This window comes from Carassius auratus, chromosome 41 (genome assembly GCF_003368295.1).
Source record: "Carassius auratus strain Wakin chromosome 41, ASM336829v1, whole genome shotgun sequence".
NCBI lineage: Eukaryota > Metazoa > Chordata > Actinopteri > Cypriniformes > Cyprinidae > Carassius > Carassius auratus.
The window spans coordinates 15,905,535-16,049,713 of NC_039283.1; the positions used below are offsets into that span (position 1 = coordinate 15,905,535).

A 144,179-nucleotide genomic window follows, 5' to 3' on the forward strand; every position below is an offset into this window, starting at 1 on the left:
TAGTGTCGCTAACGGAAGTAGGCCTACAAAAATACAGCATGTTTTCAAGCTCCTTTTACTTCACCTGTTGAGAAGAAACTCCACAAGCTCTGTCCTTTCAGCCTTTTGGCATTAAGATGCTGGACCACCTGGAAGGCCTTAAATAAATACCTGCTTGATTTAAAAGGCTGGAACTGACTTAAGCAATGGTTTCCAAAGACAAAGAGAGCCACAAAATGCTACTTTCATACTCTCAGGCTATTATCAGGCTTATACACTCTGGATTACTGCATGTAAAGGCCTTCTGTCTTATGGCGCTGTAAAATTGTAATTATATTGTATTGTACTACAGGGTTTTTTTAATGTCTGCAATCAATTAATAGAGTGATTTGTATAAACATTAAATCCATTACACGGACATGGAGGGCTACAAAAATCCATGAGCAATGAATTCATTGTTTTAGCATCTTCTACAATGAGGTCTTTGTAAAGAAAGAACGGCACTCTGTTTAAACCAGTGTTGCCATGTCCACTCATTATGAGCAACTTTGGTAAACGCATTTGATGAATATACTCATGGATTTCGATGTCCATTTATTTATGTGTAACATAAAAAGTTTTGTAAATTATATAATTATTAAAAATATGTTTTCTGAAATGCAACTTAAAGGGATAGTTCACCCAAAAATGAAAATTCTGTCATCATGTACCCACCCAAATCTGCATGATTTAACATTTATTCATTTAGCAGATGCTTTCATCCAAGGTGACTTAATAAAGAAGAAAAGAACAAGCGATTCATCGTAATTTCTTCCTCCTGCTGAACACAAAAATAAGATATTTTGTTCTGCAGGTACATTAGTTTGTTCTGGCAATAGTGGTATGAACATAGTATTATATGATTGTGCAGTGAACAGGTTGAACAGGGTCAAACAATGAAGAACAGAAAAGAAAAATCAGTGTATGCTGTTACAATTTATTTTAATTTATCTATCTGAATTTAGTTGGTTTAGTGAAGTCACTAACTTGTGTAATAAGGCAATAAGCCCCAAGAAGCCATGGTTTACTGTGAATTTATAACAGCTAAGGGTTGTTGTTAGGCAAAGTGGTTGCTGAGCAACACACAGAAGTAAACTAAAGTGTATGCTTGTAGTGTAATTTACAACAGCTTCAAGGAGACAAGGAGACAGCAGAATCAAGGACCGCAACTAACATTCAAATATGAAATATTTAATTAAACGAAAAAAAAGAAAAAAACATCTCTAAACATTAAATGTGGATCCAGATTCGAAACACATGGGAATCACAGGCCAATATTTAATGCTTGTACATCAACGCTAATGTAAAACTATTTTAGGAAGTCTCCATTGACATATGATTTTACATTAGCCATAAGACTTTTATTTATTCAATATTATGACACTTGTAATAAGGAAGGGGAACATTATGAACATTACTTTGGAAAATATTGCATCATCATACAGAGCTTAATATCAATTAAGTGTCCCTTCAGTTTTAAATGTATTATAGTAGCAGTGCTTTGTAATACTTTTACATCAGAAAACCCTTCTATTCCTGCCTCAGTTTAGTGGTACTAGCTAAGGGAGGCACCTATTGGTTTTGCTTATGCAATTGATTGTGGAATTGCTTATGCACATAATTTTAAAAAACTTGTGACTCTCAGTTTTAATCTTAGAGGCAAATGATACCCTTCTTGCCTTATTTTTGCCTTTCTATGGGTTGCTAAATGTCTCCTATATTGGAACGGTCAAAGTCAGTCAGTAAATACTTGAGAGCAAGTTGACTATGTGTCTACAACCATAGTTATAGGCATGTATGATTTATATATGCAATAGACTATAGCAGATTGTTTTGGTAAACTAACACAATACAACGAGACAAAGCTGTTAGCTAACACAACATTAAAAAGTTTCCAAAATTTAAAAAACAGTAATATTGACTTAGTACATATTAAAACAACAAATCAACACATTCTCTATGTTCTCTATGAGTCTCTATGTTCATTCACAATCCCGCTGTGGTAGAAACTAAGAAAGGAACAAACACTTTGGGTTCTTTATGATTAATCACCATAGAATCCCTTTCTATATTTGTCAATTTGAACATAGCAATATCAGAGTGCTTTGTTGAGCACTTGACTTCCTGTTCTCCTTCTCTCATCAATTTCCATTAGTTTTACCCCACCACTGCAGTGAACGGCGCCTCTGTGCTGAACGAGAGGAGAGAGAGAGAGGAAGGGGGAGGAGAGAGATGGATATTGAGAGAGGAGGAAAAGTAGGAGGGGAAAAGGGAAGCCAAGAATAGCAGGTTGGACAGATGTGCATAGTCAAGAGCTGGTGTTGCCATCAAAATCCCAGAAACACCGGTGAACAGGCACAAACACGCCTGCAGGATCGCCGTGTAGAGCTTCAAAGCTGAAGAATGAGGATACAGTGACTTCAGCTGTTGAGGATCAGCCTCAGCAGATGGTAAGACTCTGCAAAACATTGGGAATAGCATCGGTCTGTGGAGCTTGACGACAATGGGAATGTCTTTCAGACTGGAATTGTTGTACTGGATTTGCTTCTGGGGCAGTGATTTAGTAACACTTGTCTGTTTGCATTGCAGTGTGAAAAGAGCAGAGAGATGCTGTGAAGCCAAAGCATTTCTTTCCAGCCGCTGTCATTGTAACATCTTCTACTCAGGAAACATGTATGCCTTCTATTCTCTGCTGGTGTACATTTTCTACACTGTTTTCAAAAAGGAGGAGGAGGCAGCGCTCGAGGGGGTGCACAAAGATTCCCCGGAGGTATGTGTGGCTGCAGCGGACAGAGGCCGATCGACATTCTAATATATGCATTCCCTATTGTCTGCATAAAATATGTGCAAACAAGTCTTGGTAGAAAAACTGAATGATTGATTAAAAAACTAAATAAAATAAATTGAAATATAAAATAAAATGTTTTTTTATAAAATATGATTTATTCAATATAATATTAAATATAATATTAGATATTAAAAATGATATCAATATAAAAAACAGCCAGTTTCCTTAAAGTGGGAATTCGATAATGCATGCATTCACAGTCCCGTATCGTATGTCCTCAGGGGTTGCTTTAACACCTTCCAATAATCACATTCGTCTTCCCTGTAACTGACAGGGGCCTGGCCATGTTTCCACGGAAACAGAGAGGAAGGGGAAAGGTAGCCACACCCCCGGGTTGGGCAAAAGAGGGTGTCCAAGTCTGAGTTATTCGAGTAAGATTGTTTCCATAGTGTTGTTTAGTTACATGATGATCTAAATACAAAGAGATGATGTTCTGTGTAATCAGTATACAACCATAACTGAATGTGACATTTCAGGCAGCAGTAGTGATAGTGATGGGACGTCCCTCAGTGATGAAGATGATGAGTTAAATGAAGGTCATGGATTACCTGCCAAAACACCATTAACAGCTTTCCTGTCTTTCAAGCAAGAGGCAGAAAAGAGAAGAGCTACTAATTCTCCAGCAGAACCAAATGAAAAGGTGAAAAGCTCTACCTACATTTGCATTTGCCCACATTTCATTGTGGGGGTGATTTGACGAAGTGGTAGTTTGTATTATTTGAACAGACACTTTGTCAATGTTATAATGTTATTAATGTTCTATTAATGTTATAATGGTAAAAATGCTTATAATGCACAGTTTGTTCAATGGTAATGAATGATAGATCAAATTTTTGTGGCTTGAAGAATTGTGCTATTGCATTTTGGAATAAGTAAATTTGAAAAAATAACAGAAATGGAATGACCCAAATCAAGGACCTCATTAGACATTAATCAGGATGAGTGCCATATTTATTTTTTTAATGAAGTAAAATGGGGCTGAATATTGATTGTACTATATGTCCCTTGGAGCCTAATTTTCATTACCAAAACAATTCATATAGTCTCCTTATTTGGTGTGCTTAACATTTCCTAAATAGAATTTGTGGAAAGCTAGTTGAACATGAAAAAAAAAAGCTTGTTATCATTGCACAGCTTTTATTAAATAATTGAATAAAATTGTATGTGTGTTTTCCAGGTGACAGAGTCTCCATTGCTGTCTGTGATGACACACCTCCTGAGTTTCCTGGAGCAATATTCCCACCTGCAGCAGCTGCAGCAGCAGGCGGATCAGTACCGTCTGCAGCTGCGCAGACACCGAGTCCAGCACCGGCGGAAAATGAAGGTCCTGCGTGCTTCCTACCGCCAGCGCCTCAGAGACAAGAACAGTGTGATTAACAGCCTGGAGGAAGTGATCGCTCAGCAGCAGAGCCCATCGTCTGATAATGAGGGTGAGACCTTTTGAACCTAAAGAAATAACAGAATCTCAATGTGAAGATTTTAGCTGTGAATAACAACGAGTTTAATATTAGATGCTGCTATTTCCTCGATATTGATTTGTTGGAGGATGCTAAACCTTTTTACTGTCCTTGCTGTTTGCTCTGAAGGTATCAGCCTTTAAAATTATATTTCTGGCTCACTTGACAAAGATGCTGCTGACTACCACACACAAACTGAATCTTGTAGTTTGACGTCAATGGTGAAAGAGACGAGGACCCATTCACATCATGTGCACAGCTAAAAATTGTTTTTTAATTAAGAACATTGGAGAAAGGTGCTAAAAATAGCAGACAGATGGCTTTAGAAACTGGCAGTGACCCTCAGACCTACAGAGGGCATCTGGACTCTGGCGGTCTGTTTCTCCTCAGACTTCACCAGGTGTTCCTCTGTCACCTGCCAGCCAGACTCACTATTAAACACTGCATTGGTTTAAATTGCATGTCTCTTGCACTAATTCGATGTCAGATGTACTTGTCTTTGTAGTTCAGTGGATGCACATGATGTGCGTATGCCATCAGGATTTACTGAGCTACAGTATATTAAACCCAGGGGTGTTTTAAAGGAGGTCTGAGATTCTGACGAAAGCTATCTGATCTGGTTCATCTTCATGGCAGTTGTGCATCCAGCATTTGGACTCCCAGAAGTATGTGAAATCAACTAACACATTCATGGAAATGCACAACTACTTTACATTTTTTATCTAAAGTTTGGTTCACACCAAAAATGATAATTATGCAGAAAACTATAACAATTACTAGCATCCACACCAATGAACACCAAACGTTGTTTATTAGTGCTGCATTTATGCTATCTGTTGCTTTCTGTAAAGTCAATGCTTCTTTTGAATCTTTGCACCCTTTCTATCCTGAGATACATGAGTTCTGTATAATTACATCATGACAAACCCTTCATTGCAATTATAGATATAATTCTCAAGCTGTGATTGAGAAGAAGCTAGCAGAGAAAATATAACTCCATTTCAGGGTTTTAAGATCCCTCCAAAAGAAAGAATCAAACACTGTTCAAATGTCTACTATTATATAATGAAATATATGTCAAATAAATGTATGTGCTATTTGCATACCTATGTATAGACAAAAAGGGGGAAAACAGTATTTCCATCAAAGGAGAAAGCTAGTTGCTGGTTATCTTACAGCAAGGCTAACTGGGATATGTTAAATCTATAGCCCCTTTGTCATGATACCCACATTTCAGAAAATTCTGTATCAGCCTGAAATACAGATATGATTCATGTCATGTCACATTTGTAAATGCCTCATTGGATTGGGAATACATGTGTTTGTTGCTTCTGAGACCTCAATATTTGACTATATTTTTCTATATTTTAGCCATGTAGTAAAAATGTCCATCTGTATGGCTGGCACATGTCTGCAGCACTTGGCTTGTTTCTCAGTGGCTCACAGAGATGAATGAAACATTGTGGGAGCTGCTTACAAACACTAGCAGAGCTTAATGTCATGTGCACCGCTGCTACTAGTTATTTAAATATAGTATTGGCATCAGTGGCTCCATGAAGAACCTTTAAAGGGATAGTTCACCCAAAACGTTTACTCACCCTCAAGTTGCTCCAAGCCTTTATGAGTTTGAGTATTTTGAAGAATGTTGTTAACCAGGCAGTTGACGGTAGCCATTGACTTCGGTGTCAACATTTTGGTTGACAATATTCTTTAAAATATCTTCTTTTTGTGTTCAACAAATGAAACTGTTGCAGAAAATTTGGTTTTGGATATCCATTCTTAAAAAAAACTGAAACCTTTATATTCTAAGAGTGTAAATTGTCATGATTCTGCCCTCGTGTCCTTGATTTTTCCTAGTCTTGAGGCAGGATCATGACAGACCCATGTTTTGTGTACAAGCGCATGGCCTTGTCTTTGGGCCATGTGCTTGTGTTGTCTCGTTCCCTTGCCCCGCCCCCCTTGTTAACCTAGTCGTGTCTTGATTGTCCTATCTGTAACACCTGTCGTGTCTTGATTAGTACCCCTATTTAGATCTCCTAGTGTGCTCTGTCTTGCGTCGGTTAATTTTGTGTTACTTATGTGCTTCTCAGATGTGTTCCACACTGGTGACTGTGATTGTATCCTGTATACTGTGAGTGTTTGTTTATAGTTAGTGTTTAGTGTCTTTATCTGGTCAGCCCTGTCTTGTTTGGTTATTTAGTCCTTACCCTAGCCCTTGTTTTCCCCCTCGTGGGTTTTTGTTTTCCCTTTTTGTATTTAATAAACCCTTTTGTGTTGAATCCTGTCTGCACCTGAGTTCCTCCCTTACCAAGATCCTGACAGAATGAACCGACCAAAAGGGAACTCAGCAGACAGGAGGCAATACTGGATGTTGTCAGCCAGCAAGCGAGATTGTTTTGAGGGCTCTCGCCTTGTGGTGTTCCGGGGGACCAGGGGAGGTCGTTCCGGAGCGAGCGGGCGAGAGGAGGAGCCCCAGAGGTCCCCACCTACCCAGCTGCCAACGGTTCCAGAGGGTCGTATCCTGGCCGTGGCCACTCTGGGGGATCAGGCACATCCCTCACCGAGTCCTGAGGTGCCTCCCACACCCGTCGGTCTCCCCGGGAAGCGAGGGAGACGGTTATCGTGGGAGTCTGCCTCGGAATCGTCGGAGTCAGCCCTGCCAGAGACCGAACTCCCCCAACCCGCCTCTGACCCAGCTGTGGTCTCTGCACCGCGCCCAAGGAGGAAGAGGAGGAAGAGGGGGCCTGCCGGTCCTGTGACCCCGTTTCCTCCCGTGCCAGCAGCGGAGAGCGCTGGCGTGCCCGTGCCAGCAGCGGAGAGCGCTGGCGTGCCCGTGCCATCAGCGGAGAGCACTGGCGTGCCCGTGCCATCAGCGGAGAGCGCTGGCGTGCCCGTGCCAGCAGCGGTGAGCGCTGGCGTGCCCGACCCAGCAGCGGTGAGCTTGCCCGAGCCAGCAGCAGTGAGCATGCCCGAGCCAGCAGCAGTGAGCGTGTCCGAGTCAGCAGCGGTGAGCGCTGGCGTGCCCGAGCCGGGAAAGAAAGCTGTATTCAAGTCGGCAGTCGTGAGAGCGGAGGAGAGAGCCGTGGCCGACTCTGCAGCAAAGACTCTTGTACAGTCGGTTTCATCTCATAAGGAGATGCCAATTGTCCTAGCTGCTAAAGCATTTTCTGATTATTTGTCCCGTCTTGTCCAAATTTTAGAAATCCCCATCAGTCCTGTCTTGTCCCCTGACCCTGTCCCCAGAAGTCCCAAATGTCCAGCCGTTGTCTCCCCGTGTCCTGTTGATGTGGCCCCGTGTCCAGCCGTTGTCGCCCCGTGTCCAGCCGTTGTCGCCCCGTGTCCAGCCGTTGTCGCCCCGTGTCCAGCCGTTGTCTCCCCGTGTCCAGCCGTTGTCTCCCCGTGTCCAGCCGTTGTCTCCCCGTGTCCAGCCGTTGTCTCCCCGTGTCCAGCCGTTGTCTCCCCGTGTCCAGCCGTTGTCTCCCCGTGTCCAGCCGTTGTCTCCCCGTGTCCAGCCGTTGTCTCCCCGTGTCCAGCCGTTGTCTCCCCGTGTCCAGCCGTTGTCTCCCCGTGTCCTGTTGATGTGGCCCCGTGTCCTGTGGTCCCCCCGTGTCCAGTAGATGTCGTCTCCCCGCGTCCCGTAAGTGTTGTCCCGCGTCCCTTGTCTGGTCCTGTCATGTCCCCTGTCAGTTGTCCCGAGACCCCTCCCCGTCCCTCACCACCCAGACCTGCCCGTACCCCCCGTCGTCAGCCTTCGTCCTGTCCTCCTAGGATTCCTACCCCTCCCACCCGCCCTGGTCTGTCCCCCATGAACTTTGTGGTCCCGCCCCCTCCCCTTCCCTGTTTGTTTTTTTTGATTTGTCACACCAACCCTGCCGTTGTGTACTCATGTTTGCCTTTGTTGTTATTTGTCATGTCCTGTTGGTTTGTGTCTGTGTCCCAGTCTGTCATGTCAGTCGTGTCCCGTGTTTGATGTTCCCTTGAGGAGCGTCTGGAAGCCGCTCCTTAAGGGAGGGGTTCTGTCATGATTCTGCCCTCGTGTCCTTGATTTTTCCTAGTCTTGAGGCAGGATCATGACAGACCCATGTTTTGTGTACAAGCGCATGGCCTTGTCTTTGGGCCATGTGCTTGTGTTGTCTCGTTCCCTTGCCCCGCCCCCCTTGTTAACCTAGTCGTGTCTTGATTGTCCTATCTGTAACACCTGTCGTGTCTTGATTAGTACCCCTATTTAGATCTCCTAGTGTGCTCTGTCTTGCGTCGGTTCATTGTGTTACTTATGTGCTTCTCAGATGTGTTCCACACTGGTGACTGTGATTGTATCCTGTATACCGTGAGTGTTTGTTTATAGTTAGTGTTTAGTGTCTTTATCTGGTCAGCCCTGTCTCGTTTGGTTATTTAGTCCTTACCCTAGCCCTTGTTTTCCCCCTCGTGGGTTTTTGTTTTCCCTTTTTGTATTTAATAAACCCTTTTGTGTTGAATCCTGTCTGCACCTGAGTTCCTCCCTTACCAAGATCCTGACAGTAAATATGCTTGAATGATTTCAGGTTCATTTTCTTACGAGAAAGAGACCAGTCAGCCAACAGTAGCAGAACTAAGTCATTGTGTAATATTTATTTAGCATTATTTTGTTTAAGCCTGTTCCTGGTCACGTTTGTTCTTCCACCACATTTGCAGTGGGATCCCCGTTAACAAGTCTCGATTCATCCATCTCACCAATCCAATCGCTTCACCTGCAGCACCTGTCTGACAGCGCCTGCCTCAGTAATTAGTACACAGCACAGGAAAAGACAGCATCTCTTACTCTGCATTTCCATAATTAACAGCGGGAAACTAAGTAAAATGTTTCAGGGCAGTTAGTCCACACGTTGCACAGGCCTTCGAGTTCAAAACTCATTGTTGATATTGTCTTGAACTTGTTGCTTAATGGAATCTTGCTTAATCGAGTTCTTATAAAAATTACAAATAGAGAAAAACTGGAACAAAATTTGAGCTTTGATTTGGTATCTTGGCAAACTCTGGAGAAGAAACAATGTTCTCAAAAGTTCACAAAGTTTATAAATGTTCTCCATGAAATACAGTTGGCACAGTTTATTTTTTTATGTTGTTATAAAATATTTAATAAAAAAACTTGGGTGATCTTCATAAAACACATTCATAAAACAATATATATGCTTTTCTCTGTAATATTTATACCCTTTTGGGTGTGGAGGAAAATCCATAAATCAGCTGAGAAATTAATTAAGCAGTCGATTGTTCATGTGAATTAAAAGAGCCTGGAATTAGATTATTAAAAAATAATTCAATTAAAAATGTTAGAATAACTCGAAAAAACAAATAAAACATTTACTTTATGTGGCAAAAAAATCATGATATAATATATGATATTTATCTATGCAATATAAGGTGCTTAATTACTACAATTTCAGTTTATCTATTGCTTTTTAAATTTATTACCACTTTATTGGATTAATCATTTAATTGAGTTAAAGTCAATATGGATTATTAAATTATTTAAAATACTTCTTATATATATTGGACCCCCTTTTTTTCTTCAGAACTGCCTTAATTTCTCATGGAATAGATTCAACAAGGTGTTGGAAACATTCCTCAGAGATTTTGGTCCATGTTGCTTGATAGCATCACGCAGTTGCTGCAGATTTGTTGGCTGCATATCCATGATGCAAATCTCTCGTTCCACCACATCTCAAAACTGCTCTATTGGATTGAGATCTGGTGAATGTGGAGGCCATTTGAGTAAAGTGAACTCATTGTCATGTTCAAGAAACCAGTCTGAGATGATTTGAGCTTTGTGACATGGTGCATTATCCTGCTGGAAGTAGCCATCAGAAGATGGGCTGTAGTCATGAAGGGATGGACATGGTCAGCAACAATACTCAGGTAGGCTGTGACATTTAAACGACCCTAAATTGGTTCTAAGGAGCACAAAGTATGCCAAGAAAATATCCCCCAGACTACTACCCCACCACCAGCAGACTGCACCATTGGGACAAGGCAGGATGGATTTATGCTTTCATGTTCTTTACGCCAAATTCTGACCTGAATGTCACAGTAGAAGAGACTCAGACCAGGCAACATTTTTCCTATTTTCTATTGTCCAATTTTGTTGAGCCTGTGCAAATTGTAGCCTTCTTTTCCTGTTCTTAGCTGAAGGAGCCCCCCCCCCCCATCTGCTTCAGGGTTCGACGTGTTGTGTGTTCAGAGATGGTATTCTGAATACCTTGGTTGTAACAAGTGGTTGTTTGAGTTAATGTTGCCTTTCTATCATCTCTGATCAGTCTGCCCATTCTCCTCTGACCTCTGACATCAACAAGGCATTTTCGTCCACACAACTGCCACTCATTGGATATTCTCACTGGTTCTTCGTGGTGGAGTAAATGCTATGAACCTTTACTGTTTCTTAGATCTACAGAACCCCAGGGAGAGATATTGCCATTCCATGTGGCTTTGATCAATGCGCGCTCTCTAGTAAATAAGATGATTTTTTTACTCTGCACGCTCCAGATGCTGATCACTGAAACTTGGATTAAACCGTGAGATTTGAGCCCATTCACTGAACTGGTGCCTCTCTTCGAGTCTGTTAACCTGAACACCTTAATCAAAACTCTTGTCTAGTCTGAAACCTACATTGTGTCCTCAGGACATTATTCGTTTTCTTTGACAGATTACTGACACTGTCAGTCCTGACTTGTTGTCTATTATTAGTAAAAGTCTCCAAACTGGGACTGTGCCCCATGACTTTGATCTTAAAAAAACGAATTTGGACTCGACATTGCTGGCTAACTTTTGCCCGATTTCAGTCTATTGCTCGGGTCTTGTTAGACCTTAGCTCTGCCTTTGGTCAACCATGATATTCTTAAATCTTGTCTTGAGGCATGTGTTGGTTTACATGGCACAGTATTACAGTGGTTTAGGTTATACCTTACCAATAGGAGGTATGTCATCAACATTGGGCATCATTCCTCCTCTGAGATGCTTTTAAGATCTGGTGTTCCCCAAGGATTGATTCTTGGTCCGGTAGTTTTCTTAATTTATATGCTTCCTTTAGGGTTTATTTTAACCAAGCATGGGGTCTCTTTCCATTTATATGCAGATGGCACCCAAATTTACATCCCCTTAAAGCGTTGTAATAAGTACGCCATTAAGCCCATTTTCTATTGCCTGAAGGACCTGAAATTTGGCATACAATGTTTTTTTTGCCTTAATGAGAACAAAACAGAGTTCATTTTGTTTGGTCCTAATGATCATATTGTACACGACTTCAAAACTACATCTCTGTCATCATATAGTACCACCCATGTCAGAAACTTTATTTGACAATAACCTTAAATATGAGACTATTACATGGGTTTTAATCTCACTTCATTGGCTTCTAGTAAAGTACAGAATTGATTTTAAAATTCTACTGTTTGTTTTATATCTCTTAACAGTCCTGGCCCCACTGTACTTAACCGAGTTGTTACAGCCACATACTTTGTCGAGATTGCTCAGATCTACTAATTCTGAATTGCTGCATGTTCCTAGGAATGTTGTCGGCCCAAAACTTTGGAATGGTCTCTCCTCCCCTCATCAGAACCGCCTCAATCTGTTTTTAAATCCACTCAAAAAACTTATTTATATTATTTATAATTTAATTTATATTTGTTATTCTTCATTAATCTACCATTTTGTCAATTGACATATTGATATTATATTTCAGTCTACTTTAAAATTGAATGTTACTTGCTGTTCTTTGTAATTTTTGTGAAGTTTTCTACAATTGTCTTAGTGAAAATTGTTTTACAGCTTTTCAGTGTACTTTTGAAATTCCACTCTAAACATATAACGTGTGTGTGTGTGTGTGTGTGTGTGTGTGTGTGTAGGTGACTGCATGCTTCCTGCAGCATCTCCGGTTGGGTTGCATAAGTTGCTTCAGTCCCTATGCGGGCTGCAAGTAGAGAAGAGTCAGCTAAGAACAGAGCTGCGTTTGCTTCATTCCCAGCTGGAGCAGAGAGAACGAGACCGGCATACTAAAGTACAGGCTTTCCAACAGCAGGTGCTCAGCATTATACTTTCCCTCTATTCATTCAGTCACCTATTCTATCCATTCCTCTGCTCATTCAACCCACTTAGTGTTTTAAATAGCATGTCTACCACACCAATGATCCTGAAAGTATTTTGGGTTTTCAGAATCAGGTTTTAAGCTCTGCTGTAATCTGTTGGCTGCACATTTCCTCCATTTATCTGATCATACAGTATCATCGCCTTCACCCATTTTTCTTTCCAGACTTGCTAAGCTGACTGCACTGATTTTGTCCCTGTAGATTGATGAGCTGAAGAGCTGTATTGAAGAAAGGGAAGAGGAGCTGTCCAAACTCCGAGTTGCATCGGTAAGCTTTTGGAAGAATCTGTTCCAGTGCTCTGCATTCGAAACTGAGCACGTCACAAACCAGGCCAGACAGTTTCAAAACGAGTTTATCTGGGTTGTTTCATTAGATACTTCTTTTCCAGGTCAGCTGTGACTTTTTATAGGGTGTGTTTTCTTTTCACCAGGGAGTAACAGACTCAGAAAAACGAGTGCTTTGCTTATCAGCAGAGAATGAGAGTTTGAAACATAGCCTCACAGTGACACAGAGTCTTCTGCAGCAGCTGTCAGTCATCCCATCCCAGTCCAGCTCTGTGCTCATCAAGGTAATGCTGGCTTTTAATGCACTGGGTATACTTTAAATCTAGCACATCAAAACTTCTTGTTTTGCATAGGTTTTTCTTTAGCTTACTGTCCTATCCTGCAGGAAAATGAGAACCTGCGCAGTCGCGTTCTGCAGCTGGAGAGTTCACTGCAGCAGCAGACAGAGCAGCTGTCGCGTCTGGAGCAGCAGAGGGAGCAAAGCAACTGGAGAAAAGCAGAAGAGCTCAGGAGACGCGAGGAGTGCGTGAGAGAGCTGAAGCTTGAATTAGACAAAGAACGCAACAAGGAAGCTGTGGTTAAAGTAGGAAAAATTCAAGATTATGAACTTTAAAAACCTAAAAATGCAAACACAATGAACTTGATAAAAAAAATATATATATATATATATATATTCCTTTTATTCCTGTAGTATGTTACTCAAACTGTGGAGATAGAGTCACCTTCAACTCTACGCCAACTATCCGAAGCCAGACAACAGAATGAACAGCTTTCTGAGAAGCTAAGCAATCAGAGAGAACGATGCCGACATTTGGAGGAGAACATCAGACATTCAGATGAAGTCAGCTGCAATTTACAGCACAAGGTTTTTAAGCATTATCCATTTTTTTTTATGATTGTACATACAGTATAACTTCAGCAAAATAACTCCGACTCTGCTGCTGGGATCTCAGATACAGAAGTCATAATTTATACAGTACATGTCAGAACACAACTGTAGAAAACCTCAGCTCTTCTAAAAAGTAGTGGCTCCACAGATCGCTGCATATGAGAAGGAGATTGGGACATTAAGGGAGGAGCTGCTGAAGGAGATCGGACATCTTGAGGAAAAGAAAGAAGAGGCTGTAAAAGCGGCAGCTAACTGCTCTCAGGAGCATCTCCAGAGCTTGCAGGCTCAGTTCACAAGTGAGTTTAGTTTACTGTAAATATAGTACAATTCCTATGGTTTATATCTGTTTCTTAAAGGAACAAACAATACAAAAATGAAAATATGCTGAAAATGTACTCGCTCTCAGGAATACTGCATCCACGCATTTTAGAATTACATCTCTTACTCACCAACGGATCCTATCCAGTGTTATTATAGAATAATAATTTCACAGTTTAGCATAAAAATGTCTGAATAATATGTTTTTATTATTATTATAATTATTTATAACATGCAGTTTCTTTCTTCACAATAGATTTACTATTGAATTAAAGTCACGTTGATCATTTGTGGATAATTGTGATGTTTTTATCAGCTCTATGAACTCTCATTCTGACGGCACCCATTCACTGCAGTGGATCCGTTAGGGAGCAATTGATGTAAATTTCTCCAAATCTGCTCTGATTAGGAAACAAACACATTCATCTCTTTGTGTCAGACCACTTTCAGCTAATTTTGTGGGTTAACTGTCCTCTATAAAATGGTTTTGGTGATTTCTGGAATTGGGCTTGACATTGTCTTCTGAGTGTGCTCATGAGCGCCCCTTTTGTTGACATTGTTAAACGTGCATCTTTAATACATCAATGTATTGAGCTTAGTGCATGTTTATATGTGAAATTTCCAGCCTTCCAGAAGCGCCTGAGTGCGCTCCCTCCCACATTACGTACCATGAAGACCGATTATGCCAGCCTTCGCAGCCAGGTCCGCAACTTTTCGGACTTCTATGGAACAGCTATCAAAGAAGCCAAGAAACAGGTACACTGTAAAAAAAAATCCCGTAAAAAAACGGTAAAATTCCGGCAGCTGGGGTGCCGGAAAATTACCGTTAAATAACGTGCACATTAAGTAACAGTAATTTTCCGTAATTCAAAAATACAGTTTTTTGCTGTAATTTTACATATTTTCTGTATTTTCTTCAGCTTTTAATGTTTGATAAGATGTTTTACATAAATATTGTGGAAAGTTAATAAGAAAAAAACCATTAAATTATCATAAAGTTTGAACACTGCTTTAATTCAAATAATCAGCCGTAAGTGCAAAAATGTGTTTTAATAATTTATTGACCAATCTGCAAGAATATACAAATAGTTTGTTCAGGACTGCAATTTACTAATATTCTTTGTACAAAACTGCAACAATATACCAGTATAGAGATTATAGCTAAACTGCAACAATATTCCAATAAAAAAATAAGCCCAAAAGTTTAAATTAGATCACAACTGCAACCACATACAATTCAGTTTTTTTCATAACTGCAACAGTATATATATATATATATATATATATATATATATATATATATTTAATAACTGCAACAACACACAAAAGAATTGTTCAAAACTGCAACAATATAGCAAATTGGTAAACAAATAAAAAATAAGAATTAATTTGTCCTTAAAACTGAACCACCTGTGAACAGATTAATTCATCTTGACAACAGATGATGCATTAAAAAAAAAAAAAATCAACCATGAAAGCAAATAATCAGCAAGTATTTTAAGTCTTTGACACTGTCAAGAATTTCTGCTAGGCAATGTAGGAAGATCTGACACTCCAAGTTTTACTCCATCCTTTCAAAGTCCGCAATCTTGTTAATCAGTGAAAGAACCTTTGGACTGACTGCTGATTTCTTTCTCGATGTGGTCTTCTCCACTTTCGATCCCTTCTCGGGGTTCATCTTAAAAAGGAATCTGTTGAGTAAAAAAAACATATTTAGTAATAAAACATGGACTGTACCATATGCTGTGAATATATTTAAAATAAAAGCAGAACAATAAGAACTTGTAAAGGGCATGCTTGTGGTGGATGTTGTGAAGAAGTATGTGAGAGGTAGTTGTGTGTGAGGCAGACTAAGAAGGTTGTGACAATGTAAGAGAGTGTGTTGTGTGAGGATGAGAGTGTGAGGATGCATGTAGGGCTGCACAATTAACCACATGCAGTTGTCAGATGCATTTGCAGATGAATCGCATTAGATTATGAACAGGATACTGCATAGCTTGTCAGTGAACTACAGCTCTGTTTATTAAATGTTGCTTAATTTGAAAACAGGTGATGGATATTTACTACTAATCACAGGACCGACTTTAATGACGAGACACGCCTGAAAAACGCATGTGATTAATTATGCAGCCCTAGAAGGTTGTGTGGGGATGCGTGTGAGAGTATGTTAGTGTGTGTGAGAGTGTGTGTGACTGTCTATGTGAGAATGTTTGGATGTTTGTATAAGGAAGTGTGTGTGAGAGGATGCGTGTGTGAGAGTGTGTGAGTGTAAGGATGCATTTGTAAGAATATGTGAAAGTGTATAACTGTGTGTGAAGATGCGTGTGAGAGTGTGTGTGTGTGAGAGAGAGAATGTGTGTGAGGTTGCATGTGTAACTGTCTATGTTAGAGTGTGTGGATGTTTGTATTAGAATGTGTGTGAGAGTGTGTGTGAGGATGCGTGTGTGAGAGTGTGTGAGTGTAAGGATGCATTTGTTAGAGTATGTGAAACTGTGTGTGTGATGATGCGTGTGAGAGTGTGTGTATGAGTGAGGAAACGTTTCTGAGAGTGTGTGTATCTGAGAGTATGTAAGTGTGAGGATGCATTTGAGAGAGTGAGTGTGTGTGTGTGTGTGTGTGTGTGTGAGGATGCATGTGTGCAAATGTGGACGTGAGTGTGCGAGTGTGAAGATGCATTTGTGAGTGTGTGTATGTGAGAGTGTGTCAGTTTGAGGATGTGTGTGTGACCGTGTGTATATGTGAGAGTGTGAGGATGCATATGTGACATTGAGTGTGTGTGTGAGAATGCATGTGAGAGAATGTGTATGTGAGTGTGAGGATGTGTGTGTGTGACTGCGTGTATGTGAGTGTCTGTGTGTGTGAGTAGGCATGTGTGACTGTGTGTGGGTGCGTGTGTGACTGTGTGTGAGAGTGTGTGTGTTAGAGTGAGTGTATGTAAGGATGCGTAATTCAGTGTGTGTTGAAAAAGTGTGAGTGTGTGTGAGAACACACGTGTGAGTGTGATATGTGTGAGAGTGAGTGTATGAGTGTGTGTTTTTACCTTTGCACAATCTCTTGCGTTTCTCCTTGGTTTCCTGGGTATGAAATGTTCAAGCAGTTGTATGAAGCAAACATCAGAGCGTTGCAGAAGATGGTGATGTGGTCGTTAACTATGACTGGGTGAACAGAAAACATAAAGTTCATAAACCATAAACACCACAACTATTACAAGTGTAATATGTGAACATCTTTGCATTTTGCAACTCACCCTTTCATGTTGACCATGGTTTTAGCACTCACTGAACTTATCTGTAAGGAGAAAAAAAGCATGTAAATGTGAAATTTTAAGGAAATCTACAAAAATACAAAGAAATATATTGATAAATGTTTTATATCTGGTTCTGAACCTTATCTGCGCCACCTGTTCATCCCTATCAGTGAGTCTATCAATAATCCCTATAAGCTATAACAGTCTTTAATTATAGAAGGGTGATTAAAACAGAAGTTGTGAAACTTTTTTCCCTAGGCGTAGATTACAAGATTACAAGGTTATATGAATTCTCAGATGACACACTGCAGACATTGTTTTTTCATTCACAATTTTAACTGGTCAATGGTTTCACCAGCTTTTTGAAACACTTTTAATATTTTAAATATTTGCTTAACCGATAGACAGATATAAAGGGTAACCAACAGAAATAATTTATTAAAAAGTGATTAAATACTGACTGTAACGATATTTCAGACCCTCAATAAGACTATATCTGGAAGTAAAAGAGTAAAACATGCAGACAAATTAAAGTAGTTAAGTGAATTTCATTATACAAGCGTAATAACCAGTGCTTGAAGAGGGAGAAATGCAGACGAACATAACGTTTCAAATCGCGCGTCACTTTAAGCGCTGGTCCTAATGAGTCTGTTTCTAAATTCAGAATTTTCATCCAATCTCGCCTCGAAAAATATGATTTTTTTTTTTTTTTTTGCTTTTAGACGACGCCTACTATTATGTATATCAAAACTGATTAAAAACACTGCATTATGCGTCGAAGTTCGGTAAAGTTGGCAACATCTACATATTCGAACTTAACATTAACTGAGCTAACTGTTAAATTTATGAGTTCTTAAACCACAAATGATAATAATATTTAATAACAGTATCGTAGACAACCAGCTAACGACTTTCCTTAAAGTAAGCCTGTTTTTCCCTCAGGGACAAAATAACATTAGAAGTTAACGTTACCCACACTTAACGACTAACGGCACTGGTCAGCGCCGAAGTTTGAAATACTGGTTTAACGATTCAAAAAGGTAAACATTCTAAATTTTAGAACTCATATATAGTAGAAATAGCATTTAGTAATGACCAAAATGAGAAAACATGAACTTTACCTGCTTATTTTCGCCTCAGATTGAAGATTGACCGTGAAACTGAAGGTCGAGTTATTCCTTCTGCGCGCGCAGCAGCTCCACTGCGTGCTTGGAGGAGAATGTGTCCTTGCGCTAGGGCGGGAATTCCTTCAGTTCGAATATTACATTTTTTATTTTTTTTTATTTTAATATCAGCATATTATTATATTATTATATCAAATTATGAAACGGTACTATGAGAATAAATCCGTAATAAAACACCAAACTGAGCAGAACTATTTTGACAAGCGGAAGAAGATGTGGTCAGTTGACAGTACTTTGGAAATACGATTCTTTCGAGAAGGATTTTTCAACAAACCTGTTCAAAAAAGGATTAACCTGCTCTTTTATGCAAACACGCAATGTAGGCTACATATACAACATATTATATCAATAGTAATAATAATAATAATAATAATAATAATGAACGTTAACTTTTGTACAGTTGTTATTTATATTTTTAATCTATTAAAAAATATGGCATTATATTATTAATGCCACACACACACGTACACACACACACACACATACTGCACATACTACATATAAATATAGCGCATTATGTGAAATAAATCTTCAAAAATATTTTTGGGACGTTATGCACATTGACATGTTTTTCATGTGATTTTACATAAGATATGTAAATTTACAGTCTCTTTCTGTAATTTTACAATTTTAAACTGTATTTCAAAATTACGTGGAAAAAACTGTAAAATAAAACAGTAAAATTCCGTAAAATTACAGTTTTTTTTTACAGTGTAACTAAACACCATACTTCCGCACAAACGTGTACTACATGTAGAACTTCTAAGATCTAAGAGTTGATATAGTCACATTATACAGTATTGTTCAAAATAATAGCAGTACAATGTGACTAACCAGAATAATCAAGGTTTTTCGTATTTTTTTTATTGCTACGTGGCAAACAAGTTACCAGTAGGTTCAGTAGATTGTCAGAAAACAAACAAGACCCAGCATTCATGATATGCACGCTCTTAAGGCTGTGCAATTGGGCAATTAGTTGAAAGGGGTGTGTTCAAAAAAATAGCAGTGTCTACCTTTGACTGTACAAACTCAAAACTATTTTGTACAAACATTTTTTTTTTCTGGGATTTAGCAATCCTGTGAATCACTAAACTAATATTTTGTTGTATGACCACAGTTTTTTAAAACTGCTTGACATCTGTGTGGCATGGAGTCAACCAACTTGTGGCACCTCTCAGCTGTTATTCCACTCCATGATTCTTTAACAACATTCCACAATTCATTCACATTTCTTGGTTTTGCTTCAGAAACAGCATTTTTGATATCACCCCACAAGTTCTCAATTGGATTAAGGTCTGGAGATTGGGCTGGCCACTCCATAACATTAATTTTGTTGGTTTGGAACCAAGACTTTGCCCGTTTACTAGTGTGTTTTGGGTCATTGTCTTGTTGAAACAACCATTTCAAGGGCATGTCCTCTTCAGCATAGGGCAACATGACCTCTTCAAGTATTTTAACATATGCAAACTGATCCATGATCCCTGGTATGCGATAAATAGGCCCAACACCATAGTAGGAGAAACATGCCCATATCATGATGCTTGCACCTCCATGCTCCCCTATCTTCACTGTGTACTGTGGCTTGAATTCAGAGTTTGGGGGTCGTCTCACAAACTGCCTGTGGCCCTTGGACCCAAAAATAACAATTTTACTCTCATCAGTCCACAAAATGTTCCTCCATTTCTCTTTAGGCCAGTTGATGTGTTCTTTGGCAAATTGTAACCTCTTCTGCACATGCCTTTTTTTTAACAGAGGGACTTTGCGGGGGATTCTTGAAAATAGATTAGCTTCACACAGACGTCTTCTAACTGTCACAGTACTTACAGGTAACTCCAGACTGTCTTTGATCATCCTGGAGGTGATCATTGGCTGAGCCTTTGCCATTCTGGTTATTCTTCTATCCATTTTGATGGTTGTCTTCCGTTTTCTTCCACGTCTCTCTGGTTTTGCTCTCCATTTTAAGGCATTGGAGATCATTTTAGCTGAACAGCCTATCATTTTTTGCACCTCTTTATAGGTTTTCCCCTCTCTAATCAACTTTTTAATCAAAGTATGCTGTTCTTCTGAACAATGTCTTGAACGACCCATTTTCCTCAGCTTTCAAATGCATGTTCAACAAGTGTTGGCTTCATCCTTAAATAGGGGCCACCTGATTCACACCTGTTTCTTCACAAAATTGATGACCTCAGTGATTGAATGCCACACTGCTATTTTTTTGAACACACCCCTTTCAACTAATTCAACTAATTGCCCAATTGCACAGCCTTAAGAGCGTGCATATCATGAATGCTGGGTCTCATTTGTTTTCTGAGAATCTACTGAACCTACTGGTAACTTGTTTGCCACGTAGCAATAAAAAAAATACGAAAAACCATGATTATTCTGGTTAGTCACATTGTACTGCTATTATTTTGAACAATACTGTATCTGTTGCTACATTTATGAATCATTTTCTGATATTACCACAGATTATGGCAGGTATAAATGAAATGTCAGAGAAAAACAAAGAACTTATGGAAAAATACAGAAAGGAGGTAGCTCTCCGCAGGAAGTACCACGAGCAGCTGGTTGAGCTTAAAGGTAGGCAGCATTCACGGGTTTGAAAAAAAAATAAAAAAAATTAGCAAAATCTAAAAGAAGGGTTTTTTTTTTTTTTTTTCACCAGGTAATATCCGTGTGCTGTGTCGTGTAAAGCCAGTACTGAAGGAAGATCAACATGAGGAAGGCCAGACAGTAGTTGTGACAACAGACCCCAATAATGAATCTGCACTTACAGTTCTAAGCAAAGGAAAGGCCAAAAACTTTGAACTGGATAAAGTCTTTCATCCTCAAGCCACTCAAGAAGAGGTAAGTGGGGTATAAGCACTGATCTATATATATGACCATATTATAGATCAGTGGGTTTAAGTCATATTTACATTAAAAACTACCTCGCTGTCACTAATATTGTCATTTTAATGACCAATATTAAAATTCATTACTATTCTGTCTAAATAAATGTACAAATTTAACACTCAAAACTGAAAATAACTCTTTTTGATATGATTTTCTTTATCGCTCAGGTGTTCCAGGAAATTGAGCCGCTCATCACATCCTGTATAGATGGATATCATGTTTGCATCTTTGCTTATGGCCAGACAGGATCTGGCAAGACCTATACTATGGAGGTAACACATGGGGATCTGTAACTATATACCTGTCATAATACACGGTTCCAATTTCATACTTTAGACCCAGATGATCTGTTTCCATTAATTATTCAGTAAGTCTGTCAGGTCCCGTTAACCATCTGTGTCTGCTCAGGGTACTGTTGAGAACCCCGGCATCAACCAGCGAGCCCTGAAACACCTGTTCAATGAGATTGAGGAGAGAAAAGACATGTGGACATTCACCATCAGTGTCAGCTCAGTGGAAATTTACAATGAGGTCCTGAGGTATTGCATTTTACCTCTTCATAATGCCAAAATCTATGGTAATTGTTGGTAATTAAAAATGTTAGAAGCATTCAGTGAAGTGAGCTTTCAGCTCATGAAATAACCTGATATTTATGAGGAATATTAAAGGGTTAATTCACCCAAAAACGAAAATTCTGTCATAAATCACTCGCCCTCACATCGTTCCAAACTCATAAGATTTCCATTCGTCTTTAAAACACTAATAAAGATATTTTTATGACACGTGATTTCTGTTCTTGCCTTAAAAGTGTATTCCACCAAAGCTTGATACTTCAAAATATGAATTGAGTGTTTTAATTGAAGTCTTTTGATGAGACATGATTGCATTTTATAATAGACAGATTTAAATTAGGCTATTATTCATATATAAACATACATTCAGAAAATCCAATATACGAAGTGAAAACTCAACTGTACTTGCTTGACATGCAAGAACAAACCTCACTGGCAAACATATCTTCCCTTTTTCCATTAGTCTTTCAATGAACATTTCAGTTTCTCAAAGTTTTGGTTTAATGACAGGGTTTTCAAGGGTGTGAGTTTGACACAAAGAGTTAATTACAATTAAATCATCAACATTGTCTTGTTGCCATCAGAGATCTGCTCAGTAAGGATGGAGAGAAACTTGACATCAAGATCAACCCCGATGGGACGGGTCAGCTCCACGTGCCAGGACTCAAGGTCATGGAGGTCAAAAGCTTCCAGCATATCAAGAAAGTGAGTCCCAAGGTGGCATCTGTCAAGATAATGCTGACTATACAAAAACCGTTCTCTCCAATCATCTGTTGTTGTTGTTTTTGTTGCAGATTTTGGCCATAGCTCGAAAGAACAGGATTACATTTGGAACACAGATGAACCAGCATAGCTCTCGATCTCATGCCTTGCTCACTGTGACTGTGCTGGGCACAGACCTCGCCAGTGGAGCCAAAACCACCGGTCAGTCCAAAGATTCTGCATCTTTAGATTGCTTAAGTTGTGTGAGAGTTCTCAAAACCATGAGCTCCCCTTCAAAAAGCCCTCGCTATCCTTGAATGACCTTATTTTCTTGACCTCTCTTTTGCAGGCAAGCTGAATCTTGTGGATCTGGCTGGTTCTGAAAGGGTGTGGAAATCTGGGGCAGAGGGGGAGAGACTGAAGGAAGCCCAGAATATCAACCGCTCGCTGCTGGCTCTAGGAGATGTGATCCAGGCCTTGAAGGCCCACCAGACTCACATACCCTTCAGGAACTCACGACTCACCTACCTGCTGCAGGACTCACTGGGGAAAGGCAACAAAACCGCCATGGTTGTTCAGGTACAAAGATTTACAGAGACCCACTAGATAACCCTAGCAGCACAGTCTAGGGTTACAAGCAAAGTTTAAAAATACAGTAACCCAGATTTGGTTTGATCATAGGGTTAAAGCACCACCTAATTAATAATTTCAGCTTTTAAATAAAGCCAATGAACAACAGTGCTCACGTACAAATAATTTGTCTTCTTTAGGTTTCTTCTCTTGAGAGCAATGTTGGAGAGACCCTGTGCTCGCTAAAGTTTGCCCAGCGAGTGTGTAAGGTGGAGCTGGGCCCCGCTGCACGAAAAATCGAGACGGCTGGTCATAACGAAAGTAAAAATTAATGCATACCATCAACCCTCACAAGTAAACACCAGAAATGGCATCATCTCAAGTGCAGATGGACAAGCCTTGCACTTTTTAACCCGCGGCTGAGGTTTCCAAACCTACTCAAGGGCTACAGTTCTGGAAACATCTGTGATGCCACATACGTTCTAGTTTCTTCCGGCTGCCTAGCAATGGCTTTTCTCCTTCAGCTGATCTGCATGTCAAAGTCTCACCAACACCAATATCAAGACAAGCTCTCTGTCCCCATAAGTGCAAGGTATTACAGAAAATGCTCAACAGGGAAGACCTTGCATAAAGATCTTGCATAAAATCTTGTGTAATGCTTGAAGATATCTACTCAAAAAACTTATTACCAAAGAAATTATTTGGTATAATATATAGTCTAGGAACTAATGACCAAACGATATATTTTTAGTGTATGATTGGGGTGGACTTCTGATAGGATTATGTGTGTTGAACCAGCCAGGATGTCTTTTATTAGGTTCAGAGTTCAGCCAGTTCAGCATTTGCTGATTTCATTTCTGACGTAGGTGGTATGTTAGCATTTCAAAATCCAGGCTAATAACCGAAAGGTCACATTATTTTAACCCTTGAAGTGGTGATTCATGAACAGGACGGTTCTTGAGTTATTTGATAGCACCACTCTGTTCTGAAGGAGGAAATAAAGGCAAGATTTGGATAGGAAACCATCTGCTAAACAGGTATCTATACTTCACAATATTATGTGCAATTGCACCTCTTAGTGGTGAGCATCTCATTTTTCATTTAAACATTATTCTATATTTTAGTACATTTTCATTATCTATTCGTTATAAACATACAAACATCTAACATATCAATATATTTAAATAAATGATATATGATTATTAATTTTCTGGGATGTTTAGGATAAGTTTACGTTTAATGTGAAATGTCATTGGTCTCTTAGGTTCAGCCATGTTACAGAGGGAGGTGAGGAATGCACTTTATTAAAAAGATTTGTGCGGTCCATACAACTTATCTTTTAACTGAAAATGTAATGTAGGTCTATCTGTTTGTTTCGGAAAATGTGCATCTTTTAAATAATGGGAGAATAATTCTAGGAAAAAATCAAATAACAGACTGATTTAACCCTCCATGTACAAAAAATTTACTTGATTTTATTAAGTGCTTGAAGACACTGGCTCAAGTACACTCACTAATTTATTCAAAAGATCTTGAAACCAGATGAATGTACTTCGATTTTATCTGTACTGTTCTCATCAATTATGATATTGTATTATTCTCTGCAATGGGTCTGATTTTAGCTCTTCTTTATCCGCATTCAGGTTCTGATTTAAAAGAAGCCTACTGACATTGGATTTTTATTATTATTATTTTAAGGCCCAGAAAAAAAAAAAAAAAAAAAAAAAGAAAGAGTCAATTTAGAAAAGAAAGAACTGTTTACTTATAAACAAAATAATTATAATAAAAAAAGAGAAAGTTTTCTTTGTGTACTCAATCTTTGCGCATCTCTTTCTCTCTCACACAAACACTCACTCATGCAGAGCTCAGCATAAGAAATCCGTTTTAAACACACACTGCTATGCAATGGGAAATGGGCTGGAAACTTATAGAAAGTCTGTTGTGCGAGACTCATTCTCAACACAGATTCAGTCCGAGTCTCCCTCTTCCACGCCAGCTGCTCCAACCGCTCCAGCCAGCTCTTCCTCACTTCCCTTGAGCCGGTCACCTGTGGAATTACACAAATGCCGAGAAATAAACAAGCTATGGACATGAAGAATGTGTTTCACCAAAGATTCTCTAGTTCTGAATTGATGATACAAAAATATTGGTTTTTAAGATATACTAAAGTAGTAATGTTAGGTCTAGTCTGTGCCAGAGAAGCGTATAGGGACAGGAAATCCATATATGATGTCATTAAGAGACATCAGAGCTCCAGGGCTTTTGAACCCACACAGCAATTAGCCTTTCATAAAGCCCTGGCGGAGCTCATTGCAAAAAAGCTCTATAACTACAGCTGCGGTATATTACTGATAAAAGAAGCGATGAAGAGATTGATTAATGTTTCAGTTGTACATTGTTGTTGTGGTTTTTATATCATTATAGATATGGTCATTAGTGCAGACTGGCCTCGGTCTCAGTTAGTGTGTGTCTTGTCATACTCACGTATAAGTTCAGCAATAGCTTTCTGTGTTCGCCTCTCTAATTTCTCAAGCTTCTTGGCAACGTCCCTCTTTAGATCCCTATTACCAAAACACAACACAAGAATTTAAATGAATGAAAATAGAAACTAAAATGGATCTCAATGACTATGATGCATGATTGTGTTTTAGAGGTAAAAATTGAAGGTTTGTACCAGTCTGGTTTTCTGGGGGCAAGATTTGCCAGATCCTGAGAACAAAGGACAAAAAAAAAAAAAAGGGAATAAGATTAGTTTAAATTCAGACAAGAGCTGCCCAGTGATTCTTGCACTGTTTGAGACAAAACTTTGCCACTACAAAACTAATTAGAATGTGAGCTTGTTTTATCAATTAAACATAATTAAAATATGTAAGACAGGGCACACATAAAGAGCAGCCAGTGTAATTTGATTAAATGGGGTCATATGATCAGTGTTGGGGAAAGTTACTTTTAAAAGTAATGCATTACAATATTGCGTTACTCCCTAAAAAAGTAACTAGTTACGTTACTTAGTTACTTTTTATGGAAAGTAATGTATTAAGTAACTTAAAAAAAAAAAAAATATGAGCAGGGCTTGATTGTTTTTGATACAAGTACAAGTATAAGTAGCTCTATGTATAGCAAATGTAAAAGCCCTTTCACACCAAAAATTTTAATGAATTAACCTCAGGCTGAAGGGAAAAAAAAAAAATTCACAGAAGAAGGTTCAACACTTCAGCAATAAAAAAAAAAAAAAATGTACTAAAACAATGAAGCACAATTGTAAGTTTATCTAAAGTCATTCTTGCTTAGTAGTGTTGAACTGGATCATCAAAGGTCAGGAGCAAAGATATTAGTTAATAAAATGGGATTAGATACATTTTTGTTATTTAACATTGCATGTTTGCAAAGTTTGTATTTCACCGTTTTTATTTAATTTTGATGCCGAATACTAAATCAGTTTTTTTTTTTGCCAGTGGGATGGATTAATGCACATTCACATTTAGTCTGGAACTACATGATTACTAGTAACTTGAAAAAGGCACATTACTTTTAATGCATTACCCCCAACACTGCATATGATGCTGCTAAAAATAAAATTATTTTGTGTAATTGGTGTAATGTAACGTGTCTATGCAGTTTAATGTTCAAAAAACACACTGTGCCCTATTTTAACTAAGTGCATGGTCTAAAGTGCATGGAGCAGATGCATTCAGGGTGTGTCCGAATCCACTTTTGCTAGTTTAACGGCGGTAAACAGTCAGCACCCCAGGGCGCATGGTCTAAACGTGTTGTCCTTATTATCTTAATGAGTAATGGGTGTTTGATTTTGCGTGCTATAAAAAAAAAAATCAGAGTCTCATCTCCCTCCCCTTTAAAAGCCAGTTGCGCTCGTACCATGGCCGGTTTGGTATTTACATGGCGGAATGAAATGTTACATTTTTTAAAATGTTTGTGAGCTGCTGCGCGTCCCTGTGTGTGTAATAAGCAAAGTGTATGCGTGTTTTGCACCCGCCTATAGGCGCATATTACTGATGCACTCTTTAAATAACAAAAAATAATAATATTGCGCAAGACTTTAGACAAGGTTTGAGTTGGTCTATGGCGCGGTCTAGTTTCTCAAAATAGCAAAGCACCAACAATGAGCCTGAACAACTCGCGGCGCAGGACAGGGAAATGAGAACTGCATCGAAACAAAAACACTTTCGCTGCGCCTTGCGCCGGGTGTGTGATTTGGCCCATTATTTTCCACATACTGTACATTGTTTTTCTGTACATTGTTCTCCTCTATGCCCTGCCTTTCTGATACGCATACATTTTTACAAATCTAATTAGTCTGAAATGGGAAGTGTGCTCTGATTGGTCAGGTATCCAGTGCATTGTGAATGGCTGAATGCCTTCCGTGTGACGGAAATGTTACGCCCCTGGGATGCCATGTGTCCCAGCACGACGAGACCAAACCAATAAAACCCATTACTTAGAGACATTTGTTGCATCCAGTGGGGACATAATTACTGATTAAAATGACTTATACCATCTATGTAAACGTACTTACAGACTGTGATTCAGAAGTGCCAGACTGTGCTTGCAAGGTTGGCATTGCCTCACTTTATAGAGACAGCCTTTGTGTGTAGACGGCATTGTAGGCTACTTTCTCAGGTTCAGGAAACAATCTTCCGTAAAACGCACTGCATACATCTGAATATTTGGGTTGAACTGTTCTGGAACAGTGTTGTAAATACCTTAATCACTGATTTCTAATTGTGTCCTCTTTTGAAAAGTCAAACAAAGTAGCTTTGCTTTCACAATGAAACACACAGCGTCTCCATGACATGGCACCGGCGGCAACAACAATACTACAGCGAGAATCAAAGTTACTGCTCCTTTCTTTGCATAATTATTTGGGCGGTGTTATGAAAATTTCCCCACATCGTCACCTAGACACATGGGGTGTGTTAGAACATTTTAGGTAGGCGTGGTTAACTTTTATGAAGAATATCTCTTTGAATATTGAGACTTTAGTCTTTGCAACTTTTACAGATCTTCTTTATGCACCAAGAGTTTGTAACACTCCAAATAGAAAGGAAAAATTGAAATTGTATCATATGACCCCTTTAATGAACAGGCAACTCATTTGATATGGTTCTTTTAATGAATTGTTCAAAACAAGGCTCACAAATTACAGGTTTCTATTTTTTGTAAATTAATACTTTTATTTAGCAATGAATAATCAAAAGTGACAGTAAATACATTTATAATTATTTATATTTTAAATAAATTGTTTTCTTTACTTGTTATTAAAAACACTGGGGCTGTCCATATGGCATCACGTTTTAAACCTAAGACTTTGTATATAGGGAAAATCCACTCACCACTTCCTCAATCACAGGCTCTGGGTCTGCAGCTTGCAGCTGGTCCTTGACCTTGTCCTCCACTATAGTAATACAAAACAAGACCAGTCAGACAACCTATAACCCAACACCTGATCACCTGCTGAAATATCACCCAGCATTACTATTACTGAACGGTCGGTTTAATTTTCAGGTATTACATCTAAAAATATAAATTAAAGGTACATCCAGTTATATTTCCTCCAGGTTAGCCAGAAGTGTTCTCACCTGATGCAGGTTTTGCTTTGGGCACCTGTCTCTCCTTCAGCTCCTTGTCCTCCGGCGTGTAATTCCTCAGCTTCAGCTCTCTGCAAACATCATTTCAGAATTATGTAATTCATTTAGTCATGAACAAGTGTTTTGTCACTGCCTCCAATCTAACCTATTTGAGGATATTTTTAAAAAGCGATCACACATTCAATCACAGGAGAAACAAGTAACCAGCAGGTGGCAGTTCAAATAAACATTTAGCTTGGACCGTGAGCAGCTGGTGCTATTTGAGCGCTGAATCCGGCCTGTGATAGCATCCAGAGTACATTGGCTCGCCATGCTTACAAAGCGTCCCTTCATCTTTGTAGCACGAGCTAATTAGCATGTAGCACCTGACTATGTCTAGGGACAGCAGCCTCAAAGCTGAGAGGGGCTAAACAAGCCCAACATCGCTCAACCAGCAGGTGTATTAACATCTCTGTAAGTTACAGCAAAATCGGCTGCTGGATCTCCAAGGGAGCATTGAGGGTTCTCCACAGCATGATCAACAGAAGATGGACATGAAGATTTGTTTCAGACGGTCCTATAGGAGATAGCCATATTATAATTTATAGTTTGTCTCCAGAGATGTGTGCCCATTTTGACCTCACATTCATAACCACAATAAATCATTTATATTTGGGGGGGGGGGGGGGTAAGATGTATACACTCACATGTAATTAAGGTAAATGTAATTACTTTTTAACCTGACGATTACACCACGATATCTATAGTCATTAAATTGAAGCTTTTCTTTAAAATGGTATAAAACCTTGAAACCAACGCAAATAAAAGCATACTGTACATTTCTAAGAACCCGATTCATATTTCATTAAATTAGATTTTCGTACCACATCTTACCCAGTTGTTTCAGCATTTGAGAGGAAAAAAATGAATGAATGAATGAATGAATGAATATGGACCTGCTGTAGTCAGGTCAATGACAGGTAAGAGTGTTCCATGATTATTTGTTTATTTAAAAGGATCCCCATTAGCTGACGCCGAGACGACAGCTAGTCTTCATATGTAAATACACATGAGAGAGAAAAAAAAAAAAACATTCCAAAAAGTACTAATTAAAATAATAATAAAATAATGAAAAACAACATAGCACGACAAATTAAAAATACAACAAATTAAAAAGAGTATTATTGTAATTTAGAATCTTTAAACACTTTAGATCTTTTAATCTTTAAAGTGTGAAACATACCTTTATCCAGGGTTTAGAATTGGGTGACCACCTGCTAATAAGCCCAAGGGGGGACAAGGGGTATGTTTCTGAGGGACACTGCCTTGCGCGGTGGTGCTCCCACCCCATGGGCAGACTCACTGATAGTGGTTTACTTATTTCTAGCACATACCACCTTACATGGTATATTAATAATGCCCTATTCCCCTAAACATGTAACTGCTGATGTATGCTCATGATGTAAGCTTCCACTTATGATTTACTTTAGCTATTTAACTTATTTTTCATTACAATTTATTCACTTTAAATAAATTATAATATAAAATTATAGGATTAAAATGAACTGTAGTTGCTCAACATCACAGGAACAGTAAAAAAAAAAAAAGTCTAAACTCACAAACTCACACATGTGCGTGACACATTCTCAATTTGTGGGACGCATGAATTGGGCTTCAAACGCTGTGCGCGCACGCGCTACACGGGACAGGTGGTCACCCTAGTTTAGAACGACATTATAAAATGTTTGTCCTTCAAATAAAAGTCATGTGATGCAACCATCATTTAGAAAACAATATTAATATGTCAATTTTTTGGACATGCTTGTGTGACTTTTTCACAAGGCAAAGATTGTAAAATGTCATGTCAGCTGTATGTCACTATTCCTTTTCAATGCTCTTGGGTGTAGGGTTATCAAACTAAAGCTTGATTAATTGGGGAAAACACTCAATTAATTTCAAACTCAGTCAAACCCCATTAAGGTCCTGCAAAACTTCATCAAATATTATAATCCCAAACAAGAGCATTGAAGGGTTTTTGAAAAACACTTGAAAACAACAGACTGAAACAAAGAGCTGGGAAGTCCTCCCTGTCCTAAACTTTCCTGGAAAGACTTCCTGACCACCCACTGGAACAATACAGGACCACTGGCTTTCCTCATCTACAGTAGAGCGGCCAAACAATCCAACACTTTCAGAAAGTCAAGAGCCGTTTTTTTTACTCTAAGTGAGCATTTCGAACATCCTGGGGTCCTGAATCATTTGTGGCCACGGTATTGGGCGAATCGGCTAGTATACTGCTTTCTAATTTAATCACAATACAGAAAGACAGATTAATGCTTATGGGGGAAAAAAAATTTCTTGAAGTGCTCAGAGGGACAGAGCTGAAATGAGGGACTTGTTGGATGGTTTCTCGTTTCTCAAAGCCTGCAAAACAACCGAGGGGACTATCATCAGGCTTCCTTCAGCCTAAAATAGGCAGCAGTGGTACTGTTAAGTCTGACAGCTGACAAAGCCCATTTACAAAGAACAGTAATAACAATGTGGTTGGGCTGTAGAAGATTCCAAGTCAATTTGGACATTTGCCCTACTGCTAAGTTGTGACAAAATACTGTCTGGCGCACATGTGAAAGGCTGAGCTTCATTCAAAAGCTGAGCAGATATTCATTATCTGCCTCACCTCACTTCAGAATTTTGACAGCTTGAACAAAAAGACTAACAAAAGTGGATGTTTCCACTTATTCAGCATGAAATTCAATAAGCAGAAAACTCTTACGCACACTACTGTTCAAAGGTTTGGGGTCTGTGATTTGTTTTTAATGTTTTGAAATTATGTTATGTTCACTAACCAAGGCTGCATTTATTTGATCAAAAATACAGTAAGAACATTCACATATTTTGAAATCATATTATTATTCCAAACTGCAAACTGCATTTTTTTCAGTATATTTTAATTAATAATATTCCTATTATGGCAAAGCTAAATTCTCAGCATCTTTACTCCAGTCTTCAGTGTCACATGACCCTTCAGAAATTATTATAATATGCTAATTTGCTGACGAGAATAGTTTTTTTTTATATATATATATATATATATATATATATATATATAATAAATATTGAAAATTGTCAATTTTGTTATGCTGCTTTATAATTTTACCCCGATTAGGGTCATTTTGATTTTTTCTGGATATATTTTATCAAACTTTTATGACTAGTTTATTCAATGTTTTTTGGTCGCTTTGTTTTTCTAAAGATTATCTGTCGAGTACTGCAGCATGGGAAGTGTCAAAATAACAAGTGTGCTGGGTGGTGAATTACCTCTCATTGTTTCCAAACTGTGTTGTCATTTTAATAATGCATTTTTATGGAGACACACCTTGAAACATTCTCTGCCTGACAGCCACCAATATCTCCTTAGGGGCGGGAACCGGAGCGGGACTAGCTGACATGAGGGGATCATGGCCAGACAAGCTAGCTTGGCGTGCTAACCTGCGACGGCGGCTAAGTTAATGCCTTATAACCACAAAATGATGTATCAAGTGCTAAGATATGGTTATTCTATTATTCACTTGCCATCATGTCGAACCAAAACTGCATCATTTTCTTCTAAGGAACATAAAAGAAGATTGTCATACAGGTTTTAACATACACTAAGGGAGAAGTAGTCCAGATTTTGGGTGATGATTGTTTAGGAACCTTTGCAAACTGTCAATTTAAAAAGACCTCTTGAGCTCAGGGAGGCGAGCATGAGTTCTGTGAATCTGAACATAAACTATGGAAAGAAAAAAAATCAAGCAAAGAGCTTGAGGCCTTGGCTTGAGCCTGAAACAGAGCTGAGAGTGAGAGAGACCTTTACTTCTCAGCCCTTCTTATGATCATATAAACAGAGTGCAGCTTTGTTATTTATTGTCCATTTAGAACAGAAAGTCTATTCAGCTAGGTCCTTTTTGTTTCTAAATGGTAGAACTGAGAATTTAGTTAAGTATCCTTATGTAAAAATGACACACGATTTTATATCTGTGAGTATTTTGTTATTTACCGGTGTCTGTCCTCTGTCTCAGAATCCTCCAGAGGTCTTTTTCTCTCAGGCTCTCCATCCTCAGGTGCATGTCCCTGTAGTAAAAACTCTACTAGTTATTATGAGCAAAGAGGCAAATTCAAGTTATGATCCAAAATTCTAATAAGACTAAGGTACAATAAAAGCTCTAATTCGCAGTGAATCAGTCAAAGATCTTCTGTGCACATTTAAAGGGATAGTTCACCCAAAAATGTAAATGTGATGTTTATCTGCTTACCCCCAGGGCATCCAAGATGTAGGTGCCTTTGTTTCTTCAGCAGAACACAAATGGAGATTTTTAACTGAAACTGTTGCAGTCTGTCAGTCCTACAATGGAAGTGGATGGGAATCACGGCTTTGAGCGTCAAAAACATACACAAACAAAAGCAAATTAAACCCTGCAGCTCGTGGTGATACATTAAAGTGTAAAGAAACAAACGATCGGTCTGTGCAAGAAACTGAACAGTATTCATATCATTTTTTACCTCTGATTTTCACTGCAATGTCTGAACTGTCCTGAGTGAGTTTGCTGTTCTTCTTCGGCCTGCGCGTGAGTAGTCTTCTTCTTGCTTTACAGCGGATCGCAGACTTATAAGTACATTACCACAACCTATCTCTCAAATGGACCTTTGACACTCCCAATTGAGATTGCAGAGTGTCAGTGGTCAATAGTTAAGAGATATGCATCATCACCAGGCGCAGGGTTCAATTTGGTTTAGTTTGTGTATGTTTTTTTTACTCTCAAAGTCATGATTCCCATCCGCTCCCATTATAGGACTGACAGACTGCAATGGCTTCAGTTAAAAATCTCAGTTTGTGTTCTACTGAAGAAACAAAGTTACCTACATCTTGGATGCCCTGGGGGTACACAGATAAACATCAAATTTTCATTTTTGGTGAGCTATCCCTTTAAGGAAGCAAAAAATAAATAAATAAAACATTCAAACAGGGTTAAAAGGAAATTCCCAGCTTCAAACTTCAAAGTTAAATTCTAACAAAATGTGTGGCACGCCGATATACCACTGAAAATAAATGACTTGTTCCTCATGTTTTTAAATGTTACATAACACTTAAAGCAGAGACAGAAAAGCATTAGATCTAGTTATGTTATAGCTGCTTTTCAAGCTTTTGTAATGTTACAGTGTAACTGAATGTTGAGGCATCACTGAATTTAAAAGGGATGTATTCTGCTTAGTACAAATCAGTCAAGCACAAAATACAAACTGACAGGTAACTGCTAATATTATTTAAAGCTAAACGCCCTTCCTTGGATAATAATAAATGCATTCAATGTGATTAAAAAATAGAGCTTAACCCCTCTGGTTGAATTTACATGATGACAACTGATGTTAAATTGAACAATACTATGCTTTACTATTATGCTAACTCGCTAACTACAGCATGTTAGCCAGCGAGCGCGTATTTCCCCGTGTCTTCAAGAAATGAACATTTATTTTCACACTCACTTGAAGTTGGCGGTCTCGCAGAGCTTTTAATCTTTCTTTCCTTTTCAAAGCTTGCTCTTGTAAAGAACCCACAGGTTTCTCCATGGTGAAAATAAAGCATGGGTAGAAGGATCGATGAATCTGTAATAGGTTATGCAGTCTGTTCAGCGCCGAGGTTGCTAGAAGAGCACCGAACACATCGATTTTGCTACTCAACTTGCCAGACTTGAACGTTTATAAACTACCTGTAAAATATGTAAATAACAAATTCATATATATATATATATATATTCATACATAGGCAATTATTTGATTATTTAGTTACTCAGATGCACTGATTCTAGTGACATATGCAGGACTTCGGATTTTTGTGAATTTGAAAATTGACGTGAGGTAAGAAGGATGTGTAATTGCTTTCTACTGAAAAATGACCAAATATACAGGAATATTGTTATTTACATCCTCTAATGTCATATAATTTTCTTTCTTCCATGAAACACAAAAAATTACTCAGGAGCTTCTGTTTTTCACACAAGGAAAGTGGATGGTGATTTATACGTTAATATTTTAACTAACATTAATACTTTCATGTTAAGGCTGAAAACTCATAAATGGCTGATTTAAAAAAAAATCTAAATTATTTAAAAAATGTAATACAATAAAATTAATAGTTTGCATATTGACTTAAAAAAATAATTGACAGCAAGATATTTCAGATGGATAACCAATATCCTCTGGTCTGTTTAAAAAAGAAAGAACAAGTAACATTTAGAAAGATTGTGCAAATATTTATTTAAGTGATCGACACATTTTAATACACACACAGCTCTATGCATTAATAAAATCAGAAATTATTACTCTTCTGAATAGAAAAATGACATGACATGATGTGGAATGTATACATTATACCTTGCCAGGGCAATACTGTCTCTACTGTAGGTCCAAACTTGTATTACTCCCATTGCACTTAGCAATGGGATTAATACAAATGGTGCAATATGACTCACTCTCACTTACACTATAATTTTATTTAATTATTAAAATGTAGAGTAAAATGTTAAATATTTTATTGTTTAAAGGTAATGGGCACATATTTGTAAAAGGGGTAATAGAAAGGATGCATTGTTTAAGATGTGGTATATTTTAAGTTATTTTAAAAGGTTACAGTCAAAACCATATTGTTGTTCCAGTAAGGCACCAAACACAATAGACCTTACAGAATTATGTTAAATGTGGTGGTGTCACTTACTGACAAAAACAAATGTGCCAAATGAAAATGGGCAAGCACAATAAATGGATCATTCAGTGTCTTCACCAACACAAGTTTATTTGCATAGTGTTTGCATGGGTGCTCAAGGGATCCAGTGACTATATGGATCTTAAATATTTTTGAATGTAAAATTGTGAAATTTTACTCTCAAAAGCTTGAGCTGTGAAAAGTAACCCGTCACATCACACTGTTTCTGTGATCAAAATGACAAGAAGGAAAAATAACTTTTATTATAACTTCTGTGGATACCACTTTCAATAGCTTTTCCGTGGTTTGTTCTCTATACCAATTCATCCAGATCCTGTTTGCTTCTAAATGGTGAACAGAGAATTTGTTTTGTCGAGTATAAATAATCCTGCAGTGTAGAATAATGATGGTTTTTCTTGTGCCTCAAAGGCGTTTTCAGGCTCTCCAACCTTAGGTGTCCATCCCTGTAGTTCAAATAAATTACAAACTAATTAACATGAGCAACATGACAAATCACAGCAAAGCCATTAGTGAGATACAATGAATCAGAGCTAACGTCCCAATGTGTAAATTTCAATCAAAATGGAAACATTAAATATTCAAAAAGCGTTAACTATACATAAACACATTTGTTATGCATTGCACACCCAGAACAATCAAACCCTCATCACCAAACAAGAAGGCTTCTTTCATGTTTGGTGAACTAACACTTTAAATGTCATGACAGAACTTCCAAATCTTTGGAATGAATTGAGATGACAGGAAAAATCCATGTTTATACTCCATTTATAGATAGATAGATATATGGATGGATGGATGGATATTGTTATGTATTGTTTTATCTGTTATTGTGTAGATTGATTCTAATATTCACTTATATTCTGCTTCTGACCTTTATATGTTTATATGCTTTCAACAAAACCAAATCACCAGGAGAAGTCCCTGCGCTCCAGTGTCACATTCCAACCCTGGCGAATTCTCCAGATCAGCTGTGGCTCTACGATGCTCAATGGTTTCCCTTGTGCAGCTTTGAGGCTGAACTCCTCCCGGCTGTCTCTTGCTTTGCTCTCTACTGCCTCTGTAACGCTCGAGAGGAGGGGAGTGGAGCGCGAGCAGGGTAATAATGCGTGCACAGACAAGTGCGTTAAACTCCTCTGGAATTCCTCCAGCAGAGATGCAGATTCATCCAGCGCCTGACCCGCGATATTTCTCAAATACTGCTCTCTACAATCTCTAGTTTCTTTGCTCGGGATTGTCATTCTGACACGCCTTCCTTCTAAAAGACATGCAACTTTGGAAGCGCTTGGCAACCAGGTAGTGGACAGCTGTAGAGCAGCATGCCATTTCTAGCAAACAGTATTCCTTGGATCTTCGCTGAGTCAGTCCATGGCCCCTTCGTTCGTGGATGATGTATATTCAGATTGGTCTGACTGACGCCTAAGTGAATGGATCACGCAGAAGGGCGAGGGAGAATGGCTTCGAAAGAGCGACTGTACGAGCTGTGGATGTTATATTACACTAAGGTGAGTCACGGACAGGCGATCGCGCGAGCCACTCGACACCTGTTGGCTTCGGAGTTTATGTTGTCGCAAACTTGCCACTGTCATTTCATATTTTGTCGCGTCCTGCATATAGTTAAAAGGCAAGCATATTCGCCATAATTCCTATCCCCTTTGTGTTGAAACAGTTTCAGGAAGTGCGTCCGTGGTTATTTTTTGGGAAGGTTGCGAGCGCGTGCACACTGCACAGTGAAAACATTTGACGCTCACTTAATATTTAATCAGTACTTTGTTATGAAGCGGGTGGCAATTGTGATGACAAGGACTGATGATATATTCACTAATCATAACGCTATGGTTCATCACCATAGGTCAATTTGATGTTTACAGTTATCCTGTGTTTCCTAATTCTAGTGTTTACCTGTATGAGTCAGGTAATGCCATACTCTTCCTGCTTCTCTTTTTCTTCTCGTTATGCAGATAGTTTTTTATTCATAAGCAACATGGTTTCCAATGTCTTTAGTTTGTGTATTTGAAATAAATGAACAGCAGTACAGATAATATAATGTGTTATTTAATTTTTTATATTTACTTATAATGCATATCGGACCTCGAGGTACTTTAACTAAATACTTGAATTGTTTAAAGTTTATTTAAAATGTGCATTTTGTGTTTGCTGAAACGCTTTAGATTTACTTGTGAAGTATCTATGTCCGATTCGCGAACGAATCGTTCTTTTGAGTCGGATCTCCTAACGATTTGTCGACGAATCGGACTCTCGTCAACAATTCACTGAATAGAGAGTGGGAAATTGCATGTTTACAGTGTGGGATTTGACAGTTTTATCAGCAGTTTTATGACTTTGTTTTTATGAGCTGAATCTTGGTTGTAAACAAGTGAACTGGGGCCAATGGAATTACAGTGCAAACTGTTATTAATAATGCTTAATCCAGAAGCAAAGAAAAATACATTAAAGAAAAACAATATTAAAATGTGCAGTGTTAATATGCAGAAATTTTCCATATTTTCATTTCTACTCGTATTTTGATTAGTGTTTTAGGGTTAAAATGTCTGTAAACCTAATGGATGATGTCCTGGTCCTCAGATTTTTTCTTTTTTTAATTACATTGTAATCATTGTCACTATATGTGTACCCATGGATTTTTTATTTCTGAGACATTTAAAACATGGAATATGCCATGCAAGGATATCAGGGGCCATGAGATTATGTCATGATGACTAAGAATCATTTTTTTTTTAGCCGTTTGAAAGAAACTATTCAGGAATAACCTGATTCATAGAAATGAGTCGGGCTTTCCTTCACTATGAATGGAAAATAAATGGGCATTCCACATTAAGGATGGTTATGTTGACAACACCCTCTGGTGCATACAAAGTCCACACTGCACTCTTGCACATTTTTAAGAACAATTATTTTTAAATGATTAAAACGACATGTTGAAGTTGGGCATCTATGTATTCCATCTGAAACCCTGTCATTTATTGCCACGTTACTGGTCAGCAGCTGAAGTCGGCTGTAATGCCTCACTATAGCAAGTGTTCTTTATGAATGGCTACCATGGTAACCAAAACACCAGGTGCAGAATACAAGAAGCACCAGGGGTCACCATAGAGAAATGTCTACTTGCAGATCACTGTTTTAATTTGGCACTCACACTCTTTTAAAGAATATTGTATAGTTAGCAGATTGCATGGAAAATAAGCTTTATGAATTATGCAAAAGTGTTCCAGTCTGGTCTTGGCACAAAGTTCTCCAGATAGCTGGCAGTGTTTCTCTAGATCTCATTCATTTTATGATCTAAAAAGAAACCCTTTGTCATTTCATTCCCATTTATTAAAAACTTCACACGTACGGCTAAAAGGGATCCATATCAGACATGCAAAGTAGATGGACTTGTTCCTCTGACTTGTTGCAGCAGGCATATTATGAGTCTGCCTTTTCCACAGTTACACGGATATAAATGTGATTTTCTGTGAAACATTGATAAAGGGTGTAATGTATGTGATTTTTGCACACCCATATTTATGAGTTAGTTTCCCCCTGCATGGTTGACAACACAGTGCTTTCCAGTGTTTTGAATCTGGTTTGATATACTTATTTTAATGCCTCTGCTGGCCTCTGTCTGCTGCGATTTTAACCAGATAAGGTTGAAAATTTGCTTGTTCATCTATGGGCTTATGAGGCCTTGCTCTATTTTAAACCCATTTAAAGCTCTCCTCACCTATTATGCAAGTCATTTGACCATAGAATGAGTCCTATGTCCTCCCAATGTAATGATGTCTCATGGGAAACTAGTAAATTTAATTTAATTTTGTATCATAATTGCAATTACATCTTAATTTAGAATCCGGTTACAAGCATAAAATGTTTTCTCATGATGTTAGCTTGAAGTCTGCATACATAAAAATTCACCCTGTTTATTTTTTTTTTATTTGTTACACTTGGATGTACATCACTGTACAGTAGGGATGTGCTTTACGACTAATGTCACTGCTATTTAAATAGAAATTTTGTAACCAACTAATTGTCTAATAAATAAAAAAAAACTCAGAAGACAACTGCATTGTGTGATCCATTTGAAACACTAAAACTCTGATTCAAAGTGTCAGATAATATTCAATTTGATCTTATTTTCTATCAAATGGATCAAATTTACAACATTGACAGCAACAAAAACAGCAGATGGGCTGAATGACAATCCACATTAAACTCTCTGACAGTAGGTGGCGCTTTTGGACAAGCAAAAATACAGTGGTAACAATGGTTGCCCCTCAAAACAAAGTAGCGCTTTGCTTATAAACACAATTTTATTCAGCATTATAGGGAGATAACATGAAAAAAAAAAAAACTTTTCTGTAGAAAGTTCCCTTTCATTCGTAATGTGTTCCCCTTTAAACCAGTAAACACAATCCCACACCTTCCTAGTGGACATTTCTCGGATTTTGTTTTCCACTCCAGATATTTTTCAAAATAATAATTATTTTTAAAACACGACACTAAAATGACTAGATTTCAACTATTTGACTAGTATTTCCAATGTCAACCAGCAGCTGCAGTTCCAATTAGTCGACTAGAGTATGAATAGAGTTCTGTAAATAAGAAATAAAAAATCTGCTGCTACTTTTTCATTGTGAATTTAAAGGTGGAGTAATATTTTATTTCTGGCACTGGCCAATTTGGCAGTAATCTTGGACTTACTGACACCTAGTGGTGTGGATGTAGCATTGCACAAATGCAAATGCTTGCCATTGTAGAAATGTTCCATTTGTAGTCAGACATGATTAATGTATTCTGGGCAGAAATGTGCTCAGTTAGGGGAAGGCTACCAAGACAGAGTGAATAGTATTTGGCTGGTCATGTGATCTTAAGATGGCTGCCCCCATATGGCGACCCTCTCCATGTAGAAGAAAACCGTTATGAAAAGAGTTTTCATCGCATGAGTCTACATGACTTTAAACAAATTGTACATTAAATTCTTTAAACGGAAAACTTTTTTCAATGAGACCAAAATCTAAGAGCTCACTGTTAAGCAAGTGTTTAATGTTTTCAGTGTCATAAGAAAGAAACCCCATCAGAGGCAGCTGTGCACGATCGCAGAAGAACAGCAACATTTAACGTCATGTCATTCTGGTGATCTTGCTGTATTGTAATAATGTTTTCTTTTGGCTGCGAGAGCAATGCTGTCTCTCTGTCAGACCACTTCCGCTTTATCGATGTGATAAAACCACTTCCTGTCATGGTTACATGCTACCATTTGTAACCTCCCTGAGCAACCTGTTTGTCAGTTGACAAACACATAGTATACAGCATCACCCCTATTCAGCTGAAAACATATTGAGGAAGAGGTTTTGGAAAATAACAAGCTTGTGTTTATCTGTTGTGATTTTCGTGAGTTTGAGGGTTGACACGTTCTGTAAGCATCTGATATGTGGAGGGCCTTCATGCAGGATGATGTTGAATTAGTTGTCTGAATCTATATTTGAACTAGCCTTCTACAACGAAAGCAACAGTCCATGCAAATATTGTCATTTATGTACATTATTTAGTTTTTATATGAAAAACAAAAGGAGGTTCTGGAACCTCTAGTTTCCAGACAAGGAACATTGATGGTTATTTATACTGCCAAGTTGCAAAAAAGAACAAAAAAAAAAAAGAATCATCAGTGGAGTTGAGATGAGGATGAAGGCGAGTAAATGATGAAAACATGGACAGAACATCATTGAATATTTCACCAATTCTATGAAATTTTCAGATTCAGACAGACTGATGTTTACGTAGTCATGCATAGTATGCTGTAAAACAGCTATTTATCGGTTATTTGTTGCTCCTTATCTTTCCTCCTATAGCAGGAAACTAACTTGGCAGGTGTGTGTGTTTTTTTACACACAACAAACCTGCTTGTTAAACTGAATAGATTTTAGGCGGAGAGTCCTTGTGTAGGCAGCGTTGAAAAAACAGCACCCACCTCAATTCTTTGAACGGCCATTGTCTGCTTTTGTCATGTACCTGTAAGTCAAGTTTTTGAGATTGATGTCACGTTTAAGACAAATGTTTGTATACAGGTGCCTTTGTTTGACCGTCTGGTGTGAATGCCAGTGTTTCGCATGTGAGGCTTCAGAAAGCATTCTCAGCTCTTGCTTTATCTTCCTTTGCTTTATATTCTGGAATTTAAAGGTAAAGCAAATCTTTGTGTTGGATAGTTCAATACTTTAATAGATGCTTAACGCTATTGCCTTTCCAGAGTACTTGTCAGAAAAGTTGGAAAAACTAGTTTAACATTCACTTTTAAAAATGAAAGTTCTTTATTGGAATTGATGGTTCCATGAAAAACCTCCTTGGAAAAGTACAATTTCTCAGAAGTTTCTTTATAGTAGAAAAAGTCTCTTAAGATTATTGAAATATTCTTCACACTAGACAAAATTGGTCTTTTAAGTGCTGATCACTTCCTTTTTTTTCACATCCACCTTTTGGAGAGAAGGTGCTTAATGCAGAGCCGTGTAGCTGGACGTCCAGCTCCCCTTCTTTGGATATAATGAGTGGAGCTTGAAGGCCCAACCACACTCTAACCCTAAACAATAACCCTGTCCATAAACATAACTGGATAAAGTTCCACCCATTAGGTCCACAGGGGTGGAGCTGGACTAGATCAAGCTCCACCCACTTAACCAATTTGGCTCTGGAATGAGTACCACTTTTGCTGCTTTAAAGCCTTTTTTTAAGAGTATCCTGTGATCCGGCTGGCCACTTAAATCCATTTTATTCCATTTCACGTGAGACATCTGATTGATTATTTTAAAAGTTCAATGTTTTCTTGGGAATCTCTGGCTTTGATATATGCTACAGCATGTTTTAGCACTGGATGACTACTTAGTCATTCATTTGTACATAACTGCCACCAATTATTCATCCCAATCATACTTGGTGTCCACTAAAAAGAGGAATATCTAAATATACCAAGAATGTCCAAATGTAATATTTTGGAAAAAAATATCTGCAATGTTTATTTATTTATTAATTTCTTACTTTCTTTCTTACCTCTTTATATTTTAAATGCAATTTTATCTTCACTTGACTTCGCTTGCAAACAGTTGTCTAAACCATTGGGTGTTTACAAAGTTGTACTGCATACTTATCACTCTTCTGAGGCCTAAGGTCACTTACTGCCCCATTTTGAAAAATGAAACATCTTCATAAGTAGAGCATATACTTGGCAGTTACCAATGCTTATCTGCCAAAATCTGCTCTCGCCGTAAGTAACGTTTTTATCTGCAAATCTTTTTAGAAAATCCAATTACAGTCCACGATAGACCTCCTAAATGATTTCAATCAAGGTCTGAGTATTGGGCGGGTATGAGAATGAATCTGTGCTGTCAAACCCAAAGAGCTGCGATGTGTACTTTGAACGGCAGATTAATCAAAAAGATATTTTAAAAAGGTGGCTACTTCCTGATTTTGTAATGCGTTTTATGACTGTCACATATTTTGTTTGAGTCACTGACGCAGCTGCTGACTTCATCACCCGCTTAAAGAGGCAGAGGATGTGCAGCAGCAGACTGTCTGGAACCGAAGTCTAAACCAGAAGTCTGTGATCTAAGCTTTGACTTCAGGCTTTTGCGTTGATGTGCCAATACTATTGTTTGTAAAGCTATGGCTTTGTTTTTATGTTGTAAGATGTTCTGTGATACTAAACTGCATGTTTAACTGAAGACCGTGTAGAACTCATTCTCTAGCTGTAATAATATGAATGTAGATTTATGTACTTGTTTGGTTATAGGCTGTATTAAAAAGAAATTCCATTACCGAGTAGGTTACATACCTAGACACCATTTTACTTTGGCTTTATAGGCTGCTTTTGACTCAAATCTAAGGCTAAATCTAATCTTAAAATGCATTACGTAGGGCTGCATGATTTGGGGATAAGAATTGAGAATGAGATTTAAAAATGGTGTTTAAAAAATTTTATTTGCTGTGCTTGGTTATTATGCATATTATGTATTGGTTATTAACCTGTGCATTAATATGAGTAAATAATAATAATAATAATAATAATAGGCATATTGATATATACATCACAAAGTTTTGGCTAAATTAAAATAAAATATTATTACTACATACAAAAAAAAAGCAATAATACCACTGTAATATTTAGTTGTAAAAAATATTTGTTATTTATTAATAATACAATTTATTTATTTGTTTGTTTGTTTATTTTTATTTATGTATTTATTTAAGTGTCCCAAGGAAATATATTTTAATGTGTAATATGACTTGGAAGTGAAACTACAACTATTCTCTACTTAGGCACTTTAAAACGGACAGTGTAACATTTAGCTGAACGTTGACTTATTTTTGTCACATTTTCAGCTTTTCACAAAACGTATTAAATGATTTATTAATAAATAATTGTCAGACCCATTGAAGACCAGTTCAGTGTAGGTAGCAAGAGGTGCTGCTGTAAGGTTTTCAGTGTTGCAGGGAAATCCACTTCACTTTTAGAGAAAGACTGTAAAAAACCCCAGGTGGAGGGATAAGTCCAGGCCGCTGCTGTCAAGGAGCTCCAGTACTTTCCAAAACTTACCCATGGGACTGTTTAACTATTTTTAGCCCTCTTTGACTCATTTAGCAGCTTCAATCATCTGGAAGAAGGCTAATCAGGAACGGTAGCCACATTACTACTTTGTTCAATGGTATGTCATGAAGCTATTTATTTATTTATTAATAAGAGGAAGTTATCATTTCCTTCTTTTACACTGATGTTTCACTAACATTATTCTGTTTGCTTGTGTTGTGGGTGAAGCTAGTTGCCGTTGGTGGAGATGTGGGCTGTTTGTATGGAAACTGGTTGAGCATTTATAATTTGGCTAGGTGTGTATAAAGTTCAATAATTGTGAAAATAGCTTCATCTTAAAGCGTTTTGAATGTGTGTTTCCGTTTGAAGAATATTTGAGGATTTTCACATGTATCCTGAGGCCTGTGTTTACTGACATTGAGAATAATTAATAGAAACCTCGGAGAAAAACTCTCTTTGTGTCCGCCGAGCAGCTGCGAGCTCTCGGAGCCGCCAGGAAACTCAAACAGAATGGCTCATCTGTGATCTGCCATCTTCAGAGAACCCCACCAAGTAGCATTCAAGAACTGACCTGAATTTAACTCTACTTTATCATCACAAATGATCATATTAACAGAAAGGGGAAATGAATAGTGGTTTCCATGAATAGGCTACAAATTGGTGTCTCATTAGAGAAACCAATTTGATAAAATATTGTCTATGGCATGAAATTAATCTTGCATGAAAATGAGTTCGTTTTAAACACATCAAATGTCTCTGTCTCACCTTAAAATGGGGATTTGGCCCGTTTTAGACTCACTTCAACATAGCAAACAATGAAAAGCAAACTGTCATGATTTTTAAGATTAAATTACATAACTTTTGCATAAAATTGTGAAACCCTTTAAGTATTATGTACAGGAAGACATAAATAATCTCATTCCAATTGTTTAATTTGTTTAAATCATTCCATTCTGTAACCAAAACATCTGGATGTGCATACAAAAAAAAAAGAAAAAAAGAAATTAATTATATAGTTTCACGATATATTTCAGTTCTTAGATCTGCCTAAAACCTTTTCTTTTCCCATTATCAATTAAAGAATTTTAGCCTGCTGGCTGTTGCTGTTATTTTGGACTGTTTGTTTGAGGAAGTGCAAATTATATTTGTGTTGAAATGAAGCACCCCTGACAGATCATCTAGTGGTGTAACACAGGTTACAAAACCACCCACCCTCTGTGTAGACAAAGTACAATAATATAGTTATTTTCACATATTTCATGTGCAAATTAATGTTTTTGTGTCTTTAGAAAAGCAAAGCATCCAAATAGAACATGATTGGAGTAGCTGTCTTGTAAATCTGGTCTCAATAAACGAAATCTGTGTCAAGTTCAAAATCTAATTTACTGGATTCAGCTGTACCAGAGCTTAAAATGGAAAACTCATTAAGGGTGATGATATAAACTGTAGACAACACTGGGCCCACGGAGACACACTGTTGGCATTTCCCCCTGTTAAACTCAACACTTAGTTAGGATCAAGTGATCAATCGGCAAAGTGACTCAACCAGCTCAACTTCACTTCTGTCATTGCTTTAAAGTTTAAACGTAGAGTTTATTCCCCATGCTTTAAATATTTTTTTTATTTTTGATTGTTTTCATGCATCTGATCAAGTCAGGGCATGTCATTTCCACCTCACTACTGATTCATACCAATGACTGAATCGACGATCGTTGCTCCATCTTCAGGATTCCCCCCAGCTATTACTTGAAAGCCACACCATATCTTTTTGTGGGATGAAAGCGTGCTATTACAGCACACTCAACCATGGTATGTGAACCAAAATGAGAGGATTCTCTGTTGCCCAACTGGGCTTTCAACTCTGTCAAGGTCTATAGAAAGAATTCAGTTCAATTTACAGCATCATCACTTCTTTTCCAGTCAGCTGAAGGTAGCATGGTGGTTTACGATACAATTGTTGCTTTTTTCAGTTTATTGAAAGTGAACGAGAAATGGGTTTGTCCAGCGTCAGCTTTGAAGGGATGGTTCACCCAAAATCAAAATTTCTGTAATCAATTACTCACCCTCCTGATAATAGCCTAAATGAAATATGTTCATGATATAAAGTGATCACATCTCTTCAGAAGACTTAAATATACATGTCTTAAAGGGACAGTTTGCCCAAAATTTAAAATGACACCATGATTTACTCACACTCAAGCCATCTTAGGTGTATATGACTTTCTTCTTTCAGAAAAATACAATCAGGGTTATATATAAGAAAAAATGTCCTGGCTCTTCCAAGCTTTATGACGACAGTGAAAAATAAGTCCAATAAAGTGTGTCCATCCAATAAAAAGGTGCCCTCTCGCGGCTGTAGACGGTAATGTTTTCTCTTGGTTCTTGGGTCTAAATAAATGCAACTTATAGTCCAGTGCGACTTATATGTTTTTTTTTCCTCATCATGGAGTATTTTTGGACTGATGCGACTTATACTCGGTGCGACTTATAGTCCGAAAAATACGGTACATTTCTCCTGAAGCAAATCTAAGCATTTTTGTGAGAAAAAAAAATAGCTATATTCGTGTACATGCATAGGGCAGTTAGCGGAAGCTAGAGATTATGGTTTATAACGTTCTAGATATGGATATTTTTCTTAAAAAAAATGCATTAATTAGTTTCAGGAGGCTTTTACTAAACCCCAGAGTCATGTGGTGCACTTTTTTTTATGATGGATGGACGCACTTTATTGGACTATCGAATAGTGACACCCATTCACTGCCATTATAAAGCTTGGAAGAACCAGGACATTTTTTTATATAACTCTGATTGGATTTGCCTGAAAGAAGAAAGTCTTATACACCTAGGATGGCTTGAGTGTGAGTAAATCATGGGGTAATTTCAATTTGTGAGTGAACTATCCCTTTAAGGGTTTAAAATGATGCGAGTGTAACTGATGACAGAATTTTTGAACTTACAGTGAACTATTGGGTTATTCTCTGAAAATCTTGACCTCCACAGTATCCGAATTCATGAACCCCAGAGTGAAGAAACAGAGTGATCCAGTTCTCAAGTTGAACTCAATTATTAAGTAATAGAAGTTAACAGCTCACTTAAGAGGAAAATAAGCAATAATGACAAAAAATCTGAAATGTTTATGCCATCATATGACTACAGAAGACTTGGATTATAATACACACGCTTTATACATCACTCTTATGAGACTTTTATAGTGCCTTTTGTCGTTTTCAAAACATGAAATCATGTTAGAGGAGCAGCCAGTAAATTATTCAAAATTTCTCTTTTGGTGTTCCTCAAATGTAAGGAATTCCTGGTTTAAAATTCCTGGTTTAAAATGGCCTGAAAGTGAATAAATAAAGACAGAATTTTTATTAAAAATGTTGTGAAAGGTTGCATCAGGCACACCATAGCTTACCGGTTTTAGTTCGTAGTGAGGTGAAACATACTCTACCAATAAATTTGTGGTAGCTCCAAAGGAGGAAGAGAACACGGTGACGATGTGCCCAGCTGAGAGAAGACAGGAAATGTGGCTCAGTTAAAGTACCTTGCCATTTCCTGGTTGCCTGACAGAAGTACAGACAGCAAGAGAGCAGAAAAGAGCAGAGAGGTGAACCAGCGGAGGCGTCATGATGGATTCTGAATGATTCTGAGGCTTGCAGGTGGACACATTCTGGACTTTGTTGAAGCAACTTGGTGGGGGCTCCGCTGAGACTGAGCCCCTCCACCGCACATCACCTGCCATGAGACATGGACTGTCCCCTAAATGAACAGCAATTGGTAAAGTTTTTCTTTTTTTCTTTTTTACACCTTCAGCAGGTTTAATGTTATTTTACAGTTCCTTTCTGCTGTAGTGCACATTGTTTATGTATACCAGAAGCCCTCTGTATTTTTCTATCGGATTGTGTACATAACAGAGAGTGTTTTATGAAGCTGCTGACAGCCCAACTTCCCCTGTTTGAGTGGGTGGATCGAGCCGCATCATTTTAAGCTAAGCTTAGCTCCTCGCACTTTAACATGTTTTCCACCAGCCACTTTCCAATGACAGTCGCATGTGATGGTTTGTTGGTGTTGGTACCCATGTGACTCATTCTTGACAGAAGTTTACAGTAAATGTTATTGTGATCTCTCCATCGAAGATGAATTAAGTCATTAGTTCCTTTCATTCATTGATGATGACTGAAAAAAAGAAAAGTCCGATTTACGATTCCACTGCATTCTGCTTACATTGCATTCAAGGTCTACATTTAATCAGTTAATGCGTTTTCTTGGAATCTGACCTATGACAGTGCATTGCTACATGAACATTCTACGAAGACTTTAGCATATTAAATTACCCATAGGACATGTGATCTGTTTAACCAGGCCTTCTGTTTCAGTTAATGCTGATTCGTGAGATTAAATAGCCGGTCTTCAGTATGACTGATGGTTTAGGCACCTTTGCTGGCATTAGATCCAATCAAAGTTGTTCCTTCGCACTCATTCAGGACCTGTTTTCCTTGCTCCAGCTCATTCTTGGCTAGTGGAAAGATGACAAAATTTCAAGCCTCACACCTCAGACAAAAAAGGGACTTCTAGCAAAAATATGATATGAAGAGCGATAATGGGAATTTCTTGTAGATTAGGTTGCAACGGTGGCGATATTAAGATCTGTTTATCAAAGAAACTAATACAACTCCAGATCATTGTTGGCATATGGCAAACATTGTAAAATGTACACTATTAGAACAAATGTAAAAAAAGATATTACATTTAGGTGTACCACAACTTGTTACTGGGGCAATACAACTTCTGGACAACTTTATCTTCCCCTAAAAGGTGCATATTAGTACCTTATTTTAATTTGCACAAACATAATTGTGCAAATGATTCTTGCTTTTGTCCCATTGACAAAACCACTATCACTGCATGTATTGCATTATCACAGCATCCAGTGTTACACTGCACAAGTTTGCATACTCTGTAGTTTCCTGCTGTGTTAACACAAGTGTGTGCATGCTCTGATTTTGGAGATAGTGCCTGGTCATGCTCTTGGTCTAAAGGCATATTATGCATGTGCAAAACTACATCATTTCCATGTTAAATATAGTAGTTGGGTTGCCATAGTATTGACTGTACTAGTTGATAGAAGTTCAGAATAATCTGACTTCGTGTTCACCTGACCCTGATAAGATGTGTTTCTTAAGGGGCTTCCTGTGTTCAAAAACAGCTGGACTGAGCACAATGGATGGTTTTTTAAAAAGTGGATGTTTTTAATTTAGATGCAAAAGGTGTACGCATAGACACACCGAGATCAGCAGTTTGGATTTCCTGAAGTGTGAGTTTGTTTAGTAACCTAAACCTCTCTGTCCACTGGGTTTACCTATCAAAAAATGTATTATAGACTCTTACTCTTTCCTTTTATCTCTCTTTGTGTTTCAGAAAGATGTCGTTTACCTGCAGCAGTGGTTGGAGGCATTCGTGGCGTCTTTTGAGAAGGTCATTGATGTGCAGTCGACGGAGCCTCGCCGGTGAGTCAGTTACATGCTGAGCTATCAAAATGTCACAGACGTAGGGAGTTGATCTGTGGGTGGTCAGGTCCAGATGGACCTCTGACTATGATGGTATTTTAAGGCCTGTATTTGTTTAATTGCTCGTTTAATGGTTGGTGAGTTTGAAATGCTTTCATCTCATCCTGCAGATCTGATGTATGTACATCAGATGTGCACACCAGATCTGTGATCTAAAGATTAGCACATATACTTTAGGTATATAGAGCTGCGGTGTTGAAGATGAGGAATTAATTCCAGCAAAATGTTGTGGGTCAGCTAGAGTTGCCCCTTTGAAATTCAGAAAAACATAAAGTATATAATATTATATAAAAACAAATGACTTATGGCTGTCTGGAAAAGATTTTGAGGAACACCAAAACAGCAAACTGTTATGCAGTGGATGAGACATGCACCAAAACAAAAAAAATAGGGCAGACGAAACATCAATTTGTGTGAACAACCCCAATGTGCTTAGACTTTTTTGATGTCTATTTATCCGTGCTTTATCAAAACAAAATGAAATCAAAACAAGACAAAGCAAACAAACAAAAATCAAAACCAAACAAAACAAAAAAAACAGGGCAGACGAAACATCAATTTTTTGTGAACAACCCCAATGTGCTTTTGAATTTTTTGATGTCTATTTATCAGTGCTTTATCAAAACAAAATGAAATCAAAACAAGACAAAGCAAACAAACAAAAATCAAAACCAAACAAAACAAAAAACAGGGCAGACGAAACATGAATTTGTGTTAACCACCCTAATGTGCTTTGACTTTTTTGATGTCTATTTATCAGTGCTTTATCAAAACAAAATGAAATCAAAACAAGACAAAGCAAACAAACAAAAATCAAAACCAAACAAAAAAAGCAAAAACAAACAAAAGGCAAAAACAAACAGAAAGCAAACAAAACAACCTTCTCTTTTGTCTGCAGGCTGGAGGAATGGAGTGTCGATGTCCCGCTCCTCCCCAAGGAGGTATTGGTGTTCCTCAGCACCCAGCTCTGGCACAGCGCCCTTCACATGTCAGGGAAGGATCAGAGCAGCACGGCTCCACACCCACTGCTCCTCATCAAGTTCTTCATCATCATCTGCAGGTCAGTACCCACTGAGCACAGAGTGAACTCCATCGTTCTCTTTGCGATAATGCCCCAGTGACTCAAACCCCTGTTGATAAGCTTCTATGTTTGAACAGCAGGGATAACGAACGCATGGCTGCAGCTTATGCTGAATTGTATAGCTGATGTGGATCTTCCCTGAGTGTACAGTAATACCAATGTGAATCTCTGCTTGCAGAAATATGGAGAATATAGACTCTGAAAAGACCCCGGGGTTTGTGTTTGAGACGATCAAGCTCCTAAACTTCTGCTTGACTCAGGTGAGAAGTCGAAACGTCTGTGAAACCATTTTATAGTGGTTTGCACCCCATCTGATAAACTGAGCCACGTTGCTCATGTGGGGATTGCGAGTTTGAGTCTAGTTTACCGTATTTTTCGGACTATGAGTCGCATCAGTCCAAAAATAGGTCATGATGAGGAAAAAAACATATATAAGTCGCATTGGACTATAAGTCGCATTTATTTAGAACCAAGAACCAAGAGAAAACATTACCATCTACAGCCGCGAGAGGGCGCTCTGCCGCGAGAGGCCTCTGGCGGCTGTAGACTGTAATGTTTTCTATTGGTTCATTTCTCTCGGTTCATGTCAAATTAATTTTGATAAACAAGTCGCACCTGACTATAAGTCGCAGGACCAGGCAAACTATGAAAAAAAAGTGCGACTTATAGTCCGGAAAATACGGTACATCAATTCCTAATCAAGTTCCCCTTGTGTAATTTGTTTCCCTCTTCACCTCTACATTGTTTTATCGACAGAAGAAAGCCACATAAAAGTCACATGTTATTTTCATGATCAGTTTTCTACTGTAAGCTAGTTCAAATTTATGTTGCAGTTTTATTTATTCTAAACATACCAATGAAACGTTTGTTCATATAATTGTATTTATTAGATTACTAAGCATTTTTTTTTTATTACACATCCGATTGAAGGTTTCTGAACTTAACAGAACAGGTTTAATCAGAAACCTTTGGGTGGAAGACATCTGCTTTATTCAAAGGAATGTTTGTGTGTTAACAAGCCGAAAACAGATAGATTTGTACTTGAGAGTGTTTATTTATGTGTGCTACAGCTGAAGAAGCAGCCTGATGATCACGGCACTTTACAGTCGGTGGTACAGCATGGGCTGCTGCTGTGCGAAAATCTCTTTGACCCTTATCAGACGTGGAGGAGACGGCAGGCAGGGTGAGTGGGTTTCTATGAGTTGGACAGGTTGTTAAACCACAATAGGAATGCGTAGGAGCCATTAAGAGCGGCAAGCTCTGTTTCAGCTCCACTTCAACAGTTATAAACACACATTCAGTTTTCTTCTTATGCTCAGCTGTCTGAAGCACACACAGCATAAACTTCCCACAGCATGAGTGTATCTCTTCAAGGAGCACTGTTCTGCCCATCCACTAATGTGCAGGTTTGAACTGAGGTGTATTATGAAACATTCCACCTTACATAGACTATTAGATTATTGAACCATTTGTTAAATATTTATTAATTGCTAATATGTGTATTTGGCAAGCGAACTGATTAGGTCCTTGCACTTTCGTCTCAGCATAATGGTGTATACAGTAGTAGATTAATCATATTGTACAGTGTTATAGCTGGAGATATATTTGGAATAGCCTATATCTCAAAATACCATGATATTAAAACATGGTGATATCATTTTACCTTTTGTTGTTGTAATTTCTGAGACTTATGCTTAAAGCAAGAGAAAAAATAAATAGCAGTGGGTAAGAAAAATAAAGATAATTCATAGCAACACTATGGTTTGATTCGATTAAGGAACTTTCGACCTGATAACATAATTTTTTCGGCCATTATTGATATTATTATGCTAAAAACAATTTATTTATGCTTAAAAGAAGAAACAAGTTGCCACAGGATGAGTCAATTAATCAACTTTATTATACCATTATAGTACCATTATCTATACATTGGTGTTGTTCATTATTATTATTAAGGTCACACTTTATTTTAGGGTCCAATTCACACTATTAACTAACCATTAACTATAACTTTTGCCTCAATTAACTCCTTATTTGATGCTTATAGTTTATAAGGTAGTTGTTAAGTTTAGGGAATTGGGTAGGATTATGGATGTCATGCATTATAAGTACTTTATAAGCACTAATAAACAGCCAATATGTTAATAATAGACATGCTAATAAGCAACTAGTTAACAGTGTGAATTGGACCCTGTACTAAAGTGTCACCAGAAGATGATTTACTGTAGTGTCCTGTAGCTTATTGCTTTAGTAGTAAGTAAGAACAAAGTAAGGAAGTATGTATTTCCATAAAAGGCTTTGATTTGTGTGTCTTTCAGCGAGGAGGTCAGTATGCTGGAGAGAAGCAAGTATAAATTCTCCCCCCTTGCTCTACCAGAGGAGCTTCCTTTGCTCTTCCACGGTATGTCACCCACTCCTGCCTTCTGACACAATCTTTAACCTCCATTTACTCCCATCTTCACATCCTGGGAGATATCACACATCCCGTCTCCCAGGAGACAAAATGTTGTTTGTAAAGAAAGGCCGCTCTGATCCCTATTGTATTCATCCATAGTGATTCAGAGCTGTGATTTTTTTCATGTTATTTGCCTTTAAATGTTGTTAATGCAGCACAAGTTGTCCTTTTATAAGTTATAGGCAATGACTTGTATCGTGTTGGTGTCATGCTCTGCTTGGACATGTACTTGTGTGGTAGCTTGAAGAAGCAACTTTTCATGTAGATATAGGGAGAGATCTACATTTTGTTTATGGATGTTTAATATAATGTACTATATAGGACAGTTAAGACTGGAATAAGAGAGAGGATTGGGATTAGGATGTGATGCAGGCTAGATTTGAACTGGACTCTGGACTGGACTATGTTACAGTTTGCAGGCAATGGCTAAAGCAAAAATCCTGAGAGTGATGGCAGCTTTGTTCAAGTGATTATTAGCTCTTTCCTCATCTATAGGTTGATAGGCAAGCTGAAGTGGGTCCAAGTGGCTTGTGGTCATGAGGAAAAGGTTCATGCTTATGATGTAATGATGTATATTTGTGTGAGGTTTGTTAGATTTTCTGATCTACCCAGCATGTCCTTAATTTTAACATTGACTTTAGCTGTATGGGAAAAACAATAATGAGAATTCTGAATATTGTCTTCTAGTAAATATGTACAGGTTTGGAAAGGTGTGAAAGTGAGTAAATGATGACAGGATTTTCATTTTTGAATAAACATTGTCTTTAACAAAAATATGTTTTTGCGCCTTAAAATGTTAAAATAAATACTATTGCACAAACAATGCTCCGCTTTAAAGGGGTCCTTTTATGCTCCTATTATGGTCCTATTATGCCACCTGCCAGCTTCAGTATAAATTTTGCATCAAAATCTGATTTGAGGGTCATTTTAAAACCGGATTATTGTAACCAGTCTAAGCTTTTCTGCCTTAGGAAAGCTTGCGTGTCTCCGACATAGTCATAGCACTCATTAACACTCGAGTGCAGCTCAACCAGGTCTCATCCCATTTATCGATCTTTGTGAAATCACAAATCCTGGAAAAAATGCAATATTGTCCAAATGAGTCGTTTCGTAGTAGTTTTTGTGATTACTATTAAATAAAATATCTCCCTTTGAAATTGAATTTTTTTGCTCAAACAGCAACATTACATACTAACTAAAGTTGAAAAAGTGAAAAAGCATTATAATAGGACCTCTTTAGGATTCTAGTGACTAAATGACTGGTTGCACCCACAGACTGCCTCCAAGAGAGTGAACTAATCCCAGAGCCACTCGTGGTGAGGCTGGTACATCTACAGGGAGCTGTAATCAGTGGATGCAAGGTAAATGAGACTCTCTGGACCTCTTTTCATTGACATGTAAAAACGTCTGTATTTAGAGTGTAATGCTTTATGTGTTTGTGTGTTTCAGAAAAACGGCCTTCGCTCCATCACCCCCCAGGCTGTGAAGGACCTCATGTCTGTGCTGCGATCCTGGTGCCTCACTCCTGCCTCATCTCCACAAGAGCCCAAGGACCCTCAGCTGCTCAAAATGACCCTGCGGTGCCTGACTGCAATGATCCACCTTCTGCACTCCAGCAACCTGAGCGACAGGCAGGTGGAGATCCGGATTGTACTGGACTGTTACTTCCAGCTGCTCAACTGGAACCGGCCACCGGACAGCCAGCAGAGAGATATGCAGACCTGGGAGGATAACCTCATTACACTTCTCGAACATATGTTGAGTAAGAGAATATTCCCCATTACTCTTGAACCTCAATGATACATGATTTTCTTCCGTGGAGCACAAATTAAGTTATTTTGAAAAATGTCTCAGCATCGCCACCATTGACTTTGGTTAAAAAATAGTGTGTATATTCTTCAAAATATCATATTTTGTGTTCCAAAGGAAAAATAAAGTCATACAGGTTTGCAAGGATGAATAAATGATGTCAGAATTGTCATTTTTGGGTGAGCTATCCCTTGAATGAACCAGTATTCCCTAATTGAATTATTCTGCCTTATGAAATGCCTAATTTCAGCCTAATTTGAACTCAAACTGCATTGCATGGATCCTTTGTAGAGAAAGCAATCCCAGAATGCCTTGCAACAAGCACAGTGAACAAGTTTATCCAAGATGGCTGAATTGGTAATAGAAATGTTGATTCAAATAAGTATTTAATTTTGTTCAAATAGATTATTTTAACCAATAGTTGTGTATTTTTTGTGTTGATTTGGTCTTTGCAGCATGTCCCACAAACTGTCTTTACCGGTAAATTACCGGTAAATCACTGTTAAGAGATCATGTGTGAACTCAACCTTTTTTCAAAAATAATGCTAAATTCGATGTCTCTGAGCAAAAAGCAGCTGCATGAATGTGAACGATTGACAGAAAAGAGGCACAGCCATTTAGGGGTCATTTCCGGTTAATGATGTCACATAATTTACCAGTATTTTGAAACTAAGTTTTAGGTTTGATCTCTTTTCATTGGAAGCATCCAGTATTCTAAGATGGGTGGTTTCCATTCAATGAAATTTATTTTTAAAGGTGACATTGGATTAAATTTTCACTTTTTTAGCCTTGTTTTGCATTTAGTTAGGTTTCTGGCATGTCTGCCAGCTCAGGAAAGCTTAAAAGAAAGCACGCAGCCACAGCCAGTTCATTATGCGCTGTCTGAGAGGTGTTGTTTTAAATGATCGTTGAGGTAATGTTACAGCCATTTCATGAAAACCCTGAAGATTCATACCGACATGTGGAAAATGGTCTTCCAGTGTCCCCTTTTAAAGAAATGATGCCATCACGTTCTTCCAGACCGACATAACTTGCTCTTGTGGAAACCAAATGACGATACACAGAATTCATGACTATTAGGATGCTGCCTTAGGCCCTGATGAGACACAACACGTTTTTCAGGTTTGAAAACGTGAGGCTCACTGCACCGCCCTTTTGTGGTTGACTCCTTTTAATTAAAAAAAGAACAGAGCAGTGCCGGGTCAAAAAGACAGTACAAGTCATTATAATCAGTAATTATGTCCCCACTGGATGCAACAAATGCCTCTATGTAATGGTTTTTATTGGTTTGGTCTCATTGTGCCGGGAGACGACATCACAAGTGTGTTAAGGGACGTAACATTTCCATCACACGATTGAGGCATTCGGCCAATCACAATGCACAGGATAGCTGGCCAATCAGAGCACACCTCGCTTTTCAGAACGATGAGCTTTGTAAAAATCAGCGTTTCAGAAAGATGGGGCATAGAGGAGAAACATTAATGTACAGTATGTGGAAAATAATGTGTTTTTTGAACCTTAAAACACCAAATACACAAAATAATGTTCTTTTCAGCACCGTCGTCATATGACCCCTTTAAAAACTATTATTATATAAATTATAATTTAGATTTAAATGGTCCTGCAGTGTGACAAAATCATTTTTGAAATAAAAATATTCCAGGTCTCTCAGTGAATATAAGGTCATACAATTGCATACATTACAATTATAACAATTGCATACGAAACAAATCATAAAATGCTGCTTGACTAAGTTAGTAAATGATACATAAACTTCCCAGAAGTATTTCATGTAATATGATGTTATGGAATAATATAATGTAATATAATATATTGTAACTGTTGGCTTCTTGCAACAAAAAAAAAAAAAAAAATCTAAATCAACACAACAATGTTGTATCATAAATGGTGAATTGCAGAGCTTCTGATCTAACCCAGATCACTGTGTATGATATGTTTAATGTATTTATGGTGAACTTCCACCCCTTTTGCAGAAGTTAATTGTAGCCAGTTCTCTGGAAACAATATGATTCGAGAAGTTGCGAAAGCCCACAAAACAGCTATTTTATTGCATTAAATTTATTCTACCGTGAGTAATGCTGATGTCAAAGCACTGTTTAATAAAGTGCTTAAATCTGGCACTGTTTATCTCTCCAGAAGGCACAGGTTAAAAAGAGTGAATGTTCTTGTGTTTTTGCCCTGCAGATGCTATCCCAGAGATCCTGCAGTGTTCAGACCGGCCTGTGTTGCAGGCTATCTTTCTCAATAACAACTGTTTCGAGCACATCCTCCGCCTCATCCAGAACAGCAAGGTCAGAATGCTACCTTCTTAAACCCTCTGAGATATCTGCAGCAGCGCTGCACATTTCCAGCCCTGAGGATTCAAATCAGAATGGTTGAAATGTGGCAGACTGCTGATGTTTGGCTTGAAAAATAATAAGCAGACTACTGAACTCTTTTTTTTGTCATTAATCAAGATAAAAAAAAAATATATATATTTTTTAAAATGATTTTTACATAAGATACCAGCTATGTTGTTTATCTCTACTCGGGAAACGTTCCCACTGAAGGATGTCAGTAAGGATTTGAAGCATTTCTTTTAAATACATTTCAACAGCTGAATAAAAAGAAAAAAGGAAATTAGTGCAACTGTCCTAATATCAAAAGCCTCAATAGGTTTAATGAATTTCAGCATTTTAATAAATAATTTTTCAAGCAGTAAATTTTGTCTGCCAAATCAGTGTCAGGTGGTGCAACAAACATGCAGAAAAAAACAGCCGTACCACAGGACATATCAACTTTCCCAAAAGTACCATTTTGTTTGTGTTATTTTAGTATTATTTATATACTTATAGTTTTTATTATGTTTCTATATTCATATTTTAATTTAATTTTTAGTCATTTTATGCTTTTTTATAATAATTTTTTAATGTTTTTATATATATATCTAAATGTATTTTTATTTCATTCTGTCATTTTAGTACTTCACCTAAACATTTTTCAGTTACTAACGCAACATTTCTAATTTTCATTTAATAATGTAATACTAATATTTTATTTCAAATATATTTCAATTAACATACGAAGCAGTTATTTCACATACAATGTGTGAACAGAACAAAAAGGAAAATATTAAAAATGCTACAAAAAAAGTCATACAGCTGTCCTAATATCAAAAGCCTCAATACGTTTTATTTTCAAGTAATTTGAAAGTGAAAGTGAAGTGACATACATACAAGTATGGTGATGACCCATACTCGGAATTTGTGCTCTGCATTTAACCCATCCAAAGTGCAAACACACATCAGTGAACACACACACACACACACATACACCGTGAACACACACCCGGAGCAGTGGACAGCCATTTAGGCATATTATAAAAAGAACAAAAAAAAAAGAAAAGAAAAAAACCTTTGTCTGCCAAATCAAAGTTGGTGCAACAAACATGCAGAAAAAACAGGAAATGATATCATAGAGAGGATCCCTTCAGACAGAAATAACAGATAGTTTCGTTTGGCCTTTGACAGGTCTAGTTCATTTCAGTATTAAAAGTCATGTTGCGCAGCTCACTAAATTGTAACGATATTTATTAATTGAATTAAAATTGTATTGAAAGTAATGGTATTCAAATTATAAAAAAATATTTTTAAATAATTATTAAGATGTGTACACATGCATTCAAGGAAAACATGTTACTACTTGACTACTCAAATTGAAACCTTCTTTGAAGATGATCTAAAAATGTGATATAAAACCACATGAAACAACACGAAAACAAATGTTGCAGTTCTTAGAACTTTGAAAATGTATTTTAAACTAGATTTGTCATTCCCCCGTTCAGCTAGTATATTACTAAGACAGATAAAAATAGCCCATGACAGATGGTTTACAACCCAGTGCATCAAAACGACGAACAATAATTATTTGTAGCACAGCCTCTGTTTCGGTCCTGTGATGAAGTCAACTGTAGGTCCTGTGTCATATGTTTTTATGTAATCACAGTTGGTTTTGGGAAGCTGGGTGGTTTTTGAGCGTGTTGTAGCTAGCCTTTATGTCGCGTACTGAGGATTTCGCAGAGCTGCTCTCTTTCGTCTCTTACCCATTCATTTCGTTTTGCTTGATCTGTCAGTAAAAGTAAAATTTCTGCTTGCATATTTTATCTCGGACTCACTTGTGTTTATGTGTCACTTGTGATGCTGCGTGTGTGTGAATGTGTGTCTGTCCTGCAGCTGTATCAGAGTAACAGGTTTAAGGTGGAGTGTGAGGGCCAGTGTGACCTCACTACACGTTTGCTCACAGAGGCTGAAGTGGAGCAGGTACTTTCCCTTCACCGCTGATCAGTGTGGCGTTCGTCAGCAGGAAACCCACCCTTCACTTGACTGACACAAACACAGACACACAGACAAGTGCGCAGACACACAACCGCTGACTGAGCAACATTAGATTCTGCATAACAAGCTCGATGTAAGCGTGCAGTGTTGTCTAGATGAATATACAGAACCAAAGCATCTGAGCGTGCCGTTGCATTTGCATGTTTAATGCAACCAAAAATATGGAACCGTAAGACATTAGCTGTTATTATGGTATCATAGCAGTTGGATATGACATGATGGTACTATCGTGTTCTAATGGTAGTTCTTTGCTTAAAAATGTGCAGATATATGAATGTCAGAAATGTGTCTATTTCTAACATTCAAATGTGCATGCATAATTGTATTTTAGAGATATTTTGATTATTAATAAACCTATGCATATTGCATGATTTTATAAGAGCTGTGTTGATGCAGTGTCAGTACACAGAGTTGGAGGGTGAGGATCCTGCTTGTGGTGGTGAAGTGTGTGTGTGTGTGTGTGTGTTTGTGTGTACTTGCAAGGCCTGTCACCTTGCATGTTGTCTTGCAGTGATCTAGATTTTTAGCATGTCTGGTGTAGCTGTGGTGCTGTAGGTGTAACATTTGGTGTGTGTTTCATTCGGTGGTCCTATTTGTGGTGAGGTGGTGGTAAATATTTCAAGGTTAAATTAAAGGGAAAATCGGTTTTACTGTTGCATGTTTGAATCTCTTTAATTGAATTCTCAACATCAATTTGTATTCAGTTTGTTTTGAACAGAATCTTGCTCTTCAGGGAGGAATGTTCCAAATGTATAGATATTCTCCTTGCATGCATCTCTTTGAAACTGTTTTATTAAAAGCAATATTTCACAAAAAATATGTTCAAACCACTGATCAATCGTTTGAGGTCGGTAAGATAATTTATTTTTTTTTTTTTTATGTTTTTGAAAGAAGTCTCTTATGCTCACCAAGGCTGCATTTATTGAATCAAACTTACAGTAAAACGATGATGTCATGTAATATTTCTGAATTTAAAATGTCATTTATTTGCTTTGTTGGCAGTGCAGAATTTTTAGCAGCCAGTACTATAACCTTCAGTGTCACATGGTCTTTCAGAAATCATTCGGATTTAGTGCTCAAGAAACATTTCGGATTATTAAGAATTGAATGAATGAATCAGAATTTTAAATGCATCCTTGCTGAATAAAAGAGATAACTTCTTAAAAATCAAATGTTTAAATGAAAGCGTATATCATTATTTACTCACCTAATCCATATTTTGCTGTTATTTACTGTGGGAAACAAAAGGAGAAATTCTGAAGAATCTTTATTCAGCTCTTACAACAATATTTATAATGAACATATCGGTCATGCTCTAAAATGGATTGAACACCATAAATGCAGTAAGTAGTCTGTATGCACAATATTCTGCGTCTTCTGAAGCCATATGATAGCCCCGTTTGAGGAACAGACCAAAACATTTGTCATTGTTCATTGAGAAGTCAATGAAGCTTTGAAAGCTAATTCATGTACATCTTAAATTGTCAGAAAAATGGCATTGGTTCTTCAAAGAAATTCTCCTGTGGGCTTGGACAGAATATTTATCCTCGGGTGAACTAATCATTTAATACATGAGAATGTGAATATGAACTAAATGAGGTGTGTATTTTGGATATGTGTGTGTAGGTCTGGGAAAAGGGCTCTGACTGCATCACAGTGCACGCCATTCGAGTTCTCACCGCCATAATGAGCAACTCGCCCTCTGCCAAGGTATGACATGTCTTAAACCTCCTCTCCTCTTGCTCCTTATGCATGCTTTTCCTACAAGTCTCTGAAAGGTCAGCTTGCAGACATCTCTTATCTGATCGTGATAAGTCAATGTGCTTGCGTATGATAAATGTGCCCCTTTTGTGTGTGTGGTTAATCTTATCAGCACATTTGATGTGGTTCTGCAGAACCAGGTCACCCATGGGGACATTACAACATGCACTTCAGTTATTTGGTCAGGTTCAAAAGTATCAAAATCCCATGTCCTGTCCTGTTTCATATATATATATCTGCATAGTGCATTTTGTGTTTTGGTTTATTTTGGGGAACAGGGTGGTAAGAGCACTCGTTGTATTCTGTGCTGGTTCATCTGTAATGTAACTGTGGTTTCGTGTGGTCTGTCTTCCCAGGAGGTCTTCAAGGAGCGGATTGGCTACTCGCAGTTGTTTGATGTGTTGAAAAGTCAAGGACAGCCCACTAAAAGACTCCTGCAGGAGCTGATGAACATGGTGAGTGAGAAGAAACTGACTGTAACTACTATCGCAGATGGTGTGACCTACATTTCCTTCCTTTTTGACATTTAGTCAGATGAAATGTGTGCTCGGTATTTTTACACAAAGTGAAACGTTCTCAATAACCATAAAATTAAAATGACATACTTTCACATGAGTCTCCTATTAGTGGCCTCATAAAAGTGGGTTTGTTTTACATGCAGAAAGGCGGGACAAATTGAGATCACGTGGCCAACGGAATTCCATATCATTTAGAAAACAATTTGAATGGAATAAAAATACATTTATTCAATAATAATTGAATAATTTAAAGCTCCCTAAGGCCATATGACAGCAATTGTGTGAAGAACAGAAAGAAAGTTGTTTCTGAAAAAAGTATTTTAATGTGTGATGATATGTGTTTTGATAATCAGCTCATTAGAAGTGAGCTCCGTGCATGAACTGTGTTCCCATTGTCCATTGCTCCCTACTCCCTGAGCAGGGGAAATCTGTTGAAGTTTACCTCACTTCGGAACATTCATTCACTGATTTGTGCTGCGCAGCACCTTTACACACGGACAACTGTGACATCATATACCTCTGTAAATCAATACAATTTAAATTCACGTCTCGCACACTTCAATGCACTTTGATTGGAACATATATATTTGCTTCTAACTGGAATCATGGCGGAATATCTTGTGATGACCACTTCGCAGGGCACTTATGTTCGAATAGAACAAACGTCTGAAGCGCTAAGAGAAACGTACAAAATGTGGAGAGCAGTGGGGTGCGGGGACTGGAATTGAGAACCGCTGTTCTAGAGAATTCGCTCAGTCCCGCTCCAGGAAGGCTGTGCATATATTTTATGTTTCCATTTGACACAAATCTGACATGTAATTTCAAAGAATACTCCACATCCAAATTTGACTACTTCCATGCGAAAAAAAGTTTATATCTAAGGTTTCCACTGATTCTGAAATGTGCATTCAGTGGACACTTACTATCCCATAAGGCTACTAGAGAAGAGTCCTATGATGTTGAATCCTGTCCTGTGAAGATGTTAACTTAAACTTAAACTATTAAAAAATATAAAATATTAATGTTTACTGAAATAAAATTATATATGTATGTATGTGTGTGTGTATATATAAAACTGTTAATTAGTAGCTAAACCAAAATTTCCAATTAAAGTCGGGAATTAGAGTTGAAAAATCAATATTATGAAAATTGAAAATAAAATAACTGAAATAAATAAAAAATATTACAACTATGTAGATATTTATAATAAATAAATAACAATAACACAAAACCAAAAAATTCTTAAACTTGTAAAAAATTTAAAATATATATATATATATATATATATATATATATATATATATATATATATATATATATATATAAAAAACTTTAAATCTTTTATGAAATAATGATTCAGTTAGTTGCTGAGCCAACATTAAAATCGAATTAACTGATGCCGTTATACTAAAATAACTAACTTATATAAATTATAACTTATATAACTTATATATTAAAAATAACTTATAACTGAAATAAAAATACTTAAAACTAAGTAGACATATTCAAAATAAAATAGTACCAAAAAAATACTGAAATATATAACTTGTAAATGTAATCTATAATAATAAAATATAATAATATTATAATAAAAAAATCAAAATATGAATACAAATATGGATACTTTATATTAATACTGTAAAACTACATTAATGGTATTGAAATAACACTGAATTTCATATAATGTATACTTATAAAACATACTTATTAATGCTCAAGACGTTTTTCATCAAATGCAGTACGTTGTGTAACTATGAATTATTTCTGGATCGTGACTATCGCACTATCATAAAATATTTGTATCCTCATAGCATCACTTTTTGTTTTGCCCTTTCTCCATGTTTTCCTCTCAGGCTGTTGAAGGAGAGCATTCCCAGGCCATGCAGTTGGGCATCAGTAACGAACAGCCTTTGCTCCTGCTGCTGCAGTGGTTGCCTGACCTGGGCTCTCGCTCTCTGCAGCTGCTGGTGTCCCAGTGGCTGGCGGCCGTGTGTCGAGGAACTCTGTCCTGCCGCACTGTAGCCGTTGAAGCAGACTTAGTAGGTGCTCTGCTGGAGGTGCTGTCTGAACCCCCAGAGCGTCTCGACCGGCAGTGCGTGGATGCCCTCTTGGGTTTGCTGCAAGACTTGGGATCTCTTTCTCTAAGGCCCTGTGAACTGAAGAGTCTGCTGAAGCTCTTGCGGACTGAGCCCGGTGCGCCCCCTCATCCATACTGTGGGCGCGTGGTTAGGGTGCTTTCTGCCATGGCGGCCCGTGGAGAGGGTGTGTGCAGCGCCTTGCAGTATTTTGACCTTATGCCCCCTATGGCGGGTATTATGGTGCCAGCTATCCAGCGCTGGCCAGGAAACGCATTTGCTTTCCATGCATGGTTGTGCCTCAACACAGACTTTCCTCCACCCCAACACCACTACTCCGAATCCCACCTGACAAAACCGGATAATATGGTTCGAATGGCTAAGGGACCACGCAGGAAACAGCTTTACAGGTTTGTTCGAGAATACTCACGATAGATGGGTGTTATCATAAAAATTTCATCATCTGCTGTATCATTTCTTGTAAATGTTTTAGCCTTTTTGATATATATACATTCTTCAGTGTAACATGATCCTTTAAAAATCAGTTATATTTGGGGCTCATTCTTTTTTATTGTCATAGTTGAAAATTGTTGTGTTTATGCACATGATCAGATAATTATTAAACTTAGTAAATTATTAAAATTATTACTTATATTAAATTATTCTTTTAAATGCTATAGGTCGTTTTAGGCATCACATCATTATTATGTATTATGTTAATGTGGGTGTAAATAATGTATATTGTGCATCTGCAGTATTTGCTCATTTTTCTTTATCTGTAATCAGCAATTTACAAGCTTAACATTAACAATGATTTTACTGCTGAAAAGAAGATCAGAGATGGCATTAAAGTATTTGTCTTAACACTTAACACTGCAGTTAAACATTGCTATGATTTTAACCAGCATTTAGAAATTTTCCATATTTAAAATTTTTGCTTAATTTGATATGGCAAATAAAAGGATCATGAGTAAGTGATGAATATTCTTTATATTGCCCATGCCTGCTCGTTACAAAAGGCTTGTACGTATTTTATATCTGCATGAGTTTAGTACATTGATATTAGTAGCAATCTAGAACTAGCATTATTAAAAGCACGCTGTATTGGTGACCAAGAGTTCTTGTTTTGTGTGTGCTTATACCTTTAAAAGCTGTATTGTGTCCTGTGTGTAGTTTCTTCACAGCAAGCGGAACTGGCTTTGAAGCGTTTTTCACCACAGAAGAAGTTTTGGTGGTGGCAGTATGTACTAAAAAGGAGTACATGGCCATTTCTCTGCCAGAACACCCATTCAATGATTGCGCCTGGGTTAGTGACCTTACAGACAATTTTCACGCATATTACCATAGACCTTCAAGAAGACGAGAAAGCAATATTAGGAAATATCACATGTATTTTTACTGCTGAATTAGCTTTAGCTTGACTAGCCACTTTAGCATGATTTCAGTTAAAAATTAACCATGGTTTTATTATAGTAAAAGTGTAGTAACCATGCTTTTGTTAGGCATATTACCATTTGTATAACCACAGTTTTACTACAAATACTATGGTTAAACTAAAACCATAGTTCGTTTTTTTGTAGTAAAGCCATGGTTAATTTTCATAAGGGAAGTACCTCACTTATTGATATCAAATATATTTTGACATAAAGTAATGCATTACAATATTGCGTTACTCCATTAAAAAAAGTAACTAACTGCATTACTTTACTTCTTATGGCAGGTAATGCATTAGGCAACTTTTGCGTTACTTTTTCACCTGGGCTATTCTTGCTTATTTTATTTTTTATAATAACAAAAATGCCAAAATTGTAATTCACGGCAACTGTAAAGGTTCTTTTACTCCAAAAATAATAAACTGTCGGCTGAAGGAAGCAACTCTGCCTCTGCACCTCACTTTTAGTTTCTTTCAACATGGAGACGGGAGACGGGTGAAATTATAATAATTCAGATATTTTGTTGTTAATTTACAAGTAATGCATTACTTTACTAGTTACTTGAAAAATGTCATCTGCTTATGTGACTCGCATTACTTGTAACGCGTTACCCCAAACACTGATAATATCATTTCTATATTTAGAGTCTTATTCTTAGCCTTCTTTTCTTCGTTCTAGCACTCAGTTGCCATTGTTCACGTTCCTGGCCGTCGGCCCTTTGGACAAAATGTGGTCAATGTTTATGTGGACGGAGTGCAGCGTAAAACAGCACCCCTGCGCTTTCCTTCTCTGAATGAGGTGAATAAATGTTATTGTCTGCGGTAGATTGATTTATTATGAACATGGTTTGTTTCATTGGTCTGTTTGACTGTTGATGTTTCAGCCTTTCACTTCCTGCTGCATTGGATCAGCCGGTCACCGGACCACTACCACCACGACTACCTCTCCGACCCTGCCCAACCCGTCCCACTCGCCCTCCGAGATGGCATTTGCGGCTCATGCTGGGCCACCCACCCTTGCACGTTCCCAGTCCTTCCCTGCATCCTTTGCAGGAGCCGCAGTGGGGCGGCCAGGTGTGAGTCGGGACAGTCTAGTTCACACCATCCCTGCAGGGCTACAGGACACAGCGTGGGGCTGTCCTTCATCACTGGGCGGCCTTTTAGCCACAGTGTTCATCTGCCATGAAGCTCTGCAGCCTGCCCAGGCACGAGCCCTGTTCACTGCAGGTATAAATGAGACATCCAGCAAATTCATACAGCAGAAATTCACCTATCCATCCACAAAGAATCAAGCGTTTAAGAATGTCTATCTCTGTTTCACTTGACAGGTCCCAATAATGTTTCTCTGTTCAAAGCTGATGGTGAACCTTCAGAAGTCAACAGTAAATTAGTTTTATACTATACACCCCAGGTAATTATCTGCTCAGAGATTCATCAATACGTCCATCTGACTAACTGTTCTGTATACGTATGATAATAGCAATATAATATCAATGTAATATAAAGTAAGGTTCAAAATTCTAAAGGACAAGAGCCCAGAAGTGAAAAAAAAACTAAAAAAAAAACTAAACAAAAACTAAGTATTAAATAATTAAATTATATATGAAAGTAACATAAAATAAATAAACCATATTCAAAAGTTAATTAATATCGATAAATATGTCCAGATAAATATAGTTTACATATGATTTAAACTTTAAATTGTAATATTCTAGGCCTTTAAGAACCAGATCTGTTTGGATTTGTCCCCCAACCATCTTTACGATGGCCGGCTGACTGGTCACAGAGTGGTGAACTGGGACGTGAAGGTGTGTATGCATTACTAAGCTTCATTATCTTTAAAGATCAGCATGATTCATCTTGTTCTGACATCACTACAGGCTTTTTTTGTTTGCCAGTGTTGGGAAATGTGTGTATTCAACACGTACTTCTAGAGCAAAACTCATAAGCTCATAGATCCCTGCAGGAGCTGTAAATGCTAATTATGTTTTATTATCTTGTGTCGTGTGTAGGATGTGCTGAGCTCTGTTGGTGGGATGGGAGCTCTCCTGCCCCTGCTGGAGCAGGTGTGTTTACTGGATCAGGGCGAGACTGTGGGTCAGGAGACGTCAGATCTTCTCGGGCCAGAGCTCACGTCCTCCAGGGGCCCCGCCGGCATGCTGCTGCCACTGGGGAAGTCATCTGGTCAGTACTCTCTCAGAAGATATCCGATTCCCTACCCTCTCTCACTTCCCATGATTCATGTCCATGCATACATCAAGTAAAAAACATTAGCTAAAAAAGGTTTGTTGAGTCCTGCAAGCATCTCCAGAAAGAAGTCTGACGTTTTCACCAGAAGATCGATTTGGCATTACAAGGTCAAAAATAAATAAATGAAATGCATGCATGGATGAATCATTCCATAACATTACATAGCAGTTGTGAAATGTTTCGCTATGTCCTTAGCTGGGTCTTTTTTTGTTGTTGTTAAAACTGACCATTCACGCTGGAATGTACTCTCTGCTTGCTTCTGTGGACCATAAACCCTGCCTACTTTGATTGACCATCTCTATCATTGAACATTTCACAAATTCACAAATTATTTAAACCTTTAATTGGTGTTTATTGCATGTTATAAATAATCATGCTCATAAAAGTTATAACCACAATGATGAAACAACATATATATCTTTTTATATAATGCATTATGCATTCATTATAATGCGTTAAGGATACTATTTTACTGTGTTATAAATACGGGCTTCATAGAAAGCGCTACTGTTTTTTTTTCACAGTCTGCAGTGTTACAGTATGAAACATGAACCATTAACAGATTGTTATGTGGCTTTTTAGGGCTTCTTATAACATCGATGATGTCAATTTTCCTGTAATTGCAGTATGAGTCACCATTGATGTTTTCTTAGTATGCTATTTGATTTTGCTGTGGGTTAGTGATTCATAAAGTTGTGTTTGAGTATTCATACATGTGTTTATGTGCTTGTGTAAGAGGCTGCAGGGAGTTTGTGTTCTGCAGTTGAACTTTGGTGGTTGATTTCCCATGTAATGCCATTGCAGCAATTTGTCAATGTTACATTTTGCTAATGTGAAACTGATTGCTGCTTTGTTTGTGTGTGTGTTAGAGGGCCGTTTAGGAAAGAACAGTGTAGCAGCGTTTTTGCTGATGATTAAGAACATGCTGCGCAACCATCCAGCCAATCAGGAGAGTCTGCTTCAGTGCCATGGGCCGCCCATCATCGGAGCCATGCTCGGCAAGGTACACACACACACACACACACACACACACTGGTGAATAGAGAAAGTGTCTGGAGGTCTAACAAGACATATTGGTGTATGTGACTTCAGGGCAAAGCATCCTGTTAGGAAACACTTGTGATAACAATCCCTTGATATTGCACAAAAGTTTTCATGCTTTAAGGTTTTATCTGGTGCCAGGAATCTTTACAGAAATGAATAAGCAAGGTTTGAGTGACTGACATGAATGCATTCAAATCAAGAGTTCACACATTTATCACAACATCTGTGACATTTAACACATAATCAATATGAAAGTTTCAAATCTGTAGGTGCTGTATAGTTGTCAGTACATGAGTGCTTCCATCTGATGCCAGGATATTAAGCAGATAATTTAATAAGACACTGATAAGTAAGTAGCAGCTGAAGTTCAGAGAAACAGATGCTGATATATTTCTGATCTGCTGCAAGAACATTAAGTTTAGGAGTGGCTTTTATAGTTCCACAAAATTAAGTCATATCTGATCTGCTTTTGTTGTACTGTGATTTGAAAGGCTTGTAAAGTCTTCTGAAGAGAGTTTCTTGGGTTTGAGAGATGGAAAGTACACACAATCATAGTTACATAAGTATACCATCCTCAGGCTTTAAACCCTGTCTGTCAATTAAATCCATTATGTAGGACAAGTATTATATTTAATTCAATTAAAAATTATACTTGCATTCCATTATATTTGCCTTCAAGAATCAAGAGAAGAATCAAGATTTGTATTCGTCACTTACACAATTATATAGAGCATATATAAACAGCAGTGAAATGTGAGAGTCAGTCAGATCCGCTCCATGGAGAGTGCAATTATTCAAGAATACAACACAGATGAATATATATATATATAAATATAGCTATGAAAGAATGAAATAAAAGTAAACAATTTAAATATAAGAATAAAATATAAAAAATATGTATATGTAGAATTAAATATAGAACGCAAAATAATGTGCATGAAAGTAAACTGTAGTCTTAAATATTAAGATACACAGGAATTTGCAAGAGGCAAATGTGCAAACAGGTTGACACTGTCAGTATGTCAATGTGAGGTAGTGAATGATGATTTTCTTACTGATAAAGTGAATATTAAGTGGAGACTTGAAGATGTTAAGAGGCTGGTTTTGAGTTTAGGAGCCTGATGGCCAGAGGGAAGAAACTCCTCCTGAGTCTCTCGGTTGTTGCCATCAGGCTACGGAAGTGTTTACCAGATGGCAGCAAAGTGAAAAGATGGTTACTGGGGTGGATAGAGTCCTTGTTGATTTTAACAGCTTTGCTTTTGCAGTGTTTGAGGTAGATGTCCTGCAGAGAGAGGAAAGCAGATGCACTCAGCTCAGCGCACGACTCTGCAGGGCTTTGCAGTCTTGACTGGAGCTGTTACCATACCACACTGATATACACTGAGTCAGTACACTTTCTATAGCCGGTTTTCAGGATTGCTGGTGAGACCCTGAATTTCCTCAGCTGTCGCAGATGGTACAGTCTTTGCCTGGCTTTATTAACCTGAGTTTGAATGTGGGTAGTCCAAGTCAGGTCCTCTGGGATGTTTACACCAAGGTGCTTGAAGCTGCTTACCCTCTCCACAAGGGGTCCCGCTGATCATAAGAGGAGTATAGGGCTGCTGCTGTCTCTTCCTGAAGTCCACAATCAGCTCTTTAGTTTTGCTCACATTTAGAGAGAGACAGTTGTCCTGGCACCATGATGTTAATTTCTCTACCTCATCCAAGTATGCGGACTCATTATTGTTTTGAATGAGGCCCAGAACCACAGTATCATCAGCAAATTTGATTATAGACGTGGAGCAGTCATATGTGTAGAGAGAGTAGAGCAGGTTGATGGAGTTGGATGTGCACTGGCCTAGTTTCACCACTTGAGGTCTTCCAGTGAGGAAATCAAGAATCCAGTTGCAGAGTGAAGAATTCAGGCCAAGGTCCATGAGTTTGGAAGCTAGCTTTATGGGGACTATAGTATTGAAAGCTGAGCTATAGTCGATAAATAGGAGCCTTACATAGTTCCTGTTATTGCTGTCAATGTGTGTGCGAGAACAGTGCAGAATATGAGGCTTTACACAGTGTCAATTAAATGCATTTATGTAGGACAAGTATTAGATTTAATTAAATTAAAAATTATACTTGCATTCCATTATATGAATAGCTTAGAGAATTTTTTTCATTCAAAGGTTTTGGGTCTGTAAAAGATGTTTTCTCTTATGCTGAACAATGCTGCTTTTATTTGATAAAAAAAAAAAAATAACAGTAATATAGTGTGTGTGTGTGTGTGTGTGTGTGTGTGTGTGTGTGTGTGTGAGCAGGAATATATCTCCACACGTATTGATGTACTATATGTGGTTAATTTGATCATTATATCATATGGTTATTTTGAATTGATTTGAATTGATTGTAATGGATTGATGGCTTTAATAAATAAAAAAAATCACTTCATCTCCTCTCTTGCATTCTGTTTCTCCTCCAGGTTCCCAGCAGTATGATGGACATGAGTGTACTGATGGCTTGTCAGTTCCTGCTCAAGCAGGTGTCCAACGAGGGTAACAATGCCCTCCTATCACAGCTGTACCAGTACCTGCTCTTTGACTTCAGGATCTGGAGCCACAGCCACTTTGCAGTCTGCCTGGGTAAACAACCAAAACACATCACAATGGCTTTATTTATTGGGTCAATCCGTGTCAAATCAACCAAATGTTCTGAAATTTCCCCTGCTGAAATATTTGATTTTGTTAATATTTTTTTCTGTAGCAAGACAAATATAAATAGTGATAAAAGACAAAATATTAAATGTCACAGATGTATATATATACTGAGTAACCCACTATTTTGTAGAGGGGGTCAAACTGACAATTTTCACTGAGATTTGAAGCAAATTTACAGGGGTGTAAAAATGACTTTATAAAACTGGCAGCATCATTATTTTTTATTTTTTTACTCAGAGATCAGTAGGTTACAGTTGTATGCAAAGTGTCCCACATTTGTTTTTGACCTCTGAAAATGTTAAAGGGTTAGTTCATCCAAAAATTATGTCATTAATGTCTCACCCTCATGTAGTTCCAATCCTGTAAGATCTCCATTCATCTTCAGAACACAGTTAAAGATATTTTAGATTTAGTCCAAGAGCTTTCTGTCATTGGTGAGTCATTAATGACATCATTTTCATTTTTGGGTGAACTAACCCTTTAACAACCCCAATGTCTGGGATTAAACCATCGAGAGCCTTTAAAATGAAGATTCCAAAACGAAAGTTTGTTAAGAATCAGAATCTAAAAGGATATTACAATATCTTTAATACTTATTGAGTAACAGGCATGCAAACTTTATGCATTTTTCAATTGTCACCGTTGGCATATATTATGAAACAAAGATTACTAAAAACAAGAAATTTTACTAACAGACCTACCGATATGTGTGTAAAAATAAAACAATGACCCTGCCAGCTTTCTAAAGTCATTTTCACAACCCTCTAATTTGGCTCCAAATCTCAAGTGAAACTTGTCATTTTGACCCCCCCTCTACAAAATAGTGGATTACTCCGTAAAATATACATCTGTGACGTTTAATATTTTGCCTTTCATCACTATATATATGTTTGTCTTTGTACAGAAAAAATATTTAAAAAATGAAAAATTTGAGCTGTGGACTTCTGGTTGAGTTGACATGGAATGACGCAATTGCTTTTTTGTCATTTGGCATCAAATGCAAATAATAATCAGGTCCTAAAAGAATAGTTTACCCAATAAGGATACATTTGTTCTTACCTAATTCATTAATTCCAAACCCTTTTATCTGTATGTCTGTATTTGTGTTGGTTTGCAGGTCATGTGCAGTACCTAACCACAATCATCAATGAAGGCAAGCTGAAGACTCGTAAGAGGTATGGTGTTCAGTACATCCTGGACTCGATTCGGACACACTACAGGTGCGTTTTTGCTGGTTGAAAATGCAATATTTAGTGTGGGTACAAGATGTTTAGAAGTGTCCTTTGTGTCCACAGTGTGGAGAAGGATGGCAGTCATCTGTCTGATGAGAGGCAGACGGTGCAGATCTCTCTTTTTGCTCTGCTGAAGGACCTTCTGAAATCTCCCACTGCTGAGGAGCTGCAGAGTGTACTAGCCTACGCTGCTATAGTACAAGACGAGCAACAGGTGACCCACACAAAAACAAACCTGCTCTGTCCCACCTAGTCTGTTGCTTCTGAGATACTTTACATTGGTAGATTGACTTCCTGAAAAGAGTAAATAATGTGTCTTTTTGTGACCGGTCAGTGTTTCTTTGAGTATCCCAACCAGCTTGACACATTGGCTCAACCAATGGTGTTATTTTGGGGCATATCTGTTTGTTCAACCCAAGGAAGTTGGAAATAAATTATATTTTTTAAATAAATTTAACACTGGAAGTGTTCAGCTAATTGCAGAATGAATGTTCTTCCTCTCTGTAGATGATCAGTATTCTGGATGTGTTACATACTGTATTGAGGAGTTCTCCTTCTCCACGGGAGCAGGCTGTGACGGTTCTTCTGGAGCGAGGGGTGGAGCAGCTCTACTGTCTGCTGCTCAAAACCAACTATGGGGACGAGGCTCGTGAGAGAGTATTCAGGGTGAGAGCAAACTTGCACTTTAAATGGTGTCACTGCAGTGAGGCGTGTGTTGAGGTGAAGGTTTGAAACCAAAACGGTGAGATCAGTATCTTTCAGAGTGATAGGAATACATCTCTCCTGCTCTGCTGCAGGTCTTGTATAAAGTCCTGAAGAGTGAACGTGTTCCGGAACGCAATAAAATGCGCATCAAACTCAAAGACTCCGGCTACCTTGGGCTGGTCTGCTCCTTTGGAGACGTCCCCATCACCATGGCGACTGTACGCTGTCTGTATGAGCAGGTGCTCGCTACAGGTAAACTGAAGAAAATGGGGATTGTAGTTCTCAACTTCACAGTTCAGGTGTTGATTGGTCTGTTTTATTGTCTGTTTGGTGTAGATCCCACTCCGAATTTTAGAGACCTGTTGGCTGTGGCGTACCTGTCCCATCGTGCTGACCTCAGTGTCCGACTAGATATCTGTCGTAAGGTGAGTGACTGCTGGAAAAACAGCTAAAACAAGCTAAAGCTGGTTGTCTAATCCTACTGGTCTTTCAGACTGTTCATAGCTGGTTTAGCAAGTTTTAAAAAGGTTTTGACAACTTATTTAATCGGCTTAGTTGGAAAAGCTGTGAGACCAACTAAAACCAGATACATCAATCTTAAACCAGCTAAGACTAGCCTACCAGCTTTAACCAACTAAGACTAGCCTACCAGCTTTAACTAGTAAAAGCTTATTTTATGGGATGTTTATTTTAAGAGGTGTTTTCAGTTAGACTTTCAAAACGAAGTTAGTGTTTTCAGTTAGACTTTGGTTAGCAAACTTGGTTAGTGCTAGCATAGTGCTTGCTGGTTGGAATTGTCTTTGCTTAGCTATCTTTAACAAGATATAAAGATAACAACCTATGCTTTTGATCATGCTTTCAAAATGGATAGCAAAAATGGATAAGATTGTCAGTTAGCCTATGGTTTGCAAGCTTGCTAACAGTTTAGCCTACTATATTAGCATAGCGTTAACTGTGCCTTTTAGGTCAGAAATATCATAATGATTACTTCACAAAGCTTATAAAAACTGTAAAATTCTAGATGACACACAAGTTGTCTTATTGTGACAATGGACAGGGATGTTTCGATTTAGTGGAAAATTATTCAAACAATCACCAGTTCACTCACTCACCAGTTAAAGATCTGAAATAGTCTGATGAATATTACACTTATAAATCACTGCATCTGTCATTTTTAAAGAGTGTTTAGCATCTCGCTCACTACTAAACTGCAAGTCATCATATCAATTTCACATGCCCAAACAAAAGTCGGTCTCTCCTATAACTTGAAATTGTAAACTTGCAAACATGTAAATTTGTGACAATATCTGACAATATCTGACAATACAGAGTTCACTTGCTTAACCTAAGAATACAGTCCATCTGACATTGACTTGTAAAATGCAACATAATGGCATTGCATTCAAAACACTTTAAAGGAAGACAACACCCTTTTCTAAGATTACTATATGATGTGACTTTCCTGGAATGGTCCTGATAACACATGTACATCACAGAGCTTATTTGACGTCTGCAACACAGTAAGAGCTTCTCAGGCATGAGTGTGTTTGCGCATCTGCAATGCATCTTTAGGACGTTTCCCATCAGATATCAAATAGACGTTTAGAAAATCTCTTTAAGTTGTTTGTGATGACATCTTAAAGACGTCTACCAGATGTTTGTACACAGCAGATGCTTTCCAGATGAAGCGGTCTCTAACAGACATCTTGTAGACATATGTGTGCTGTCTGGGGGGTTATTTTCAGTTAAATAACTAATTGTTAAATTAGTAAATTAACATTTCTTTCATCCCTGTAGCTCTTCTACTTGATCTACTCCAACGAAGAGTATGTGAAACAGCTCGCGCGTCAGCCAGGCTGGCAGGATGTTCTCACCAAACTCTATATCAAAGAATCGTACGAGTCTCGTGCTCTCAGCCAATCCAATTCTTTATCCAGCCCCACCAACTCTCTGGAACCCGTTCTTCCCAGATCCGTCTTCCGTCGTGAGTACAGCGTAATGGAGGACACGCGGCAGAACGTCTACATTTCCCTCACCACCCGCCATGAAGAGGAGTACGAGGAGGAAGAAGGAGATGCTCAGGATGTGTCTGAGGGCTACTCTGACCTCTCCCAGTCTCCTCCGTCAACCGGACAGCTCAAGAATGATCCCCTCCACTTCAAACCATTTGACTCCGGAGAACAAAGCAGTCATTCGTCCACCCAGTCCAACACTGTGGACATTCCATCATCGTCCCGTTTGCTGGAGGAAGAGGAAAACGCATATCAGCCGCTCTCACCCTTCAGCACATCCTTTGAGATGGAACTAGGCCTTCAGAAAGGGCCCCAGACACCTGTGGGTAGCCATCCAGAGACCCCCTCTCCTCTGGAACACAGTAAGAGCTTCTCAGGCATGAGACCACGCAAGAGCTCCAGTCTGTCCAATGTTCTGGACGACACAAGCTACAACACCGAACCGCCTACAGACACCATCTCTAACACATCCAACCCACAGGTACATGCTGAACACTTGCTAACTTGTTGTCACTTACTTATTCAGTGGAGTGTATTAGTAAAGTAATGTATGGAATGGTAAATAAAGGTTGAGGGGATGATTTCAGAATACAACTCCTTAGACAAGATAACTACAGACACAAACAATGTTACTTGTTCAGTGTTCAGAAATAGTTGGTTGGAAACCCAGTCGAGAGAGCAGGATGTCATTCACTCTTGACCCTGCTGGATAAAAACCAGACAAGCTAGACCAAAATAAACCAGCGAATACCAACAAACAACCCAGAATTGTTGAAGCAGTTTTTGTCTAATGTTTTTACCTTTTTCACCAAAAGTGCTGACAACCATTTAGAACACCTCAGCAACTGCAGAGCAATGCTCTTGTGACGACTTTAATATTTTATAGCGCTGTATTAGTGGCTATGTTTACATGCAACCCAATAATGCATTAGAAATCTAACAGATTGAACCTCTCTGTCTCCCCCATTAGGCTCCCGAGGAGGAGTTGTGTAATCTGCTGACGAACATCGTATTCTCTGTGCTGTGGAGCGGCACTGAGGGGTCTGAGGATGTGATATGGAGAGAAAGGGGTCAGGTGTTCTCTGTCCTCACCAAGCTTGGCTCATCCTGTCAGCTGGTGCGGCCACCTGATGATATCAAACGCAGGTCAGAAGCTTAAAACTTCAATGCTCTAAAACGTTCTGATTCGGACATAATGACAGCTCATAAAAGATAAGAAATAAGCCACTGCATTAACAATTCCTCTGTCCCAGAGAGATGAAAAAGGATACTGAAGAGTTTTTCAGACTGATTGAACCTTAATGTTTTGAAATTGAATGAACTTTGAACCATTTCCTAACCCTCCTGAAGTACTTTCATGCGTAGCTTGTTGGGAGAAGTGCAAGTGAGTTTAAAGTTTCAGTGAAATGGAAGAAAATGGGCATCTTTCTGTTTTATTTCATGCGCAGCGTATTTTAAATTGTAACTGAAATCCATTATGAGAAAAACTACTGCATTTGAAATCTAGCAGAGATCAGTGAGCTGAGACTGGAGGGAAGTAGCGTACATGAAAGCGTTCTGTGGATTCCTTTGGTTCAGATGAGGGCAGGGTGGGGATCTCTGGAGGAAAGATATTCTTTGCGCTACTGGGCTGTTGCTTTTCTTTGGTGTGGCTCCAGCATTGCATCACCATAGAGCTTGTTTTTACTTTAAATCTTAGGGTGTGCCTGTCTGATGACTCGTTCAGGTCATTGTATTCTATTTGTTTTGCTGCCGTGAACAAATATCATAAGCTGACGGGGGTGTTACAAATGCATTTTCTGTCTTTTGTATTTTGTAGTCTGTTGGAGATGATGCTGGAGTCGTCTCTGTCAGATCTGCGGGACTCTCAGGGCGTGTCTCTGCCACATTTGCCTTCTTTGCTCCGCCTCCTCAGACTGCTCCAGGACTTCCTATTCGCTGAGGGCACTGACAATCAAACACTATGGAGTGAGAAGGTGGGGATTGGATGGATCTATTCTCACTCTGATTTTATAACTTGCACTCTTATTCCAAAGCCAAAAGAGTTTGAAACAGGAAGTTGGAGGAAATCCAGATTTAGGATGTTAGGATGTTCACAATGCATGCAAATACAATTAAAAATGTTAATATGTTATGTACTGTTTATATTATGTGTATTAGAAGTTATAAGTTTACAAATTCTCTTTTAGGGAAACTTTATTCTGTCATTTTATTGTATACAATGTGTCTATTTGTGGATGAGTATAAGAGTGTGTCCTTATTTGTGGCAGATTTTTGAGGGGGTGGTGAATTTGTTGGACAGGCTGCAAGCATGGCACACGACCCCGGGGTCAGCAGGGTCCTCTGAGCTCAAAGAGATGTCTCTGATCGGCCTGCGTATCATCACTGGATACATTCAGCAGCAGCAGAACCCACAGGTACACCGTATACACCCGTCTTAATAGGGATTCCCGGGTTGTGTTCCAAAATCCTCACTCATTGACATTTTCAAATGTGTTTTTATAAGATAATTATGTGGGATTAACTGGAGAATTATTATGACTGTGTCAAACAAAACAAAACAAATCTCTCATGGTGTTCCCCATTCTAAAAGTGGAGCATTGACAATACACACACATGGTTATGTTTAGGATTATTAGATATGCCTTTGGGTTATAAAAAGCTTTTTTGTAAATAGCTCCAGTTCATTCCATTGGAGAGCAGATGACCATATATGGGCATAAGTGGGGTTTTTTTTTTTTTATCGTTCTCCTCCAGACTCACACAAACCCATCCCAAGCTCAAATTAGATCACATCAACTGACTGAAGAACTGACAGGCAGTCTGAGTAAACATGGGCCTGCCTCAAGGCTCTTTACAGTCTGTTGTTCAAGAGCATGTTTGTTTTCTATAGGCAGGTTGTCCGATTTATTCCCAAATAAAAAAGCTGCTGTGCTCACAGGAAATCTGTAATACAGACGAGTGCTACTCAGAGTGAAAGCCGTGTTTCAGAAATAGCCCTAGACAAAGACAAGAGGCAAACACAAGTAGATAAACAAGACTAACAAGGGCACACGACACAGATGTGCATGATCAATAGAAGAACCCCTTTTTTAACATTCGGAAAGGAATAATAGCTTACTGTTTACTGCATCCTGTGTCTTATCAAGTAAAAAAAACATTTTTAATAGAAACTATTATCCTATTAATGTAGTATTTTAGTACAATGTATTATACCAAACGGTGGCGTGTAGTGGTGTTCTAAAATGAGGAGACAAGGTCCACAAAGTTTTTATTTTTATTTTTATTTTATTTTTTATCAAATGTAAATTAATGTCCCAGTCCCAGTTTCTTGGTTAAAGAAGAAGAAGAGAAAAAAAACAGCTATATTTTTCAATTAACTATGGTAATCAACATTCTGTTTCTTAAAACCAAGTATGAATCTCAAAAAGTTCTTAAGCATAAGCATATTAATTTATTGCATGAACCAATCACAGCCAATAATAACCAGTTATATCAGATCATATCATGATGGAGGCATTGTCTCCTTTCACATGAATTTTCCCCTTTTCTCTCAATTATCCCCCACCAAACTCAGTGTAACCTTTCCTGCTGATGTCAATTGTTTCAAAGTAATTATTTCAGTGTTGAATACTGTATGGTGTACTATATATATCACATAAAAACTATTTCTGATTTCTCTCTCTCTCTCTCTCTCTCTCTATCTCAGGTGTGTGAGATGGCGTGTTTAAAGCTTCATAGCCTGCTGCAAACTGTGTTATGTCTGTCCTGGGAGGAGGTGTGTTTTCTTCTGGGTCGTCTCGGTGCACCTCTTTGGCCTGCAAACTCTGGCTCAGACCCAGGCGCCGAGGCTTTGCTGAGTCCGCTGGTGCCCATCGTCCGAGCGCTTTTAGACCAGCATGCGGATCGCACCACCCTTCAGAAGATGCTCCCCAACCTGCCCGCCACCAACGGCAGCCCCTACTTCGCCCAGGACCTCCAGAACTACTGCAGCACCGCGGAGTGGCAGCAGTTCTACCAGAACCACGTCAGTACAGCCCGATCTCACACACGCACACACACACACACACACACACATACACACACACACACACACACACACACACTTTACTTAGAATACAATCGGTTAGACTGTTTACCTTACGATAAGCTGGCAGCTTCTCCACCACAGCCTTTTCAGAATACATTACCACAAAGTGTTTTACCTTTTTTGGATGCAGAATGTCAGAAATAAGTCTCTCAGCGCTCATTCTCAGTCGAACACGAGATAAGCTCATCATTTCACACAAGGCTCTGTGTTGAAGGATTATATACTTATTTTCTTTAAAACAAGCCATTCCTTTATTCACATCTGTAGCTTACTATATATAATCATATTGGATTCATTTAAGTTTACCCAAAGCTGATTTGAGCATTGTTGCAGCATCAGAGCTGTAGACTGCTCTCTCTAAAGCTCAGCAGACGTGTGTTTGTTTAAGCATGAGGGCGTTTTGACTGTTAATCCGCCTCCATTGTAGGGATGAACTCTTTTATTTAGAGTCTTTTGTTCATCCAATCCCAAAACATCTCCTGATTTATTCCCTTCATCTCACAAATCCAAAACGAACCGTGTGTTTAAATTAAACAGACATCTTACCAGAGTGACCAGGAGATGAGTTATGAAGGCTGGCGTGTGACAGTGTGTGCTTCTAAATCTACCCTGTTTGGACTGTTTGTGTATACAAAACACACAGTATTACCATTACCATGCCTTGAATCGGGAAGTAAACCAGGCTCTACACTATGCTAGTACATATATCTAGGTTAGGGGAGGTGAAAAGAAAGAGAAAAAAATGTGCTTTGTATGTCCAGCATTACAGTATAGCTTTGTGTGTGCTAGCTTTGTATGCAAAAGTTGATAAAGTAAATATAATATATTTTCATTATAAATGAAAGCAGCAAAAGGTCAACAACAGCAATATGATAGAAGATATGAATAACTCTGATTATTTTAAAGATATAATATTTTAATTTGTATACATGTATTGATTATTTTAATGTTTGTAAATTACATTTATAATATAATTCATATTGTATTACATTATTTTTATACATTAATTTCAAAATTTGTGTTCATTTATAATTAAAATATTTAATTTATATATTTTATTTTAAAATATTTAATTTATGCATTCATTATCACTAATATTATACAAATAATACTATTTTTAAACTATATTATTATTATTATTATTATTATTATTATTAGTTTATTCATTTATACATTTCAACACAGCATTGAAACTGTTTTTGCACAACTGTTTTTTAAACATGACACATTTAGTTAAATATTATTGCAAGAAATACCCATTTTTAAACAATTTAAATATTTTGCATAATGTATGCCTGTAGGTGGGGCCCACAATGCATCAGTATGAACTAGACACTTTCGGGAAGAGTCATGACCTGATGTCCAACTTTTGGAATTCCTGCTTTGATGACCTCATGAGCACCGCCCAGAGGCGAGACAAGGACCGCTCCGACTGCAAAGCCAAGTTTAAGGTATCTGTTAACCCTGGAATGTGTTGGGCTGGTAAACCTAAGATTGCTGTTCAATCAATCAATCACCTTTATTTATATAGTGCTTTAAACAAAATACATTGCGTCAAAGCACTGAACAACATTCATTTGGAAAACAGTGTCTCAATAATGCAAAATGATAGTTAAAGGCAGTTCATCATTGAATTCAGTTATGTCATCTCTGTTCAGTGGAAATAGTGTCTGTTTTTACTTGCAATCAAGTCAATGATATCGCTGTAGATGAAGTGACCCCAACTAAGCAAGCCAGAGGCAACAGCGGCAAGGAACCGAAACTCCATCGGTGACAGAATGGAGAAAAAAACCTTGGGAGAAACCAGGCTCAGTTGGGGGGTCAGTTCTCCTCTGACCAGACGAAAACCAGTAGTTCAATTCCAGGCTGCAGCAAAGTCAGATTGTGCAGAAGAATCATCTGTTTCCTGTGGTCTTGTCCCGGTGGTCGTCTGAGACAAGGTCTTTACAGGGGATCTGTATCTGGGGCTCTAGTTGTCCTGGTCTCCGCTGTCTTTCAGGGCAGTAGAGGTCCTTTCTAGGTGCTGGTCCACCATCTGGTCTGGATACGTACTGGATCCGGGTGACTGAAGTGACCCTCTGATCTGGACACAGACTGGATCTCGTGGCCACGGTGACCTCGGAACAAGAGAGAAACAGACAAATATTAGCGTAGATGCCATTCTTCTAATGATGTAGAAAGTACGGTGTTATGTGAAGTGTTTCCGGTTCCGGTTTACCTAATTAATGCAGCCTAAAAATCCTTTAACGGATTTGGATATTAAAAGCATATTAGTATGTTATGTGTATGCCAGGTTAAAGAGATGGGTCTTTAATCTAGATTTAAACTGCAAGAGTGTGTCTGCCTCCCGAACAATGTTAGGTAGGTTATTCCAGAGTTTAGGCGCCAAATAGGAAAAGGATCTGCCGCCCGCAGTTGATTTTGATATTCTAGGTATTATCAAATTGCCTGAGTTTTGAGAACGTAGCGGACGTAGAGGAGTATAATGTAAAAGGAGCTCATTCAAATACTGAGGTGCTAAACCATTCAGGGCTTTATAAGTAATAAGCAATATTTTAAAATCTATACGATGTTTGATAGGGAGCCAGTGCAGTGTGGACAGGACCGGGCTAATATGGTCATACTTCCTGGTTCTAGTAAGAACTCTTGCTGCTGCATTTTGGACTAGCTGTAGTTTGTTTACCAAGCGTGCAGAACAACCACCCAATAAAGCATTACAATAGTCTAACCTTGAAGTCATAAATGCATGGATTAACATTTCTGCATTTGACATTGAGAGCATAGGCCGTAATTTAGATATATTTTTGAGATGGAAAAATGCAGTTTTACAAATGCTAGAAACGTGGCTTTCTAAGGAAAGATTGCGATCAAGTAGCACACCTAGGTTCCTAACTGATGACGAAGAATTGACAGAGCAACCATCAAGTCTTAGACAGTGTTCTAGGTTATTACAAGCAGAGTTTTTAGGCCCTATGATTAACACCTCTGTTTTTTCTGAATTTAGCAGTAAGAAATTACTCGTCATCCAATTTTTTATATCGACTATGCATTCCATTAGTTTTTCAAATTGGCGTGTTTCACCAGGCTGCGAGGAAATATAGAGCTGCGTATCATCAGCATAACAGTGAAAGCTAACACCATGTTTCCTGATGATATCTCCCAAGGGTAACATATAAAGCGTGAAGAGTAGCGGCCCTAGTACTGAGCCTTGAGGTACTCCATACTGCACTTCTGATCGATATGATACATCTTCATTCACTGCTACGAACTGATGGCGGTCATATAAGTACGATTTAAACCATGCTAATGCACTTCCACTGATGCCAACAAAGTGTTCAAGTCTATGCAAAAGAATGTTGTGGTCAATTGTGTCAAACGCAGCACTAAGATCCAATAAAACTAATAGAGAGATACACCCACGATCAGATGATAAGAGCAGATCATTTGTAACTCTAAGGAGAACAGTCTCAGTACTATGATACGGTCTAAATCCTGACTGGAAATCCTCACATATACCATTATTCTCTAAGAAGGAATATAATTGTGAGGATACCACCTTTTCTAGTATCTTGGACAGAAAAGGGAGATTCGAGATTGGTCTATAATTAACAAGTTCTCTGGGGTCAAGTTGTGGCTTTTTTATGAGAGGCTTAATAACAGCCAGTTTGAAGGTTTTGGGGACATATCCTAATGACAATGAGGAATTAATAATAGTCAGAAGAGGACCTATGACTTCTGGAAGCACCTCTTTTAAGAGCTTAGATGGTATAGGGTCTGTTCACGTTGAGCAGACCGTGAGTTTCTAATACTTGGAATACTGGGATTACTCAGCACACATCCCAGACCATGTGTTTCTGATAGATGAGTTAATAACATGGACTGTTTGTGTTCTTCTGTTAACAGGAGCTCATAATTGACCCGTACCTAAAACGAGTGCGCTCAGAGAACAGCCGCTACCACAGTGTGCAGAAGATGAGTAACAGCCAGCAGGGGGTGGTGTGGAGGCACTGGAAATCACTGCGCAGGTTACTGAGCAGTGAGAGAGGAGCCTGGGCACTCAGGTCTGCATGCAGTAAAACGGTCTGATTCATAGTGAATATCATGCCATTTATCTCTCATTTATTTTGCACCATTATCACTATCAGAATAAATAAATACATACGTACATAAATAAAAGAGAGAGAGAGAGAGATTTAAAGGGATAGTACACCCAAAAATGAAAATTTGACTTTTTTCTTTAGTACTTTAAAGAAGATTTTTCCGTATTTTCCGGACTATAAGTCGCACTTTTTTTCATAGTTTGGCTGGTCCTGCGACTTATAGTCAGGTGCGACTTATTTATCAAAATTAATTTGACATGAACCAAGAGAAATGAACTATGAGACATGAACCAAGAGAAAACATTACCATCTACAGGCGTGAGAGGGCGCTCTATGCTGCTCAGTGCTCCTGTAGTCTACACTGAAGACATAGAGCGCCCTCTCGCGGCTGGAGACGGTAATGTTTTCTCTTGGTTCTAAATAAATGCAACTTATAGTCCAGTGCGACTTATATATGTTTTTTTCCTCATCATGACGTATTTTTGGACTGGTGCGACTTATAATCAGGTGTGACTTATAGTCCAAAAAATACGGTATTTGAAACTGTGGTCCTTGGGGATTCATAAAATGCAAGTCAACAGCTACCAGCATTTTGAGAGTAAAAAAAGCAACACAAGAAACACATCCAATGCCCGTGGCTCCTGACAATATATTGACGTTTTATGAAAAGAATTGATTGTTCTGCAAGAAAGTAAGCATTATTTACCTTATAACGTCAGAAGTCACAGGTATTAATTCTGTGTAGCTTTTTTGACTCTTAAAGTGACGGTAGCCGCTGACTTGCATTTTATGATCATGGTTTAAGCAAAAAATCTTCTTTACTGTTATTCTGAGGAATAAAGTCACCTACACCTTAGATGGCCCCTTAGAAGAGCAAATTAAAAAGCCTATTTAAATTTTTGGGTGAACTGTTACTTTAAGATACATTTTATTTAAAGGGACGGAAAAACTACATGGAAAAATATAGACATGGGGATTTTAAAAAATACAAATAAATAAATGTATATTAATATTTTTCTCTAATTCTGGGTCACTAAAATATATGATAAAAATCCCAAGTAGAAGCAGTCGGACTTTCTCTGACTTTTGTAGCTCACTGTGTTGAAGTGAGGTTCAGTTGTATACACTGATGCTGTATGTTCAGGGGTTGCATTGCGGTGTGTGATGATGGACTGAGTGGAAGTGTTTGTGTTTCAGGGTTCAGCCAGAGGTGAAATGGAAACTGTCAAGTGCAGAGACGTACTCTAAGATGCGTCTGAAGCTGGTGCCAAATTACAGCTTTGAGTCCCACAGTGATGCCAGTGCACTGAGAGATAACATGGGTTAGTATCACTGTGGAGACTGCCTCTGTAATCTGTCAAATTAATATTAATGAAATAATGATGTTAAAGAAAATCAGTGATGAGTAAAAGATCTCAGAATGACTGTCGCTTTGACTAGATATTTTAAAATAATCTCTGTCCTCTTGGAGTCAATTTCAGTGTGAATGTTTATATGTTGGAGTGTTTTGGGGGGGTTTCTGCAGGAGCCGACAGTCCCCGCAGCTCAACCGAGCCCATCCCTCTTGCAGTTGCCAAGGAAGCTAAAGTTAGTGACATGGAGGATGACAAACTAGAGGATGAGGACTTTGCCATCATTGACGAGTGAGTGTCCTAACGTAACTCTGTTGTCTTGCATCCCTAATCTAATTAATACAGCCCTGAAATAAATATTATGTGAAACCATTCTTTTGCCTCACATATTCCTTGAGTGGCTTGTTACTTTTACAAACAACCACAATAGCAAAATGATACCTAAGTGAAAAAAATAATAGTTTATATAATAATAATAATTATAATGGGAATAAACAATTCTACCAACAAATAAGCACATATTAACTGAATATGTATTTTTTTTCTGCAATTTATGATGGCTTCAAATGTAACTTTTTATTTTTCATCTATTTTTATATGTTCAGTTTTAATTTTACTTTAAGTTTTAGTCATTTTGTTGCATGCTTTTGTCTGGTTTATTATTTTTTTTTTGTCTAATATTTTTGTTTAATTTGAATATAAATCATTTTTATGCATTTAACTTATTTCAGTTAGATGCCAAAGCAAAATGTTAAATTTTTGTTTGTTTTTCTCATTTAAGTTTTTCTTGTGATATTTAAAGTGTACTTAATTTCAGCTTTATTTCAATTACCAAACACGCTTTTTTTCTTTTTAGTTTTAGTTAACAAAAGTCTGTTAGTGCAAAGGCTTTGTGTGTCCAGCTTTTGAGCAGGGTGTGTGTGTGTGTGTGTGTGTGTGTCAATCCTCAGGGCGGAGGAGGCCGAGGAGGAGAGCCAAAAAGAAAAGCTGGTGCTCTCAGAGGAGTGTGAGCTCATCACTATTGTTGCCGTGGTTCCAGGTCGTCTGGAGGTCACGACGCACCACCTGTACTTCTATGATGGCAGTAGTGATAAAGAGGAGACCGAGGAAGGTGGGTAACAGCTTGAATTGTGAATTCTAAATCCTATCATTTTGTTTGTCTTGCTAAGAAGACCCCGCTCATTGTTAACATAACTTTGACTGGTGTATAGGATAAGAAATGATTCGTGATTATAATGTGAATGCTCTGGACTGCCCATCTTTGCAGGCATTGGTTTCGATTTCAAGAGGCCATTGTCACAGCTAAGGGAAGTCCACCTGAGGCGCTACAATCTGCGGAGATCAGCACTAGAGCTGTTCTTCATCGACCAGGCACACTACTTCATCAACTTCAGGAAGGGGGTGAGCTGGACACATAATAACTGCCGCACTGCAGGAGAAAATACAGTTGAAAGGGATGCACAGTAGATGCATCGGTGTCATCTGAGGTCTCTGTGTTTTTATATTTGTTTGGGTTCTCCCACAGGTGCGGAACAAAGTCTACTCCAGGATCCTGGGTCTCAGGCCACCCAATCTCTTCTACTTTGGTTCTCGCTCTCCTCAGGAGCTCCTAAAAGCCTCCAACCTGACTCACGTATGTCTGATGCAATGTCAATTTTTGCTGGTTGCACTCTTTCCTCCCTTGTCCCCCATAGACTAGTTTCCAATGCCTCTCTATACTGTATCTGGCAACAAAGGCTGTCAAAAGCCCCACCCCGAAAAACTTTCCATATCGAACTATTCTTTGTTTTCATTTATGTTCCTATTGCAGAGATGGGTTTGCAGAGAAATCTCCAATTTTGAATATCTGATGCAGCTCAACACCATATCTGGCCGCACATACAATGATTTATCCCAATATCCAGTGGTGAGTCCTCACAGATTTTTTTTTGTTTTTTTGCTAACTGCTTGTCCTATGCAGTGTCATGGGAATGCTATAGCATACCTAGAATTTCAGATTTTATTTTATTTCATTTTTTTTTTTTTCAGCCTTTGATTTCATTTTTTTTTTAAACGCGGTCTTTATTTTAGAAAACAAAGATTAAATTGAATTCATTTAAAAGGAGAGATTGATATGCATTTAATATCCATTTAGCTGAAATAAATCAATGTGCATGACTGACACCTTTGGTGTTGGTGAATAGTGCGTGGGTCACATATGTTCTCATTTCTTCATGCGCATGTCTGTATTCTCAGTTCCCCTGGGTGTTGTGTGACTACACATCTGCTGAACTGGATCTGGAGGACCCAGCTGTTTTCAGAGATTTGTCCAAACCCATCGGTGTCGTCAACCCTCGACATGCACAGAACGTCAGGGAAAAGTGAGACAGTGTTGCAGTCCTTATATCAGAACTCTAAGTATCAAAGCATGTGTTGTTGAAAGGTGTAACAAAACTAGAAAGATGTATAACAATACCACAACCTTTATTTAGAAACATATTCAAATTTGTAAATTGCAGAATGTTCTATAATACGACAAAGCCGAGTAATGTAGAATCTTTTGAGTATTTCAGCTGATTTCCTAAATGTCTTCTTGTTGTCGTTTGATTAGGTTTGAGAGTTTTGAGGACTCAACAGGCACTATCGATAAGTTCCACTATGGCACACACTACTCTAATGCTGCCGGCGTCATGCACTACATGATCCGCACAGAGCCCTTAACCTCATTACATATACAGCTCCAGAGCGGCAAGTAAGACACACATACTCTCACACCACTGAACATTAAATAAAATGCCTTCTAACTGATAGTTCAAGGTAGTGGTTTCCATACAGGAATGTGGATCACCACAATCAAAATGTGAATATATTATAAATAATTTTTGGCACCCCATAGTACTGACCACTAGGTTGCAGTGTTGTTTACCTGATGGTTAAATAATCATGTGCATTGTCCTATGTGTGGGCTGCACTTATAAGAGTGATTGCGTGTGTGTTTAGGTTTGATTGTGCCGATAGGCAGTTTCATTCAGTAGCGGCAGCGTGGCAGGCGCGCATGGAGAGTCCAGTTGATGTGAAGGAGCTCATCCCAGAGTTCTTCTACTTCCCAGAGTTCCTGCAGAACATGAACGGTCAGTGTGTCTCTCTGCAGCTTCTCAGTGATGGAAACCACACTGGCACTGCGATTTGTTCAATTGGTTTTGAATTGTAAATTTGTCGTGTGCAGGTTTTGATCTGGGCTGCTTGCAAATAAATCAAGAGAAGGTCAATGATGTCTTACTTCCTCCTTGGGCATCTTCGCCAGAAGACTTCATCAGGAAACACCGCAAAGCTTTGGTGTGGAAACAGATACAAACCACTGATTTCAAATCATAGATCCTAAACAACACTTTTTTTTTTTTTTTTTTTGCAAATATGTTTTGTAAGATACAGAATACTCTTAAAATACAACTGACTAACCGTCTTATAAATCGAGTGAGTCAGATGCTTCTGAAACTGCTCCGGGATATATAAGTGATTTGATAGTTTGATTCCAAATTCTTTTTGAATTATTTGTGGAAGGAATAGTTCACCCAAAATTTACATTTGCTTAAAATGTACTGGCCATTCAAGAGATAGATGAGTTTGTTTCTGCATTAGAAAGATTTTGGAGACATTTAACTATACTTCACTTTCTCATTGATACAGTGAATATGCACCATCAGAATGAGAGTTTAAACTGCTTTTAGTTCATAGTTAGGTTTTTATCAGCTGTTTTAAAGTGCCCCTATTATGGGTAATTAAAGGTAAATTATTTTGGTTTTGGGAGTCCCTAACAACAGGTTGACATGCATGCAAGGTCAAAAAACATTTGAATTCTCTTATAATCTGCATCTTGGCAGCGCGTCACTCTCAGATAATCAAAAATGGCCAGAGGTGGGAGCTTGTTTGGTGAAGCCACGCCCACCTAGCTCGACGGCACTGTCAGCAGCGGCAATCCACCTGTCACTCAAGTGGCCACACCCTTAATTATGCAGAAATGCAAGGTTTAATATAATTTATAAAAAAGTTATAAAATAATTCACCCCCTCACAGTTGTCATGAAGGGAAAAATTTGCTATATATACCAAAACCACTTTTTGTACCAGGTTGTAAACACTTTTTTTTTTTTTTTCTGCTGTAAAGTTGGGCATTTTAACATGGGGAGTCTATGGCATTGACACACTTTTGGAGCCAGCCTCTAGCGGCCAGTCAATGAATTGCAGTTTTAGTCTCTTCCATGTTGGTTTCACCAGAGAGACTGTAAGATTACTACTTGTTTGTGTTTAGTGTTACCGGGGAAAACTGAATTTTTTAATTCTCCAAAACCGCCACCTAGTGGCAAAGAATTAATTTGCACTTTCATTAAAGTGGGCGGGCAATATGCTAATGCTTCATGTTGACGAAACTGCTTGGGATCAGTGATCTATATATATTATATATCAGTGCATAGGATTCGTTTTAAAAACGACTCGTTTTAATGATTCAGAGTCGACTCTTTCTTTTGAGAGACAATGGCTTTAAACACAATGCATTTTCTGATTTAAAACTTTGCAGGATATTTTCATTCGCTAAGAGTAATTTTCCAGGGAGGCCCTTAAAGAGAATTTTTGAGTGAACTATTCCTTTAAAAGAATCAGCTCACAGAAATCATTTGCTTCCGAATCAGAAAATATTTGTGCTATGTTTTTGGATGCATCCAGCAAACACAACTATTCTAAAATTATTATAATAAACTTATGTCGTCACATTTAATTCAGACTGCAAATGGCAATATGAAAAATGCTTTTAAAACACACACTCTTTTGTTCTTTATCTGACACACTCTCCTTGTGTATCTGTGTGTTTAAAGGAGAGTGAGCATGTGTCTGCTCACCTGCATGAGTGGATAGATCTCATATTCGGGTATAAGCAGCGAGGACCTGAAGCAGTGGAGGCTCTCAATGTCTTCTACTACTGCACTTATGAGGGTAAGAGACCTCTGATGAGTTTATATTATTTTAAACGTGTTCCTGCATGTAAATTATGATTGATCGCTGTGTGTTTTGCCTGTCAGGTGCTGTGGATCTGGACGCCATTGCTAATGAGACTGAGCGTAAAGCCCTGGAAGGCATCATCAGCAACTTTGGCCAGACGCCCTGTCAACTTCTCAAGGTGGGACACCTTTTTTTTTGTGCTTTTTTTTTTAGTTGTAGCTAACCCTAACCCTAGTTTTAGTTTTTAGTTATTTCAAGTTATTGTCATATTAGTGCTTAAATGTATTTCATGCAGTTGTCACTAGTTTGCAAGTTTTAATAATTTACAGCTTTAGTTAATAATAAAACCCCTGGATCTAAATGCATTTGTGTAATATTTGTAATATGGCACCAGTGAAACCTCTCTGTGTAATTCAGGAGCCCCATCCTCCCCGTATGTCAGCAGAGAATGCATTCAGGCGGCAGGCCCGTCTGGACATTCTGCCCCCCAACCTTTTTGATCAGCTCAGTAAACTCAGATCTTTTAAGGAGGTGAGCCTGAATTTATCAGTGTATTACCTAAACTCAATAATATGCCTATATGCAACTTTATTTTAGCACCATGTGCTAACGGTTTGATTTATAGAGTTGCATTGATTTTGATGTTGGTTCATGTAGGTGGTGAGCGATGGTCTGCCGTTAGTGCAAGCCGTGGTGCCCAGGAATCAAACCCGCTCTTTAATCAACCCTGGTACTGACATACTGGTAAGATTATTTCTCAGTTATGTTCACTTGTTGTGAACTAATGTTTGAATAGGATCGGAACCAATCACACAGAGCAGTTTGAGGATCAAGAGGGTCTGTGGAAGAGGGTGTTAGTGCAGTGCTTCTCAACTATGGGGCCGGGGGCCAGTAGGGGGCCTCAGCAAACTTACAAGACCGCTCTAAGATGACTTAAAATTATGTAAAATAAGACAAAACAAGCATTTTTTCTAATGAATATGCATTTAAAATATTTTATGGGGTAAAAATATTGAGTAAAAATATTTTAAACATCCTTATGCTGTAAATCTGCCCTTTGAAGTTTGTTGCTGACAGTAGGTTGAAATCACTTTACTATAGGGTTTGTGTAAAAATTTGAGAGGAAAAAAAAATATATTTTGTGGCTATTATTTTATATGCTGTTTTTTTAATATTTTAAAATAGGGGTGCTCCGATCGCGACCGGCCGATCGTTATGCGCATCTCGTCAGTAAAGCCGGTTCTCTAATCAGCGGTAAATTCCATCAGGTGCGTGATTTCACACAGAGCAGCTGTTACTACACAGAGCTGTTGTTAACTGAGAAGCTGCGCAAATCCACTTCATTTTCAGCGTTTTTTGGCACATCTTCTCAGTTAACAACGGCTCTGTGTAGTAACAGCTGCTCTGTATGAAATCACGCACCTGAGGGAATTTACCGCTTATTAGAGAACCGGCTTTACTGACGAGATGCGCATTAACGATCGGCCGATCATGATCGGAGCACCCCTATTTTAAAAAAATGAATATTTTATTTTATTTCATTCTTCTTTCATGAATAATAAGATATTTTTTAGCAATAACAAACCTTTTTTAAAAGAAGAAATTAAAAAAAAATCTGCATTTAGTGGGAAAAAAATCCATATTTGTGTTGTTTCTATGGACATGTTTTAGCAATTCACTTCGTATCAACAAACTCTGTAAAACTGCTTTGGAATGATATTAATTGGAAAAGCACTGTACATATGCATTTGAATTAAAAATGTTACTCAAGGTTTATACATGAAAGATTAATTAACAGTTGACTTAAAGGGGTAATTCACCCAAAGTGAAAATTCTGTCATCTTTTGCTTACCCTCAAGTTTATTTATTTATTTATTTTGATTTATTTATTTTTTGGCACCAACATTTTGTCTGTCTCACTCAATTCTGTTTTCACTCTACATATATTTTGGGATCATATTTAAGGCACGCTTGTTGCAGAACAGATAGCTGCATCTGAATGTGTTTTGAATGGCATTTGTCCTGTTTCAGGTGACAGTGAGTGCTAATGGAATGATAGGCACTCATAGCTGGCTCCCTTACGACAAGAACATAGCTAATTACTTCACCTTCACCAGAGACCCCACTGTGAGCAACCCAAAGTAAGTTTGAACATGTACACATGTCTAAACACATTATATAATCATGTTCGGAGACTTCCGATGTCATAGAGTTTTAAAGACAAGAGGTTTTGATTAGGCAGAAAGTTATTTTTATGGTGACAACATTGGTCTTTGGATAAATAATCAAATGCTTTATAGCAGCTTATAAACAGCAGCTCTTTGACATTAAGCTCTGGTGGTTTGGCTTCTTTAGTCTCTATAAATGTTCTTCAGTCAAACTGAGTTCTTTGTAGTAAACACTAATTTGTTTTGCCAAGCCTTTCTTGTTTTTTTTTTGAGTGGTCGGCTAACATGTGTCGAATATGATGCTTAAACAAAGTATTGCTGTATTTCGAATGCAAGTTTAGTCCCATTTGTTGGTACTAACATTTGTTTGATCTGTTTTTAGGACCCAGCGGTTCCTCAGCGGGCCATTCTCCCCAAAGGTGGAAATCGGGTCCCAGGTGCTGGTGGTGTCCACAGACGGGCGTCTGCTGTTCAGCGGGGGGCACTGGGACTGCAGCATTCGGGTCACTATGTTAAGCAAGGCCAAGCTGGTGGGGAGGATCTGCCGTCACATTGGTGAGAGCCGTCTGTCCGACACAGGCGTACCGAAATAGTACAGAGCCAAGACGCAGCTGTAGGGGTTGGAATGAGCTTGACGGAGTTGTTGAGCTGAATCCTAAATGCAATGAGCTGCTGTCAGATGTAGAACCACACAATTATTTGCAAAGGCAATTAATCGTGATTAGGCAGAAGCTGTGATTGTCAGGCGTTTCTTTCAGCGAAGCACAGTTCTGTGATCAGCAGTAAATATCCATCCAAAGGCCAGAGGGCGCTCTCGCACTGAAAATCTAAATATGCCCCAAAGAAGAAATCCAAGAAATCGCTGCAGCTGAATTAGTCTCAGCCTCAGATGTCACGCCAATGGACCGTTGGCTAAACATCTGATGCATATGGGACACAAAAGTGGAAACACTTTAAGAGTGTCAAAGTCGTTATCGTATTGGTTTAATTCTGAAAAGGATTGCCCTGAGACGTGTGTGTCACGTTCTTTAACGATCCACATGGAAACAAAAAATACAGTGGCGCCAAACCCCCTCACAAAAGAAGAAAACCGTCGAGTTTACAACTGTGATGACCAGCGCTTATCAGGATCAACTTAACAATGGATTTTCAAAAGTATGAAATATTTAATGTTCGCGGCATAGAATCTTTAAAATATGTTAGTGTGTTTTACACTCTGGTCTGTTATTGTGGCGACATTTCCACGCCTCGAAACGTGATGCTGAACGAAACGAACTGTGATTGGTTGTTTGAGATGTCAGTCAAACAGCCTCGTTTGCGGGCCTTGGCCAATGAAAGCTGCCATGAATTCCAGACCTTCAGCCGTCAGTCTATGCGAGACTACAGCTCAATAAACAGAAGATTTAACTGCTTCCATTGATTCGACGGGACTAATAAACACGTGACTACGGCAGCATATGGGTTATCTGAGTTCTTCTTATTATAATTTTCATCATAATAAAGTATATCTTATAATGAAATGTTAATAGCCTTTATCACTGCTTAGAAAACAATGAAATATTGGGTGCCTTAATTATTCTGTTTAAGAAGCCACATCATCTCACAGAAGGAATTATTTTAAACACTCGACTGACGTTATGAAGTGAATTTGGAGTAAAAACGTTATTAAATGTGTTTTCACGTGCTCTCAGATGGAGCAGCAGTTTCTACACAGAGCCCTAGTTCCCTGAGAAAGATACACAAACAGCTGTCATTATCGCAAACGATTTCATCAATTTCATAATCGTAAATTATATCGTCTGCAATTATGAACGTGATTTGCATGCCTTGTTAGTGAACTACGGCTCTGTGTAGAAAATGCTGCTCCACCTGAAAGCAGATGATGGAGATTTACTGCTAATCACAGAACCAACTTTAATGATTAAATACGCATGACAGTCGCGATTAATCGCGTTCGATTAACCGTGCAGCCCTAGTCAGATGTTTGAATCATTTGTTGCTGAAACAGAAGAATTAAACCTGTTAAGCGTGAAATATGACAAAATGTAAAAAAAGAAGAAAAAAAATAAATAGTTTGCCTCTGTTTTTGATGATTTGTAATATTTGATACATCAGGCATTTATGACTCCTATAATATGAGGCATAAACCGAGCAAAAATATGCAATATGGTGCAGTTGCTGATATTTATATGGCCAAAAATATAAGATGAAATTCTGATTGTGATTGTAATCTAAGCTTGTAATAGATATCAGTAAGATCTTTATAAATAGTATAGCAGGCTACTTACATAAATGCATTAAAAATCAGTCTATATCTCCCAGTAAAATGTCTTAAGATGATCTTTAAATGCTTAGTTTATGATCAAAGCTCTGTCGTTTTTATTGTTTTATTGTGGGAGATAAAAAGAAATTACAATACACAGATGATTGAGAGATGTACAAATAAACATTCCTCAAAAGCCTGATGGATCATATTTGATATTAACATTGATATTCACATTAACATGATTTTTCAACAACAAAATTATGTATGGATGATCAAGTAAACCTAGGTTTGATCATTCCAGTTACTAACAAAGTAAAGTTATGAAGAAAAAAAAAATAAAACATGTAAACCATGACCTGAAGGTGGACATTTTTTGAATTGTACTAAAAGGCCTTTTACTTTTTTTAAAGTATAAAGTGCAAAAGGTATGTAGTAGATTCAGGTTTTATCCATGTTGATAATGTCAAGGCCCTAGAAATGTGTGTATTAAATATGATAAATTAGACATTATAGTGTTAACAATTAACAGCTCCCTATTGATTTCAGATCTTCAGAAAATGTATGGTGCACATTGCTGATTATACTGTATAACGCATTTGATTATGAATACATGTTATGATGGCTAATTTATATGCATTTTTGTGGGATGTAGATGTGGTCACGTGCCTGGCTCTGGATCTCTGTGGTATCTACCTCATCTCTGGCTCACGAGACACCACCTGCATGGTGTGGCAGGTCCTACAGCAGGTTCGATCTCACAAAAAACGTATAATGAGATACCAAGTTAATATGAAAATATAAGGGTGTGAAGGGTACATCTGCACCCATGAGCAGTCATTTCATTTGAACTGAACTTACGCTATTAATCAAACGTTTGGGGTCAGTACGATTTTTCTTTTTAACAATATTAAATCTTTTATTAAGCAGGGACACATTAAATTGATCAAAAGTGACAGTAAAGCAGCAAATCAGCATATTAGAATGCTTTCTGAAGGATCAAGTGACACTGAAGACTGGAGTAATGACTGCTGAAAATTCAGCTTTGCCATCACTGGATTAAATGACATTTTAAGATATTAAAAACATCAAAAGTTGTAGAAAATGGAAATAGATTAGTTATTTAAAATTGTAGTCTTATTTCCATAGAGTTCTGTTTTTTACTGTATTTAAACAAATCTATACACCAAATACATTAGCATCAGAGACTTAAAAATAAAATTTGCACTGAACCCCAGCATTTTGAATGGTAGTGTAAATAGCCAGGTGTTAAAGTTTAGGCTTTAGACCTTAATGTGGGTAAATATATCTTTTGTTTATTTTTTTATATCAGGAAGTTTCTTGAATTATGTGCTATAAGGTAAATTAGGTGTTTTTATATTTACTTGAATAATAACTTGAAGCGTTACTTACTTGAATTACCGTATTTTTAGGACTATAAGTCGCACCTGAGTATAAGTCGCATCAGTCCAAAAATACGTCATGATGAGGAAAAAAAAAAAACATATATAAGTCGCACTGGACTATAAGACGCATTTATTTAGAACCAAGAGAAAACATTACCGTCTACAGCCGCGAGAGGGCGCTCTATGTCTTCAGTGTAGACTACAGGAGCACTGAGCAGCATAGAGCGCCCTCTGGCGGCTGGAGACGGTAATGTTTTCTCTTGGTTCATGTCTCGTAGTTCATTTCTCTTGGTTCATGTCAAATTAATTTTGATAAATAAATCGCTCCTGACTATAAGTCGCAGGACCAGCCAAACTATGAAAAAAAGTGCGACTTATAGTCCGGAAAATACGGTATGTAGTGACTGAATCAGAGTATATTGTCTTTTTTCTAAACCTGTAGGGTGGTTTCTCTAGCGGTCTGTCTCCACGGCCCATGCAGGTGCTCTGTGGACATGATCAAGAGGTCACATGTGTCGCCATCAGCACTGAGCTGGACATGGCAATCTCAGGGTCAAAGGTCAGTTTAGATAAGACCACTTCATAAAATTCTCTTCTGAAGTTACTGCATTGCCATAAGGGTTCATGAGTTTTCTCTCACGTGCTCTCTTTTTTTCTTTTGCTCAGGATGGCACGGTAATCATGCACAGTGTGCGTCGTGGACAGTACCTGCTTACCCTGAGACCGCCGTGTGAGAGCTTCCTCCGTGCCCCTGTGGCACAGCTGGAGGTCGGCATAGAAGGGCACATAGTGGCACAGACTGTTATTGAGGGCCGCTCTGCCGGAAAGGTGCCGATTGACAATGTTGGAGAATAACAATGAGTTACTGCGAGAATGGAAATTAACACATGGTTTTGTGGCTGCAGGAGAAGTACGCACTGCATGTGTATTCTGTGAATGGCACCCTCTTAGCGTCTGAGACCTTGGACGAGAAGATTTCAGCTCTGCATCTGGTGCCTGACTACCTCATCGTGGGCACAGAGCAGGGGAACCTTCACATTCGAGACTTGTACAGGTACGTTCAGTTCAAATGTAGGCGTACAGCTGCTCAGTTTAGCATGAGCTGTTTGATCATACTCTTTTCTTTTCTTTATTTTTAACACATTGAAGTAGATGCATTCTCTGTGTCATCACAGTAAATCTTCAGCAGCTGGGTCCATGTTTGCTTTTCATTCCCAAGTCTCTTTTTCTATGTCTTCGTGTGTGTGTGTAGCTTGAATCTGGCCGTGGCGCCCTTGGCCCTGAAGGTCCATGTTCGCTGTGTGTCTGTCACGAAAGAGAGCAGTCATATTCTGGTGGGCCTGGAGGATGGCAAACTCATTGTGGTGGGAGCAGGAAAACCGGAGGAGGTGAGGTTGAGGGGTTTGTCAGTAGGTTGTTACCGATTTAAATAAAATCCATGCTGCAAAACTGATATTAGTACATCGTAATGCTGATAGGCACAATTTACACCACTAAAAAGGATTCATTTAAAAATAAAAAATCCTGCTTCATTATAAGTGTAACAATTAGAAAACTATTGCATAAGTCGTAAATGAGGAAACATTACAAAAAAAATATTTTTTTATTTACACTGCGATGTATATAACAGTACTTTAGAAAAACTTTGACTACTTCTGTTACATCAGGATTTTAAAAGAATGACCAATGGATCTGTCACTTCTGTAAGGTTATAGTGTTATTAGTTCATCATAATATTGATAGGCATATTTACAGGTGCATCTCAATAAATTAGAATGATGTGGAAAAGTTCATTTCAGTAATTAAACTAAAATTGTGAAACAAATTTAACACACACACACTGAAGTAGTTTAAGTCTTTGGTTCTTTTAATTGCGATGATTTTGGCTCACATTTAACAAAAATTTTATATATACAATTATTCTACTGTTATTATTCAAAAATATATTATTCCAAAAATATACTATTATTTATTTTTAGTTAATAATTTATGTAATGCTAAACATTTTTTTAAATGTGCATGAAACAATTAATATTAACCAATATTAATAAATGCTGAAAATTATGAAAACAAACACACACAAAAAAGATTGCCTATTGTTAACTATTGGGTCAAGTACTGTATCATGTTACCAAAAAATTAATAAAAACCACCATCCCTTTGTTGTTATTTTTGTATAACTTATGTGTTGAATTTTGTTGAGTCAACCAATTTTTTTCTCAAGACCTAAAAAATTAAATATTTAAACCTTTTGTCTTTAATTCAGGTGCGGTCTGGGCAGTTTTCCCGCCGACTGTGGCGCTCCACACGCAGAATCTCCCAGGTGTCCTCAGGAGAGACCGAGTACAACCCCGTGGAGCATTCTGCTAAATGAGCCTCACACGCCTTCAGCAAAACCTTTGCATCCACAAGAGACGATAGCGTCAGCTCTCCTGCACCTCTCGTCCGCTTTCCTTCCCTTCCTAAACAGAGAGCTTGGGAACAAGAGAGCATGAAGGGAACACAATGGGAGAACATCCAAACATGCACTTTTTACGAAAAGGGAAAAGAACATTCTTCTGGAAAATGCAATGATTTTATACTGCTTTTAACAAACAAACATTCCAAAGATTTTTGATCAGGCGAATCAGGCAGTGATCGGCAAACTTTTTAAATGTTGACGGCTAAGACTTTTTAAAAGCAGTATGTTCTGTCCTGTGAATCACAGACTGTCTTCTCACTGGCTGGCGTCCGAAGCACTGTAGCTCTGCGTGATGGACTTAGTCTCTGTCACTAAGTGACAAACCGTCATCACCTGAGCCGTTTATAGTCTAGTAGATCTTCCTATGCTGGTTTTTGCTTTTGTTTTTGCTGATCGCTCTCAGCACAGCAACACTGGTACTCAGTCTGACACTTGAAAACCTTCTTATATTCTTATATTGAGCAATGTCGTCTATGGAGCCAGATTTTTTCCATGGGACAGGCACCAACAGAGACACTTCAGCTCTGTGTATGTATGTGGGTGTGGGTCTTTGCATCGCTTTGCACGGTTACTTGCAGACGCTTTGTATAACGCAATAATTAATGTGACGCCTAATCAGAACAAGATCTTTTTATGCCTGTTTAATGATGTGAAGCGCTTTGAGCCCTACTTAGTCTTTAGACTATATTCAGTACCTCTAGTGCCTTAAAACAGGTAAACAATATAAATGTCCAGAATTATGATGGATTATTACACCTGAATACATTCGCCCGAAAATGATAATTTTGTCAGCATTGACTCACTGTCAAAGTGCTCCAAACCAGTATGACTGACATTTTTTCCTGAAAAAAAAAAAAAAGAATGATATGCATAATACATTATATAGTTTTTGTTTTAATTCAATTTGGTCCTAAACACAGAGATTTTAGTAACAAAAAAGGTTTAGGAACAACATGACGGCGATTAAAGATCACCGGATCTTCATTTTGGGGTGAACTATCAGTTTATTTAATTAGGCCCTGCAGATCAAAACAGCTTTTTCAATATTGCCTCATCTTTATCTTTCTCGCACCGTGGAAATCTTTTATATCCTGTTATACATTATAAAAGGAAGTGCCTTTCCTGCCATGGATTTGCACAGCCATTACAAACATGCTCTTAAGCTTGAATAAGACTATGAGTGCATTTCCGTGTGCTTTCCACTATAGAGCAGCACTTTTCAAATGAGCATATATTGCACTTGATATAAAAGCGCTTTTGGCTAATTTTCACATAATAGCTGTGATACGGTTTCAGCACATCCTCACAAGCTGCTCAATGTGCTGTGCTTAACAACTCATTTACCCAAAATCTTAATCTTAACAGGAATTTTATCCATTTTTAACTCCGCAAAGTGCCTCTACTGTGTCCTTCACTGTAATTATGGAACTATTTGTAATATGTGAACCATAAACCAGCTAGTCTTAATTGTCCTGTGAATGTGTTTGTTGGCTGGGGCCACAATTCTGTCTGTTACCAATGGAACTTTTTGTCTAGATGTTTTCTCTCTCTCTCTCTCTCGCACTGAATGCTTTGAAGGCTGTGGTGTCTGTGTGACACATGGGTATTTGTGGGGGGGGGCAGAGGACACATCTCTGGCTTCTCTGGGTGGTTATGTTAATTCTGCTGCTCTGCACTGGATAGAAAAGCACTGAGCACAACGGCCAGCAGTTATACACGGTTTAAAGGAATAGTTCAACTGGAAAAAAATGTCCAGTATTTACTCACCTTTGTGTTGTTTTAGACTCATATGACTTTCTTTCTTCTGTTGAACACAAGTAATTGTGCTGATTGCTGAACTACAGTGAATGAACACTGAGTGTTTTGGGCACAAAAGCACCATAAAACTCGTCCAACTTGCAAGTTTTCTCAAGTCATTCTTGTGAGTAATAAATGGATATTTAAGGTGTTATTTGCTAAAAATCTTCTCCTCAGGTGAGCTGTTAACTGCAGTGACCAGAACAGAGAGTCAATTTGATTCGTGAACGAATCATTCAGGCTTTGTGAATTGGATTCAAAAAGAAAAAAAGAAAAAAGATTTGTTCATTTTCGTGATTAATGACTTAAAATTCCACACTCAGAGCTACTGTATGAGTTCAGAAGTGAAATATAGAGCACTTAAGACTAGTATGGAGCACTTTTTATCTGGTTCTTTTAAACATTCATTTTAATTGCATGAATGAGAGCAACCGGAATGAATCTTCTAAATCCTCTTTTTGTGTTCCATAAAGTAAAAAAAGTCTTGCAGGTTTCGAACGACATGAGGGGGAGTTTTTATTTTTTCAATACAACATTGTCTTCTGTGTCACGATCACTAATTTTTTACTGTGTTTCACCGCTACACATGCTCACACACACACACACACACTCTTGTTTGAGTTTAGTCTGGAAGACCTAATGATAAAATTGAATTTGTGTTGGAAAACTGAAGCCATAATAGATTAGGTCCTGTTTTTTCTGAAATGCTTATGTCTAAACCACGCCATGATCCTTGTTATGCGGTAACTGTGATGTCGAACGGGATGAATTATTTTAAGCTTCATGTGTGTTCAAACAAATAATGGCTATAAAAGAGAAAAACAGCCATCCTCTGTTGAACGCACACTAACCTGTTTCACAGCCTTCCTGTTTGAGTGTGTGACGTGATTGTGTACATGTATAACGTCTCTTTGAATTAAATCTATTATAAATTGACTTGAGTTGTGACTTTTCATTAAGCAGAAAAAAAAAAAAAAAGGGAACAATCTTTCTCAGTTTTGTTTCCTACATAATACAAATATGTAAATGATCTTAAATCAAGATAAAATTACCTGAGTTGCAAACTGAACATATGAAGCCCTGTTTTCTGATAAACTGTGTAATGTTAATTTATGCTTAAAACATTGAAAACTTGTTTTCCTTTTGAATTAATTGAGAAGCTTTGTTGCTAATCAAGACACTTTTGCTTAGAGACCATACCGACGTATTGTGTTCCGTTCTATTTATTTCTTACATTTTCTTTACTGGGTTCTAAGAAGTCTTAAATTTACCTTCAAAAAACCTGCAAAAACCTGAGTTTTTATTCATTTTCATTTCAATCTTCGTTATTTTAGCACATCAGATTTACTAAACAAAAGTGAAAACTGTCGTCTTGGCAGCTAGCTGAAATACTAGTAAATACTTATTTATTTTACTTTAGTAACAAAACATATTTAGTAACATATTATTTTATGGTTTAAGTTAACCATGCTTTTAATTTTATAATCGACATTTTTTTTTTTATTTAATTTGCTTTCTTTTTTATAATATAGAACTTATTTTCCCCTGTAAAGAAGTAAACCTAAACATTAGGGTTATAATTGATCTTACATTGGTTTTTTCCCTCTTCAGTTTGACTCCAAGATGCATAAATGAAGGTTATAAAAGTCTTTTCCTGTCTCAAATGAAGTCTCTGTTTCTCTCTGACGTCTCAGCCTTTTTATTCCCTCCTCCTGTCCTGATGTGTTAAACCCTATTAGAGTTGAAGAGGTCACAGTTACACCACATTTATCTGAGCTGGGCATCCTTTGATCTCTCAGTGGGCCAAATATCCTGTTGGCTGACCCATAAACACCCCAAGGGGTACGTTTGAGTGGACGATGAGAGGAAGAGGGGGGCAACTCTGGCATGGAGGGATGGAATGCGCCTCTTCCCGTCTCTACATGCAGCGGGTCAGAGAGGAGATGGGACGTGCTGGTTATGGTGGCAATTCTGCTCTGATCTGTGTGGCTAACAATGGGAGGAGGGTTTGACACCTTGCTCTTAGTAGAACAAGGCATCCCCCCCTCACCCCGAAATGAAGAGAAGGAGAGAGGGATGGGGTTAAAACATCCTCACAATCACTTGTTGGGTAGTTCCTGAACCACAACAACCTACAAACAACCACAAAACCCTCCAGTCTCCCTCCTTTATCCTGTCTCTGTGTTGTCAGGCCATGGAATCATCTTCCATCAAAGTTCTATTATTTCTTTCCCCACTCCCTCGTTGAAGCAAACTCATTCTGAAAGTGATTCCAATTAAATTGTTTGTCTGTATCATTATTGCTGTAGCTGTGGCGTGGACTTACTATTCTTGTAAAAACATTAATTATCATCCTCCGTGTAATCCTGAGTTAAGTGTGGAACTTTTTTTGGCTTGTTTAGGCCCATTCACCCCAAGAACGATTACTAACTGTATCGATAAATGTTCCGTTTATTAACTGTTTATTACATGTGTCTATCGCTTTAATAGCTTGAGCTCTTTAAATTTGGAGAGATTCCATGGTCTGTCAATGTTTTTTATCATTCATCAGCTGGAAAACTGTCCTGAAGGCATTCTAACTGCATCACTCCTGTGTTATCATTGTAGCTGTGGTGAAGGGGTTTTTACAGTGGCACACACTGTATTAAGGTCCTAGATAACAGAATTTTCACAACTCACATAATGAAACATAAAAAAGTATTACTTGGCTGGTCTCCTTAAAGTTGTTTAGAGGTTGGAAACTGGCTGTCATGTTATTAAGTCGAAAAGTTTGTCAGCAAAGACAGAAAGAACGAAAATGAGACATTCTTTTATAAACTGTCAGAGCTTCTTTAATAAATAAACGCTTTATATTTACTCTAGCAGTTTCCTACTCACAGTTTCAAGTCATTATTCGGTTATTATAGGCCTGTTGACGCCAAGAACCAAAGGAAAAGGCGAAACGAATCGGATTCATTGGACACCCTCTTTTCCTGACTCTATTCCGCTTCTTCTCGGTCATTCTTTGAAGCGCTCTGGTGATTGTATGCGAGGGAAGTCTCCATTTGTTTCTCTCTGAAGTCTGGAGACCCCATGCTGGGTTTTACGACGTTCCTCAACCCCCCCCCCCCCCCTCTCATTAGATCTGAAAACTCAAGCCACTATTGTGTCTCTTTTTATCTCATATTCCCAACTGAAGCCTCGGCTGGGAAGATGGGGTTTTAATCTGTTCTAATATATTAGGTCAGAAATAAACCACGGTAACCACAGTGTCCTCCCAAAATGTCAGTGCAGTTATTGTAATACAAGGGAACTTTAATAATAAAAAATAAAAAAAACACAGCCAATAAAATAACTATATTAAAAATATTTGTGTAACACTGGTCTTTTGTATTGCTGATATGGCCGTGTAATAAATAAGCACTATGATATTATTTCCCCACAATAATAGCATGTTCAGAGTTTGATCCACCGCCAGTCTGTCCAATCACAGAGCTCCTGTGAATCACGCGCGCGTGGATCTGGGGTTTATGTCCATCCCCTTCAGCAAAAGCCATTTAGTCAACAGCTGTGTTGAGACAATAGCAGTGAAGATGGATCAGCACTAACTAGCAGATTTGTCTGTGGAGGAAGACGAGAGATGATGTATTAATGTTTTAAAGCGTCATACGAGGATTATCTCTATTTGCCCTAACAGCTATTCGTTTTCCATTGGAAGTCTAGAAGAAGGAAAAAAAACACTTGTGTGAGAAGAAGACCTTTCATATCTATAGAAGAGAGTGCCAGACACTTTGGACAGGGTGTCCTCTGTGTATGCTCTGTGGTGATGAACTTCAGTGGGTTTTGAGCGCGAGAAACTCTCTTTAAATCTCAAACACTGAGGAAAAGTCCTGAAGATGAAGAGAGCAACGGCAGCACTTCAACTCTGTTTGTGTATCTTGGCGGTAAAGGTGAGTTATTATTCTGCTATACAATGTAATATGTTATATGATGTTTTTTTTGTTTTTTTTGAGTTTGGATGGCCGTAAACAAATACTTTTCTCTGTTCCATCTTCTCAGTTCCTTTTTTTTAAGTGACTGTTAAAGGAGCCCAGGGAGTGTTGTAACACTTTTTGCTTTAACGGCTGTAAAGGATATATTTATCTATTTATTTAAGTTATGTATCACACATTTTTTGATGTAGTATTCTACATAGTAAATGTGCTTCGAACTGAAGTACTGTAGAAATCTACAACTTATTAAAGTCATTTAATGTAAAGTACAAGAAGTGTGCTGTTGTTGCAACCTACTCTTTGTAACACGAATAAAAGTTTACTGCGGTAAACCTGATTCAGATGAAATCGCTTTCATTTAGCATTCTTTAAAATATAAAAAATGAAATAAGTCCGACATAAAAGTTTACTTTCATACTTCAAATGCTTGTTTCTAACTGCTTAAACTGAGGGTGTTACAATTCAACTGTGTTATGAACTGGCATACTAGTCGGTCTGGGATTTTTTTTTTTTTTTTTGGTACTTGGGTGGATTATATGTTCCTTTTCCTTAGTTTTTAATAAACGCTGGATATTGCATGGCACAAAAGTAAAGTAGTCAAAGACAGGAAAACACCCTTTGTCTTTTATAGGACATGGATAGCACAGTTTAGGTGTTTATTATCACACTTACTCAGTGTAATATCCCCCTTTTGTTCACAGCGAGTATAAACTGAGTTTTTTTTGCTTCCAAATGGAAACATATATCTCATCATGTTTTCCAAATGATAAATTACGCTCCAAGAAATTTGCCCTGCAGATGTCAACACGGAGCCAAACGGCCTTGTGATTTATTCCCATTAAACCGAACACCGAAATAAAAGGCTGCTTTGTCACTCCAAATGAAAACAGTTCATCATAAAACAACTGGTTGGTCTGTTCTGACAGTTACTCACTTGTTACACAAAATGCAAACGATGAACATTTTTGCTTGATGATTCTGCACTCTTTTCAGATCAGTGGTGCCTGATCCAGATCCATGTCTTCTGGTGTGTTCAAACAGCCCCCCCATGTCTGTTGGTTGATAGACAACCACAGCTCAAGTACTGCTGGGGCCCGGGATATTCGAAGCATTGTAATTATCACCATTTTCTCTTGGTCTGTGGAGAGCAAGGGGGTAGAATTTGCAGCTCAGTAATTTGACTTTCCATTTAGCCACATCACTTTATTTCTTTCGGTGGGGGCAGAATCGCGGTTTCCTCTTGAACTCACAAACTCTTTTTTACTTCCCTCTCTCTTGTTCCCTGCTCATTTCGATAGAGAAGCCCGCTGTCTCCGGCGGCAGACTGACACTTTTGTAAATGATCTTGAAGTTCTAAAGGCCCAAGGCCATGTTTAGTCTGCTGTTTCATTCGTTCTGACTCTTTTGTGAAACGTAGCTTCTGCTACTGCTGGCTGCAGAGAGATAGCTCAGTCTCAGTGGATGTCAGCTGTGTGTTTGGTTGGTGGGGGTGAGGGGTGAGGGGTCAATCACTGTTGCCTCCTGCATGGGGCTCAGGGATCCTTTCATGTCCTCATCATTCCCTTTCCAAGCTCAATCATGGGCAAAGCGCATATGCTCATTTATTATATTATACAGCACTGGACTTAAGGCAAGACAACCCGGGTAAGTAGGATTAAACAAAAACCTACATATAAGTGATTGAAAGATATCATCATACTTCCCTAGTTGACTGATAACATTGTTTTTTGTTATACAATATTATAATGAGATTTTATAATTAAATATGCACTGATCTGCATGCATTTTCCAAAACAGAAACCTGATTATTGAATAAAGCAAAATTCTTGTTTCGTTTTGTTGACATATTATAGTTTTTACAGGCAGGATTTTGGATATTTTATTTTATTACTCCATAAATCAGAAAAATATTGTCATCAGGAAAAAATCACTTTTAGTTTACTTTTCACTTTTTTTATATATATATATATATATAGTAATTGAAACTAAGCAAAATATGCCAAAATCTAAAAACTGACCAGAGCATGAAAAAAAAAAACCCCACACACACACAAAAAAGCAATGTCAGTAGTGTCTTGCCTTAAAGGGATAGTTTACCCAAAATAGAAATTCTGTGATCCTTTACTCACTTTCATGTCGTTCCCAACCAAACGACCCGTTGTTTCTTCTGTGGATCACACAACACACATTTTGAAATGGGTTTGGACTCTTCTGACTTCCCTTGTATGAACACAAACAGTTGAGACTCTTCAAGACTGTTTGTCCTACATTGTTGGAAGTGGTGAAGAGTAAATGTGGCATCCAGACTGACACTGTCCCCCAGAGGAGGGAACGAGATGTTTGGGTAGATCAAAGAAGTTTTGTGTGAAGTAGTTTCATTCAAATGCATGATCTCTCTGCGCTGTAGAATCAGCACTTAGGCGAGAAGTGTCTGTCGTGTTTATGCCCCCCTGCCCTCCCCTCCTCAGAGCTATACATTCCTGACTCTACCCTAATTCTTAAAGGTGATATATCATTTGTTTGCACTTTGTACATTCTATTTAGCCAGACTTAGATACAAATTATATGGTGAGATACTATTATTGAGGATTTTGTCATTGCAATCATTACTCCGGCATCATGTCACGTGATCTTTCAGAAATCATTCTAATATGCCGACTCGATGCTCAAGAATAATTTTTATCACTATCAGTATTGAAAACAGTTGTGCTGCTTAATATTTTAGTTAACTTTACTTTTGGTTAATTTAATGCATCCTTGTTGAATAAAAGTATTAATTTCTTTCAAAACAGCAATCTTACCAAAACTGACTATTGATGTATATAATTTACTACCTTATTTATTACTCTTCAAGTTTGTGGTCTATCAATATGGGTAATATTGAATATTTAGTTGCTCAACTCTTTATAAACCATGAAAAGTCGTATCAGCAGCAAGCTGGTGAGGCTGAAATGAAGAAAGACGCTGCTCTTTTTACTTACAAAATGAAGGTTGTTGCCTTGTGGGCAGCTGTGTCTTAGTGTTTCTATGAGATTATGAGCGTGTGCACTCGTTCAACGGGTTAACACACGCTCTCGTCCCAACAGAGATCAGAGAGGCTGTGTGGGTTTTGCTTTGCCTCTTCGGAGGAGCTTTTCATGTTAGGCATCTGTTGGCTCTTGTCCGAGCCCCGGGGGCCATTTGTGAAGCGGAGTGGGTGTGCGAGGGGTAATTTTCCTAAACTTATGCATGTTTAAGATGCCGCAAAACTGACCTCCTCTATCACACCTGCAGAGCTGAGGGGGACGAAACACATCATCACACCCTCCCCTGAGGTCTCCAGCTGCACCGGTGTCCCCACTGATGATGCGTCTGTTTCAAATGGGTGCTAATGCACATAATGTTCCACTTCCATGAACAAGGAGTCTTTTTAAACATCCTTTAATGATGGTCTGCCTCACTCTTTTATGATTTTGTGTTGTTATAGTTGTGTGAAAGGGTGTGTTGTTACACTCCATCACTATTATTTACACCCAAATTGGAGTGGTGAAGTCACAAGGACTCTTGAAACTCACTTCAGGCTCTCACAGGAAACACAGTGCAATTAAAAGTCCATTTAATGCAAAATCACAGGGAAAAGTCTTGTATTTTGTAGAAAAACAAACATGTATACAACTATTTGTACAGTTCTCAGCTGATTCGTACGTGTATGACATTATTTTATTTAATTATTAACATTCATATGAATGTGATGTGTATTTTGCAGGTGACATTTGGTAAGGTCTGCACCAGCGAGCAGTTTACAGAAACAGGAGAATGCTGCAGCATGTGTCCTGCGGGCACTGGTTTGGCAAAGAGCTGTGGTCAGGAAGACACCAAGTGTCAGCCGTGTCAGGATGGTGAGCGTTTTCAAAACATAATCCAAGTTTTCATTTTTAATTTTAATAAATGCCTAGCTTATAGAATATTGTTGTTTTTTCGTATTATTGGTCAAAATGACGACTTTAAATCTCTTCTAGATGTGTCGTTCTCAGACTCTGAGACTCTTTCAGCTTGTCGTCCTTGCGTCCGCTGCCCCGCCGGGATTCCTGAACTGGCACGCTGCACACCCACGCAGGACACCCAGTGTGACTGCGGTGACGGTTTCTTCCTGTGGCGGGATGTTAACGGCACAAGTGGGCTGTGTGCGGCCTGTGGCATGTGTGAACATGGAAGCGGAGTGGTTCGGGCTTGTGGGCCACTGGGAAACACCGTATGTGAGCGGTGCAAACCAGGGACTTACTCAAAGAAGAGGAGTGGAAGGAAACTCTGTGTGCCCTGCTCGCGCTGTAGTGATGACGACGAGGTGGAGATCAGACCCTGCCAGCCGGACTCTGACACCATCTGCATGGGTGAGTGTGACGCTCATTGAGTGTAAGTGAATTCTCTTGGGTGTATGATGGAGCAGCATACAACTGTAGTACGAGTTTATCCAAAACAAAACCAAAATCTTGATAAGGCTGTGATGTAATTACATTTTTGCGCTGTTTGTTTCTAAAACACTCTGTTTATAATTGTACAGTTAAATATTACAATAGTAATATTTCTTATTTCGTTTCATGGTTTTATTCTGTAATAATAAAACATTATTATTAGTAGTATTTATAGTCGTACTGTTAAATAATCAAAATATTTTGGCCAAGTGATGCAGCCCTACAAACAACCTGGAGCTTTTTAAATGAATGAATTAATTAATGAAAATCACATTTTATTATAACTTTTGATTGTAGCTATTTATAGCTTTATTAAAGGGGTGAAATTTAAAAAGGAAACCTTAGTAATTCAGCTTAATCTTTTATTTCTTATGAAAACAGCTGTGAAGCTGTGGAATTTGAAAAATGATAAATATTTAAAATATTTTCAAAATTTGTCTGTCAAATGAAAGTCATGTTGTCATGCCGTTCAGCCAATACAAAGAAAGTTTAGATAGATAGATAGATATAGATTATTATATACGATTGCTTTTAAAACATTTTTTAAATAACAATTAATGTGTACAATATTCAAGGTTTAAAGAGAAATTGTTCATAATATTTTACTCAGTTATTATAAGCTGGTTAAAAATTGTATGTTTTAAAAACCCAGATGAATAAAAAGCATATATTTATTTTGCAGAACTTTTTGAACTACAGTTTGAAAAGAAGTTTCTGTATCATTTCTGTGTCTTGGGCCCTTTTCTCTGTCTTTGATTTGACACACCTGTTAGTAAATATGGTTTGCAGTTCCAAACACTGACTGTGTGAACGTAACCCGAGATGCGTGTGTGTCTTGGATGAAGTTTGTGCCAAGCTATATATAATAACATTTATGCATCTGTGTGTGTGTGTATGGTTAGATTGTTAACATGTGGCAGACACCTGTGATCAGTCTCGCTTTGACTCCAAATGTTCTTCTTATTCTTCAGTGAGCTTAGCAACAATCCAGTCATGATCAGATTAAGAAAATAAACACTTTACATAGATTTTGTCTAATCTCTAAACTATCGAAAGTGCCACTTCTTTTATAGATTTGCCCTGAGGTGTGTTAAATGGGTTTGAAGGTTAACCAGCTGGCTAGTAGCTCACATCCCGCGTCGCCCTCTGTTCACCAGTTAGAGCACTCGACCTGCTGACCTTAGGTCAGGGCAGTCACACGAGTGTTTGATGCACACAGGCAGCCTGTGGGGTGTGTGAGAGAGTGAGTGGACAAAAGAATGCACGCATCTGTGTGATAGTGTGTGTGGGGTGGTCTGCGTGATCTATTTCAGGATGGAGGGTGGGGGGTGAATCCTCTTGACCATTCCACACTGTTCAACATTTCGATCTGGCATTTAGTCTGTCAGCTGTTCCTGCGCCCACTGATGATGTGTTAATCAGACTCACAGCAGATGTGTGTCAGATGTGGGTTTCATGTGAAGGCTAAAGAGAGCATTTCCTTTTTTTTTTTGCAGTCTAGGTGTTTAAGTGCTTCAGGGTGTACTTGAGTATGCTTCATATGTCTAGTCAGAACTAATGTATGTCTAATGAGTTTGAATTTATAAAGCACAACTACATATATATATATATATATATATATATAGAGAGAGAGAGAGAGAGAGAGAGAGAGAGAGAGAGAGAGAGAGAGATAAAGTTAGAGATAAACTTTTTTGAAGCTTTGATTGTGTTTACAGTGTACAATATAACGTGTTCATGTTTCGCGTGTAAAAAATACACAGTATTTTTCACACTATTCACCTATCTGTATACCACTGTTTTCACTATCATAAAACGGGCTGATGTCTTCCCTTGTTCTATGAAGTCCCTCCTTCAGAAATACGTAACGAGTTCTGATTGTGCCAGCGGTTCCTGTGTTGTGATTCGACAGCAGCTGAGCGCACGCGGCCCTCCTGGAAATGTGATTGGGCTAGTTTTGAGAAGCAAGTGTGCAGGATTTGTTTTGAAAACCTGGCAATCCTGATCTGAACCATAGACTGTAAAAGAAGGCACGTGCTGGAGATGTACTTATAATCACAGGATTAGCATTCGATTTTTTTGCACAGCCCTACCATCTAGTTAAAAAAGCTAAACAGCATTGCCCTTTGTGTAATAAGTTACAGAAACTGTTAAACGCACCAACTTAAATAATAAAAGCGCAACAAAACCACTGCCCCTTTTTTGTGTATTCCTGTGGGCGTAGGTTAGTCAAAAAACGGTTTTAGTGATGTCATTACTGCTGGAGCTAGAGGGATGTAGTCCAAAATGGGTCGTTCGTTGTAGGCGAATTCTGTTAAATAAAATATCTCGCTTGGCGTTGAACTTTGAGCTTTAGAATTTTACAGATATTATTTATACTCTAAGAACAACATTACACACGAACTAAAGTTTGAAACATGGGATCACGAAGAACGGGAGCTTTAAATGTTTATAAAGGCAGTTAAAAATGAGCAATTCTGTTACTTTTAAAACAATTTTGCAGTAAAAGACCTCAATGTCCTGGTCCCCCCATCTGGTTCTGAACACCCCCGATGGCCGTCTCTGAATGAGGAAACCGAAAGCAGTCCATCACCAGGGTCTGAATCCCCCCGACTCACTCCACAGGACCAAGGGGCTAACAACAACAACAACATCCTTGTCTACGTGTCTGTACTGGCTGCCGTGGTGCTCGGCCTCCTGCTCTACGTCGCCTACAAATGGTGAGATCCTGCAGCCGTTTAAAGAAGAAATATATGATTTAAGAGATTCTACACTTGATTTGCAGACAACATAATGCCATAATGTTTCTGTCAAGGGAATATTATTCTTGTTGTTTATTATTTGATGTGATGTCCAGCTGGAAGTCATGTCAGCAGAAGCAGGCTCTTATGAAAGCACGGGTTGGCGAGCTGAATAATGTCGGGGAAGGAGAGAAATTACACAGCGACAGTGGCGTGTTCCTGGACTCTCACAGCCTTCAGGAAAGCCAGCCTAGCAAAGGTTTGAGAGAACGGCTTAAACACAGATACCATGTCTGGGGCTGGGAATCCATACAGATTTAACAATCATAAGAGTCATTTCTACTATTCTTTTATCTTTTTGAACTGTTCATTTAAAGAACCATCTCATACGCATCATTTGTACCATTCATTCATCATATTTAACTGTCATATGAGTCAATTGTTTTATTAATTTGTCTTTTTTAACTGTTTGTTAAAAGTACCGATTCATAAGAGTCATTTGTACTATTCATCATCTTTTTGAGCTGGTCATTAAAAGAAATGCCAATCTTTTTTAACTGTTCATTAAAATAACTGGCTCATAAGAGTCATGTGTTCCATTCATTCATATTTTTGAACCGTTCATTGAAAGAACTGGCTCAAAAGAGTCATGTGTTCCATTCATTCATATTTTTGAACCGTTCATTGAAAGAACTGGCTCATAAGAGTCATGTGTTCCATTCATTCATATTTTTGAACCGTTCATTGAAAGAACTGGCTCATAAGAGTCATGTGTTCCATTCATTCATATTTTTGAACCGTTCATTGAAAGAACTGGCTCATAAGAGTCATGTGTTCCATTCATTCATATTTTTGAACCGTTCATTGAAAGAACTGGCTCATAAGAGTCATGTGTTCCATTCATTCATATTTTTGAACCGTTCATTGAAAGAACTGGCTCAAAAGAGTCATGTGTTCCATTCATTCATATTTTGAACCGTTCATTGAAAGAACTGGCTCAAAAGAGTCATGTGTTCCATTCATTCATATTTTTGAACCGTTCATTGAAAGAACTGGCTCATAAGAGTCATGTGTTCCATTCATTCATATTTTTGAACCGTTCATTGAAAGAACTGGCTCATAAGAGTCATGTGTTCCATTCATTCATATTTTTGAACCGTTCATTGAAAGAACTGGCTCATAAGAGTCATGTGTTCCATTCATTCATATTTTTGAACCGTACATTGAAAGAACTGGCTCATAAGAGTCATGTGTTCCATTCATTCATATTTTTGAACCGTTCATTGAAAGAACTGGCTCAAAAGAGTCATGTGTTCCATTCATTCATATTTTGAACCGTACATTGAAAGAACTGGCTCATAAGAGTCATGTGTTCCATTCATTCATATTTTTGAACCGTTCATTGAAAGAACTGGCTCAAAAGAGTCATGTGTTCCATTCATTCATATTTTTGAACCGTTCATTGAAAGAACTGGCTCAAAAGAGTCATGTGTTCCATTCATTCATATTTTTGAACCGTTCATTGAAAGAACTGGCTCAAAAGAGTCATGTGTTCCATTCATTCATATTTTTGAACCGTTCATTGAAAGAACTGGCTCATAAGAGTCATTTGTTCCATTCATTCATATTTTTGAACCGTTCATTGAAAGAACTGGCTCATAAGAGTCATTTGTTCCATTCATTCATATTTTTGAACCGTACATTGAAAGAACTGGCTCAAAAGAGTCATGTGTTCCATTCATTCATATTTTTGAACCGTTCATTGAAAGAACTGGCTCATAATTTTGGGAATCACGCTACCTTGGTCACATTATATGTTTTTGATTCATAAGTGGTTCATAAGTCATTCATTTCAGGAATCTGGCTACATTGGTTGTGCTGTGTGTTTTGATTCACAAAAAAGAGTTGATTCGTACGAGTCATTTGTTTGTGAATTGGACTACACAGGTTGCGATGAATGTTTGCAATACATGGATGTATTGGCACTCGTGGTGTACTGTAGGTTTCTTTAGTGTGAATGGTTGATTAGTAATTATTTGTTCACTTTCTCATATTCTTGGCAGGCAGTAAACGAGACAGCAAACAGGACACACGGCTTTATGTGAACCTGCCGCCCCACAGGAAGGATGCGGTAGAGGGGCTTCTCACAGAGGGGGACAATCGAAGCTGGAGACAGCTAGCAGTCGCTCTCGGTTATGAACAGGACCGCGTGGACGTCTTTGGACGGGGCCAGGACCCTATCCACACCCTCTTAACTGATTGGGCCCAAAAGGAAGGCTCCACACTGGGCCTGCTCTGCTCCGCTCTCACACGCATTGAACGGCCGGACATCATCAGCGCCCTCACCGCCCCGTCTCAAGGAGTGTCAGTGGTCTGAATACTTGAATACGTTTCTTAAAGGGGGGGTGAAATGCTCATTTTCACTAAATCTCCTGTTAATCTTAAATACCTATATAGTAGTACTGCATCCTTCGTATCTCCAAAAAGTCTTTAGTTTTATTATATTTATAAGAGAAAAATAGTCTGTGCCGATTTTTTTCAGAAAAACACGTGTGGGCGGAGCTAAAGAATCACGAGCGCGAGTAGGCTTTTGCGTTGAGAGCGTTTGGAAGTTGTGACATTACCGTGAGGAAAAAAAAAAAACATCATCCAAAACAAACCATGGCTAACAGTCAGATTCAGCCGTTTATTTATGATCCAGAATCAGATCCCGAAGCTGAAACTGAATGAGAGCAGCAGCAGCAAAGACTACAGCAGGACGTCTCTATGTGGTATGTATTGAAACTGTATATATTTGCTTATGTAACCCCTCTCTCCCGGGTCCTTTCTGATGCTTCTCGCACTCGCTCCGAGCGGGGCTCGAACCCGGGTCTCCAGCATGGGAGGCGGACGCACTAACAAGGAGTCAGAGATATTTTAAGCAGTTTTACTCACCGCCTGCGGTTCCAACACACACGATCGTGACCCTTTTTCGTTGGGATTGCATCATCCTTAAAAAATAAACGATGTGCAAATCTGGCATCAAACTGGGCCTTGTTTGTAAAACAAGCATCTTCGAAATGCAGGAAACAAACACAAACACTAGCACAATTCCGTCGATGCTCTTTAAAAATAAACTCCTTCCACTGGTCCCTTAATGCTGTTTTTTTTTTTTTGGTAATCTGTGCAGGGTTGTCTTGCCCTCACAACCAAAAACACACTTCTTTTGTGACATTTCGCTCTCGCTCTGATCAGTGAATGTCTCTGCTCTGCTATACGGGAGTGTGCGCTCTTCCGGCAGAAGTGCCCTTAGGACCCATATAAGGAAATTCCACTCCATCTAACGTCACACAGACCCATACTTGAAAAAAACTTTCCGAAACTTGTGACAAACCGGAAGGAGTATTTCTGGAACAAAAATACTCCTTCAAACGTACAACTTAATTTTTGAAACTTTGTCCATGTTTAGCATGGGAATCCAACTCTTTAACAGTGTAAAAAACTCAGTATGCATGAAATAGCATTTCACCCCCCCTTTAAGCCATCATGAAAGTGAAAGAGACACTAAATCATAAGAGGGAAGGAGCATCAACGGACTCATTTTTGAATGTCTTGCACTAAGAAGAGCAGAATTGGAAGTAACGTTTTTAACTCAAACGTAGCGTTTCACTTACAAATTTAGTTTCAACAGCTTGAGATACCTCCAGTATTCAGTTCTGGAAGTTTATGCTTCATACGATCCTCTTTGTAGTGTCAATACAAACAGTTTTCTCCGAGACACATCCAATGCTCGACATTTTCATGGGCAGTGTTTTGGGTGGATGTGGTTTCAGCTGCGGTTGGTGTCAAAGACGTGGACATTTCTGCGGCCTCGGGAATGACAGTTTTCCATTTGTGCGGAACGCATCCTAGTGCCAGAGAAAGCATCATGCGTGCGATTTAATCAAGCTTTTGTAGTTATATTTCAGTGCTTCTGCCGTTTAAACAATAGTCAACACCGAAGCTGGATAGAGTATTCTACTTGAATCCCGTGGCTTGTCAAGGGCAATGTAACACTGAGGCGTTTTATGGTTTGCAGAGAGGAAAACCACTAAATGTTCAGCACGAGGGAGTTGTGTATTTGGGAATATACAGATAAAAGCTCAAGTTGCCTGAGCGAGGTCAAGCTGTATCATTCACACACTAGTGCTTGGTTTGCACTTCAACCAACAATGCAACCTAAAAGCAAGGTTATGTTTTTGCGAGTTATATGAGAGGAAATCTGTCTGGTGCCTTTACTTTGAACGATCAGGTCAGTGCTTTGCTGGTTTACTCTACCATTTGTGTATTTTAAGGTTATTCTGTATGTCAGTGATGAGTTTTGGGTGAAACTTGATGGTTTCTGTGCCCGAGATGCTTCTCATGTTAATAACATTCATGTTATACTGTATTATCTATCACTTATGTTTGTCCTTTTTACTAATGAAATATTGACTTATATCTTTGTATCTTTAAAAAATAAATAATACATTGTGTGAGCAAAGAAATGGTATTTTATGACCCTGAAGATTTATAAAACTGGTGAAACAGGATCTGAACTCAGAATTACAGAAAATATTTCGTATCAAAGGCCTTTCCTGCAAGAGTCAAATTTGGAGCCACTGGGACTTATTACCAGGGCCGTGCAGAGACCTTTGGAGGGGCAGGTGCTCAAAGTATAAAAGGGGCACATGGAACAAGGTTTAAATAGCGCGGTTCAAAATATCAATACAACAATATATTGTGATGCATTCCTTGTCGATTCATGTGTCGATATGGATGATTATGTATTGATACGGCAGCAAATGCTGTGATGCACTTTTGAAAAAGAAACAGATTAGAAGGGACAATTTTAAGTTTAAAAGTAAAAAAAAAAATTATTATTTCCACCTAATAATAGCTCTGGGATTAGAAACTGAAATGTCTTAAATTGTCCCAACCTGATGCCTTTTTCTTCTCTGTTCCACAGAATAATTAAGAACAGCTGTTATAGTAAAACCTATAGAAAACACTTGTGCCTCTACATTTTCCTCTTTCTCACCAGCCTCTGTCTTCTGGCTTGCTGTTCCCTGCTCTCTTTCTGTCACTTACATTTTCCTCTTTTATTCCTCTATCTACATCTCCTCATCTGATCTATTACTTTCCACTCTCTGTCCATCTAGGAACAAGGCTCAATTTACTATTTCAGCATTAATCTATTATTTTAACCATCAGTACTACTCTTGCACCTAGTCAATAAGTCCACCTTAAATGTTGATACAAAACATAAAACAACTGATACACTGGAATATAGTGATTAATATTATTATTACTGTAGTAGTTCTTGTTGTCTAAAATTGAACACCTTTGCAATGTTAACAAATGACATGCTACATGTGTTATTCATCTCCTTGACACTGCACTTTGATGGCAGGTCAGGTATATTATTCATTTTATATTGACATTGATATTTGTAAATTTATTTCCAGAGAGATATTATTGAGTTTACAGGCTAAAGTGGTCTTGCTGTCGTAAACACTGTTGCTATTGTAGAAAAAATATATATTTGTGTCACATTTAAAATATAATTATATTTTAATTCCTTTCTGAATTGTTTTTATTTTCATAATGATAATTCAGACAATGAGAAAATCTGAATAAGCCTTACCAGTGTTATGACAATTATTTTTAAGGCACTCTGCGTGTTAAAAAATAAATAAATACTGTAATATAATAAAAGTTTAGTCAAATAACATAAAAAGACCACACCCCTCGATCAGGGGCGTCATGCATTCATGGTTTTTGAGGGGGCACAGTCTAGCCAGAGTTCAGGCACTCTCAAAAACTCCCATTAAAATCACTGAAGCACTTTACATTACATTATGCACATCTGCACTTTTGTTGTTTCTGATGAGAGAATTCGCTAAATAATTCAGTCAGCGAGCAAGTGAACAAAACACCGCGTTTCAGTGACGACTCTTCTGCACGTCTCTGATTGGCCATTGCATTTATAAGCGCAACAGAATCGTTTCTGATTGGTTATCATGAAGCGTTATACGAACGCGTCTGTCTCTGGCTCAGCGCCAGTCAGCGAACACAGATTTGAATTTAGCGTTGAATTTGGAAGCTGCATTTAAAATCCACTTTGCCCAGAACTCTTTGAATGGGCATGACGCCTCTGCCCTCGATGCCTGTGAAACGATTCTCCCTCAAACAGCATGCTAACGTTACTTCTACACTACAGCTACACACTGCAACATATCAGCATGTTCTCACATCACGTCGTTCTTGTAAAATAATAATAAGTAAATAAAAATAAAAATCAGCTTCCGCGGTGTTGAAAATATCCTCTAGCAATTAAAAAATGTGCGCGCTGCGTGACTAATCTTCCCAGTCGTCGTCAGGTGAAAGGTCATCATGTGGGTCATCTTATTGACGGCTAAATTATTATTCAGAAATGTTACTAAAATTTAGATTGGGCATGGGCAGGCATTCACAAAAGGGTACGTTATGACAAAAAAAAAAAAAAAAAATTTTGAGAAAATTTTGCTTTGACAAAAGGGCACTTTGGGCACCAAGGGGCAAAGGGGCAGGTGCTCAAAACCCAACGCCCCCCCCTCTGCACGTGCCTGCTTATTACGCTCTTGTTGTTGATTCATTCTTTTGATTTACTCAAAATCATACATCTCTATCCCTTCCTGTACATTTAAGCAACATGCTTTAAAAAAAAAAATGTGTGCATTAATTTCACGTTGAAAGTGAAGGGTGAAGCTGTTGTGTGTGTTTTCTTTTTTCTGGGCCAATTGCTCAAGTTTGCAAAAGGGAGCGCCGTGAGAAATGTACATCTGTTTGAGAGCCACAACAGTGTTAATGCCAACTCAACACCCAACCAAAAACACTAGTTTATTGGCAGTCCGAATTTTCTGATGTAATGTGTTTTTTGGTGTTTTTTTTTTTTTTTTTTTTTTTTTTCACTTATTAACTAAATCGTTCCAAAAAACACACACTGAAAAAAATTGTAACCTCTATAAATTGGTTTCACATCAAAAATGTAATATTGTTGAATTCAACCTTAATACATTTGTTTATAACAGGGCTATACATGTATTTGTATAACATGTATATTTATATAACTGTCTGTTATATCTGTAACATATAACTTGCAGCTGTTATCTTAAAAGTGCTATTTCTACCTGATTTACCTGTTGGTATAAACCAGTTTAGCTCCAACCAATTAAACACACCTGAACCAGCTAATTAATGTATTTTACTAGAAACTTCCAGGCAGCTGTGTTGAGGCAAGTGGGAGCTAAACTCTGCAGGACATCAGCCGTCCAGGACTGTGTTTGAAGACCCCTGGTTTATACCAACAAAACCAAATATTTAAGGGTTAAATAAGGTAGAAATAGCTATTTTTAAGATAACAGCTGCAAGTTATATTTTACAGATATAAGTTATATACATATGCATGTTCATTATGCTTTTTAAAAAGACAAAACTAAGAACTATACTTGTTTAACTGAGAACCTAGCATTCAGGGAACTTTACGCAAACAGACGCATACTATGAATATAACAATAAAACAAACATGCAAATATGTACCAGTTTTAAATTAACAGATATTAACAGGTAAGATTCTAATAATATTTTGACCACTGAACTAAGAAATGCTCCTGGTTTCCATTTCAAAAATCTGGTCACCTTATGCGACGCTTAGAATTCAAAGCATACCAGCGAATAGTGCATTTCGGGCGTCAATCAGGGGTAAAACTCGAGCCATACTTCTGAAAGACACTTCTTATGGATATGGGTAAAACAGACAGCTGGCCCTGCTGTCACTGTGCAGCTCAGGTGTGTGGATTTCCTAGCACTCTCTCTGTTCACATCTTGCCGAAATGTGTTAATGATTTGTGTGACTGCTCTGTTAAGTGAGAGCAGAGGGTTTGCAGGGACTTGGGCGGCTCTGCATGCCGTCACGTACTCCAGACGGAGCTGCTTAACTGCGGTCTGGAGCAGCCCAGAGGAATGCCCTGCCCCTCGGAGCTCTGCAGAGGGGAGGGGAAAACCAGCTCTGCTCAGATGGTTTCGGCACCATGAAGGGAGAGTCTGAGTCCTGGAAGAGTCTATGATGAAAGCAGTGCACCACTTTGATTCTTTGATTTAATAGAGCCAGATCTGTTCTGTGGTTGCAGTCACCCTATGGGTTTAAAAGGGTTTAAATTCAACATGTATTTAGTTTAATATATATTCTTAGATATATTGTACATAATCCATCAGAGCACATTATAAAAAAAAAAAAAAAAGATTTTTTCTTTCTTTCATGAAATGCAAATAAGTTGACCCGCCTCCGAAATGAGGTTCCTTTTTGGCTGACTTCACGATGGCCAAATGTGATTTAAAAAATAATCTGGGAGACCTCCTTCCTTAAATATAAAGGGAACTATATTTTCATGAATTAATACCATTTTTTTTTTACTTTTATATTGTCTTTCCTCGAAGCCCTTTTCTAAAATATAAGGCAACTATACATTTTAATGTATTAGAATTTATAAGGCAAATTAAAATGGGTGATTTAAAATAATTGTTTCCAAAAAATTGTTTCCCATTGTTTCATAATTTGACTTTTTTATTTTACATAATATAGCCAAAACAAGAGATTTTTGTATTACTTGATAAATTGTAAGAATGGTTAATGAATTAATAACTGTAATCATCTTATTTTGATCTTTTTTAATTTTTTTTTTTTATAAAAATGACATCGCTGGATCTTCCGATAAACCGACAGACTTGTCTCTGGTGATTTCTCTCTGTGCTTGTTTTCATTTTTGAGTGCAATGCCCAGAATCTCAAAATCCAATCAAAAACCAGTGGATAGAACCAAGATGCTGCTGCACTAGGTTTTTTTTTTTTTTTTAATCGAAATGCACTTTACATTATGGAAGATCTGTTGCTACTGCAGTTTTTTTTTTATTCTCTTATTTTTACTTCCACATTTTATTTTTACTTTTTTCAGCACCAACATATTTAATCTTAGTCGTCCAGGATAAATCAGTAGTTTAATTGCTGAATGCTTATGTACAGACACATGCATAAGGTGACAAGACAACCAAGACTTCTTTTTAGAAAACAGTTTATTTTATCTTAAAATGTTTGTACACTCAGTATGACAATGTGCTTGCACAGTAATTACAGTGGAGTGGGGCAAGACTCCTATTTGTACATAAAAAAAAGATCCAAAGTCTTTTTACAGAGGAGGCAAAAAACAACACCCCCACCTTTAAAACCCAACCCAACATACGGAGCCGTGATGTAGGAACACCAGAGCCGTGCCGATGGGACGGAGGACTTGGGTCTAGTCATATCCTTCTCATTCCGTTTTTCACGTCTGGTGTAATTCGACATATTTACACAAGACAACGTGGACCCCCACAGTCAAGTCTCTGCTAATGGTCTCAAAAACTAACTCTCAATATATTCACATATAAAGCAATATAATACATTTTTGAAAACAGATTTAATGCAGGTTAATAAGGTAGGGTGAGCTGATGATTAATGGCCAGAGCTTATGGGATAGTAAACCTGATCAATCCTTACGTGATGGCCACAACAATAAGCTACAAACCGCCTGGAGGGCTTCACATTTGCCTTTGCGACATGAATAAAAACATGTTAATGTAAAAACAGTGTGCAAGACCTTGATAAAATATCATTGCTACATAACCTTCCACCCGGTCGAGAGGAGATACAAAACCAGGGCAAATGGGGTTAGTTCACAGACCTGCACACTTCTATTTTGTAGTCTAAAATCCATAAAAACAATGCTGAGCTGGGCGACCCATGGCCAGTGAGTCCAACATGACTAGTTCTGTGGGTAGTTTATCTGAGATCTAATCCTTAGCGTCCGTCTTTCTCGACTACTATCAGCGAGGGATTGGACCTTTAGCAGAGCAGGCAAGCTAACAAAAAGCCCTTGGTAAAAACTACAGTAATGGAGTGGGGTGGCAACGGAAAAGGATTTAATGGTCCACTTATATTTTTTTCTCCCCATTTAGAACAGCGTTTAAGACGATCCTCTACACCCAAGTGATGAGACTAGTCTTAGCGATAACTTTGAGAAGACTAAAAAGATATTGGAAAGAGTCTGAGTAGCACCCTTGGTTTGCGTCCTCCGCGCTTCATACCGCAGCAGTTTATCCCATCCTAAAACCGTCCCCTGTGCGGGACAGCTCAAGCAACGCCCCCTCCCAGAGCAGCATTTAGGTAATGGTTAGAAGGTCAGTAGAACAAAACAACAGGACTCGAGCTTGAGCTGCCCTGTTCTGACGCACCAAAACTGTTCAGGCCTGAGGCGTTCAGTTGGAAAGAGCTGCCAGGAGGCTCCTGGGTTTGCTTCATGCCAAGTTAGTCCAGCTCGGTGTCCTCCTTGGGCCGGTACAGAGTGCCAAACTTCTGCATGTACTTCTTGATGTACTCCTTGGTCTTGTGTTTGACGTTCTCGTTGCATTCAAGATCTTCAGGGTTCTTGCAGGACTTCAGTTCCTTGTTCATCACCCCATGAGTCAGCTGTGAGCCGACAGACAGACAGACACACACACACACACACAGACACCAAGGTTTAAAGATGCAGCAACAATGACATCATAACAAAAGACTTCAGTGACGATGCATTACAAAAACAAAGTTTTCTCCCGTTTAAAGGACCACATATAATGCAAAGTGGATTGAACCAAGACCCCATCTTACATTCTTTGGTCTCTACTACCATTATATAGTTTTAATAAACATGAAAGAAGAAAAAAACTAAACTGTGTGACCCAAAGATGTCTATCTACATGCATATGGATGTACGTGCTTTATCTAGTTCCTGTGGCTCAGTGGCAGAGCATTGGGTTAGCAGCGCAAAAGGTTGTGGGTTCAATTCCCAGAGAACAATATGTATTGCCTGAATGCACTGGAAGTCTCTTTGGATAAACGCGTCTGCTAAATTCATAAATGTAATTTAAATCTATATAGCATCTGAGCATTCAACAAGATTTTATAAAACAATATAAGATCTAATAATATATATCCTTGTCCGGTTTTAAAGGCATACACGATACCTTTCTAGCGAGATGTTTGAAGTCTTCTGTGTTAATGATACGGCCCAGCTTGCAGTCTGGCTTGCGGTACGGATTAAGGCATTGCACAATGAACTGTGACATCTGAAAAGATAAGCAGGAGAAACTGAACAGTTAGACGAGTCGGACACACGTGAGCTACCGCTGTTATTATTTGGTAGAAAACCCAAGAGAATCTAAAGCTCACCTCCTTGCGGAAGACTTCTTTGCTTTTTTTGGCCAGCTCACTGGAAGTGTCTGCCTCGGCGGTCTTTGTAGAGAACTGTGCAAAGAGGGTCAAACAAAAAAAAAAACAATGCATGAAAAAACATACTGTGAATATTGTCAGTTTATTTGACCTATTACTCATGTAAGATTATATAATCTAGAGACTGTTTAAATATTCCTTTCCAAAATATACAAGGGAGTCTAAATTCTACAATGAACAACATTAAACAATGCAACCCCCTGAGTCCCCTTAGGCAGCCGATATGACATGAACAAGACATTATGTTGAATCAATGCCAAGACTGTCGATACTCTTTGTCCCAAGGTCCCAGAAAGAAACCCAAAGGCCAAACAAGTGCACATTAGAGATAATGCAAACATACTGACAACAGACAATAAAACCCTTTGGTAACAAAATCTGTTCAAAGTTTAATAGTCAACATATTTTGAAGTCTAAAATGGAAGGGCGACTGTTGAGAAGACAAAAGAGATTCTGCACAGTTCGACATCCAAACGAGAAAGCGCACATTAAATGAGTGCCGTTTCAACAGCTGGGTTTGATTAGCATCAAAGAGAGCCAGAGAAAACACCAGCAAAACCCTGAGAGAGAGAATTAGGCAGAGAGAGAGAGAAAGAAAGAAAGAAACACATGGGAGTGAGGATCAAGATGGTTATGACATGTCTTTAAAAGACTGTTTTCTGTAACTTGCTTTTGACTTCATGTTTTGATTCGGATTGGCCCGGTCAGACCTATTGTATATTTGCATCAGATGATTCTTCTTAAAAACCAATGCCTTTTAAACACTGAGGCAGAATTAAGTGGTCTAAGTGTTTCCCGCCGAACTTCAAATAGCTTTTCTCTATGTGGATGAGCCCCAGCTGCGAACCCTTCCATCGTAGATGCTTGGAACAACATCGTCAGTTATCCAGAGAGGCTGGGACAGTCTCAGGCCCTACATGTGTGTACCAAAGTGAACTCTAGAATAGAGACTGTTTAAAGTTCCAGTGCTTTTATACTAAATCAATCAAAAACAAACAAAAATGTTCACACTATTTAGTACTTAATACTGTCTAAAAGGCAGCCGCTTCAAACTCTGACACATGTATGCGTTTTAAAAAAATAAAATGAATACTGTATGTCTAAACGGAACAAACGCATCTAATCTTAAAATAAATCTATTACATATGAATTAGAGGTTGGGTTAAACTGATTTACTATAAAAACAATAAAGAGATCACTGTGCCGATATTAGCAAAATCTATACACTGAACGTCTCATGTAACATTCTTAGTCTTTTCATGTTGTAACTTTGCTAATATTAATATGAATAAAAGAAATATTGAGCATTCATTCTACACATTCGTATCATTTTACATTGTGAACTTAAGAGAGAGAGAGAGAAGAAAAGTCTCAAAAACCTTCAGAAATGCTTTTGTGTGACCTTTTCTCCACTCCCATCTTGACCTTTTTTTTGTTACTGTACCTTTAAGAGTTTTATATTCCAATGACTTCTGTTAATAACTTCGTTGCATGTAAAATCAGTAGCAAATATCCCAGAAAGTTACTGGTCTAATGCGTAAAGGTGGTACCATCAACTCTGAGGCAATTTCTGAATTATCAGTTTTTGCTTTGATTTTCATAAATGGCCAGGGTTAAAGTTGTATATTAAGAAGCACAACTGCAGTCCTTCGAAGTGAATGTTGATAAAAGTCCTATGATATTCCCCCCAGCATACGGAATGGTTAAATACCTTTGAAGGATTTTCATCGTACGTGGGCGTCCCGAGATCCATCTCGGCCTCGTGTTCTACACTGGCTTCCTCCGTAGTCCCATCCCAGCTGGGAGGATCCCACTGTGTTTGCCTGAACGAGGAAGCGCATTTCATCATGTACTTCTAGTGAAGCCATTACAATAGGACAAAAGCAGACATGCCCTGGCGGGAATATCTTCATCATTAGATCAGTCTACGCTGATGTCATCAAGCTTAAATGATTAAAAGGAGGTTTCATTCTGGCTCCCCCTTTCTGTTTTAATGCCAAACAGATTGCTCGTTTAATAAGGACCATACATACCTGGTGATGATGTGATAGTAATAGATTCTGCCCTCCGGGTCTCGAGCCACTTTCCATCCGGGAGGCAGGATAATGGTTTTAGGTTTGGGAGGGGAAGGGGGCGGCAGATCAATGATGCTGTTGGGTACGATCATTTCCTGCAGTGAATCACAGTGCAGGAGAGGTTAGTCGGCATGTTTAGGGTTACTGGAACTATGTCGTCTATGAAATACTAATTACAAGCAGTCTAGCAGGAACTAGAAAAAAAAGGTGTGTGTGAGAGAGAGAGAGAGAGAGAGAGAGAGAGAGAGAGAGAGAGAGAGAGTGACAGCACCCTCAGCTGGTGAAAGGCCTGGGTTACATACCTGTTGAACTGTCTGAGATGTGACGATGGTGGTGACTGTGCCTCCCTGCTGCACAACAACACCCTGCTGATGACCCGTGTACACCTGCTGCCCATGTAGGTAACTGCCAGCTGGATCAGTGTATGTCTGCACACAAATACAAGCATAATGCTAAGCAGGCATCATTATACGACTTCAGCGCTAAGTGTTCACGCTTTAAAAAAACAAAAAAAAAAAACACACACACCATACTGAGTACATGAACAGGTTATGCACTGAGCAGACATTGGGTGTAGATACTGCTTGAGAGTCAGTGACACTAATGTGTGACAGCTATTGCATTCATATCTCACAGCAATAGTCCCATATAAGGTCAGAATGTTTAAAAATACTTCTTCAATTGATTTTTCACAATAAGATCAATAACACGGATTTAAAAAAAACAGATGGACTTTTGCAGAACTAGTTTTTCCTACCCAGAACATTTTTTTTTTTTTGGGGAAACGCACTGTGATTAAAAAGAGAAATAAAATGCGTCACTTAAAATTTTTACGAAGGCATCACTATGTATAAAAATGGATAGTCACTGTACGATTAGCTAAATATTTTTTTTTACATTTGTAAATGTCTCGTTTGCTATCATTTTATAAAACTGCACCGCATCATATTTTGTATTTAATTATCTTAGGGCTGTCAAAATGGCTACAAATCTAAACAAATATTTACTTAAACATTATTTTTTTTTCGAAAAGAATGTCATCTCATGCTTTGAATAAATGTGCATTAATAATATTTTTGCTCGATGCACAAAAGCATTTCTTCACCCTAATTGAAATTATTTTAACTGTGCATTTTAAATTGATTTAAACTTATAATATTTAAACAACTATAATCAAAACAGCATTATGTATGTATTATGTAAACTTTTGTGCATGACAGAAATGCAACATTGATAGATTTACCTCTAGAAAATGTGCGAAATATGTGTTCTGTGTAAGTTTTGACGTAAATAAGATCTCCGCATTGATGTTCTTTTTTCCCGCAATAAGTGGCTAGTGGTAGTGGCTTCAACTGGATAGGCTAACAAAAAAAATATTAAAATGCAATTATACTTACATTGTCATTGCATCTCGTGCGCTGCCTCCTTAAAGCACATCTAGAATTCGAATGGAACGTTCTTGCATTCGAATGTGGATTTTTAATTTAAAGGAATATTCCAAATTTCATTTTTTTTTTTTTTTTTTGAAAGCCCTAACGTATACCACAGTCTACATATCTGCACTCAAAACCTTTTATCAGTTAACTACTTTGTGAGAATATAGTGAGAATGAGGACTGAGAGGAAAGTATTGGTGTATGACCTGTATGACAGGAGTGCTGGTTTGTGGGTAGCCTGCAGGAATGCTATAGATGGTCTGGCAGGGCTGGCCCTGATAGTAGATGGCAGTCTGAGGCTGTGCCGTGGTGGAGTATTGCTGGGTCGGTTGTGTCTGTACCGTGACCGCTTGCTGGGTGTTGGGGTCCCAGAGCGTTGTGTAGCCCTGCTGACCCTGGATCTGTGGGCTGGCTGTTTGCGCAGGCACCGACAGGACAGTCACGCTCGGGTCCTGTGCTGGCACATCAGGCTGGACAAACTGCTGAGTCTGTGTGTCAGAGGAAAGCTCCAGAGAGGCAGGGATGTGTGCCAAACTGGAGGCAGGTCCGGCCTGGGTGGTGGTGGAAGAGGGTGAAGCTAGACTGAGATCTGAAATGATGGGCTGAGTAGGTGTTTGTTCGAATGTACCAGGAGCCGGGGTAACACAAAGAGGCTCTACAGCAGGTGTGGGCAGGAGCACTTTCCCTGCATTGGGATTGGTGGGATCCACGTAGGTCTGGATAGGGTATCCAGGCGGGTAGGTCATGAAGTTTGGACTGGAGGTGTAGGCCAGAGGGTTAAATACAAGAGTCTGTAATTGCTGCTGCTGCTGTTGCTGTTGCTGTTGTTGTTTCTGGGCCTCCCGTTGAGCCACTTCCTGCTCGAAGAGCTTTCGTCGTTCCTCAGTAGACAGCTTGTTACGAGACTCCTTGGTGTTGAGTTTCTTTTTGCTGCTGGCCTGCTCATATCTACAGAAAATACAGTAACCACACTTTGAACATGTAAATCTATCGTGTATTTTGATCAGAAATGATAATTGGTTCTTGTTGTTCCAAGGACCAGGGACGAGTTTGGAACATGAGGATGATTAAACAATTACATCATTGTATGTATTAATTTTATTGTATCTTAAATCTTACCGGTCTTCATTTCTGCGGCCCCTCTCATAAGCTGAAGGCGGCAGAGGGGAGGTGGAGCCTCGTCGCCGTTTTCTATCTGCACTGCGAAGGGTTGATCTCTCTCCATCCCTCTCCCGGTCCCGCTCCCGCTCGCGGTCACGGTCCCAGTCTCGTTCACGCTCCCAGTCTCTGTCCCGGTCTCGATCCCGATCACGCTCCTTCTCTCTTTCTCGCTCTCTCTCTCGACTGCTTGAAGGTGTGCGAGGGGTCATCATGGCTTCTCGATCACGACTGCGATCTAAAACAAAAGGATGGATCAGAGTCTATAACAAAAAAAGAATGAAATGTTTAAAATTTAACTGGGTAGAAGTATCAACCTACCACTTGACTCTTTTTCAACCTGGCTCTTCTTTGGTATCCTGTAAACCTCCTGAGAGGGCAAAAAAAAAAAACAACAGCTTGTTTATTTGTTATCCAACATGATCTTTTCTTTAAATGCACATTTATTTGTAAAAAGTGATTCACGTGTACAGTTAAGCCCAAAGTATACTTCAGTTTTTATGTGTATATGTGTAAAGCTGAATGCATAGCCTTTCATGTATACTCCATTTGATGAACATGCATTGGAAAGTTTTATTTGTTCAATGTATGCACAGATTTCTACTCTAAAGTTATGGACAACAAAAACATTTCAAAAAAATTTCCATCTCCACTAATTTGTTGTTGCATCCCTTTCATTTCTTTTACAGTTTACATCACCCACATGGTAAGCATAAAGATAGTTTGGGCTTTACTAGTATTGGTTTTGGGTTAAAAGTTTACCCAAAAATTTGAATTCGGTTATTAATTACTCACCCTCATGTCGTTTCAAACCTGTAAGACCATCGTTCATCTTCAGAACATAAATTACGATATATTTTTTATTTTATCAGAGCTTTCTGACACTGCATATATAGCAACGCAACTACCGTGTTCAAGGCTCAGAACAGTGGTAAGGACATCGTTAAAATAGTCCATGTGACATCATTAATAAAGCCGTTATTTTTAAAAAAAAATTTTGCATGCAAAAAGTATTCTCGTAGCTTCATAAAAATAAGGTTGAACCAAGTGCTGGGCAAAATACCGGTCCAAATGGTAAACTGGTTTGGATTACGCAACCGGTATGAATTTTAAAAAATACCGGTATTGCAAGTGCCGAAGCAACATAGACAGCATTGTGAATTAAGAGTTTTAACTTAACCTGCAAAGATCGGCTTCATATTATTGTTGTTCCACATTCACAACACGTTAAAACATCACACTCTTACTTGCTCTGGACAAACGGTGTATCATTTGAAAGATTAAAGACTCCAGCTTTGATATCTGATCACGGTTTATGATAAAATTCGGTTTATGGTTGCAGTGAAGTGGTTTCTTAATTTATGTCTGGAGTGCAAAATAATAAATGGTAATGTGTGATATTTTGAATTGAATAGCAACACCCATTCATATTCAGTCATATCTGATGTGGTTTATATGTGTGAACAGCGTCCTGTTTTTGCTTTAAATTGTAAATCTATGTTATCTAATTTTAATCAAAAACTGCTCATGCAGCATCTGTGTTTGGATAGTGATTCATTCGTATTCATGTAAAGGCACAGTCAGGTCAGAAAAACCTTATTAGAGATTTTTGCACCAGTTGAACAACTGATGTCACATGTACTATTTCAATGATGTATTAATAAGCTCTTGGATTTCATCAAAAATATCTTAATTTGTGTTCTGAAGATGAACAAAGGTCTTACGGGTTTGGAACGACATGAGGGTGAGTAATTAATGACAAAATTATAGCCTTGCCTTCAAGTCTTTCCAACTGTCCAGCAGCCGGGCGGCCATATCACTGATATCAGAAGCCCGAACTTGTGGCTCCTGACTGCGCTCGCTTTCGACATCAGAAACCCCTTCCTCCTCATCTTGAGAGGGCGTCCCCACTGCAGCGCCCTCTGCTGGAACAGCCACAATAGCCAGCGCAGATGCATCAGCAGAACCAGCGGCTACAGCAGCCTCTGATGATGCATTTTCAGTAGAAACAGCAGCAGATTCAGTTGGAGTGGATTCCACAGAGGCGGATGGAGATTCTGTGGGTGTGCTCTCTATGACAACAGCTGTGGATTCAGAGGATACACTCTCCATTATGTTTTCTGACGGTTGCGTGGGTGTGATTTCTTCAGTACTACAACTTGCATTCTCCTCGGAGCTGCATTGCTCAGAAGATGGGTTTTCCACCTGGGTCTCAGTTATGGGAGCTTCCACTTCAGCAACTACATCATTACTAATGTCTGCTGCAGATGTGGTGTCTGTGACTGATGACGCATCTGTGACTGAAGGGGCATCTTCAACTGTTGCTGACTCTGGCTGGGACTCTGATGGCTCCTCACTCTTGGTCTCTTCCACAATCTTCTCGTCCTCCAGTTGTTCTTCAGGCTTAACTAGGGATTTTTCTTCAGGTTCTTGTGTTTCAAGTGTCTCTCCTTCACTTCCAGTGACCTCTGGTGTTGAATGTGTGACTTCTTCAGTTTCAGGGGGCTCCTGTTTTAATTCGGGCTCAAGCTCAGCTCGACTCTCAGAAGGCGCTTCACAGTTTTCCTCCGTTTCAATTGTGGTTTCCAACTGTGAAGGCTCATCTTCTATCTCTTCCTCTTCCTCGTCTTCCTCTTCTTTCCCATCCGAAGCTTTACTAGCATCGGACAGGGCACTATCCAGACTGTTCTCACTGATAATCTTCAACCTACGGTAGACTGCCCGCTTGGGAGTGTCCCCATCCAGCTCAGTAGCCAGCTTGGCTGGGGGTCCATCAGGGGTGTTGAGGGGCGTTTGGGCACGTGAGGTGCTCTCACTGGAGTAGCCATCCTGTTCTGCTGGTTGGCTGAGGGGCCGGCTTTGAGCCCATCGCTGGATAAACTGCAGCACTCGGCTCTCCTCAAGCATGTTTTTTGTTGAGATGGGAAGCACTGCCAGAGCCTTCATTATCTACGAATTTCACACACAAAAAAAATTGCTTTAAGAGACAGCATACTAAATTTTAGCTACATACAGCCTTATCATATTTATGTTACATTTACTAAAATATCAGACCGCTATGAATTTCTGGATTTTGCTTGAGGAAAATGGCTAATTTGTTTGGTGATCTGCTCTTTGATTCCCCCCTTACTCTGTGTGTGTGTGTTTGTTTTAAGCTCTTACCTCCAGCTGTAGTTTAATGTTGTTTAAAGAATTGCTCTTAGCCTCAGAAAGTTCAACCATAAATATCCACAGCAGCGAGAGGCCGTGGTGATCCAAAAACTGCTTCAGGCACAAGGGATTCTGGGTATTCTGCACAGACATGCAAAAAAGTCAGTATGACCGGTTTTCAGTCATTTTTAAATGCTTAACCCCAAACCACAAACATGCAGTAGTATGTCCTCTAGCACTGCAATGCCACACAATAAATCCAACTCATTTCAATGTGACGGTGTTGCAATATACCTGGATGAGTTTAAGGCAGGTGAGTCGCTGCTCCATCGTCTCCACTCGCACCATGAGTCTGCAGAGCGAGATCACATCTTTCTCTCCAGACAAGCCTTCTCCATTTTCCTGCAGAGCCTCCAGCTCCTCGTCCAACTGCAGAACAATGTCAACCAGTTTCAATACCAGCAGCAACACAGGAGAAATCTTTCTTTGATCGCGATCGAACGGTGACCATGGCAAAAACTCACTTCTAATGTATCATGTATCAGGAGGATGTTTCTACATTTTGTTTGCTTTCTTAGTGCAGGTCTGTGCCAGAGATGAAGAGTGCTAGTTCAAACAAGCCATAAAAACCTCAAAATGCGAATATATGGCGAATATATTAGCCATGTTTTTTTTGTAGACTGGAACAAGCCCTGAAAGTGCAATTAACATGCAAGCGAGAACAAAGCTGATCCAATTCAGCCACAAGAACATTGCTTTGGTACTGCTACTTTAAGATAACACTTTGCTACAATGGTTTGAAAATCTGGCAGGCCATGTATTATTTGTGTCCGGAGTTAGCACATAATTGTTCAAGCGCAAACGTAGACTAAATTAAACCAGTGAAACATGATATCAGAGTCATGGACTTGCCATGCAAAACATTCACAGTCACTGATTGGATTTATTCTGCCTTTCTCTTGTTATTTCCAGTAGCTGGATGAAACAATAATTGGGCCCTCTTGCTCACCGTGGTAAGTGCACTGTCAGTGTCTTTCTTCCGTGAGCGGTCCCTCTGTTTCTTCCCACCTGCTGCTCGGACACTAACCCGAGTCTCTCCACCAATTAAACCTCGACAGCTAGGAGCTCCACAGAAACACTTCTGTGCCTCTTTACTGGTGGACAAAGGAAGAAAGATGTGATATTACAATCATCATGTACGCTGAGTTGTATTTGAAGAAAAAACAAGACTATGCATGAAAGGAAATGACTGGATCTTTTACCCGTATCTTTGGAACTGATAATCAAAAGTGAGTTCTGTTCCAGCGGTCACAGCTTTGGTGGTGAAGAAGCCAACTCGGAGCTGACCATTTACAGTCCACTGCAAAGGGTGCGAGGGATTAGAAATGCAAACTAAGATTTTACATAGAAATCAAAGACTCTAAGTTCCAGAAGCACCTATTCCTACATAGGCAAAAAAATGCATGGAGAAATGCAATCAGATGCATTAAGTTGTAGAACAAAATGTGGCCGAATAACCTTTTACTGCAGTTGACCTCTGTAATGGACTATTTGGTTGTTAGACAGAAGAGTCAGCAATTTTGACTCACTCTACTTGATAACATCACACCAACAATCACATTAACATCTTCTATTGTCGCCCTGAAGTTGAGGTGGTGCTGCGCAGTGGCCTTTCTGAACAACATACTGGAACTGGAAGAACTATGCAAGTATACTGTACAACAATCCAGCTCAAGCTCTTATGATAATGAAGAGTAGGATTTGTGTCGGGGTAAAGTGAGTACAAAAATATATTAAAAAGTGCACTTACTTTCTGAGTTTCACAGTTGGGTTCACAGCTGTGATTCATGAAACGGGAACAGTTTCCTTTCAAAGTAGCATCGATTATCTGCAGACATAATAGAGACATAGGATCTTGTGGCTTTTTTAAACCTAGCTTAGTTCATAAAAGTCAGCAACACTCGTTAGCTCATTTCTGCACTAATTCCACAGACTCACCTCATTATTTTTCAAAGCCATGAAATAATAGTGAATGTTCTTGCTCCGTGCATACTCCTTCACACGTGCCTTAAATTCCCGATGATCCAAAACTTCTCCACAGTATTCTAAAACAAAGTCATTCCTGCAAAAAAAACAAAAAAACTGGTTACTTAACATAAAAGACATAATGAATGTGTAATAAGCACTTGCTTGCTGAAGCAAATAGTACTTACGGCTGTAGGTCTTTGGCTGCTCTTAAGCCCCAGCCTTTGCTCTCAGTCAAAATTACCTCAAAGTCTGCATGCTGCTTCATTTGAAATCGCCTATTGGAGCAGTATGCTCCATTTAAACACCGGGAAGAGCTGGAAGAACAAGACAAAGAAAAGAAAAATTTTGCCCTCAATGTTTTTATTGCAAATTGCTGTAATTTGCCAGTTATATAAACTCAGCAAGTAACATAAACATGATAACTATAGTCTCTAACTACAGATTCTCTCGGTTATAAAGCAAATACTATGATGTAGTAGCAGGACATTTACCACTCGATCATCAGCAAGCGATTGAGGCAATCCTCCCCACATGCCATCATTCCTCGGGCGCGCTCTTCCCTTGAGAGGATAGCACACTCACACTGCATTCGCTTGATGTCTCGATGAGACTTATTCTTCTTGCTGTAAAGACGGAGAACAGATTGCATGGGCTTTATGAAAGATCAAATTAAAATTGACAACTGAACATTTAGAAATAAGTTAATTAAAAAAAGCAGAGCATGGCACCGTCAGTGCAAAGAAGGTGAATTCAATCGCCAGGCATAAAAACGTATTCTTACCGTTCGGTCAGATACACATTTTCTTCAATGAGGTCGAAGTAAGGTGGCATTTTTTTCTGCTTTGCCTTTTCCCTCCACACAGCTGGATCCAGGAACTCTTTTCGACTCAGCAGTGGGCGCTCCACCTTACAATCTTTCAAAACCCTTGAGCTCTCATCCAAACACTCCTTCTTACTGGTCAGACCGGCCTCTGCCTCATTATCCGATTCCGATTCAAACTCAGGACGTCTCTTCTTAGGTGGACCCCTTCCTCGATGAGGCTTTTGGTTGTCTTCTCTAGGAGCTTCCGAGGTGATCTGGCTTTCTGTGGTGAAGCTGCAATTGCTACTTATCTCATGGGCTTGAACAAATGTGGATGATCCTGGAAGATGAGCAGAGAGGATGGATCCCTGTTTGATCCCTACTACCCTGTCATCATCATGATCATTGGTCAGAGAGTCTGGGTGGATCTGGTTAACTGAATCATGATACTGAAAAGGCACATGTGCGTTGACTGGTCTGATGGTTTTAGAGATGTCAGGCTGAGCCAATGGACCTGGTGTGTGACCACCATCAAACAGAGCAATTCCTGGTTGAGGCAGGTGTTCAGTGCCATGACTGCTGTCCGGTTGCTGAAATGTGGTGCTGGGCTGTTCTGACTGGTTGAAGTCCCAGGCTAAGCCATAATTCTTCCCATTGTTTAAGTCATTGGAGTCCCCATAGTGCTGCTTTCCTCCTTTCCTTCCATTCCAGCTATCTGGTCTATCATGGTATTGATGGTGATCCGATTCAGGTCGCATACAAGTCTTTTCAAAACTCTGAAGTGATGCTTGGTTTATCTGAACACTATTTGGTCTTTCTTGGGCACTCCAGTTCTTGTCCACACGAGCACTGGTAGCCTCCGAGTGGCTGGTGCTGTCAACCATGTTGCTTTGTGATTGGTAGGAGACACATTTAATATCTGGACTTAACATTCTAGCTTGTGCACTGGCCTTAAAAAGTGCTGATGATTCCTCAAGCTTTGACTGATTGTTATAGCCATAACCAAATTCCCTATTAATGCTTTCAATCGTTTCAATCGGTTGCTGTCCAGAAAACCCTGAGGACCCGGGAGACGGTTCCGTCAAGTCATTTGTCTCAAGAGCAAGGGTTGAATTTTTTGGCACAACCACCACAGAGTGCAGCCGCTTTAAAGAAACATGCGCATCATCTGAATCAGAGTCCGATTCTTCGCTCTCACTGTCCTCACTGTGGCATTTACCATCATTGTTTAAGGAATCGGGGTCTTGAGTTTCAGGCTTTAGTTTGTCTAAGTTGATTTTGTCTTTACTACCAGAACTGCAATTAAGGGGAGGATCACTAACAACAGGGGCACTTGCTGTTTGAGGAAGTTCAACAGTCTGATTTAGAAGTTCACAATGAGTATGTTGGGTTGCAAGGTCAGATGTACGAGGACTAACTTTTTGGTGAGATTCAGCTGAGGTTGTCGCTTGTTTTTGTCCTTCTACAGATGGTACTTCAGAGTCCCGTTTCGGTGTGCAGGATTCATCAGGGGTAGTATCATTGTCGAACTCTATTCTTTTTACCGAAATGACCATTTTCATATCTGGATTCACTATTTTCATAGGGCTTTGATTTTCTGAAGTGGCTTGACCAACAATATCCCATCTGGATTTTTTAGAACTACCATCCTTTTTCCAAATCCCACTAATGGGTTGTTCAGGATTCCCATAATGCTGCTCAGAATCTTTCTCACAGAGTTGAGCACTGGCTTTACTACTGATTGGTGAAAGCCCATCTAATTTAGTGTTTAATTTAAAGCATCCTCCAGGTGGTAATTCTTTCACAGAAAGAGGGTCTGCCAGTGATCCTACTGAATCCTGATCTGGAGTGTGGCCTAAACAAAATGAGTCCATCAGTCCTTCTGCCAGAGCTGTACTTTGGATTGGAATCTCATTTTTAATTCCAGGTTCATCAGTGGAACTTTTTACTTCAAGAGTTCTATTTGTTGTGGAAGTGGATTCCTTCAGTCTATCAGTTTTCTTGTGACTCTCAGGAACATCTGTGCACTTTTCCTCTTGGTTTCGCGGTTGATGCTCAGTTTGTTGATTTGTTTTGAACAAATTATCGTTGTGCGTTGCTTCATGCATCTGTTCAGAAATGCATTTAGATTTAGGCGGAGTAGAGCTGTCATTAATGTTGCTATATTCCTTCTGAGGAGTAACTGGGTTGGGGGTTAACTGTGACTGCTTTGTATTATTACTTAACCTTTCTTTTGATTGTCTCTCTGTTCCAGTTACATTATTTAAATTCTTGTGATCTGCTGAATCAGTGTTTTTGGAAGACGAAGTCCCAGACACAGATGACCTGTCTGAACCTTGTAGCTGACGTTTTTTTCTGTGCTCCTCATCAGAGTCAGAGCTGTTTTTATGGACCTTTTTCTCAGATGCTCGGCATGAGGTAGCTGGGTTAGAATTTGAGGTTTTAGCATTAACCTCAGATTTTGAGTGGGAACTGGATTTCCTATGAACTGCTTCTGCATCGGGAGAGCTCTTTCTATTGGATTCAGAGTCTTTCGCTTTTAAATGAGATCGCTCTGATTTTGAATGCTGTGTTCTTTTGTCCGATTCAGATGATCGAGAACAATCTGTGGGTTTTGAATCCCTGTGGGATCTGGTGTGAGTGGATGATTTTGAGTCTTTTTGTGAGCTAGAATAAGTGGAGGATCGACTTGAGTCACTACCTCGAGTCCTTGTCCGCCGGTGGTCATCCTCCGAGTCAGAACTGTCACGAGACCTGCCATCGGCTCGTGAACGTGAGCTTCTCCTTTCACGATGAGGAGAACTTCTATGAGACCTCCGCTCAGAATCATGATAATGTGACCTATCTGACCTTGACTGTCTCTCACTCCTGGATCTTTCAGACCTGGAATATGAACTAGTTTGACAACCGCGAGATCTAGACCGTGACCGACTTTTGGTCCTTCTTCTGTCTCTGTCAGAACGAGAAGATCTTGATGATGTGTGCCTGGAGTCACGTTCAGATTTTGCACGACTCGACCCCTTTTCATCTTCTTTCCTATCAGGCCTGGATTTTTCTAACTCCTTCGTTTTGGAATTAGAGGATGTTTTTGCTTCGTTACTCTGGCATTCAGATTTAATCTTATTTTTGAGGTAACTAGACTTCTGGCTAGATGATGTTCGGATTGAATCCCCATCAGACTCCGAACCTGGAAGCGTGCTATCTGATCGGGGCTGGGATTTTCTGTTTTCCTCACGCTCAGAAATAATGGAAGAATCCAAATCTCCCTTCCCAATATGGGAAGAAACAGGACCTTTAAGGCATGAGTCTAATTTCTCCTGAGGGATTTCCTCTTTGATAACTTTTTCAGAGGATCTGTCAGTGACGGAGTTCGTGTGACACTGCTGCAATGAGGTTTCAGTTTCAACCTTGGCTGAAGAACTAATTTTCTCTGACTCAGATAGGACTATTGGCTCCGAAATCTCTGCTGAGGCAGTGCTGACAATGGAGTTATCCTCAATAACAGTAACGCTGAGAATCTGTTTCTTAAAATGCAATTTTCCAAGAACATGTTTTGATTTGGGAGGGAAGGATACTGGGGCGGGTGCTGTCTGGGTCTCCACAACTGCTGTAGTATTTGTATCCACATTTTTGGATTCATCACTCTGTCCTGCTAGATCTGGAGTAGGTACTGGTCCAGCTTGCAGTGCAGAAGAATGTTCACTTGCAGATGTCTCCGGGCTCGCTGGGGCTAGAAATAAATTTTGACGTGTTTTCTTTATCTGTGTGAAGCTGAAGGAGACCTTTTGTCGACCCTGTTCCTCAAGGTTTACCTTCGCTTTGGTTCCTTTAGGCAGAAGATGGTTTGTCAATATGACCCTAGGCGCAAGGCCTTTGAATATAACTTGCTTCGGGAGGTTTTCAACCTTGATCTAGTGATATAAAAAAAATATAATAAAATTAGTATTTTATGTGTATGTACACAACATGTTTCGTGTTATGTGCATTTAACTGAAACAAAAATATATGAATTATACACTTACCGAACAATCTTTCACATCTTTCCTATTGTCACAGAAGAATAGCATGAAAGGAAAAAGCAGAACATTGGTCTAGTCAATTTAAAATCTCATTACAAGGCAAATTAAAAACCTGCTGTGAAAAAAAACACCACTCTTTCATCCAACAGCTAAGGACTAATAGTTAAAAATAGTCTATGAAACACAATATAGCCCAAGTACAAATGGACTTACTATTTTTGAAGTCACTTCATATAATAAACAATTGACACACTGTCAAAAATAAATAAGCTGACTGTTTGCTAGTTCCAATAAAACCTAAATGAAGCTACCAAGCAACAACTAGGTTACATGTTCCTCTGAGACTCCTTTTCTTCATCTAACCTTAATAATGGAGTCAGTAAAATGATAGTAGGAAAATTGGAAGGGATTTCTCATGCCATTCATATCTGTTAGATATTTTAATCTACCATGACCCTTTTTAATATTTTTAATCATGGCACCATCAATAATGAAGTATATAATAGAATGTTGATGTTACCCACTTTAGCCATTCTAAAGCAACAATGATACATCTAAAATTATATCACTAATGACGCTCACCAGAAGCATAAAATAAACTAAAATATCAAGCATGTGAAATCACATTTCATGCAAAGGCTCAAATACTGAACATGCAAGAGCTGCGAAAAAAAAAAAAAAACCTTTGACCACATTCAAGTAAGTTTTTTGTTGAAAACAATTTTTCAAAACGAATAAACTGCATTGTGATAAAATGCTGTGGCATCTCACAGTTTTGTTTTAAAATAACTTTTTTTTAAGCTGCAGAGTGCAAGGTGAAATAAAAATGGCTTTTAAGTCTACATATAATATATGCAAGCACTCGATCTAAAATCCCCCAAAAGCGCAAAACCAAATTTAGCCCGGAACTGGAGAAGCAGGATTAGTATTGCAGGGAAGCATGGCTTAACATTCTTGCATACTGTCAGTTGACATAAGGAGCTAAAGATACATTGACACGTGACAAATCGGACACTGATTTTTGCAATTCAAGTTATGTTCACTGAAGCTCAATTGAAGAATTGAGAGCTCAATTGAGAGAGTACCTGAGCTCTTGATCCAACAGATCACTCATTTTGAGACAGAGCTGATGTTGAGCAGCTTGAAGGCAGCTGCAACACTGGGGCAAACCAACTCAGAGTAGTATGTTCTCTGATACGAAGTCAAACCTATGGAGAAGAGACAGAATAAATGCATTCAGGCAATGAAGGATTCCATGATACAAACATATTTGTCTACTTTATTTGTATGTTTGCCTATAGATGAAGGCTTCAGGTGTTTTTGCGGTTTAGGCCAGTGGCTCTCAACCAGTGGGTCACAAGTCTGTTTTGATCTGGTCGAGAACAATGTTAAAGTTGCAGTGAAACAGAGGTGGTTACAATTTTTTTTTTTTTTTTAAACTGAATGTAAGAGATTATTAAAAAATCATAAAATGAAGGTGGGAACTTGCAATTCTAAATGATTGAAGAAGTCCTGCATATGCTACCAAAGAAAAGTGTTATTTTCTTTTAGTTATTTTCACCAGAACATCCAGTTATGACATTTTGATTAAAATTGCAAAGTAAAAAAAAAATGAATGGATGGATGAATTAATTGTTTACAATAAGATCTATTATATACATTAATAAAATAAATAGTGAATCTTCATGCTGAATTTCAGATGAAACCAACTGTGAGTGATGGAGGCTATAAAAGAAGTAAGCTCATTAACATTTTAAAAGGGAAACTATTCATTTTACTAATGATGTCAAATCAAACTGCAGTATTCTGCCATAAACTCAGCCATCATTTGAATATTATTAATATGACTTCTAGTAATACAATATTTGGCCTGGTATTTGTCTCAATTTTCAGGCTGGTAAATTGTCTCATTTATGCATACAAAATTATATTCAGCTCACTTGTCATATTCATCATTTAGCATTTTACTTGGCTCATGCAGTTAAATTTAATATTCATTCATTTCAATGTTTGGCTTTTCAAAACACTTTTTTAGGACAAAACATTTCACTGATAATAATAAGGCTTACATTTGGTGCTTTTCAAAATTTTGAAATATTCATCTGTAACTTTTGGCTTGCAGCAGCACACAGAAGTAAAGTGGAGGGAAGAGCACTAATATAATCTTTTGTCAAAAAGTGTGAAGGGTAAAGTCTGTGCCCTGGACACATAGCATCAGTAAGCACGCTTGATGATCTGACATAAAGGAGTAAAACTTGATTGTCTAGTCTATTATGTCTTAATAGTAAAAGCTTGAGAGTTTATATTATAATAAGACGACGTTTAAGATCAGTTTGTTTGAAAAGTGGAAGAAAAAATACTGCAGATGATCTACATCGCGCATGTGGGTGACATTTGTTTGCACAACAGCATAGTATTTTGTCTACAGTTGTCTCGGTTCTGTTATTGACGTGGCTGACAATAACAACACAACGTCAACAACTCAGGTTCTCTAACAGCACGGCCTTCGGTTCGTAACCATTACCTCCAGCACTGACTGTTTGGCTCATAATGGCAACGCGCTGATCCTCTGACCATGAACACCGGGGCAGCTGAAAAATTTACCTCGTGGATTTGAGGCCTACATGGAGGCCTCGCTGCATCTGATTTCACTTGTGTTTCCAGAACATATAACAAAATAAACACTGACATTACAGTATTGCCTAATAATATTTTAAACACCCTGTGATTTTCTAACAACAACGAATATAATTTTTTATTTAAAGGAACTGTATTTTAATTTACTGATCGGTCCCTGTTTGTAGTAACTTACGTTAGTTCCCTTTGGCTAACTGCAAAGTCAACTGTCGCTCTGGCCACCTTTTGAGACGTTTATGATAAGTTTATTTATTTATATCCTTACTTATTTGTTGAGTTTAACTGGTTATCTCTCTAAAAATCTTATTTCATGGTTCGAGTTGTGGTTTTTGCTCTGAAACCCATGAAAACAGGCCACTGTTAACGTTGGGTTAGCAAGTTAGCAGCAAAAGGACTAACTAGGTAGCTCAATGGCTAACTGGTTAAAGTCTGTAGTGCATGTAGGTTCGCATTATGTAGGTTTTGTGGGCCAAAACAAACGCATAGCAGCTATAAAGTACTCACTTCTTATACTTCTCCAGTTCGGTTAAGCACTCCATCTTGTAGGACAATGATGGCAACCTCTTTCACTTGGTTTTTCCCAAACATCCAGCAGAACAGACGTCAAATCCACACGGGGCAACAAACTGCTCTCGGAAACACAATTCGTCTGGTGCTAGATAGCATACAGCTAGATCCAAACGTGTGCATTAATGCTCGGTCCACGGTGATCCAGTAAATACTCATTAAATGACTCCTCTGTACTGTTGTATCAGTACGGAGCAGGCTGTGAAAGACACCATCCTGTTTGTTTCATGGTGTAGCAGGGCTGCCTCCGATGATCTGGTGGAGTCGATGTGCGATGCACCGGTTGCGGCTCCTCCCCTCCTCTCCTCTCCTCCTCTTCTCTCCTCTCTCTACGAGCCAGCCACAGCTCATGCCGTGAATGAGGAGGATGGCATGCAAGAGCTGATGTCCAGAGGGACTGATGACTATCCCACCGTTTTGGGGTTATTGTTAAGCTAAGAAATCTTCCATTACAACAGAACGCGGAATACAATTATTTAACGCGTACGACGGAGGCAGCTTAAAGCTATTTTGTAATGTATTTGGTCAGACAAAACGTTGAAAGCAGATGGGCCTTCATTGGTCTTTGGGAACTATTATCAAAGCTTTAAACTGGAAATGTGAAATACGGAGGAATTCGTAAAATAGACAGTTTGTGTATGGCAAGCCATTTTAACATTTATTTCTAAAAGACTAAAAGGTATCGGTTTTACTGTTGCTAGTCCTATAAGTAAGTAATCCAATAGTGATTTGTTAATTTCACTAAGCATTTGTTCATTTCACTAGAAACTATTCATGATATGATTACTCTCCCAATAGTGACAAATGACGTTTCAATTTTGATAGTAAAACATAGTTGTTGTTTTTTATCCATTTAATTACTTATCTCATTGAAACAGTTTAGTTAATAAAGTTTGGTTAATAATTCAAATAGTTTTGAATATCTGTTCCGTACTGACTAGTGGCAAAGGAGTATTAGTTTCTAATGAATCAAGTGAAAAGTTGAACGGGTACCCTTCGCTATTGTATTACTTAATACTAGTAATTTAAAAAAAAACTTAATTTAACTTACTACATACTGACTTTTAATACTAAAACGAATAAAATGAAAATACATAAAATAAGAATACTAGTTAATTATAAGAAAAGCTTGTGGTTTATATGGAGATAAAATCTGAATCATGACCTGTTTTAAGCTTTATAGGACTTTTATCTGAACAATAATTATATATATTTTTTTATTATTATTATAATTAACAGACATTTCTCAATCTGTTGTATTCAGCAGTATCTTAATAAAAGACTTCATTTATATACTGATATGTGTGTAGTTTTTCACTTTCACTTTCACTTTATGAGAAGCTCTTTCAGTGTATTTGGTATAGGCAATTAAACCTGTATGGTTTTTCATTGCTCATATATGAAATATTTTAAAAAGATATTCCACTTCAATAAATTGACAAATGCTTTGCAAAGTGATGCCATAGATAGAACTAATATATAGATAATGTTTAACTAAATGTCTAATTACATGATAGCGGTTGTGTTTGTTGTTTTGTGTCGTAGACATTGCAGTCAATTTGTTTAGTTACTAATCATATATACTTGAAGGCGTTAGTGAACAGAGCCCTCTACTGTCAACTGTCAACACCCACTAAGCCCAGCTGCACTGTGCACGCCTCTTTTGATGAATTTGTATTGAATTTGATGAATTTTTTGTAATTCTTAACATTTCTTGCTTCTGCAGGTCTGATGTGGTGTTGCTATCTTCAAATGTCTATGTCTGTCTAAACCTGATTTGTTTCGAGTTCACAGTCAGAACACTTCCAAATTCACCATGGGTCCCACCTGATGACAGACCTGTCTGTATGTGTGGACACATTTAGGGCATTTACTCTATTTTCTTTCTTTTTCGAGATTTTCTAAACTTTTATTTGTGAAATATAGTACCTCATTACATTGAGAATAATTGTTGGCAGCTAGCCATGGTAACCAAGACGGCTCCTTTAATCCCCACAGAGGTTAAAATGAGGACATCATTGTGTTCAATGGACCGCTAACTCATTAACCCTTTGTTGTATCTCAGTTTACAGGGATCTGCTCACAGGTCTATTCTGAAATCAGGTTGTTTGTAAATTGCTAGATAACAAGTATTATTTGGTTGTTATTGTCCCAACTGTGAAAGTTAGCAGGACTGTAACCTCCATAGATATTAAGGGGGGAAAGTCCCCTACAATAATTCGATATTATTCGATATTCGATTATTTGTAGATCTTACTGTTGACTTCTTTCTCTTCCCCTCAAATAATTTTTAATTTGCATAAATAAATAATCCTAGTTATTAAATAGTAATTTCTATGGAATTGGTGTAAACATACATGACACTAAAAATAGAATTTCCACTTACGTCTCAACTGATTATTAAAATATTTAATATTTAAAATATAAAAGTAATATGATAAAATATATTATTACAAATATACAAATTGTGTAACTGTCCAGAGATTTGAAAGAAAGAAAGAATCTCAATAAAAGGATACAATTATTTGACAATAAAATAAATACTGGTGTACGTAGTTTGGCATATTTCATTATTATTTATTTTAAAAATTAATTAAAAATTAGAAGGCTAAACCTATATCTACATTGAAAACATTTTTTAAAGAAAGTGTAATACAACCAAAATTAATTTTGTTATGTGACAAGTAAAACAAATTAGACAGTCCTATGTGTCAGTGTTAATAGCTCTTCTGACCAATTCAATATTTTGACCTTCAGTTTTGTTAAGGTCGTGGAGTATATTTGAACAATTTCACTTGATGGTTATCCATGTGACAGATTTAGATCTATTAAATCAAGATCTTCGAAGTGTGCAGTGTGTCTTGTAAACATTTCATATCTATTTTAATGGTATACTTCATTCATAGGAAACAGTACTGGACTGACTGGTCAGACAAGTGAGTGTTCGTGTGTTTCGAGTGTCATTTGCGTTTAGTTCAGCGCCTCCGGGTTTCCGTAGTTGTGCTGATGGCGGTGGAGGAGATGCGAAAGCTGTAGTTTCTTGCGATTCGTCCTCGCTTCGGATATCACGACAGCGAAATCGTTGCTTAGTCACGGTGGGAATCGGACAGATCACACCGCAGAACGGCATTAATATCTCATTATTTTATAATTGGAAAGGATTGCTATCTCCTTTGTTCTGTGTAAGTTTGATCCGTATTGCGCGTCACATCATGGGCCTCGGCTTTATTACCGATACTACCGAAGACAGCTGGACTCTTTGTTATAATCGATGTTTTCAGCTGTTGCGGAGTTGACGGTGGTTTTTAAGTCACGTACCGTGTGTTAATAGTGTATCAGCGTGCACTGTGCAGATTAAAACTGTTGGATTAGTGGGTTTGGCTAAAATCGACGATGCTTGTGAATGCTAATGTTACGTTAGCTGTTGGATTTCGCCTACGTTAGTTCTTCAGAAAGCAGATACGTTAGCCGGTGTTTCGCCGCAAAAAGCTTGCACGCGAGGTTCTACAGATGTGTATATGTTGAATACAAGTTGTATTTGTTGACCGTGGCTTGGAAAAAAAGGAGATTGATGTTAGTACGGATTATGCTTTGTCTCTATGAGAAAGCGGAAGGCATGTCGAGTCTCAGTGTGATACTGTGTTTCTGTGCGGAAATTCGAGCTCAGTCGTGCTTTGGTTACATAAAAACTGTAGCTAAATGGGATATTTCATTGGAAGACCCCCTGCTTGTGTTTCCTGAGTTTTTTTTTTCAACTGAACATGCGCCTCGTTTAATGTTTCTAATGGATGGCTGTCGGTGACATTGGCTTTCTTTTAAACTTCATCTTAAATCGAAAAGTATTTTCTGTTTTCACTGAGAAGTTTATAGAACACAATTATTGTTTATATGATTTAATTCTATACCGTTCAGATGTAAATACTTTGTGAGTTTTGTGTGTTAATTTGAAATGAAATGGAAAGTTTGCTCGAGGGTAAACTTTATTTCTGAGTCTCATTGTTTGCATTTAAAGCAGTGGTTCCCACCCTTTTTACTCCAAGGCCCCACATGTATTTATTTTAGTACTTCTGCTGTAATGACATAACCATGATTAAACACAATTCATTCACATGTTAACTAGGACCAATTTGTCTATTTTAGAAATCTAGTAACAGCCTGTGT

The 144,179-nt window shown here is 38.4% G+C and overlaps 6 protein-coding genes and 1 long non-coding RNA gene across 11 annotated transcripts in view; 4 read left to right on the forward strand and 3 right to left on the reverse strand.

Moving 5' to 3' along the window:
- The first annotated feature begins 2,220 nt into the window (after window positions 1–2,220).
- Window positions 2,221–24,843, forward strand: LOC113060204 (kinesin-like protein KIFC3). 2 transcript variants are annotated; one of them, XM_026229098.1, is made up of 20 exons: window positions 2,221–2,468; window positions 2,608–2,788; window positions 3,141–3,237; window positions 3,343–3,506; window positions 4,044–4,296; window positions 12,201–12,373; window positions 12,642–12,707; window positions 12,871–13,008; window positions 13,110–13,307; window positions 13,416–13,589; window positions 13,762–13,909; window positions 14,557–14,687; window positions 20,831–20,942; window positions 21,028–21,209; window positions 21,425–21,529; window positions 21,666–21,796; window positions 22,414–22,534; window positions 22,624–22,753; window positions 22,881–23,110; window positions 23,302–24,843. In XM_026229098.1, the coding sequence occupies exons 2-20, from the start codon at window positions 2,690–2,692 to the stop codon at window positions 23,431–23,433; spliced, it is 2,784 nt and encodes a 927-aa protein (XP_026084883.1). In that variant the 5' UTR covers window positions 2,221–2,468; window positions 2,608–2,689; the 3' UTR covers window positions 23,434–24,843. The 2 variants fall into 2 exon arrangements, with proteins under 2 accessions (XP_026084883.1, XP_026084884.1); XM_026229099.1 differs by having other exon boundaries at window positions 12,222–12,373.
- Window positions 15,319–18,708, reverse strand: LOC113060206 (uncharacterized). Its single transcript, XR_003278211.1, has 4 exons — window positions 18,300–18,708; window positions 17,179–17,219; window positions 16,972–17,086; window positions 15,319–15,622 (listed from the first exon to the last, which is right to left on the reverse strand). It is a non-coding gene; the product is annotated as an uncharacterized LOC113060206 (long non-coding RNA).
- On the reverse strand, window positions 24,840–34,364 carry LOC113060205 (coiled-coil domain-containing protein 12-like). The gene is made up of 7 exons (XM_026229100.1): window positions 34,210–34,364; window positions 32,726–32,799; window positions 28,699–28,778; window positions 28,453–28,514; window positions 25,776–25,810; window positions 25,586–25,662; window positions 24,840–25,148 (listed from the first exon to the last, which is right to left on the reverse strand). The coding sequence occupies exons 1-7, from the start codon at window positions 34,291–34,293 to the stop codon at window positions 25,069–25,071; spliced, it is 492 nt and encodes a 163-aa protein (XP_026084885.1). The 5' UTR covers window positions 34,294–34,364; the 3' UTR covers window positions 24,840–25,068.
- Window positions 34,365–36,372: 2,008 nt separating this feature from the next.
- On the forward strand, window positions 36,373–100,583 carry LOC113060207 (neurobeachin-like protein 2). Of its 3 annotated transcripts, none has more exons than XM_026229101.1 (55): window positions 36,373–36,948; window positions 49,434–49,522; window positions 50,481–50,642; window positions 50,842–50,923; window positions 51,734–51,846; window positions 52,982–53,064; window positions 54,394–54,479; window positions 54,568–54,880; window positions 57,133–57,239; window positions 59,160–59,246; window positions 60,948–61,031; window positions 61,439–61,537; window positions 63,454–64,085; window positions 64,849–64,981; window positions 65,787–65,906; window positions 65,992–66,334; window positions 66,436–66,518; window positions 66,823–66,915; window positions 67,120–67,291; window positions 68,227–68,360; window positions 70,854–71,013; window positions 72,206–72,308; window positions 72,384–72,534; window positions 72,828–72,986; window positions 73,118–73,277; window positions 73,362–73,450; window positions 74,823–75,518; window positions 76,008–76,183; window positions 76,857–77,013; window positions 77,308–77,454; window positions 78,747–79,064; window positions 80,429–80,578; window positions 83,031–83,188; window positions 84,425–84,549; window positions 84,753–84,870; window positions 85,530–85,690; window positions 85,847–85,980; window positions 86,105–86,212; window positions 86,390–86,485; window positions 86,815–86,939; window positions 87,170–87,310; window positions 87,559–87,689; window positions 87,785–87,894; window positions 89,429–89,546; window positions 89,633–89,730; window positions 89,970–90,083; window positions 90,210–90,296; window positions 91,584–91,693; window positions 92,103–92,275; window positions 94,639–94,733; window positions 95,832–95,948; window positions 96,056–96,217; window positions 96,295–96,443; window positions 96,642–96,777; window positions 97,656–100,583. In XM_026229101.1, the coding sequence occupies exons 1-55, from the start codon at window positions 36,871–36,873 to the stop codon at window positions 97,761–97,763; spliced, it is 8,433 nt and encodes a 2,810-aa protein (XP_026084886.1). In that variant the 5' UTR covers window positions 36,373–36,870; the 3' UTR covers window positions 97,764–100,583. The 3 variants fall into 3 exon arrangements, with proteins under 3 accessions (XP_026084886.1, XP_026084889.1, XP_026084887.1); XM_026229102.1 differs by lacking the exon at window positions 36,373–36,948 and adding an exon at window positions 47,449–47,792; XM_026229104.1 differs by lacking the exon at window positions 59,160–59,246 and having other exon boundaries at window positions 36,374–36,948.
- A 2,591-nt stretch (window positions 100,584–103,174) lies between these two features.
- On the forward strand, window positions 103,175–113,323 carry LOC113060208 (tumor necrosis factor receptor superfamily member 16-like). The gene is made up of 6 exons (XM_026229105.1): window positions 103,175–103,576; window positions 107,364–107,496; window positions 107,617–107,988; window positions 110,570–110,786; window positions 110,924–111,066; window positions 112,871–113,323. Exons 1-6 carry the CDS (start codon window positions 103,523–103,525, stop codon window positions 113,182–113,184), a joined length of 1,233 nt encoding a protein of 410 aa, XP_026084890.1. The 5' UTR covers window positions 103,175–103,522; the 3' UTR covers window positions 113,185–113,323.
- Window positions 113,324–119,898: 6,575 nt separating this feature from the next.
- Window positions 119,899–140,317, reverse strand: LOC113060209 (histone-lysine N-methyltransferase SETD2-like). Its single transcript, XM_026229106.1, has 22 exons — window positions 139,956–140,317; window positions 137,900–138,022; window positions 136,818–136,839; window positions 132,775–136,706; window positions 132,485–132,616; window positions 132,179–132,307; window positions 131,964–132,087; window positions 131,776–131,853; window positions 131,228–131,325; window positions 130,975–131,119; window positions 130,260–130,394; window positions 129,978–130,106; window positions 128,592–129,764; window positions 127,137–127,185; window positions 126,777–127,053; window positions 125,864–126,605; window positions 124,525–124,650; window positions 124,181–124,317; window positions 123,859–123,970; window positions 122,088–122,162; window positions 121,883–121,984; window positions 119,899–121,346 (listed from the first exon to the last, which is right to left on the reverse strand). The coding sequence occupies exons 2-22, from the start codon at window positions 137,926–137,928 to the stop codon at window positions 121,185–121,187; spliced, it is 7,908 nt and encodes a 2,635-aa protein (XP_026084891.1). The 5' UTR covers window positions 137,929–138,022; window positions 139,956–140,317; the 3' UTR covers window positions 119,899–121,184.
- Window positions 140,318–143,014: 2,697 nt separating this feature from the next.
- LOC113060210 (RNA-binding protein 12B-like) overlaps window positions 143,015–144,179 on the forward strand; it is a 4,361-nt gene continuing 3,196 nt past the window's right edge. The window contains exon 1 of one of the 2 annotated variants that reach the window (XM_026229107.1): window positions 143,015–143,200. The gene's annotated coding sequence lies outside the window, so the exon portion shown is untranslated. The remainder of the gene's footprint in view (window positions 143,201–144,179) is intronic. The other variant, XM_026229108.1, reaches the window with a different exon arrangement.

Coding starts and splice junctions, on each gene's coding strand:
- LOC113060209 (XM_026229106.1), bottom strand. CDS start 137,928: ATGAGTGATCTGTTGGATCAAGAGCTCAG. Junction 132,617..132,774: donor AATGTGTATCTGACCGAACG/GTAAGAATACGT, acceptor CCGTCTTTACAG/CAAGAAGAATAAGTCTCATC. Junction 132,308..132,484: donor CGCTTGCTGATGATCGAGTG/GTAAATGTCCTG, acceptor TTGTTCTTCCAG/CTCTTCCCGGTGTTTAAATG.
- LOC113060204 (XM_026229098.1), top strand. CDS start 2,690: ATGTATGCCTTCTATTCTCTGCTGGTGTACATTTTCTACACTGTTTTC. Junction 12,374..12,641: donor TACAGGCTTTCCAACAGCAG/GTGCTCAGCATT, acceptor TTGTCCCTGTAG/ATTGATGAGCTGAAGAGCTG. Junction 13,009..13,109: donor CCAGCTCTGTGCTCATCAAG/GTAATGCTGGCT, acceptor CCTATCCTGCAG/GAAAATGAGAACCTGCGCAG.
- LOC113060207 (XM_026229101.1), top strand. CDS start 36,871: ATGGATCACGCAGAAGGGCGAGGGAGAATGGCTTCGAAAGAGCGACTG. Junction 75,519..76,007: donor CTAACACATCCAACCCACAG/GTACATGCTGAA, acceptor CTCCCCCATTAG/GCTCCCGAGGAGGAGTTGTG. Junction 90,084..90,209: donor AACTCAGATCTTTTAAGGAG/GTGAGCCTGAAT, acceptor TGGTTCATGTAG/GTGGTGAGCGATGGTCTGCC.
- LOC113060205 (XM_026229100.1), bottom strand. CDS start 34,293: ATGGAGAAACCTGTGGGTTCTTTACAAGAGCAAGCTTTGAAAAGGAAA. Junction 25,663..25,775: donor GCCCCCAGAAAACCAGACTG/GTACAAACCTTC, acceptor TTTTGGTAATAG/GGATCTAAAGAGGGACGTTG. Junction 25,149..25,585: donor AGCTATTGCTGAACTTATAC/GTGAGTATGACA, acceptor GTAATTCCACAG/GTGACCGGCTCAAGGGAAGT.
- LOC113060208 (XM_026229105.1), top strand. CDS start 103,523: ATGAAGAGAGCAACGGCAGCACTTCAACTCTGTTTGTGTATCTTGGCG. Junction 103,577..107,363: donor TGTGTATCTTGGCGGTAAAG/GTGAGTTATTAT, acceptor TGTATTTTGCAG/GTGACATTTGGTAAGGTCTG. Junction 110,787..110,923: donor CTCTACGTCGCCTACAAATG/GTGAGATCCTGC, acceptor TGTGATGTCCAG/CTGGAAGTCATGTCAGCAGA.